Source organism: Eumetopias jubatus, unplaced genomic scaffold (genome assembly GCF_037043125.1).
Source record: "Eumetopias jubatus isolate StellerSeaLion01/CBP00866 unplaced genomic scaffold, mEumJub1_p1.0 scaffold_10, whole genome shotgun sequence".
Classification (NCBI taxonomy): Eukaryota; Metazoa; Chordata; class Mammalia; order Carnivora; family Otariidae; genus Eumetopias; species Eumetopias jubatus.
In genome coordinates this window covers 62,811,475-62,934,112 of record NW_028274816.1, presented here as the reverse complement: position 1 = coordinate 62,934,112, position 122,638 = coordinate 62,811,475, and the positions used below count along the sequence as shown (strand labels likewise).

At 42.7% G+C, this 122,638-nt stretch overlaps 4 protein-coding genes, 2 long non-coding RNA genes and 1 pseudogene across 13 annotated transcripts in view; 3 read left to right on the top strand and 4 right to left on the bottom strand.

The window, feature by feature from the left end:
- Positions 1-11,332: 11,332 nt before the first annotated feature.
- LOC114202161 (uncharacterized) lies at positions 11,333-23,424 on the bottom strand. Of its 2 annotated transcripts, none has more exons than XR_003607765.2 (3): positions 23,353-23,424; positions 20,953-21,047; positions 11,333-12,163 (listed from the first exon to the last, which is right to left on the bottom strand). It is a non-coding gene; the product is annotated as an uncharacterized LOC114202161 (long non-coding RNA). The 2 variants fall into 2 exon arrangements; XR_015769081.1 differs by lacking the exon at positions 11,333-12,163 and adding an exon at positions 12,825-12,969.
- A 933-nt stretch (positions 23,425-24,357) lies between these two features.
- Positions 24,358-40,006, bottom strand: ZNF582 (zinc finger protein 582). Its single transcript, XM_088026971.1, has 5 exons — positions 39,731-40,006; positions 38,272-38,360; positions 36,723-36,849; positions 36,390-36,485; positions 24,358-26,912 (listed from the first exon to the last, which is right to left on the bottom strand). Exons 2-5 carry the CDS (start codon positions 38,278-38,280, stop codon positions 25,591-25,593), a joined length of 1,554 nt encoding a protein of 517 aa, XP_087883097.1. The 5' UTR covers positions 38,281-38,360; positions 39,731-40,006; the 3' UTR covers positions 24,358-25,590.
- Positions 27,545-29,593, top strand: LOC114202147 (solute carrier family 25 member 36-like; annotated as a pseudogene).
- A 6,800-nt stretch (positions 40,007-46,806) lies between the features above and the next one.
- Positions 46,807-63,659, top strand: ZNF583 (zinc finger protein 583). 3 transcript variants are annotated; one of them, XM_028095212.2, is made up of 5 exons: positions 46,807-46,879; positions 48,183-48,279; positions 54,811-54,937; positions 55,227-55,325; positions 61,142-63,659. In XM_028095212.2, the coding sequence occupies exons 2-5, from the start codon at positions 48,271-48,273 to the stop codon at positions 62,617-62,619; spliced, it is 1,713 nt and encodes a 570-aa protein (XP_027951013.1). In that variant the 5' UTR covers positions 46,807-46,879; positions 48,183-48,270; the 3' UTR covers positions 62,620-63,659. The 3 variants fall into 3 exon arrangements, with proteins under 3 accessions (XP_027951013.1, XP_027951012.1, XP_027951011.2); XM_028095211.2 differs by lacking the exons at positions 46,807-46,879; positions 48,183-48,279 and having other exon boundaries at positions 54,799-54,937; positions 55,230-55,325; XM_028095210.2 differs by lacking the exons at positions 46,807-46,879; positions 48,183-48,279 and having other exon boundaries at positions 54,799-54,937.
- A 13,228-nt stretch (positions 63,660-76,887) lies between these two features.
- ZNF667 (zinc finger protein 667) lies at positions 76,888-97,378 on the bottom strand. Of its 5 annotated transcripts, XM_028095204.2 has the most exons (7): positions 96,947-97,378; positions 95,447-95,610; positions 88,177-88,425; positions 88,000-88,091; positions 86,330-86,456; positions 84,954-85,046; positions 76,888-79,237 (listed from the first exon to the last, which is right to left on the bottom strand). In XM_028095204.2, exons 3-7 carry the CDS (start codon positions 88,229-88,231, stop codon positions 77,658-77,660), a joined length of 1,947 nt encoding a protein of 648 aa, XP_027951005.1. In that variant the 5' UTR covers positions 88,232-88,425; positions 95,447-95,610; positions 96,947-97,378; the 3' UTR covers positions 76,888-77,657. The 5 variants fall into 5 exon arrangements, with proteins under 5 accessions (XP_027951005.1, XP_087883090.1, XP_027951008.1 ...); XM_088026964.1 differs by lacking the exon at positions 96,947-97,378 and having other exon boundaries at positions 95,447-95,991; XM_028095207.2 differs by lacking the exons at positions 88,177-88,425; positions 95,447-95,610.
- Positions 97,379-97,526: 148 nt separating this feature from the next.
- Positions 97,527-99,338, top strand: LOC148163297 (uncharacterized). Its single transcript, XR_015769082.1, has 3 exons — positions 97,527-97,590; positions 98,082-98,308; positions 99,265-99,338. It is a non-coding gene; the product is annotated as an uncharacterized LOC148163297 (long non-coding RNA).
- Positions 99,339-116,280: 16,942 nt separating this feature from the next.
- The window catches only part of EDDM13 (epididymal protein 13), a gene marked incomplete at its 5' end in the record, with an annotated part of 8,541 nt that continues 2,183 nt past the window's right edge, over positions 116,281-122,638 (bottom strand). The window contains 3 exon segments of the mRNA XM_088027031.1: positions 116,281-116,591; positions 118,082-118,119; positions 119,750-120,099. Of these exon segments, the coding sequence (XP_087883157.1) occupies positions 116,567-116,591; positions 118,082-118,119; positions 119,750-120,099 (413 nt within the window).

Genomic DNA, 122,638 nt, shown 5'->3' with positions numbered 1-122,638 from the left:
TTCTAAGTACCAGTCCCGAGGAATGAAGGAACGAAGGAATGAAGGAATGGAACAGAACGGAACAGAAGGGAAGGGAAGGGAGGGCAGGGACGGAAAGGAAGGAAGGAAGGAAGGGAGGAGGGATGGAGGGAGGGAGGGAGGGAAGGAGGGAAACAAAACAAACCCCAGGATGCCATGGAGCAATAGAGACTCCAGGGCTAGCTCAGGGAAAGTACAAAGTGTGCCTGTATCATCTCATGGTGCTTAGAAAGTAAGGAAGTACTCATAAAATAATGGGGTATGTCTAAAACACACAGAAACCAAATAGAGGGTGCTCCCAGTAGCAAAACCAGGGACAGTGTGAGCAAAACAAGCAATTAAGAGTAATCCCTCTCAAGATACTTGTTAATTACAGGGACTGAAATAATAACTTCACAATGAAGAAACCTGTCAGACATCCCCTCAGCCACGGTATCAAAGTAATCATTCCCAGTTGACATCACGTACTACCTGACAGATATGGTGTATTGGGAGGGCACAAGACTTCTGTGGTATTCATTTCCAAAATGAATACCCTCAATCTAATCATGAGAAAACATCAGACCTACCAATGTTGAAAGTCCTCCTATAAAATAACTGGCCTAGACTCCAAAAAGGGTCAAGGTCCTGAAAGACAAAGATCTAAGGCACTGTCATCAATTGGAATAGACTTGGGAGACATGCCAATTAAATGCAATGTGGATTGGATCCTGGAACAAAAATATAGGAGTGGGGAAACTGGCCAAATTAGAATAAGGTCAATAGATAAATTAATAGTATTTTATCAATGTTAATTTCATGGTTTTGTGATGATTATGTAAGACGTTAACTTCAGGTGCAGCTGAAAGAAGGGAATGTGGGAGTTTTGTACCATTTCTGCAACCTTTCTCTAAGTTCAAAATTATTTCATAATAACGTTTTATTTACTTATTTGAGAGAGAAAGAAAGAGAATATGAGCAAGCAGGACGAGGAGCAGAGGGAAAGGAAGAAGCAGACTCCACACTGAGTACAGAGTCCTATGCGGGGCTTGATTCCACAACCCCAAGATCATGACTTGAGCCAAAATTAAGAGTTGGATGCCCAACCGAATGAGCCACCCAGGTGCCCCGTCATAATAACATTTCTGAAAGAGGGGTACAAAACCTGAGGTAATGTCAGATTAAGGAGACTAAAGAGACATGACACTTCAATGCAATGTATGACACTCAATTTTTTCTTATTAAAGACATCACGAGGATAACCTACCCAGGATTAGATGACAGAATTACATCAGGGTGAATTTTTTTTAAAGATCTTATTTATTTGAGAGAGAGAGAGAGAGAGAGAGAGACCATGAGTGGGGGGGCAGGGGCGGGGAGAGGGAGAAGCAGACTCCCCGCGGAGCAGGGAGCCCGATGTGGGGCTCGATCCCAGGACCCTGGGATCATGACCTGAGCCGAAGGCAGACGCTTAACGACTGAGCCACCCAGGCGCCCCTACATCAATTTGAATTAACTGATTTTGATAACTTCACTGTAGTTATGTAAGAAATTCACACTGAAATACTTAGGTTAGGTAAAGGAGCATCAAGTCAGCAACTTACTTTCAAATGGTTAAGAAAATAACATATATAGGGAGATCCATATGGATAGAGTAAAGATAGTAAGAGGTTAGCGTTGGGGGAATTGGAATAAAAGGACAGGGGAATTCTTTCTACTTTTCCTTTTTACCATTTTTTAAAATTTGAAGATATGGCAAAACGCAAAGTAATCATCATAATAAACCATGTAATAACCTCATTGGGAAGCTTATTCAATTTTGTGATTGCCATCTGTAAAAGTACTTTAGTCAGCTATGAAAAGTACAGCACAGGCAATATAGTTAATAATAGTGTAAGACCTTTCCATGATGAACAGATGGTAACTATACTTACTGCAGTGAATGTCACAGATACAGAATTGTTTAATCACTGTGTTGTACACCTAAAACTAATATAACATTGTAAGTCAACGATACTTTGATTTAAAAATTTTAATTGCTTTTGCGGAGATAGAAAAGATGGCAGAGGAGTAGGGGACCCTATTCCAAACGGTCCCTGGGATTGAACTGGGTATCTACCAGACCACCCTAAACACCCATGAAATCAGCCTGAGATGTAGGAAGATAAATCCAGATCTCTACAAACAGAATATCGCAGGCGGTTGGCTTCAAGGTACGAAGCAGGAAGCCGTGATTCCACAGGCAGATATTGGAGGATAAACGGCAGTGGGAGGGAGCATGGCCGTGGGGATCCCACACCGGTGGTGAGTGACAGCCTCGCACACTGGGGACGGGACACAGACTCGCAGACCGGTAGCGGTGGGAAAGGACTTTAGGGCAGCCCCCTGGAAGAAAAGTGGAGCGGCGGGGCCACACGTGCAAACTGGGGGCAGCTGGTGGTTTTAGAAGCACAAAGGGCAGAAACATGCCCCAACCTGGAGGTGAGGACTGGGAGCACTGAGGAGGAGGCACAACCCAAGACGCTGCAGTTTATAGCAGCACAGACAGAAACAGAGACACTGTGGCCTGGAGAGCTCACTGAAGAACAGACTGCGATCTCTCTGCTCTGGGGGAGAGGGTTGGAAACAGTCTCTTCTGCTCTCTCGGAAGAGACAGAGAAAGCCATCAGGGAAAGCCGCCAGAGAACAAAAGCCCCCCAAAAAAACAGTTCCCACTGAGCCCATCCCCCACCACAGGGGGCAGGGCAACTCCGCCCAAACAGGGTTGCCTGAGTAACAGCGCTGCAGGCCCCTCCCTCAGAAGACAGGCTGAGAAAACAAGAGGCCAGCAACCCTAAGGTTCCTACAAAACAGGTGCATCTTGCTTGGGTTACGGTCAATAATTTGGACTCTATACATTCCCTCAACCACCCATCAACAGAATGACTAGGAGGAGGAACCCCCAAAATAGGAAAGACTCAGATTATGACTTACGCCGCAGATTTACAAATGGATGCAGATATAACCAAGATGTCAGAGATGGAATTCAGGCTAGGAATTGTAAAGACAATAGGTAGAATGGAGAAATCAATTAATGGCAACATAGAGTCTCTAAGGGCAGAAATGAAAGCTGAATTGGCAGAATTTAAAAATGCTATCAATGAGATCCTCTAATCTAGATAATCTAACAGCTAGGATAAGTGAGGCAGAAGAACGAATTAGTGACCTGGAAGACCATTTAATAGATAAAAAGGGAAAAGAGGAGGCCAGGGAAAAACTCAGAATCCATGAAAATAGAATCAGAGAAATAAGTGACAGCATGAAGCGTTCCAAGGTCAGAATTATTAGAATCCTGGAGGGGGTGGAGAGAGAGAGAGGACTAGAAGATATATATGAGCAAATCGTAGCTGAGAACTTCCCTAATCTGGGGAATGAAACAAACAATCGTGTCCTAGAGGCAGAGAGGACCCCTCCCGAGATCAAGGAAAACACTCCGGCATGTAATAGTAAACCTTGCAAATCGTAGAACCAAGGAAACAATCTTAAGGGCAGTTAGCGGGAAGAGATTCCTTACGTACAGAGGGAGAAACATCAGAATAATGTCAGACCTATCCACAGAGACCTGGCAAGCCAGAAAGGCCAGGCAAGACATATTCAGGGTACTAAACGAGAAGAACATGCAGCCAAGAATACTTTATCCGGCAAGGCTGTCATTTAGAATGGATGGAGAGATGCAGAGCTTCCAAGACTGGCAGAAACTGAAAGAATATGTGACCCCTAAGCCGGCCCTGCAAGAACTATCAAAGGGGGTTCTATAAAAGGAGAAAGACCCCAAGAGCGATATACAACAGAAATTTACAGGGACAATCTATAAAAACAACGTCTTCACAGGCAACATGATGACAATAAATTCATATCTTTCAATAATCACTCTCAACGTGAAGGGCATAAATGCTCCCATAAAATGGTGCGGGGTTGCAGATTGGATAAAAAGACAGGACCCATCCATATGCTGTCTAAAAGAGACTCATTTTGAAACTAAAGTTACATCCACACTGAAAGTGAAGGGATGGGGATCCAACTTCCATGCCAGCGGACCTCAAAGGAAAGCTGAGGTAGCAAATCTTATATCAAATTAGATTTTAAACTAAAGACCGTAGTTAGAGACACAATAGGACACTATATCATTCTTAAAGGGTCTATCCAACAAGAAGATCTAACAGTTGTAAATATCTATGCCCCCAACATGGGAGCAGCCATCTACATAAGCCAATTGTTAACCAAAATAAGGTGTCATATTGATAACAATATGTTAATTGCAGGAGACCTCAATACTCCACTCTCAGCAATAGACAGATCATCTAAGCAGAAAATCAACAAAGAAACAAGAGCTTCGAATGACACACTGGACCAGATGTACCTCATAGATATATACAGAACATTCCACCCTAAAACAACAGAATACTCATTCTTCTCGAACACACATGGAACTGTCTCCAGAATAGACCACATACTGGGTCACAAATCAGGTCTCAACCAATACCAAAAGATGGAGATTATTCCCTGCATATTCTCAGACCATAATGCTTTAAAACTGGAACTCAATCACAAGAAGAAATTTGGCAGAAATTCAAACACTTGAAAACTAAAGACCACTCTGCTCAAGAATGTTTGGGTCAACCAGGAAATCAAAGAACTTAAACAATTCATGGAAACCAATGAGAACGAAAACACATCAGTCCGAAACCTATGGGATACTTCAAAGGAGGTCCTAAGGGGGAAATACATAACCATCCAAGCCTCACTCAAAAAAACAGAAAAATCCTGAATTCACCAACTAACTCTACACCTTAAAGAACTAGAGGAAAAGCAACAAACGATGCTTAAGCCACACATTAGAAGAGAAATAATTAAGATTAGAGCAGAGATCAATGAATTAGAAACCAGAAACAGAGTAGATCAGATCAACGAAACTAGAGGCTGGTTCTTTGAAAGAATTAGTAAGATCGATAAACCACCGGCCAGACTTATCCAAAAGAAAAGAGAAAGGACCCAAATTAATAAAATTGTGAATGAAAGGGGAGCGATCACAACTAAAACCAAGGAAATAGAAACAATTATTAGAAATTATTATCACCGGGCACCTGGGTGGCTCAGTTGGTTAAGTGACTGCCTTCGGCTCAGGTCATGATCCTGGAGCCCTGGGATCGAGTCCCACATTGGGCTCCCGGCTGAGCGGGGAGCCTGCCTCTCCCTCTGACCCTCTCCTCTCTCATGCAGTTTCTCTCTCTCAAATAAATAAAATCTTAAAAAAAAAAGAAATTATTATCACCAACTATATGCTAATAAACTGAGCAATCTGGATGAAATGGATGCCTTCCTGGAAACTATTAAGCTGCCAAGACTGAAACAGGAAGAAATTGACAACCTGAACAGGCCAATAACCAGTAACGAGATTGAAGCAGTGATCAAAAGCCTTCCAAAAAACAAGAGCCCAGGGCCTGATGGATTCCCTGGGGAATTCTACCAAACATTCAAAGAAGAAATAAGACCTATTCTCCTGAAGCTGTTTCAAAAAATAGAAACAAAAAGGTTCCAGACTCATTCTATGAGGCCAGAATTACCTTAATCCCCAAACCAGGCAAAGACCCCATCAAAAAGGAGAATTTCAGACTGATATCCCTGATGAATATGGATTCCAAAATCCTCAACAAAATCCTAGTTAATAAGATCCAACAATACATTAAAAGGGTCATCCACCACAACCAAGTGGGATTTATCCCCGGGATGCAAGGGTGGTTCAACATTCGCAAATCAATCAATGTGATAGAACACATTAATAAGAGGAGAAAGAAGAACCATATGGTCCTCTCAATTGATGCAGAAAAAGCATTTGACAAAATACAACATCCTTTCCTGATTAAAACTCTTCAGAGTATAGGGATAGAGGGTACATTCCTCAAGTTCATAAAATCAATCTATGAAAATGCCACAGCGTATATCGTCCTCAACGGGGAAAAGCTGAGAGCCTTTCCCTTAAGATTAGGAACACGTCAAGGATGCTCACTCTCGCCACTATTGTTCAGCATAGTAACAGAAGTCCTAGCAACAGCAATCAGACAACAAAAAGAAATAAAAGGTATTCAAATTGGCAAAGAAGTCAAACTCTCTTTTTGCAGATGGCATGATACTTTATGTGGAAAACCCAAAAGACTCTACTCCCAAATTACTAGAACTCATACAGCAATTCAGTACTGTGGCAGGATACATAATCAATGCACAGAAATCCGTTGCTTTCTTATACACTAACAATGCAACTGTAGAAAGAGAAATTAGAAAAACAATTCCATTTACAATAGCACCAAAAACCATAAGACACCTCGGAATAAACCTAACCAAAGAGGTAAAGGACCTATACTCTAAGAACTACAGAACACTCATGAAAGAAATTGAAGAAGACACAAAAAGATGGAAAAACATTCCATGCTCAGGGATAAGAATAAACATTGTTAAAATGTCTATGCTACCCAGAGCAATCAATACCTTCAACGCCATCCAGATCAAAATTCCAATGACATTTTTCAAAGTGCTGGAACAATCCTAAAATTTGTATGGAATCAGAAAAGACCCTGAATCACCAAGGAAATGTTGAAAAAGAAAAACAAAGCTGGGGGCATCATGTTGCCCGATTTCAAGCTATATTACAAAGCAGTGATCACCAAGACAGCATGGTACTAGCACAAAAACAGACACATAGATCAATGGAACAGAACAGAGAGCCCAGATATGGACCCTCATCTCTATGGTCAAATAATCTTCGACAAAGCAGGAAAATATATGCAATGGAAAAAAGACAGTCTCTTCAATAAATGGTGCTGGGAAAATTGGAGAGCCACATGCAGAAGAATGAAACTCGACCATTCTCTAACACCACACACAAAGCTAAACTCAAAAAGACCTCAATGTGAGACAGGAATCCATCAAAATCCTAGAGGAGAACATAGGCAATAACCTCTTTGACATCGGCCACAACAACTTCTTTCAAGATACATCTCCAAAAGCTAGTGAAACAAAAGCAAAAATGAACTTTTAGGACTTCATCAAGATAAAAAGCTTCTGCACAGCAAAGGAAACAGTCAACAAAACAAGGAGGCAACCCACAGAATGGGAGAAGATATTTGCAAATGACCTACAGATAAAGGGCTGGTATCCAAGATCTATAAAGAACTTCTCAAACTCAACACCCAAAAAACAAATAATCAAGTCAAAAAATGGTCAGAAGACATAAACAGACACTTCTCTGAAGAAGACATACAAATGGCTAACAGACACATGAAAAAATGTTCATCATCATTAGACGTCCGGGAAATTCAAATGTAAACCACATTGAGATACCACCTTACACCAGTTAGAATGGCAAAAATTGGCCAGGCAAGAAATAACAAATGTTGGAGAGGTTGGGGAGAAAGGGGAACCCTCTTACACTATTGGTGGGAATGCAAGTTGGTAGTCACTTTGGAAAACAGTGTGGAGGTGCCTCAAAGAATTAAAAGTAGAGCTACCCTATGACCCAGCAATTGCACTCCTGGGTATTTACCCCAAAGACACAGATGTAGTGAAAAGAAGGGCCATATGCACCCCAATGTTCATAGCAGCAATGTCCGCAATAGCCAAACTGTGGAAAGAGCCGAGATGCCCCTCAACAGACGAATGGATAAAGAAGATGTGGTCCATATATACAATGGAATATTACTCAACCATCAGAAAGGATGAATACCCAACTTTTGCATCAACATGGATGGGACTGGAGGAGATGATGCTAAGTGAAATAAGTCAAGCAGAGAAAGTCAATTATCATATGGTTTCACTTATTTGTGGAACATAAGGAATAGCAAGGAGGACGTTAGGAGAAGGAAGGGAAAAATGAAGGGGGGGCGAATTGGAGGGAGAGATGAACCATGAGAGACTATGGACTCTAACAAACTGAGGGTTTTAGAGGGGAGGGGAGTGGGGGGATTGGTTAGCCCAGTGATGGGTATTAAGGAGGGCACGTACTGCATGGAGCACTGCATGGAGCACTGGCTGTTATACGAAAACAATGAATCATGGATCACCACATCAAAAACTAATGATGTATTGTATGGTGACTAACATAACATAATAATATATAATTAAAAAAAATAAAAATTTTAATTACTTTTAAAAAGTATTTTATTTTTTTAAGATTTTATTTATTTATTTGAGAGAGTAAGCACGCAAGAGCACAAGCATGAGCAGCGGGAGGGGCAGAGGGAGAAGCTAACTTCCCGCTGAGCAGGGAGCCTGACTTGGGCCTTGATCCCAGGACCGAGATCATGACCTGAGGTGAAGGCAGACGATTAACCGACTGAGCCACCCAGGTGCCCCTAAAAAAGGTATTTTAGTCAGAATTTGTTACTCTATCATTTCTACCTCGTTCTAGTTCTAGAGTCCATAGAAGAAAACAGCAATTTAAATTCCTTTTTACCAGAGACATACTTCCACATAGCTCTGCAACTATCTCCTCTCCAGACAAACATACACAGATTTTTCCAACCCTTCTCATGAGACCATAATTTCCAGGCTCTCCATCATCCGGGTCTCCCACCTTAGTATAGTTCCAGTTTATCAAAGTCCTTCATAAAATGCTGCTTCCAGTATCAAATTCATTCCTGTTGTGGTCTAGTCATTACAGGACACTGGAGGACTATGAACTTTCAACTAAACACCATGAGGTAATGGAAAAGGTAGAATCCCTAGAGTCTGCCAGATGTGGTGGGAACCCCAGCTGTGGTACCACTCCCACGTGGCCTCACTGAGCTTACACTGCAAGGAAATGACTTCAAGTTCACTGGGATAAAGTCATTTTCATCTTGTCTTTCTTTTGACCATTTCAATTCTTTCCTACTTCTTGTCTTCACATCTTTTGCCATTTGCTTCTATCCTCTATTTTTAAGAGAAATGGACCCATCAAAGTAAAAAAAAAGGTATGGATGAGAAAGTGATTCAGCCAGGTATAAAAAAATTTCTCACAGCAATTTTCCTTACAGAAATTAGGTACAAAGAGTATTTCCAATTAATAAGTAAGGTATCAACTTGATTTGCTGAACAAAGTTTTCTAAGAGTATAATGAATGCTCAAGAAGAAGGGCACTGGACACTTTAGGCATGAATGGAAACAGGCCTGCCTACCCAGAGTCTACCAGTAAAGCTACACATGACGTAAGAGTATGAACTGTTGGAGAGTTTCTGTGCTGGAAAAAAAATCCCCAGGTAGGACAAGTAATATATTGAGGAGCGATAGGACCTGCAGGGTAATGGCACTTTTCTCAAGGTCGTTGTCTGCAGGAGGTTTTTTTACGATTTTTATTTATTTGACAGAGAGAGATACAGCAAGAGACGGAACACAAGCAGGGGGAGTGAGAGAGGGAGAAGCAGGGGGAGTTTGAGAGGGAGAAGTAGGCTCCCCACTGAGCAGCGATCCCAATGCAGGGCTTGATCCCAGGACCCTGGGATCATGACCTGAGCTGAAGGCAGACGCTTAACTGACTAAGCCACCCAGGTGCCCCTTCTGCACGGTTTTTTGAACCAAGTGTAAGGAAGAGACAACTTAGCACGTGAACTTGTGATATTGCTAATGAAGAATTTGAGAACTAAGTAAAATAGTTTTCAGCTATTTTAGTGTGAAAATTAATAAAAGGAAACCTCACTAACATGGAGGGAAGCCAGCAGGAGGAGCTCTCATGTCCCACCACCCCTGGTCAATTGCAGACCAAACAGGTAAAAAGGGACCCTGCACTTGGAGACTACTTTACTGTCCCAGCATGTGGAGGGAAGGTTTTCCTCCTCCCCCAGCAATAGCCCAGCCAATGGGAAGCCACTATACTCCTAACTTCAAGTTTATTCCCATGGCCTTTCTGTTAGTCCTCCCAACTCTCCCCTTTCCTGTATACAAGAGTGTTCCTCTCTTTTCCCTTCCTCACCTTTATTCTCTGGACTTGCCTGTGGTTTTGCCCGAGCTTGCATATCCCTAATTGCGAGTATTTGGTACTCCTGAAAAAAACAAACAAAAAACAAACAAAAAACCCGTTTTTGCCCGTAAAATAACTGAGTTTTATTTCGTTTTTTTTTTTTAAGATTTTATTTATTTATTTGAGAGAGAGAGGCAATGAGATATAGAAAGCACGAGAGGGAAGAGGGTCAGAGGGAGAAGCAGACTCCCTGCTGAGCAGGGAGCCCGATGCGGGACTCGATCCCGGGACTCCAGGATCATGACCTGAGCCGAAGGCAGTCGCCTCACCAACTGAGCCACCCAGGCGCCCCTGAGTTTTATTTTGAAGGTTAACATCGGGCAAGTGATAAATCAAAATATTAAAATTAAATTTGCTTCATTAAAAAATGATATATTACAATATACACTTATGATTTGTACGTATTTTAATAAAGCATTTTTAAAAGATAAAAACATCTATCCTTGGGGACAGAACAGGCACAGCCACACATAATTACCCGCACACTAATGACTGAGGGGCTTTGGTACAGTCGGCCCATGAAAGAAAAAGAACCAGGATCAACCTAATTTGGGTCTAGGCCTGATATGAAATTCGGAAGAGCGCTCTGGGGCAGAATCTGAAGGAGCGGTGAACGCCAGCGGCTGCGAGTACAACTCCCTGCATGTTCCACAGCTGTTCAGGTGCACGCTTCATTCACTTCTCCACGCCTATGTCTATCCCACATTGAGCAACAGTAACAGCGGTACTATCATAACCGAAGTGAGCCCTCATCTTTCCTTAACCAGCACAACTGCTATAAAACAGAGATTGGGTTTTCCTCGTCTGACAGATTTAAGCGCCAGGGTTGATTCTGAACACCCGGATCTGGCTGGAAAAAAAAAAAAAAAAAAAAAGAAAGAAAAATCATTCCACTCCAACCAGACCCCTGCTTCTTTGGGGCCAGGCACCACTTCGGGCATTTCCTCCTCACGACACTATTAGCTGTTCAAAGAAGCAGCGTCCCATTTTACACAGGAGCAGCGAGAAGTCACAGAGCCTCTCCGGAGCTCCAAGAGTGGTCCACGCAACACCCACACTGGCGCCTCCAGGGCCACACGAGAGACACCCACACCCCAACGCACACCCCGGTCCCACACCCGCAGCAACCACCAGTACCCGCCACCACGGACGCTCCCCCAGAGTCTCCGCCACACCGCGCGGAAGCCCCTATACCTGCGACTTCAGAACGCCTCTAGCACTCCAGAGCGCGGCGGCGGGGTACTCTGCGCCCGCGCAACAACCCCTCCACACACACCCCCTCCAGCCCCCACGAACGCACGCATGCGTGTTCCAACCCTCGCGACCGCGTTCCACACCGGAGACACAGTGAGCTGAGGCCCCGCCTCCGCTGTCGCCACTACGCATGCGCGTTCTCATCCACGACAACGTTCCCCCCACAACCTATGCCAGTCCCGAGACACGGGGAGAAGAGACCACCCTTTTTTGGATGAGCGCTTCTGGCTCGTTTACCAATTCAGGCACTCCCGGTTCTACATCCGCCCTTCGCTACTGAAGGTCGGCCTCTGGCTGGCCAGGACCCCGGGGTGTTCAGGACTCCGGGAACCACGGCGGTGGAGGCACGCATGCGCACAACACAGCTTAGAGGACTCCCAGAAGCCACCGCGGCAAGCTCAAGGGGACGGGCTGTGAAGCAGCGCTTCCGGTCGGCCCGGAAGCTGGGAGACCTTGGTCGGGTGCTTGGTCTCCTCTCGTTCTTTTGGTGGTGTTTTCACCACTCCGCGTGTTGCCAGGTCAGGTATGAGGCTTGGGCGGGGCGGCCGGGGCTCAGATCCGCTCATTCCATGTTCAATACCGTAAAATTTCCTAAGTGTTGGCTTTCTGTGATACTGGTACAAGCAGATGGTGCAGTGGAGGTGTATCTGGAGAGGACCGTGCAGGGCAGTTAGAGGTGACTGCAACCGTTGTGAATCAGCATCGTGTGAGGATTTAATGAAGCCTTGGACTATTGGAAAGGAAGACTAGCTATAAGCTAGGCATCCTCCGTCCTTCCCTGACTCGTTCTCCGTAAGCAGCTGGAGATGTACCGAACTCCTTGCTCCTGTTGCAGGCTCGGATGGAGGCAGATGAGGGGACAAATCTGCTCCGGTTTCGGAGGCACTGTTAAAAAACAAAATCCAACTGAGTAAATTGAAGAGCTAATTGACTTTATTAAACGATTCATGAATCTGGCAGCGAACTAGCGAGTACAGGGAGTACTGAGGAGTGCTACAATATGGAAGGTTTATATTGGAAGGGGGGTGGGTTGAGAAAGTTATTAGCAAAAGAAAAGAAAGGGTTGTTCCAGACACGGTCATCTTCCCCTTGGGGGAATGGCAGGAGGTCTTAGGTGGATTATCTCTTCTTCCTTTGGGGGAGAGAGTACCCATGTGACAGATTACTGTTGTGGTGACCAGAAAGTTCCTGCCTGACAGGTTAAGACTACATTTCTGGGAGAGGATGAAAGTGCATTTAGGTTAGTTATTAAGCACCGATTTGGTGACACCATTTTGGGCCAGAGGTTTTCTTTTTAAATGTCTTTAACGTTTGTTGCTACATAACAAACTCTACCTAAAATGTAGTAGCAGCTAGAGCAAGGACCATTTTATTATTTCCTATGTTTCTGGGGGTGAGGAATTCAAACTGGGCAGGATAGGAATGATTTACCTGTTTTGGGTAACTGCTGGCTTGGAATACCCAAGATGGCCTCTTCATTCAAAGTGTGATACCTAACTGGAAGTTCTATAGGTAGGTCCTGTGTCTAGGCCTCTATTTTTGCTGCCAGTTGGGTTCCTCAGCTTTATTCTTGTAGTCTCAGAACCTGTCCCTCTTCATTTGGCTTCTTAATGGCCTTTCCAGTGGGATGGCTGTACTCCTTCCCTGGCTTCCGTGAGGGTAAAACAGCCTTCTTAGTTTCTGACCTGGAACTGACACAGAGTCACTTCTGTCACATTCTGTTGATTAAAGCAAGTTGTAGGCCCAACCCAGTTTCAAGGAAAGGGGGACTGCATTTCATTTTGGCAAAAAGAGTGAATTAGCCTGATAGTCTTCCTAGAGATCCACTATACGTAATCTACTTTAGGTTGACTAAAGTAGAATTGATTACAAGTGGCTTTCAGCAGAGTCTGGGTGTGTTCCTGTTATGCATATGTAGGATTCTAGAAACAACTGTGATAGGTATTCAGTTCTTTTTAATCACTCTGTTTATCTTGAACTTTTCCCTTATCACTAAATATTTTTCTGCACCCAAATTTTAGTGAACAAATAGAATGTCACAGTATTGCCCTTTAGTGATTTAGCTAAGCTGCTCTTAAGAGACACAGATTTCTGATCAGCTCCTTTCCAAGCCTCCCAACTTCCTATCATTTAATTAGGCTCTTTTAAGGCTCTGTTTTGTCATTTCAGGGATCAGTGACATTCAAAGATGTGGTCATTGGCTTCTCCAAGGAAGAATGGGGATTACTGAACCCTGCTCAAAGAGATTTGTACATTACAGTGATGTTGGAGAATTATCAGAATTTGGTTTGGGTGGGTAAGTGCATCCAACCCTTAATTTAGCATCTGATCTTGGATGTGTCTTCTTGTTCTACTGGGACTCTTTGGTAAGGCTCTGATTTTCCATGAAATGTGAGCAGCTTTCTTTATCCCATCTGCCAGATATTCACCAAGACTTTTCTTGTTTTTTAATGGCCTCTATCCTTATTACAATATGGCTGTGTCAGAACACTTAAGTAACAACAGCATGGTCAATTCTTTCTCCCTATTTTCACAGGTCTTTCATTTACAAGTCTGATGTAGTTTCACTATTAGAGCATGGGAAACTGCCCTGAATGATAGGGAAATAAGAGATGAGAGTCCCAGTGCCAAGTGGGTAAGAGGAACCAGGTAGGGGTAAGCCATGCATATCACAGACCAGCTGATTCTAGAGGGCAGCACCTTTAGGATATGAAAGATGCTCTCTTCAGATGTTTCAGGCATGTGCAGAAATTGAGGCTTCTTGAATTTGAGTTCCTACAGGAATACTAGTCATCTTCTGCAATCACCCAACATTTACATTGACCTTTATAAATGCCTACAGCCTCAGAAACTATAGGTGTGTCTTTCTTCATTATCTTTGGTAGGGTTCTTTTTAACTCCTGATCCTGTTCCTCACTAGCTCGTCCTTATTTCTTCGGTCTTGCGTAAGGCTCTATATTTTTATGAAACATATTCTTTGCTACTGCTGTTTCTTTATTTTAAAATGACCTGTATAGTTATCTGATTGTCCAGATGGATGTATTAATTGATCATTTACTCACTAACAAACACTTATTCTTTTTTAAAAACTGGCCCAAGTGTTACAGGTTCCCAAGATCACCTCCAGGTTTGATGACTCACTAGGAGTAGTCACAGGACTCAACCATAAAGTTGTACTCATGTCTACAAAGTTAGGGAGTAGTCCCCAAGAGCACCCTCATTTCTGATACAAATTGCACATTCAGGGGTCCCCAAGATCACCCTCAGGTTTGATAATTCACTAGAAGGAGTCGAAACTTAATAAAAACTTCTACTCATGGTTTATGAAAGGATACATATTAAAATCAGCCAAGCGAAGAGATTGATGGGGCAGAGTCCAGGAGGATTCTAGATGCAAAGCTTCCATTTGTCCTACAACAGTAGGTTACCTGACCTTAGGTGTCCACTCTTTATTGGGGCTCTGTCAAAAATATGGTGGGTTGCTTATGTGGCTCACCTCAGTCTCTAGGCCCTGCGGAGGTCACACTGATACCCCACCATAAATCACATTGTTTGACTGTCTGGTATGGTTCAAGTTTCTTACATAAACAGAAATACTTTACTTTTATTAGGCATGACATTTCAAGGAGTCAGATCACCTCCCAGGAGCCAAGAGCAAAGACTAGATCTCTTTGGGAAAGGTTAAACTCTTTACTGCACAACAGCTAAGATTCAGCAAAGAGAAAAGTCTCATGGGGCAAAGTCTGGAGGAAACTAGATACAAGAGTCACGTAGGATGTGCTTAATTCTAATAGCTGAAAGTTGTGACATATGTATGAGATGTTGGCTGGACAACAATAGAGATTCGCTACCTAAGGGTTTTACTGGAAGCTGGTCACAAAGGTTCCCTCTGCCTATTTTAGCATATGCTAAAATTCCAGAGTCTTAGAAGATAGGTATTTTGCATAAGCTACATTCACACAAATAATTTAGGCACAGGGAGCCACTTTTATTCTAGGAATGGCAGGAATTCTCCCCAAAACCAAGTTGCTAGAGAACATCGAGGGCCAACTTTGTAAGCAAGACTTTCTAAGGAGAGCATTCTCAGGCTTGCTATATTAATTCTTTCCTGAGTTTAAAAGTATAGAAACTTTTGGCCTGCCTGGGTGGCTGAATCATTAAGCATCTGCGTTTGGCTCAGGTCATGATCCCAGGGTCCTGGAATCTAGCCCCACGTCGGGGGCTGCTCATTATGGAGCCTGCGTCTCCCTCTCCCTCTGCCTCTCCCTGCTCATTATGGAGCCTGCGTCTCCCTCTGCCTCTGCCTCTCCCCCTGCTTGTGCTCTCTCGCATGCTCTATATCAAATAAATAAATCTTTTTGAAAAATAAAAGTGTAGAAACTTTTAGTTTTACTTTTGAGTGGAGGAACTAAGACTTGCTTCCATGGACCTGTGCAAACCAGAAACTTTTCATTAGAAGGACCTAAATTGGTTGTTTTGATGTATAGGAGTGAATATAGTTTTAGTTTTGAATCTTGGTGATACTTAAGTTGATAAAAAGTAAGGAAATGAAGCACATTTGTGATGCATTTATTAAGGAATCATTTAGAGTTGAGCTATAGCTTGAACCATAAGCTGAAAATGTGTAACAGGTTGTAGTAGATGAAACTCAGGACCCGAGATGAATGTGTATTTCATACACATATACACATATATACCACATACTTGGGTGATAGAGCCCTAGGAACAGAAGAAATGGATTGCCTATGGACAGCACAGAATCGAGAATTGACTAGTTGATAGCAGGAGAAACAAGAAAGTCCTATGTTACAGTTCCAAGGCCTACTCCAAGAAGAGATGGATTTAGACAGCAAAAGAGCTGTAGGACCTGGCTCGCCAGACACCACAACTGCCGGCACCTTGATCTTGGACTTACCGACTCCACAACTGTGAGAAATGTTTGTTGTTTAAGCCCCACTCAGGTGTTTTGTTATAGTCAGCTCAAGCTGACTAAGACAACCTATAACCAACATCATATTTATGAATGCTTATCTCCTAAGAATAAGAAAAAGACAAGGAAGTCTGTTCCCACTGCTTGTATTAAACATTGTCCCAGAGGTTTTAGCCAGTGATAAGGCAAGAAAAAAATAGAAGGAAGATTGGAAAGCAGTAAAACTATTTGCAGATGGCATGATTATGTAGAAAGTCCTATGTATTACACAGAAAGTTACTTTAGAGTTGAATGAGTTTAGCAAGGTTGCACATTATAAGATGAATATATAAAAACCAATCGCATTTCTATATACTAGCATCGAAAAATTAGGAATTGAAATTAAAACAATAATTTATAACTTTATTATTATATATCATATTATATATATAATGATTTATATGTCTTTATGGATATGTAACATATCCATAAATTATAATAATTTTCACTTATAGTAGCACCAAAAATATGAAATACTTAAATAATCTGTACACTAAGAGTTACAAAACACAGTTGAGAGAAATATTGAGGAAATACATATGTTACCTTCATGCATTGGAAATCTCAATATTATTAAGACATCACTTCTCACCAAAATTCATTTATATGTTCAGCACCATCTCAATCAAAATCCCTGTAGGCTTTTAAATAGAATTCAACATGCTGATTCCACAATTCACAGGGAAATGCAAAAGCTACAGTAATCAAGACAAGTATTGGCATAAAGACAGAAAAAGAGGTTAATGAGACAGATTAGAGCCCAGAAATAAACCAGTACATACATGGTCAGTTGATTTGGGGAAAAAAAGCAAAGGCAATTCAGTAGAGAATGAAAAATGTTTTTTCAATTGGTGCTGGAACAACTGGATATTTATATGAAAACAACAACTTTGATCCATCTCTTGCACCATATACAAAAATTAACTCCAAAATAGAGCTAAATGTAAAACCTAAAACTACAAAACTTTCAGGAGAAAGTATTTGTGACCTTAAGTTAAACAAAGATTTCTTTGCTATTTCACCATAAAATATAAAAATGATAAATATAACCTCATCAAAATTAAGAATTGCTGGGGTGCCTGAATGGTTCAGTTGGTTGAATGTCTGACTGTTGATCTCAGCTCTGGTCTTGATCTCAAGGTCATAGCTTCAGGCCCCATGTTGGGCTCCACACTGGATGTGGAGCGTACTTAAAAAAATTAAGAATTTCTACCCCTCAAAAAACACAACTAAGATAATGAAAAGACAACAGCCTAGAGAAAGTTATTTACATATCACATACGCAAATAGGGACTTGTATCTGGAATATATACAGAACACTCAAAATTCAAAAGGCAAACAAACCAATTTATAAATGGGTAACAGATTTGAGCAGATACTTCACTAAAGATTAAGTAATGGCAAATAGGTGCATAAAAATGCTCAATATCATTAGTCATTAAGGAAATGCAGATTAAAACCACAATGAGATACCATGATACCCATTAGCATCTATAAAATTATAAGGAAGGACTATATACCAACATTATAATATTGAGTAAATGCTGAAGAATACTAAATTAGTATACTGTTTGTAAGCATGTCAAAGTGTATATTAATATAAAAATATGACACTGGGAAGGAATAATGTTAATGTATTAGAAATTTCTTTCCCACATAATTATTCACAATTAGGGGCATCTGGGTGGCTCAGTTGGTAAAGCGTCTGCCTTTGGCCTGGGTCATGGTCCCAGGATCCTGGGATTGAGCCCTGCATTGGGCTCCCTGCTCAGCAGCAGGGGTCTGCTTCTCCCTTACCCCCTGGAACTTCCCCTGTTTGTGCTCTCTCTCTCTCTGTCAAATAAATAAAATCTCAGGGCACCTGGGTGGCTCAGTCGTTAAGCATCTGCCTTCAGCTCAGGTCATGATCCCAGGGTCCTGGGATCGAGCCCCGCATCGGGCTCCCTGCTCAGCAGGAAGCCTGCTTCTCCCTCTCCCGCTCCCCAGCTTGTGTTCCCTCTCTCGCTGTCTCTCTCTCTCTCTCTCTGTCAAATAGATAAATAAAATCTTTTAAATAAACAAATAAATAAATAAATAAAATCTCTAAAAATAAATTAAAGAGCCTTATGCCTAAAGAAATTCCCACATATATGGCATTTAAAGGGTTACTTTCTCATATGATCCTTTTATGTAGATTAGGGTTGGCTTAAGGTAATGGGTTTCCAAAATTTCTCCACTTACATGCTTGCTTGCCAGCATGAATTTTGCAATGAATAACAATTGATAGGTGGTATTGGGGGACTTTTACATTACCATTTTAGTATGGCCTTTAGCGGTGAATGTGATGATGTGAATCCGCTGATAAATGTAACATGAGTTGAACCAAAAAGCATTTCCACATTGGACAAGGTTATACATAATCATGAATTATTTGATGTTCCGTGAGGAAAAAAACGAGTGAAGTCTTCCCTTCACTTATTTATAGGAATTTTCTGTAGCATGAATTCCTTCAGGTTAAGGAAGATGACAGTATCTGAAAGCCTTCCCACATTACTACATACATAAAGAATGACGTTGAATAAGTTGTGAACACTGACTAAAGGCTTTCCCACATTCCTTACATACATAGGGCTTTTCACCAGTATGAATTTTCTGACATTGAATAAATAGTGTTAAGTGACTAAAAGCTTTTCCACATTCAGTACATTGATACAGGTTCTCATCAGTATAGTTGCTAATATATTCATTAAATTGTGAAATCCAACTAAAAGTTTTCATTACATTTATATGGTTTCCCACTAGTCTGAATTCTCTGGTGATGATAAAGTTGTGAGCCCTGCATACAGGCCTTCCTACAAACCTTATATTTATAAGCTGTCTCACTAGATGGATCCTCTGATTTGAGGTAGATATGAATGATAACTAAAGGTCTTTCCACATTCATTACATTTATATGACTTCTCACTGGTATGGATATTTTGATGTTCATTAAGTTGTGTGATACCACTAAAGGCCTTTCTGTATTCCTTACAGCCAGGGTTTTTCTCCAGTATGAATTCTCTCATGTTGAATAATTAGTGAGAAGTGACTAAAAGCTTATGCACATTCAGTATATTGATAGAATTTCCCCCAGTATGAGCTCTATGATGTACATTAAGTTTTGAGAGCCAAATACAGCTTTTTTTTTTTTTATTTAACAATCCTTACATGTGTAGGTTTTCTCACCAGTATGAATTCTCTGATGTTGGGTAAAGAGTGAAACTGGACTAAAGGCCCTTCCACATTCTTTACATTCACAGGGTCTTTCCCAGTGGGAATTCTATGATGTTGAGGAAGATCAGAACAGTAGTGGAAAGCCTTCCCATATTGCTTGCATTCATAAGGTTTGTCAGAATTATTTAACTCCTTAATAAGGAACCAGCATGATGGCAAAGCTGCTTCAAAGAAGTCAATAAATGAATACACAAACACAAGCAAATGCTGAAATGAGCTTGCTAATACATCAAAAACTGGTTAATTTCATACAGAGTGTGAAAATCATAGCATTTGGGGTTATTTTTTCTGCTGGCCAGCAATGTCCATGTTAACAAGCTAATTGCATGAGTCTAGGTCCTAATCAATAGTAAACAGTAAGTCAGACAAAGGTACAAATCCTCTAGAAAATGAAACAGCAATTGGGCATACTTGTTAGGCAATTTCCTAGTATGATATTTAAAAAGCATGAGTCTTGCCTACCAAAATCCCACATTTAGGAATCTACCCTGATGATATACTTCCAACAACGTGAAAAAATATATGCATAAGACTATTCATTACAGCATGATCATAATTTTAAAATACTGAAAACAGTCTAAACACCCACATATAGGAGAGTGGTTCAATAAACTATGGTACATCTACACAAAGTGTTTTGCAGCCTGCATATAAGAATGAAAAAAATCATGATCAAAATTGTGATAATAATCATAAAAAATTTGACTATATAGAATTTTTAAAAATGCTTAAGAAATGTTTGACAGCAGAAATTATAGGCTGGTGTAATCCTACATCTGAGGATGCATCAGAAGCAAATTTAGGGCCCAGGTTAATACAGAGTCTTACTCAAACTGGAAAATGAGAAAATGTTTATTAAAAAAGAAAAGAGTGGGGCAGCTGGGTGGCTCAGTTGGTTAAGCATCCAACTCTTGATTTTGGCTCACGTCATGATCTCAGGGTTGGGAGATCAAGCCCTGTGTCAGGCTCCACCCTGGGTGTGGAGCCTGCTTAAGATTCTCTCTCCCTCTGCCTCTTCCCTTCCCTCTCCAAAAAGGGAAAGGGTGAAAGAAAGAATGTAAAAATCTGAATCTGGAAAAACATGTCAAAGGAAAAAATCATCGGGCTGTAAGCAAAATAAACTTTTTGGAAACATACTTTTGGATGGAAGTAATGACCCAACTATTAAAAAAAGAATGGGGGAGAAACTGGGAAGAAATAATGTTCCCTGGAAAGGTAAAGTTGTACTTCAAAGAAAGTACCTTCCTCTTTGAATGGAGACAGGCACAGGGAGCGGTGTGTGTGAGTACAAGAGAGTCCCCTCCAGAGCTCACACTGATAGGAGTAATGCTCTGTTCTGAACACTAGGGACTCGGACGGGACCCTTCTAGTCATTGTCTCAAAGGTGCTCCATCCTGCTGACCTGGGCCATTACCTACAGTGCCACTGCGCTCTTTAATCATCCTTCACTCACCTGGCACAGGCTTCCTGTCACATCTCTTTCTGCCAACCAGGGTTCCTTCCCTTGTTCCAGTAAGGAGATGACATTTGGCTTGGATATAGAAAAACCTGTGTACCCAAGAAGAAATGCAGCAGAGTCACAAAGGGGGTGTCTCAGAATTCATATCCAGTTCCTGGTTATCAATGAAGAGAAGAAATTAGAAAAGGCCAGAGAAGAGGAGGAAGTCATTTTTGGGAATGGGGTAGAAGCTTTTTTAGGTGTTATCCTACAGAATTATCCATCCCCACTCTGTACAATCTCATGGAGAGCAGAGCAGAAACTCAACCAGGGTCTTGAAAGTCTCCTCAGAAATCCACATCAAAGGCAGATGTTCCAGTGGACAAATTTCAGCCTTCCAGGGGTATTAACATCTTACCTAGAGATGAAGTTGCTTAAGTTCTCCAGCATTCCATCTCTGCACAAATCTTAGCAAGTTCCGGCCTGCCCCACTCAACCTGATATGACTATCGCCACATCCCTAAACATCACTGACCCTTGAAACAACAAAATGATAATGTGTGCCATTGAAATAAGTATTTACGACTAGAAAAATAGAAGGATGAGAAGGACATTGCAGAGCTGAAGCCAGCGAGCACATTAAGGAAATTGTGGCAATTCAAGGGAAGGGTCTGTACTTCTCTTGAGAGCCGCACAACTTCCTTCATAAAAGGAGATAGGTCCATCAAAAGATACTTCAAAGAACGAAAAGAATTCAAGTTCAAAGGTTTTCCAATAAATTAAACTGTAAAGAAGTTCAATGCACAACTTCTTAATATGTCTGAATTGTCTTTATTCCTTCTGTTCAGAAATTAGGCAGTGATTATGGAAACATTGATACATTTTTTAAGTGTTTGAATGCTTTCATAACGTTCCAAGAAAATTCAAATGAGAGAAATGGTTCTCCAGGGCAATTCTGCACCCCCAGAAGACAGTTGGCAGCACCTGCAGACATTTTGGTTAGCACCACTGGGATAGGGAATGCTACTAGCACCTAGTGGGTAGAGACCAGAGATGCTGCTGACCATTCACCAATGTATAAGACAGCACAACTAAGGATTATAAGCTTTAAATATCATTAGTACTGAACTTGAGAAATCCTGAGCTAGAGAAACTTTTTTTTTCACGGAATCATTGCAAAATGGTTAACAGAGTCTCTGTTAGGAATTATGAGAGTTGTGTATTATTTTAAAATATATTGAAGAGTCAGGTTCATCATTGTCTTACTGTTACCGTTCCTTACTAGGTCAGCTTCTTCAATCAGATTTATTTTTATTAGCTGCACACTTTCCCATGACATTGCACTAAGTGACTCAGCCTTTCATTTTGGGGCACTTGAGGTTGAAAAAGGTATCTTTAGGGACATTCCTAGCTCTGCTGATTTATGATTTTCAATACCTCATGCACTCTGGCTAGTCCCACCTAGCCCATCCCTAAGTGTGCTCTTTCCTTGTTCCCGAGCAATAGAATGCTAATGCGGGATGAAGGGTAATCCAGGCTCACACAGATGTGGCCCACTACCCACACTTGTGGCTGAACATCAGATATGACCTTGGGTCAGGCATCCATCTGGAGGGACTGCTGGGCAATGTCTCTGATTCTATAACCAAATTCCCAATGCCACCCCCAATTCAAAAGGTGTGAAACAGCACTGTTATTACATTCTGAGGCTGAGACCTTCTGTCTTAGTCCATTCTGGCTGCTATAGCAAAGTACCACAGTCTGGGTGGCTTACTTACAATCGAAGTTTGTTTTTCACGGTTCTGGAGGCTGGAAGTCCAAGATCAGGGTCAGGATGACTGGGCTCCAGTGAGGGCCCGCTCACAGGTTGCAGATGGCCAGCTTGACATTACATCCTCACATAGTGGAAGAGTTAGGTAAGGGATCTCTCTAGAGACTCTTTTATGGGGACGCTAATCCCATTCATCCTGACCTAATCACTTAGTAAAGGTCCCACCTCCAAATACCATCACATATGAATTGGAAGAACATATTCAGACCACAGCAGAGACCAACCACCACCACTGCCTATCTTATTCAACTGGGAAACCCTGGTCTGTAGATTACCATTAAAGCATTATTATGTGTGGTTCCTTTAAACACTGATTAGTCCCTTAAATCATATTTCATATAGGAGTCTTTCATGTTTCACTGAAACAATGCATTTCTGGTCCATCGAGGCTCCTGCAAAACAGTCCATAGGAGATATGAACACCTGAACCCAGGTCAGAGTGAGGGGGATTCTTAGCGAGAGCTTAGGGCTATTTGATCCTTTTGTGCATGGGTGAAACTTAGGCAGGAAATCCCCCCAAAATTTTCCTACATTTTATATAAAATGAGCACGGTTTGAGGAAGGAGAAAGAAAGCATGACTTACCTAGGCCATGGCTTTCAGAATAGCAAGGACCAATGAGTCCTCCAGGTTCCTCTCCTGGGGAAGGGTGAGTCCTGAGAAGGCAGAGAACCAAGGAGGGAAGAGAAAACATGAGAGGTCAGGCTTGCCTCCCAGAAAGACAGGTTGCAATTCTCTTCCTCCCTTATCTCGTGCCAGCCTTCGGGTGTTCATGAAAATACTGAGCATCTTGGACAGATTTCTAAAATGTCCCTCACCCCCAAATTCTGCTCCTCCCATGTTACATGCCCTGCATGATTATAATTTTAATTCTTGGGATACCTGGGTGGCTCAGTCGATTAAGTATCTGCTTCAGCTCAGGTCATGATCTCAGGGTCGTGAGATTGAGCCCCGTGTCTTTCCCCTCCCTCTCCCTCTCCCTCTGCTCCTCCCCCTGCTCTTGCTCTGTGTGGGGGCTCGCTCTCTCAAATACATACATAAAATCTTTTTTTTTTAAGTTTTAAAATAGGAATAAAATAGAACAATTGATAAGTCCTAATTAATATTTGGAAGAAAATTTCCTTGGGCTAAAAAAAGGACATGAGACTATCTAAGCATATCCTACTTAACTTCCTGAATTCTAAGGATAGAAACTCTTAATGCCAGGACAGAAGCAGTTACTGTGGTAGGCAGAATTACAGGCCTCCAGAGATGTCTCTGTCCTAACCCCAGAAACCTGTTATGTTAGTAGCAAGGGGGAATTAAGTTGCGGGTAAATTTAAGATTGTTATCAGCTGAATTTAAGACAAGATTATCCTGGATTGTCCACAGGAGCCATCATAATCACAAGGATCCTTAAAGGTGGGAGAGGCCAAAGAATCAGTGTCAGAACGGTACAATGTGAGAAAGACTCAACAAGCTATTGCTGCCATTGAGGATGGAAAGGGGCCACACCAAGGAATGCAGGCAGCCTCTAGAAGCCAAAATTTGAAGTCACATAATTTAGGATGGTTTTGGCTACAAGTTTACAAAATATGCAACTAAAAGTAATTTCAGCAATAAAGGTTTATTTTTTTTTTACATAACAAGGCTTCACAGAGACGGTTCCAGAATTGGCCTGGTAATTCTGGGTCAGCTTCTCTGAGGTCCTCGGTTTTCTCCTTTTGGTTCCAACAAGGCTACAACAGCTCCAGGCATTATGTTCTCATAGGAGAATGTTTAAAAGCAGATGAGAGGAGATGGAGTCTTCCTGATAGATCTGTCTCTTCTGAATGAGAAAAATCTGTCCCAGAAGCCCCTACAGATCCCTGGAACATACTGGCCTTACCCTGGAACATAGGAGCCATCCTGAGCTGCAGAAGATGCTGAAAAGTTAGCATCTGATATCTTCAGAGTCTAAGGCAAGACACAGATGCTGCCAGTAGGAAGGGGAATTGGGTATGGCTGCCATGTAGGCAACCGGCCCCTTCTGTTTGTGACAAAAGTGATGAAAGATAATCTAAAACAACATAGAAATTGAGAAGTATTATCTTAAATTTTGTTTATTCTTGGGTCAGGAAAAAATAAAAACAGATTATTTTAAGATAATCACTTTCTAATTTCATTATTTTCTCTTTTTATTTTGTACCTTTGTTCTTTCATCACCTCAGTGTTTGGTATTGTCTTTTCTGGCTTCTTGAATAGTACATTTAATGTATTTGAGAATAATCTTTCAGGTTTTCATGCTTTGCATGCACTTAAAAGCCATAAAAATTCTTCTGAGTAACTTTAGCCACATCCTGCAACTCCTGGAATGTAAATCTCTCAATTGTCATTCTTTTCATTACCATGCATGATAATTTGCATAATTTATTATTAACCCAAGAGTAATGGGGTACTGGCTGGTTTAGTCAGTAGAGCATATGACTCTTGATCTTAGGGTCAAGAGTTTGAGGCCCACACTGGGTGTGGTGCCTATTTAAAAAAAAAAAAAAGTTGAACCGAAGAGTAATTTGGCTGGTTTTTTGTTTTTTGTTTTCAATTGCCAAGAAAATTAAAACTTCTGGCTGTTGTTAAAATTATTACAGTGTGGTTAGAAAATGTGATCCTGTAATATGTTAGAGACAATTTTTTTTCCCAAACTTTCCTTGCTTCTTCAGTAATTATGGTCTAAACAATTTATATCTGTAAAATTTTTCATTATTAATCTTATGACCCGGGATAAAGGATAGCTTGAATGAAGGCATTCCCATTTGCATTACATTCTTCAAGTTTTTCTGCAAAATATAAGAAGTTGGGACTAGCCTAAGCTAATGGGCTCTCCCCATTATTTCCATTGATATGGTTGCTTGCTAACATAAATTCTCTGATGATTAATAAAGGATAAGTGCTAATGGAAGGCTTTTCTACATTTATTATGTTCACTTGTGTTTCTTTATTATGCATTCTCTGGTGTTGAACAGTAGCTGAATCATGATGTAAAGTCCTCCCACATTCCTTATATTTACAAGACTTTTCCTCAGTATGAATTACCTGATGCTGAATCAGTTGTGAGCAATGACTGAAGGCCTTTCGACATTCCTTACATTCATATGGTTTCTCACCTGTATGAATTCTATAATGTACAGTAAGATGTGAGACCCGTTTGAAAGCCCTACCGCAAACCCTACATTGGTAGGGTTTCTCTCCAGTGTGAATTCTCTGATGTTGCTTAAGTTGTGAGCTCACCCTAAAGGCCTTCCCACATGCCTTGCATTCATAGGGTTTCTCACCAGTATGGATTCTCTGATGTCTAATAAGAGTTGAGCCTTGATTAAAGGCCTTCCCACATTCCTTACATTCATAGAGTTTCTTGCCCGTATGAATAGTCTGATGTTGAATCAACTGAGACCGATGACTAAAGGTCTTCCCACATTCCTTGCATGCATAGGGTTTTTCACCAGTATGAATTCTATAATGTACTTTAAGATGTGAGATCCTATTGAAGGCCTTGCCACATTCCTTACATTGATAGGGTTTCTCACCAGTATGAATTCGTTGATGTTCAATCAGCTGTGAACTTCGACTAAAGGCCTTTGCACAATCCTTACATTCATAAGGTTTCTCACCAGTATGAACTCTCTGATGTTGTATGAAATTTGAACCAGAATTGAAGGCCTTTCCACATTCATTACATTCATAGGGTTTCTTGCCAGAATGAATATTCTCATGTTGAATTAGTCGTGAGCCATACTTAAAGGCCTTGCCACATTCCTTACATTTATAGGGTTTCTCATTAGCATGAATTCCTTGATGATTAATAAGGAAGTCCTCCTGCCAGAAGTCTTTTCTACATTCGTTATATTCATAGGGTTTTTCTCCACGATGAGTTTTCTGATAAAAAGGAAATGATCCTTGTTGGTTTAAAGTGGCTTTTTCTTCATGACTGATTATCATTTGACTCAAATGTCCATCTGGATTTCCCTGTTGTTTGTCAAACTGGCTTCTATATTCCCAATCATCTTGGAACCTTGAGCACTCAAGACCGTAACTTGTGAGGCTTTCCATTATCTCCCACTGTGGCGACTGTATTTCATAAATATGCTGCTCTGGAGAGGATACCTTGGTATCATACCTGGACTCCAGCACTGGAAAAAAAAAAACAAACATGTTTTTTTCCTTTTCCAGAAAAAGGAACTTTTTTTTTTTAAGAGTTTTTTTTTTTTATTTATTTGTCTGACAGAGAAAGACACAGCGAGAGAGGGAACACAAGCAAGGGAAGTGGGAGAGGGAGAAGCAGGCCTCCCGCCAAGCAGGGAGCCTGATGCAGGGCTCAATCCCAGGACCCTGGGACCATGACCTGAGCCGAAGGCAGACGCTTAACAACTGAGCCACCCAGGCGCCCCCAGAAAAAGGAACTTCTATAGTGAAAACCAGGAAACTTAAACTCATGAGTATACCTATAAGCTCTTGAATGTGGCTAGGCAATTTGAAAATGGGTAAGTAGAAGAGAGGCAGAGGAAATACCATAAATTGAGATGAAGTAGTCAGAGGGAGGTTGTAAGAGTAGTTCTAAAATGTTAGTGTGGATCAGAATCACCTCTGAAGCAAGTTTTTAAACAAATGAATGTTTCTATGAACCCCGAGAAAACACATATAATCTAGAGTGACAGAAGAAATCACTGGTTGCCTGGGGCTGGGTAAATGAGCAATTGTGTAGAAGGTGCACAAGGGAACTTTTCAGGGCGATGAAAATGCTCTCTAGCCTGTAGTTACGGTTATGCCAGTATATATGTTTGTCCATACTCATCAAGATACTGTACTTAAAATGCATGCACTTTATTGAATACAAATTATACCTCAATGAAGCAGATTTTAAAAAATGATGGGGAAGGGTAGCTGGATCTTCATCCGGCCAGAGGCACGCCATGGTGTATCTGCCAGGTGAGGTGGTAGGACAGGAAGGCTGGTCTCGCCTGTCCACTGGAGGTTATAGTAACACAGCTGTGGCATTCTACTGTGATGCCTTCTACCTCTGAAGTTCAGCTGAGTACCATGGCTTAGACCTAGTGTCTACTAAACCAGTCTCTGCTGGACCTTTCCACTGCCTAAATGTGACGGTGGAAAAAGAAGGGCCCTGTTCCTTGTTTAGAGAATTAGGCCCCAACCTAATGGAGGTGGCTTCTTCAGAGCAACATTCTCTGCTGCCTATTCAAACTGCAGGGAAAAGTCAAATGGTGTATTTGATCCTGGTTTTACCTATTACATGATTTCAGTTGCAGTAGCCTGTTTTATGTAATCACAGCAACCAAATCCATTTGGCTAATAAAGAACTGGTTACAGCTTAATGCAAGGAACTATGGGGAAAGCAAGTAGGTGCTTTTGAATGTGCTTATGAAGTGTAGTAGACAGGGGCGCCTGGGTGGCTCAGTCGTTAAGCATCTGCCTTCTCCCATTGGGCTCCCTGCTCAGCGGGAGGCCTGCTTCTCCCTCTCCCACTCCCCGAGTTTGTGTTCCCTCTGTGTCAAAAAATAAATAAAAATTGGGCGCCTGGGTGGCTCAGTTGGTTAAGCGACTGCCTTTGGCTCAGGTCATGACCCTGGAGTCTCGGGATCGAGTCCCGCATCGGGCTCCCTGCTCAGCAGGGAGTCTGCTTCTCCCTCTGACCCTCTTCCCTCTCATGCTCTATCTCATTCTCTCTCTCAAATAAAAATCTTTAAAAAAATAAAAATAAATAAATAAATAAAAATCTTTTTTAAAAAATAAAGTGTAGTAGACAGGGATGCCTTGGTAGCTCAGATGGTTAAGTATCTGCCTTCGGCTCAGGTTATGATCTCGGGGTCCTGGGATTGAGCCCCATGTGGGGCTCCCTGCTCACCAGGGAGCCTACTTCTTCCTCTGCCTGCCGCCCTCCCTGCATGTGCATGCGCTCTCTCTCTCTGATAAATAATAAATAAACAAACAAGTAAAATCTTTAAAAAAAAAAAAAGTGTAGTAGACAGATGACCAAAGAGGATTTTATAGGAGCAGGTCTGCTTCATATGGTGGCATATCACAGAACATTATTCATTTGGTTACTTGTGAAAGTATTAAGCAAAAACTACTAGAATAAAAAGTTAGTTTGACAATGAAACATGATGACGGGTCTATGAAAGAAATATCAGATTTTGTGGGAATGATGCCACTGTCCTGTCAAAAACTTGTACTGTAACCACAGTGCGTCCACATGAAGTTGTAAGAACAAGAATACATGACGAGGACACAAAGTACAGATATTTTTTCAGACACCATGTCTGGTTGTTTTTTTTAATTTTTTTAAAAGGTTTTATTTATGGGCGCCTGGGTGGCTCAGATGGTTAAGCGTCTGCCTTTGGCTCAGGTCATGATCCCAGGGTCCTGGGATCGAGTCCCACATCAGGCTCCCTGGTCCTTGGGAGCCTACTTCTCCCTCTGCCTCTCTGTCTCTCTCTCTCTCTCTGTCTCTCATGAATAAATAAATAAAATCTTTAAAAAAAAAATAAAAGGTTTTATTTATTTGAGACAGAGAGCATACAAGCAGGGGGAGCAGCAGACAGAGGGACAGGGAGAGGCAGGCTTCCTGCCGAGCAGGGAGCCCGATGCAGGGCTCGATCCCAGGACCCTGGGATCATGACCTGAGCCAAAAGAAGATGCTTAACCGACTGAGCCACCCAGGTGCCCCTGTCTGGTTGTTCAGAAGGATGGTTTTGGGTCTCTTCACTGTGGTCTGACAATTCTAGTGAGACAGATTCCAAATATGGCTATTATGATGGCAACCTGTGAATTGGTGGTTGAGCTACTCAACTGTTAGCAACATCTGCCTGCCGTCCTACGAAGGACAACCAAAAGACTACATGGAAACTGGAACATGGAAAATGAAAGCCAACCTGGTAGAAAGAGAAGACAAGTTTGGGAATATTTAACTATGCCCAAATGGAAATCTGGTTTTAGGAATTAATGTAAGGTACATTACTTGCTTTTTGGGCAATGTGGAAAAAGGACGTGCCACTGAAAACAACCCTCTCCCCAGACTTCCACTTTTTCCATTTTTCTATCACAGATTGTATTGATTTATGGCAGCGTATGGTGTTGTTTACTATATGAGCCCTTTTACATTCATCTAAATTAAGCCATCCCTAATTATATACTATGTTGTAAGCATCCAAAGATAGTACTGACAGCCATAATTTTCTGACTTCTGGCTTCTGTTCAACTCCCTGTAAAGTTGCAAAATAGCAACAAGAATAGTGAGGTCTTTTGTATTAACTTAATGTTTCCCTGACAGGGACTGGCAGAGTATTTTAAATTTAATTATTTAGCATTAGTAGTCACTGTTTTGGATAACCAAAGAAATAGGTCTAAAAAATCTTACAGATAGTCTTAGCGTCAAGATATTTTAGTTCCCTCATATGAACCTCAAGGGATCCCAATAGCCAAAATAACCTTGAAAAAGACAAACAAAGTTGGAGGTCTCACACTTCCTGATTTCAAAACATACTGCAAAGCCACAGTAATCAAAACAGTGTGGTACCAGCAAAAAGGCAGACATAGACAAATGGAACAGAATTAGAGAGCCCAGAAATAAACCCCCATGCATATGGGCAAATGATCTTTGATAGGGTGCCAAGACAACACAATGAGGAAAGGACAGTCTCTTTAACAAATGGTTCTGAAGAAATTGGGTAGCCACATGCAAAAGAATGAAGCAGGACCCTTACCTTACACCATATACAAAAATTAACTCAAAATGGATTAAAGACCTAAATGTAAGACCTAAAAATGTTAAGTTCCTAGAAGAAAGCACAGGGGGAAAACTTCATGACATTGCATTTGGCAATGATTTCTCGGATATGGCACTAAAGGCCCAGGTAGCAAAAGCAAAAACAGACACGAGACTACATCAAGCTTAAAAAACTTTCGTGCATCAAAGGAAACAATCAAAAAAGTAAAAAGGCAACCTTCAGAATAGAAAATATTTCTAAATCGTGTATCTCATAAAAGGTTACTATCCAGGATATATAAAGGACTCCTACAATTCAACAACAACAAAAAAACTACCCTATTAAAAAATTGGCAAAGGACCTGAATAAACATTTCTCGCATGCATTCTTTCTCTCTCTCCCTAAAAATAAATAAATACATCTTTTAAAAAAAGAAAGAGGGCGCCTGGGTGGCTCAGTTGGTTAAGCGACTGCCTTTGGCTCAGGTCATAATCCTGGAGTCCCGGGATTGAGTCCCGCATCGGGCTCCCTGCTCAGCGGGGAGTCTGCTTCTCCCTCTGACCCTCTTCCCTCTCGTGCTCTCTTATCTCTCATTCTCTCTCTCAAATAAATAAATAAAATCTTTAAAAGAAAGAACAGTAAGGCGGGGCGCCTGGCTGGCTCAGTTGGAAGAGCATAAAACTCTTGATCTCAGGGTCATGAGTTCGAGCCCCATGTTGGGTACAGATTACTAAAACAACAACAACAACAGTAGGGAGAGTTCTAAAAAAATTAAAAATAGAATTACCATATAATACAGCAATTCTGTATTATAGTCTGAGTATATATCCCAAAGAACTGAAAGAATCTGAAAGAGACACCTGCACACCCATGTTTACTGCAACATTATTGACAATAGCCAAGAGGTGGAAGCCACCCAAATGTCCATTGACAGATGAATGGATAAAAAAGTTGTGCTACATACACATAGCCTTAAAATTGAAGGAAATCCTGTCACATGTTACAACATGGATTAACCTTAAGGACATCAAGCTAAGTGAAAGAAGCCAGACTCTAAAGGCCACACATTATATGACTCCATTTATGTGAAATATCCATAATGAGCAATTCCACAGAGACAGAAAGCAGGTTACTGGTTGCCGGGGCTGGGGGGAGAGGGCAGTGAGGAGACTACTTAAGTATGGGGTTTCCTCTGGAGTGTGTTTAGGAAAAACACACCTCTCAACACGACTCTACTATACATACTTCCCTTCTGACGCTTCTGGTGACAAAATGTGTGCCAAGCGCTTCTCCAACTCTGGTGGACACCAATTGTGTGTCCTACAGATTTAAGTCAATTTTTATACTGTCTTTCTGCAAAAAGCATCAGATCCCACAGATTAAGAGCTCAGGCCCACAGACTACCTCTGCTCCCTTCACCCCCCACCCCAATAAACTGGAGGTTCCCACAACCCCTCCTGGGGTTCAATCATTTGATAGACTGGCTTACAGAATTCAGGAAAATGGTTTACTTACTAGATTACCAGTTTACTACAAAGAATACAACTCATCAGTCAGATGAACAAAATGCACAGGACAAGGTACAGGGGGACAGATGCGGAGATTTTACACCCTCTCCAGGAACACTACCCTCCCAGTACCTCCACATGTTCGCCAACCTGGAAGCTCTCCAAACACTGTACTTTAGGGATTTTTTTATGGAAGCTTCATTACATAGGCAGGATTGATTAAATCATTGCCCTTTGGTGATTCAGTCAACCTCCAGTCCCTCCAGAGTTTGGGGGATAGGGTTGAGAGTTCCAAGCCTCTAATTACAAAATAGGTTTTTCTCTCAACCAGGCCCCATCCTAAAGCTATCCAGGTGACCCCAACCACAGTCATCTCATTAGCATACAAGAAGACTTATTACTTCAGAGACTCCAAGGGTTTCAAGAGCAGTGTGCCAGAAAACCAGGGTGAAAACCACAGGGTGATAAAAAAATTCTGAAACTAGATAATGGTGATATTGCACAACACTGTAAATGTACTAAATGCCAATGTACTATACACCTTAAAATGGTTAAAAAGATGAATTTTGTTATGTATATTTTACAGTGATTTTTTTAAAAAATTAAAAAGAGCAGAAAAAATATAAATTACCACACTGACTCAAGAAATGCAACATTTGAACGTTTAGATTCAGTATTCAGTATTAGGAGTTCAAGTATTAGGGAATCTATTCATATAATCCAGACTTCATAGATTAAAATAAGAAAACTCAACATGAAAAGGTGGATACTTCTTTAACCAAATAAAATATCTCTATTTCATTCCTAAATGTGATATTATGCTTACTGAAAAGACACAAAAAACATTTCTATTAAGGTCAAGAACAAACTTAGGATGTAAACTACCCCCATTAACACTGTTCTGGGGGTACTACATAATCTTCCTACTCAGGCAAAAGGGAAAAAAAACCCAAGAGCTATAAAAATGCAAAAAGATTATCATTTGCAGATGATATGACTGACTACTTGGAAAGCTCAAGAGTATTACATGAAAAACTGTTGTAAATAATGAGAAAATTCAGTAAGTTGGATTAACTACAAAATTAATCTGAAGCTATGAATGGCTTTTGCCAGGTATAAAAAACAACTGGTTGGCATATAATAGGGATGAAAAGGGCCCCATTTCCAATAACAGGAATAAATATATACTACCTAGCAATAAATATCATAAGAAATATACAAGAGCCATATAAATAAAATTTTAAAACCACCAGGGGGTGGACATAAATGAAGGGAAAGCCTATCATTTTCTTAAATAAAAATCAATTAAAAAAAATAAGCTTTCTCCTCAATCTGAAAATTTACTATGATCTCCAGTAAGAGTAATTACATGATTTTTTTTAAACCAGATATTCTAATTTTAAAGTTCAGATGGAAAAATAAATGAGTATAGCCAGGAAAATTCTGAAAAATAAGAATGAGGAGGAACTAGGCTACCAGATACTTAAAACCTTCAATAATTAAAACAGTATGGTATTGGACACATAGTTAGACAAAGAGATTAATGAAACAGACCCAAAAGTCGAAAAATATATTCAGAGGCAACAGAGTAGATGATAAAGGTGGCTATGTAGATTAGTGATGAAAAGGTAAAATGAGCTAATAAATGCTGTTTGAATAAACTGATAACAACCCGGAAAATAGTGTGAAATCACATCTTGCACTCAGGATAAACTCCACAGGGATCATAAATAGCACCATAAATATGCCAGGAAAAAAATCACAAGAGACTCGTTTATAATGTCAAAGGGGAAAGTCCTCTTTGACTATGATGTAAACCCACAGATCTAAGAAATAAATAAAACTCAGTACCCCAAACAATCAAACATAAACTGTCAAACTAAAATGACAAAAACAAAAGCAAAAATGGTATTACGGGTGTGGCTGGCAGAATACTGGCCTCCCAAAGATGCCAGTGAAGACACACACTGGGTTATGCAGCAGCACGTATCTTCTCTCCTTTTTCTTTTTTTTTTAAAGATTTTATTTATTTATTTGTCAGAGAGAGAGAGTGAGTGAGCACACAAACAGGGGGAGTGGCAGGCAGAGGGAGAAGCAGGCTCCCCACTGAGCAAGGAGCCCCCAATGCAGGACTCAGTCCCAGGACCCTGGGATCACAACCTGAGCAGAAGGCAGATGCCCAACCGACTGAGCCACCCAGGCGCCCCTGTATCTTCTCTCCTGATGTTCACTCACACTTGACCTCATTCATTCCCAGGGGCCAACTACCACTTCAATGTGGATGAATCTACACGTCTGTAATGTTTAATTCTTGGTTGCCCATCTGAAATTCTCTTATAGTACATTGTATGTGGTGGAGACTGTTTCTTGTGGAAACTGCTTATCAACCAACACATTCTTGGTCTTGCATTGTCACACTTGACTTTGAACTTTGGTTCTCAATCAGGGAAGATTTTGCCCCCTGGGGGACATATGGTAATATCTGGAACATTTTTGATTGTCACAACCAAAGGGAGGGGGGTTATACTCGCAACTAATGAGCAGAAGCCAGGGAGGCTGCTAAACATCCTACAGTCCACTGGACAGCCCCTCTGTGTCAACAATGCTGAGGCTGAGCAACCCTCCATCCAGAGCAAGAACACCCCAGGCAGAGGGAACAGAAAGGGAAGAAGCCCTGAGGCAGGAACGTGCTTTCTGTATCAAAGTTGGGGAGGGTAAATTTGTACTGTCTGCTCTTATGCTACCACAGCATAGCTGAGTAGTTGTGACAGAGACCATATATGGCCCACAAAGCCCACAAATATTTCCTCTGGCCCTTTAAAGAAAACACTTGCCAACCCCTACATTAAAGGTATAGCAAAGAGGCTTGTGTGGCTGCAGCCGAATGAGCAACAAGGAGAGGAGCAGGAGAGGAAATCAGAGAGGAAGTGGGACGCTGATCACAGAGCAACACAGTCCAACAGAACTTTCTATGATGCCGAAAATATTCGATTCCACCCTAATATAGGAGCTACTAGCTACCCAAAGCTACTGAGCATTTGAAATGTGGCTATCGGCTACCATGGAATGGAATGTTACATTTTATTTAATTTTAGTTAAAGTTAAAATTTAAACAGCACATTTGGCTGGTGGCTATTATATGAGACAGCACACAGAGGCTTCTAGGGCATGGTATCAATTTTGGATTTTCTCTTGAGTGAGATGGGAATTTACTAGTAGGTCTTGAGCAGCGATGCAATACACCCTCACTTTGGCTGCTGTGTAGACAATACACTGTAGTGGACAAGAATAGAAGCAGAGGGATGGGGGGGCTATTGCAATAGTCCAAGCCAAAGATGATGGTGGCGTGGATGGAATGGTAGCAGTGGTATTGGTGAGAAGTGGTTAAATTCAGGACATATTTCAAGGTAGAGAAAACAGGCCTTGCTGACAAACTGAGTAAGTACATGAGAGAGAAAAGTCAAGAATGCTTTAAGAGTTTTTGACTTGAGGGGCGCCTGGGTGGCTCCGTCGTTAAGCATCTGCCTTCGGCTCAGGTCATGATCCCAGGGTCCTGGGATCAAGCCCGTCAGGCTCCCTGCTCAGCGGAGAGCATGCTTCTTCCTCTCCCTCTCCCTGCTGTTCTGCCTACTTGTGCTCTCTCTGTGTCAAATAAATAAATAAAATAAAATCTTAAAAAAAAAAAAGAAAGAGGGAAGAGCAAATTGATCAAGAATCCCTTTCTGGACTTGTTAAGTTCAAAGTCCCCAATGAACACTGAAGTGGATATGATGAGAAGGCAGCTGGGCATAAGTATCTGGAGTTTAAAGGAAAAGCTAAGGATGATGGAAATGTTCTGTATCTGCACTGTCCAATACAGTAGGCACAAGCCACAGAGTGGCTACTGAACTTCTGAAATGTGGCAAGTGCAACTGAGGTACTGATCTTCTTAATGTATTTAATTGTAATTAATTTAAATTACAACAGCCACATGGGGCCAGTGGCTCCATACTATACAACCCAGGTACAAAAAGTATTTAAAGCACGGTAATGGAGAGGGTCTTAGGAAATGAAAATAAACAGGAAAGAAGAAACCCAAGTTTGAGCCCTGGGGGCCTCCAACATTTAAAGAAAGTGAGACAATCCCATCAGAGGAGGCTGAAGATGGTTTAATGAGGAGGTAGTGATGTCCCAAATACACAGAAATGTTTCAGGAAGAAAGGAACAGCCACTTTTGTGAAATGCTGCTGACACACTACTAGAGATGATAACCGGGGCCTGACCTCTGAGTTGGGCATCTTGGAGGGAAAATTTTCTACCTCAAAGGTCTTCTTTTCTCTTCCACCCACTGGATGGTTATCTGTGGTAGTTTCTCTCTTCCTACCCAGGCCTCACTCACCTGGACACAGGCCTCCTCTGGACATTTTCTCTACCACCCAGGGCTCTTTGCCTTGCTCCAGGAAGGAGATCACATCAGGTTTGGCGATGGCAAGACCTGGATGTGAGAAAAAACATGCCACCCGGTTATGGTGTGGGGCCCCAGAATTCAGATCCAGGATGTGGTCAGCGAGCAGAAGAGACCAGAGGAAGATGTGACAGTCACCTGAGGGTTGGAGAAGATGCAGTATCAACCCAGGGAGCTGCTCTTTGACCACTCAAAAGGTACCCGGAAATGGATAAGGAACAGATACACCGAGGGTAACATGCAAACTAACATGCCAGGTCATCTTACCCAGTGAGACCAGGTTGCTATAGGTCTCCAACATCACGTCTCTGTACAAATCCCTCTGAGCGGGTGCAAGCTGTTCCCATTCTTCTTGGGAGAAGACTATGGCCACATCCCTGAACAAGTCTGACTCCTGAAACAACAGGCAGGTATGTTATTGGCATATTTCAAGGAAATGTTTCTTGGTGGGATGAGAGGAGACGGAGGAAGGAGGTCTTTGCAGGAATGGGGTGTTCTGGTGAAAAAGAAGGCTGGGGCTGGAGGCCTCCGACGTGAGCAGTTACAAGAGAGGGTCGGCATGAGTAAAACAGTGTTGAGATGTTCTTGAGCATTACTTTTCACTACAAACCCAAACTCTGTACATAGATCTGGGAGGAAAATTAAAACTCAGCCAAGTGGAGTTTCCCCGGTTGTGACAAGCAGTATACTAAAGCCTACTCTGTCCTTGGCATATAATAAATTCTCAATGAGGAGCACCTGGGTGGCTCAGTCGTTAAGCATCTGCCTTTGGCTCAGGTCATGATCCCAGGGTCCTGGGATCGAGCCCCGCGTTGGGCTCCCTGCTCTGTGGGAAGCCTGCGTCTCCCTCTCCCACTCCCCCTGCTTGTGTTCCCTCTCTCGCTGTGTCTCTGTCAAATAAATAAATAAAATCTTAAAAAAAAATAAATGTGCTCTTCCTCAATGAGAGGCCTATAATTTCTACTTTTGTACAACAACAACAAAACAAACCAACAATTTTTGACAGACTTACCCTCAAATGTTTTATTAATGTTTTCTATCTTAGAAAATATGATTTTCATATACATTGAGAATTATTTGAAGACAGAGGTTCATCATTATGTCAGAACATATCAAAGCATTCTTCCTTATGAGAAAAATCTTAAATTAAGATTACTTTTATTAGCTGTACAATTTTCTATCAAGTGAAAAAATGACTCAACCATTCTCTTATTTTGGATGCAGAGGCTGGATCAGATCTCTGAAGGCTCTTCCAAGCTCTGCCTACCTGGATTCTGAAAAATTCATCCATCTGGTTGGTTGCCTCACAACCCACTCACCTCTGTACTTCTCTTGTTCTCAAGCTGAAGAAGCTGCTATAGAATGACCCAATTCAAATGCTCTGTTTGACCTCAAATTGGACCTTAATTCTGGCATCTAATCTCCCACAGATACCCAGCTAAGAGATCGTGCCTCACACTGACATTGAGACCAACCAAGACCTGTTCCCATGCTTTTTCATGTCATATATGTCATATACCTCATAAGTATTCATCTCCATTTCATCAAACCTTGGTTTTCAGTTTATACAAGGAAATGGATTTCTGCTCTATCTAGCCTCCTGGCAGAATACCACACCATCAGAAGATATGGAATGCTATACAGAATGAACCCATGGGCATTGGTCAGAGTGGAGGGGGCAGTGGGAGAGGGTACCAGCGGCCTGGCCTTTATAGTCCCTAAAATGGGAACCTCTGAGAACTGGATTCTTGGATGAAACCCAGATGGGAGGCTTCAAGATAAACAAAGCAAATATTTACATGATTTTAAAACTCACAAGGGACATGACTTTTAGAATTTCATGGGCTGATGGGTCCTCCTCCAGGTTCCTCTCTTGGGGAAGGGCAGAGTCCTGAGATGGCCGAGCTGGGGGAGGAAAGAGCAAATATGAGAGGCCAAGCTTGCCTTCTAGCTCCCAGAATGCCATGGTTACAAGCCCCCAGCTTTTTATCCCCTGCTTCCTATAAAAACTAGAGTTGGAACACTGTAGCCCTTACCCAACTCTAGGAAACATAGCTTTAGCTGTCACAATGAGACAGGGAACCAGTGGCCCTTTCTCTCCCACTTCCCCTAAATATCCAGAGAATTCCACCTTGTTACTGATGCAGATCTGTGATGGGGATGCTCAGTCCTGGTTCAGTGACTAAGACCACATGGTGTCCCAAGGACAAGAAAGGCTGTCCTCAGGCCAGGGAGCACAGCCTGCCTGATCAGCATCAGCCCAGCCCACAGCGAAGCCTTCCCAGAAATAGACCATTTAACTCTTTCGTACCCACAATGTAACACCTCCCTGGCTCTTACTCGACTTCCAAATTCACAAAGAACCTTACAGCCCTTCCTAAGGCCTGGTGGACACCACTTTGTGGACCCTGCCTTGAGTCAACAAATGGGGTGTGGCTGCAATGGGCAAATTAGATGGCTCCATTACCATCACATAAATGTACCCTTGCACAGAGACTAACGGTGAGCAAAGCTGTGTGCACAAAATTTACTGAAAAAGAGAACAAAAATTAGTACATAACAGTCCCCAAAAGTAGGCAAGTGGTTGAATCACTGTCGGCGCAGCCATACGATGGAACACCAAACAACTATCAAAAATTATGTGGGGCAACATTAACTGACAAAAAAAGATATTCACAAGTGGTCTCTTTATACAACATGAGAACATTCTGCAAAAGAGGTCAAACCACTCACCTACTGATTGGCACATGGGCTTAAAAAAAGAACTGGAAAAAAAATAATCCAACTATTAAGAATGATGTCATTTAACCACTTTGTGAGTTCATTAAACGAGTAGTATTCTATAAAGGAACTCAGAACAATGCCTGGCATGTTACAAATATTTAATTCTAAGAAATATGTAAATGAAGTAATTGATCATTCCTTAACATGTAATAGAAATTTTCTTATTATGACCACTGCCTTAACATTATCTGTAATAGCTTTATGATATTTTATTACATAAGTGGCCCATGATTTACTCAGCCATTTCCCCATTGTTGGACACAGATCTTTTACAAGATCATCTAAAATGTTCTCAAATTTATGTCTCTGCTTCTGAACTGGTAGCGCTAAATATTTTGAGGTCTTTGCAACTGTTTGAGAATCTTATGAAACAAGACTTTGTCCCAAATTAAAAAAAAAAAAAAAGGCACGCGTAGGAAAGACTGTAAAACATCGACCAGCACTTTTGGGAGTCGGGGACCCCTTTACACCCACCTAAGGGGTCCACATACCCGGGGCTACGAGCCTGGACGCGGAGGCCGACGGGAAATGTAGTCCAGAGCCCGGAAAGCCGCAGACCGACGCTGGGGGGAAACGTTTCGGTTCTTCCCAGGCCCGAGATACGCCCGGCCGTGGAGCCCGCTCCCGCAGGGACCCCGGCGCGCCTGGCAAGCTCCAGAGGCCCTCACCTGCCGCGTCCTCGGGTTCAGGTGCCCCCGTGGCCGCGCTCCCCGCAGCCCCGGGTGCGTTTCCTCCCCGGTATCGGCGGACCCGCCGCCAGGAGCCGGAAGATGGCGCAGGCGCACAAAGCACCGCCGATGCTGCCTGGCGAGCGGGTCATCGCCGCAGTCCCTTCTGGGAAACGTAGTCTCTAGGCGCAAAGGCCTAGCTAAACCGCAGGACCGGATCTCGCGATGTTCCGGGGCGGGTGGGCGGGGCCCGGTGTGCTCCCGTGGTGGCGGGCGGTGCTCGAGGGAGCGAGTTGGAGTCCGGGGGTCCCCCGAGAGGGTCTGCACCTCGGGTGCGCTGTGTGGGCGCCGTCGCGTCTCTGGTGGCGGGGACGATGTGCGTCGTGTGCAGTGTGGACCCCGTGGGCACAAGAGAGAGAGAGAAATAAAGGGTGACGGAAGGTAAAGAAGAACCTGTGATGTTGGATTGATATAAACTCATGATTAAAAATTTGGGTGTCTATCTCATGCAGGTGATCAAGGTTAACATCAATAGTGATGTCATTTTGATAGTTCATAGTCTTGATGAGATGTGATGAAAATGGCATTTAACCTCTGTGGTCTTGCTCTCCAAAACACATAACCCTAGTATAATAAGAAAACGTCGGACAAATGCCAATTCAGGAGACGTTCTACATAACGCCTGACCAGAACTCCTCAAAACTGTAAAGGTCATTAAAAACAGAGAAAGTCTGAGAAACCATGACAACCGAGAGGAGCCTAATGGGACATGACTGCTAAAGATAATGTATCCTGAATGAGATCCTGGAACAGAAAAAGGATATTAGATAAAAACTATGAAAACTACATATGAATAAAGTATGGACATTAGTTAATAATGTTTCAATGTTGGCTCATTAATTGTAACAAAAGCACCATAATAACATGCTAATAGTAGGGGAAATTAGGTATAGGGTATTTGGGGATTCTGTACTATCTTTGCAGTTATTCTGTAAATCAAAAAACTTCTAAAATAAAAAAGCTTGAACTTCCTCATTAAAGTCTTATCATTTCCTTTCAAAAATGTGTTTTTATATTTTCTGTTTCTATTTGGTGAATGGGCCTGGAAGCAATGATGCCCTGTAGTAATGAGCATAAACCTAGTGCCCAGAGCTTGGTTTCTAAATACCATTCACTAATAAGAGAAACCAAAGCTTCTTGGAGAAGTGTTTGATTCTAGGACTAGAACAGGGAGAGTCCACGATCAGTATGAGATATCTTTTTGTGCCAAAAAATTAGGGAAATGCTCCCCTGCTAAGCAGGGGGCCCGAGGTGGGGCTCAATCCCAGGACTCTTGAGCCGAAGGCAGACGCTTAACTGAACGAGCCACCCAGGCACCCTTGGATTTTATATATATTTTAAAGCTGGAGTAACAGGATTGGCTGATGTATTGGGTGAAATAACAAGAGAAAGAGGAGTAGTGAAAGATACCACCAGGGAATTCTGAGCTGAATAACTGGAAGAACAAATGTCATTAACTAAGATAGAAACACCTGAGAGGGGTACATCTTTGGAGGTAAGAATGCGTGGTTAGGAATGTGATAGATTGAAATGTCTGTGAGACAAACAAGTGGAAATACTGAGTATCAGTTTAGGGGCAGTGTCTGGGAAATACTTTTATCATGTAGCAAGTTTATATTGTTATGTACTGAGGCAAATCAATGTTTTTCATTTATTCTCTCTACCTTTTATTTTGCTCAGAAGTTGTCTTCCTACCCTAAATTATAAATACTCATCTTTATTTTTCTGTAGAACTTTATGTGGATATTTAAAAATGCAAGTACTTCAATCTGTTTGCAATTTGTTACGCTGTCAAGTGTGATGAATCAATGTTACCTGTAGTATTTGTACTTTGAAGATTTATTAAAGTTTTCCTCACAATCTATAAATTATTAATTGTAGATACTACATGGCTATTTTAAAAGAATGAGTGGGGACACCTGGGTGGCTCAGTTGGTTGAGCTGGGCATGGAGCCTGCTTAAAATTCTCTCTCTCCCTCTCCCCCTTTCACTCTATGATTGCATAACCTTATTTCAGAGAATTGTGTGTATTTTTTTAAAGTTTTATTTATTTATTAAAGAGAGAGAGAGGAGCAGGGGAAGGGGCAGAGGGAAAGAAGCTCATGCAGACTCCCTGCTGAACGCAGAGCCTAAGGCAAAGCTCAGTTTCAAGATCCTGGGATCATGACCTGAGCCGAAATCAAGAGTCAAGACACTCAACCAACAGAGCCACCCAGCTGCCCTGAACTGTGTGTATGTTTTAACCAGACTTACAGAGTTGTGCAACTAAACCATCTGCCACCACTGCCTACTCATACTAGAAACGTGAGTGGCGTCCTTAACTCCTCTCTGCCTCATATGCGAAAACCATCTGAGGCTACCTTCCATATAGAGTTTTTCTTTCCTGGTGAACAGAATGTATTTGCTCAGTGCTATAGACTGAATGTTTATGTCCCTTAAAATTCATGTGTTGAAAGCTAATCCCCAATGTGATTGTATTAGGAGGAGGGGCCTTTGGGAGATGATAAAGTCATGAAGGTGGAGCCCTCATGAATGGTATTAATGCCCTTGTAACAAGGGCCCCGGACCTTATACTTTCTACCACGTGAGAGCAGACTAAGATGGCTGTCTGTGTACAGGAAAAGGGCCTTTTCTGTATACTGTACCCTAGGCATCTCTTCATCTGGAAGTTTATCTGTATCCTTTACCATATCTTTTTATAATAAACTGATAAATAGTAAACTTCTGAGTTCTGTAAGCCATTCTAAAGAATTAATCAAACTCGAGGAGGGGGTCATGGGAACCTGCAATTTATAGCTGATTAGTCAGAAGCACAGGTAATTACTGGGACTTGAGCCCTTAATCTGTGCGATCTGCTGCCATCTTCAGGTAGATAGCGTCAGAACTGAGTTAAATTGTAGGGCATTCAGCTGGTGTTGCAGAATTGCAGAATTGGGGGGAAAAAAGCCCTCACATTTCTGGTATCAGTATACTGAGACGAGTAGTAAAGGAGAAACACAAGAGGAAGAGTGTAGGTTGTCTTTACAATAACTTCAAGTATGTTTGATGCATTTAAAGCAGTGCTAAGAGGGAATTTTATAGCACTAAATGCTTACATTAGAAATAAGGAAAGGTTCCTACATCAAGAAACTGGAAGAGCAAAAATGAACCCAAACCAAATAGAAGGAGATAAAAGCAAAGTCTTTTTGTAGACAGATAAGCCTTTTCTAAAATTTACATGGAAAAGCATGCTCTAAAATAGCTAAAATAATTTTGACAAAGAAGAACAAAGTGGGAGAAATTACCCAATATCAATACTTACTCCAACGGTACAAGACAAAGTATATAATCAAGACCATGTAGCATAGGGGCGCCTGGGTGGCTCAGTCGTTAAGTGTCTGCCTTCGGCTCAGGTCATGATCCCAGGGTCCTGGGATCGAGCCCCGCATTGGGGTCCCTGCTCAGCGGGAAGCCTGCTTCTCCCTCTCCCACTCCCCCTGCTTGTGTTCCCTCTCTCCCTGTGTCTCTCTCTGTCAAATAAATAAAATCTTAAAAAAAAAAAAAGACCATGTAGCATAGACAAAGGGATATAAACATAGGTCAATGGAACAAAAGAGAATCCAGAAGTAAGCCCACACAAATATGCTCAACTAATTTTTATTTTTAGTTATTATTTTTCGTTAGAGAGTGCGCACAAGTGCAAGCAGGGCAGGGGCAGAAGGAGAGGGAGAGAGAATCCTAAACAAGCTCCATGTCCAGTGCAGAGCCCCATGTGGGGCTTGCTCCCACAACTGAGATCATGACCTGAGCTGAAATCAAGAATGCGATGTTTAACTGACTGAGCCACCCAGGCGCCCCTCAACTAATTTTTAACAATTTCAACAATGTTTAACAATTTTTAACAATTGTATTGAGATATAATTCACACACCATGCAATTTGCCTATTCAAAGTGTACAATTTAGGGTTGTGTAACTCACCACAGTCTAACTATAAAGTATTTTTGTTACCACAAAAAGAAATCTTGTATCCATTAGTGGTCATTCTTTATCTCCTCCCATCAGCCCTAAGCAACCACTAAAATGCTTTCTGTCTCTATGAATTTGTGTATTCTGGTTATTTCATATAAATAGACTCATACAATATATGGTCCTTTGTGACTGGTTTCTCTCACATAATGTAATGTTTTCAAGGTTCATTCATGTAGCATGTATATTGGCACTTTATTACTTTTATCATTTTTTATGGCTGAATAATATGGGTACTTGGGTTGTTTCCACTCTTTGGCTACTATGAATAATGTTGCCATGAACATTTGTGTACTAACTTTTGCATGTATGTAAGTTTTCCTTTTTCTTAGGTATATACATAGGACTGAAATTGCTGGGATCATATGGTAACTCTATGCTTAGCTTTTTAGGGAACTTCTAGAATGTTTTCCAAAGTAGCTGCATCATTTTAAATTCTCACCAGCAACATTATGAGAGTTAAATTTCTCCACATCCTTACCAACACTTGTTATCTAACTTTGATTTTAGCCATCCTAGTGGGTGTTAAGTGGTATGCCACTGTGGCTTTGATTTGTATTTCTCAAGGGCTATGAATGTAGAGCACCTTTTCATGTGCTTATGGAGCATTTGTGTATCTTCTTTGGAGAAATGTCTATTCAAATCCTTTGTCCATTTTTAAATTGTTATTTGTATTTGTGTTAGTCAGTTGTAAGTGTTCTTTACGTATTCTGGATACAAGTCCTTGTCAGATATCTGAACTTATTTTTTTCTTTTTCCTTTTTTTTTTAGAGGGAGAGAAACCAGGGGAAGAGGAGCAAAGGGAGAGGGAGAGAAAATCTTAAGCAGGCTCCACAACTAGTGTGGAGCCCCACCCGGGGCTCCATCTCACAACTCTGAGATCATGACCTGAGCTGAAATCAAGAATGGGACATTTAACTGACTGAGCCATCCAGGCGCCCCTGAACTGATTTTTGACAAAGGTACAAAAGCAATTTAATGGAGGAAGGATAGCCTTTCAAACAAATAGTGCTGGAACCATCATTAGACATCCATAGCCAAAAAAAGAAAAACAAAATAAGAGAGAGAACTTTAACCTCCTGCTTCTTAAAAAATTAAAATAGACTACAGATTTAAATTTGCTCCAGTACTAACCAATGAAAAAATAAATGTATTGCATCTTCATTGTGACAATTGAAGGCAAAATAAATGGGTCCTTCTGTCTCTGAGGATTCTATATTTCTACTTCTGAAGATTATGTAATTAGATTATGACATTAAACTTAGATGCTGGGCAGACATCTGTTGATTACCGATTTGAAATTGAAAAATGTATTTCTTATACATATCAAAGTAAATTTGACTCACTTAGTGACTACTGCCAAGCTTCCTAGAGGGTTCTGCCAACAAAAGAAACTTAAGAGATAATGAAATGAAAAATGTTACCACAAATTTTCAGGCTAAAGATACCCAATCTCTATACCTTTGTGAAATGTGCAAAAGGCTGCAAAACACTGGAAGTTTACTGATATATCTTAACTTACATAAGGTTTGTCTGTATGGTCTGAAAAAGCAAGGGGGAAGATAATCAGAATTTCAATACTCAAACACAAAACCAACCACAATTTTCGTTGACTGTGTTGCTTTTACTTTTTGCACGGGACCGGTTTTCCAATATAGCCGTCTTAGTGCAATTGTAACAGCCTTGTTCCTCCTTTAAAATAAAACATAACCCAAAAGTATTTTGAGATATTGCTTCATCATCACACAATTTTTATTAAGTTGTATAGTTTTCAAGCCGATAGATGTACCGTTAATCATACTACTTGTAGCCATACTGTTTGTATTCAACGTTTTATTACTATTAACGTTTCAGTTAATCTTTTGAGAATGTATTTGTATTTTTAAAATTTCCTTAATATAAAAATTCCCATCTCATATGCTTTTTGTCATCGGTGACTCTGCTGAGACGAGCTGCAGCGGAAGCAGAGAAGGGCATAACCCGATGGCGGAATGGTTGAGACATGAATAGGAGTTAATGAAATACTTTCAAAGACATAGGTTTAAGTATAGGAACAAGAGGGTAGGTAGAACGGAAAGAATGATCTATGAACGGCTGTGGTTTTTTGGTTTTTTTTTTAATAACACATACCATTTCCCGGTATGTATCTTTTCTACCGAGTTTTTTTCCTTTTCTATTGAATTTCTCCCTCATTAGAATGTCAGCCACAGGAGGGTGGGGATTCTTCGCTGCAGGCTCAGGTGTGTCCCCAGCGCCTAAAACAGTGCCTGGCACACAGTCGGCGCTCAATAAGTGGCTAACGAGACAGAAGAAAGAACGAAAGAAGAAAAGGAACGAAAGGAACGAAGCCCGGGCAGGCGGGGCTCTGGGCCCCGCACACCCCCTCCGGAGCCCCTGCCGCGCGCCGGGCCCGCACGCCCCGCACCGCCTGCTCCCTTCCCGCAGCGCCCCCCGCGACGCCGGCGCGCGGCCCCGCCCACGACGCGTGCGCACCTCGGCCCCGCCCGACACAGTGCTTTCGAGTACCGGGCTCGCTGCGCCTGCGCACTCCGAACCGGCCCGTCCAGGCCTGGGCGGGAACGGTCGGCCTGACGGGGCTGATCCGGTCGTGGTTCTGGGTTGGGAGGTCCGGGGCTTGGAGAGCGCGTCACGCGACTGGGGGCAGGGGCGGGAATCACTGGGCCGGCGCCCGCGGAGGGCAGTCCCAGGATGCCCCGCGCCGCGCCCAGCCCGGACTCCATTTCCCAGCGGCCCGTGCGGCCGGCCCCGCTGCCCGCCCGAGCGCCGCGGCCCCTTTGTGAGCCCGCCGGTCCGGCCGAGAGCGAGGCCCCGCCCCGGCCCGCGGGGCGCTCGGCTCCCGGCGGCCGACGGCGCGGAGGGAGGTGCCGACCCGCGGGGAGGAGGCGGTGAGGACGCCGGGGGCGGGCGCGCGCCTCGGCAGGCTTGCGGGGCTGGAGCGGGCGTGCGAGGGGGCCTGTGGCAGTGGGAGACCGTGTCACCGCGTGACACCGTGTCACCGCGTGCGTGCCCCAGTGTGTGACTGTGCGAACGTCTGTGACCATGACAGTGACGGTGAGTGTGCGGCTGTGTGGCTGGTCATGTGAGACAGCGTGAGGTTGTGTGACCGTGCGACCCACTGCGAGCGCACGGGTGCCAGGCTGCCGGGAGAGCTGCCCGCGCGAGGGCTGTGTGGCTTCTGCGGTGGGCGGGTGGCGGGGTGGGTGCTTGGGGAGGCCAGTGTGCTCCGGGTCGTGGGAGACCGCGTCGGGCAGGGGAGCCTGAGAGGGGCCGAGGTGAAGGGGAACGCTTGAGGAAGGAGAGAGGGAAGGAGAGAGGAGCCCCCGCTCCAGGTCTGGAGGCCAGCAGAGGCGGCTCTCTGGCACGGAAGGACGTCTTTCCCTTCCTCTCCTAGGCTCTGCTAATAGCGCACAGTAGGGGAGACCTACTGTGTGCTATTTATGAACACACATGACTGACAGTTACTGAGCGCGAAGGCTGTGCCAAGCACTATGCTGAATGCTTCATGTGGGTCATCTCAGGATGCTCCCAACAATTGATGCGAAGTAGGTACCATTTCACTGATGAGGAAACTGAGGTTTGGAGTGGTTACCTAAGTCATGGAAGTTGCAGAGCTAGTGAGTGGTAGACTGGGTGTCTGAGGGCAGGTGTTCTGATCCCCAGACCTGGTGGTTCTTACTGTTAATGCTGCTTCGGAGATAATTCCTTTACTCTCCAAGGTAGAGAGGTTTAGTGGAAAATAACTCATGAATAGGGGTTTTGGTGACTGTTAATGCATCGTCCCCTCCTTCATCTCTTTTTGGGGAAATTGCACAGAAAAGTTAAGGGATTGGTTTCCAGGTGCAGTTTGCCGTAAGTCAGGACTACAAGCACAGTGTTCTGACCCTTTGGTCCAGTGTGCTCCAGACCACATGACCCCTCCGATGCCTACTCTGTGTAAAGATGCTTTCTCTGGGGCATTTGTAGCTTTATCTCATTTTGTAGTAAGGGCGGTAACATACTCTCTTTTACCATCGTTATCTATCTGGTGGGAAGACTAAAAAGTCAGACCTGGATTCCAGTTGGGCTCACTTATTACCATGAAGCCTTGGATAATTTCAATAATTTCACTGATGGACAGCTTTCATGTGTTAAGGGGGGAAACAGTCCTTACTTGATAGTGCCACTTCTGGTTTCTTTCTCCCTCTCCAGCTCTATTATTCCAGACACCGCCCTTCCAGTGAGGAGCGTGAAGTAGGAGGACAGAGGAGCTGCCATAAATTCTTAAATTCTTAAAGCCATGTCCAAGGTAAGGAAAGACTGCTTCTCCCTGAGGTGCTTTTTCAGGTTTCATAGGAACATCTTGCTTTCCTTCTGAAATTTCCCAGCTAACAAAGCCCCATTCGTTCAGTAACCTTGTTCTCATGTTCTCCCAATCCAGTAAAAGGTCCCAGTGAGCTTCCTTTTTTTTCTCAGCCAGCATTTTCATCTTCATTCAAGAAATAGTTTAGCACTCCTACAGGTTAGGTGTTCTGTTAGGAGCTCTCAGGAGGCAAAAACGCACTCCTTGGTGGCATATGAAAGCCTTAACGTAAGGAGTTTGATTCACTGAGGTCAAGGTGTATTCTGATGTGACCACTAGCTGAGAGCTGCTTCACAGACCTAGGTTTGAGGGGAAGGCAAGACGGGCCACTGGGCAATCTTAGTCATAGTACATGACACGGTATCTTGCTCAAGGTGATTTTGAAGAGTAGTATGTGTTGGGTTTTGAGTGTTATCAGCTAGGGCAGTCAGTGGGCTCTGAGGAATAAGGTTCCCTGGGAGTAATAAGGTCCTGTTACAGGGACATTCTGAGTTAATAGTGTGCTACAGCTAGGATATTCTAGGTCATCCAGTTAAGATTAGTGGAATTACTTATGGAAAAATAGGACATTTTTTGAAAAAATGAGAATAGTACTTGAATCTACATTTTAAAATGGCTGCATACATCTGTAATGAAACAGTAAATAGTATGGAATGAGAGCCAGAAGAAACAAATGAAAAGATCAATATATAATGTCCAAAAACAAATGCAAGTATAAATAAGAATGGAAGACATTTATTCATTCACTGAACATAGAGTTTTTAAAGACTTACTATATACTAAATGCTGGAAATACTGTAGTAAATGAAAATAGACACCGTCTTTGTTTTCATGGAATGGAATGTCTACTAGTTTGTTTATTAGGTGATAATGTAAGTGATGTTCTTTTAAATCGGTGGAGACAGAACGGATTATTCATTTAGAAAAAAGATTTCTCGGGGCGCCTGGGTGGCTCAGTCGTTAAGCGTCTGCCTTTGGCTCAGGTCATGATCCCAGGGTCCTGGGATCGAGTCCTGCATCGGGCTCCCTGCTCAGTGGGAAGCCTGCTTCTCCCTCTTCCACTCCCCCTGCTTGTGTTCCCTCTCTCACTGTCTCTCTCTGTCAAATAAATAAAATCTTAAAAAAAAAAAAAGATTTCTTCCTCACACTTTGAGGGTAAATATATTCTATAGGTTAAATGTAAAAAATAAAGCCATATGAATGGTTGAAATGCTGGATGAAAATATAGAGAATGGCTGTAAGAGCAAGATGAACCAGAAGCAGAAATCAACTAGAGCAGCACCGTCTAGTAGAACTTCCTGTGATGACTGATTATAGAAATGTTTTGTTTTTTTTTTAAAGATTTTATTTATTTATTTGACAGAGAGAGAGCAAGAGCAGGAGCAAAGCAGGGGAAGTGGCAGGCAGAGGGAGAAGCAGGCTTCCCGCGGAGCAGGGAGCCCGATGAGGGGCTCGATCCCAGGACCCTGGGACCATGACGCGAGCCGAAGGCAGACGCTTAACCAACTGAGCCACCCAGGCGCCCGATTATAGAAATGTTCTGTATCTGCACTGTCCAATATAGTAGCCATTAGCTGCCTGTGGCTCTGGAACACTTGGATATACTAGTGTGACAGAGGAACTGAATCTTTAATGTTAATTGATTTAAATTTAAATAGCCACATGTGACTAGTAGCTGTGTATTGGGCAGCACAGATCAGGCTAATAAAATAATAAAGCCAGGTAGAAAGTTGTGGGTGATCTTGTCCAAGTCACTCATTTTACAGATGAGGAAAAACAGGCCAAGTGAGGAAAATGACATACCTATGTCACTAGTTAGTGATTGTATCAGATATAGGAAGTTGTAATATATGTTGAGGGTCGGCATAAATAGATGATGGTGAGTGATGATTTGAAGAGGGTGGTAGAAAATAATGAAGGACTATGGACCAGTGAAGGAAACAGTTCCCTTTGCCTGGAACCCTCATTGGCTTCCCATTTTACTTGGAATGAAATCCAGTGTCCTCTCCACAGTCTATAAGGCCCTGCATGATCCAGCTCTTGGCTACTCCAGACCTCATTTTCTCCAAGTTTTTTACCTTTCCGTGCTCCAATCACACTGGTCAACTTGCTGTTCCTCAAACTTAACCAAGCTCTTTCCTGTCTCTGAACCTTTGCATTTGCTCCTCCCTCTTCTGTAATTCTCTTCCCTTAGATATCAGCATGGTTTACTCTCACTTTTAGATTGTTGTTTAAACATTACTGCTTCATTGAGGTTTACTTTGACCATCTTATCTAAAACAAACACTCTTGTCACTCTAAATCACCTTGTTTTTTTGTCATAGTGTTTAACACCACCCGACATTGTATGACCTGATGTTTACTGTCTTTCTCCTCTGTTAGAATATTAACTCCACAAGCAGAGGAACTATATTTTGTTTACCTTTGTTTTCCCTACGCTTGGAACATTGTAGGCAGTAGGCATTCAGCAAATATTTGTCAAACTAATATATAAATGAACAAGATTGTGAGTTGTTCATCTATGAGTAAGACCAGAGAGGTAAGAGCCAGCTACCTCTTTTCTCCTGCTGCTAAATTGGTAATGGAAAAAGCAGAAAGCGGAGGGTATGATGTGTAGAACAGACAGAGCCCATCAGCCCAAATGCTATTTCTGGGACCCCACCCCAGACCTTATGAATCAGACTCTGGTGGTGCGGCCCGGGAAACTGCATTTTTATTAAGTCCAAGGATGCGTCCGATACACATTTTTTGAAAGCCTCTTGTTTCTAAAGATTATATTTAAAGGGTGCCTCTTATAAACACCACTTTGTTGGTTGTCACCTGTGTGCCTCTCACAATCGCTATGCCTGCTGTCGATTCTCTGTACTCAACAGCGAGGCACCTGAGTGGCCCTGTGTGCCTTCCAGGATTCCTGGTGCCTCCCAAAATCCCGTGTCTCTCTTAAAACATTGATTTTTTAAGAAATCCAGTCCGAGAATCTGTCTTTTAGTTAGTGTTTAGTACATTTTCATTTAATGTAATTACTGATATATTTAAGCCTGTCATAATGCAGTTTGTTTTCTTATTCCATCTATTCTTTGTTCCTTTATTTCTCCTTGTTTGCCTTCTTTTGGATAAATCAAGTACTTTTTCCTTATTATCTTGTTAATTATACATTATTATTATTTTAGTGGCCACTATAGGATATTTACCCATTTCTCATTATGTAATTATCTTCTTCCTTCTGTAATTGTCCTTCTATAATTAGTATCCTTACCACTTTCTGAACCAGATAAGACACCTGTAGGGGTTAACTCCAACTCAGTAGTAGTAGATACTATAGTTACTCCTTTGAGGCTTTTGATTTCTTTTTGATTTTCATTTCCATTTCCTTCCATTTTCCTTCTACCTGAAGAACAATTAGCATTTCTTTGAGTACAGGTCAACACTTTATTCCCAGCCTGAATTATCTTTTCATTAGCTCATATTCTTTTTTTTTTTTAAAGATTTTATTTATTTGAGAGAGAGAGAATGAGAGACAGAGAGCATGAGAGGGAGGAGGGTCAGAGGGAGCAGCAGACTCCCCACTGAGCAGGGAGCCCGACGCGGGACTCGATCCCGCGACTCCAGGATCATGACCTGAGCCGAAGGCAGTCGCTTAACCGACTGAGCCACCCAGGTGCCCCAGCTCATATTCTTGCTAGATGAAAACAGTGTAATTTAAAATTTTTTCTGAGGTCAAGTAAGTTTGGGAAATCCTAGTCTCAGTAGAGAGAATATCTTCTAGGATTTATTCTAAGGAAATAATTGGAGATGTCTGTTGAATCCTTAATTCAACATACAGTAGTATTACATGAGAACTGTAACATTTAAAAATAGTGCGCATCACTATTCTTACATCATAATGAAAAATTCAGATTCATGTAAATGAAAGTAAACAAGGGGTTAGTAAAGATACAGCATATTTATACCACATAATGTTGTCCATTTAACAAAAGTGATGTTATAATGAATGTGGATAGATAATCATCAACATGTCTGTATAAGGAAACATTTGAACAGATATATACTAGCTGTAAATTTTGATTGTTTCTAGGAAGTAGGGTGACATGGTGGGTAGATGTGGGGATGGAGGACTTGCAGTTCTTTTCACTTTTATAAAAAGGAAAAAAAAATCACTGAGGGTAGAAATACTGGACATCATTTGCTAAGTTTCCTTCATGATTACAAACTGTATGAAAATTCCTGTTTTATCAAATCAAAATAAATACTAAACTATTTTAAAGATATTCAAGTCCCATTGAATGGCTAATGGGAAAAGTCAGTCAGTTGAAACCTGGAATCCATTAGTTTGTGTGTGAAGCTAAAAAAGATCTAAGAACTTTACCTAGCAAAAGCTGCCTCACCTCTGTTTACAGAGGAAATGTGTATAGAACACTTTTGTTTGCACAAAATATTATAGTTTGTATTGAATTGAGGTTTTTTCTTTTAAGATTTTATTTATTTGAGAGAGAGAGTGAGCGAGAGAGGGAACACAAGCAGGGGGAGTGGGAGAGGGAGAAGCAGGCTTCCCGCCGAGCAGGGAGCCCGACGCGGGGCTCCATCCCAGGACCCTGGGATAATGACCTGAGCCGAAGGCAAGATGCCCAACGACTGAGCCATCCAGGCGCCTCTGAAGTGTTTTTTTAATAGAATTGATGATTGACAGTACCCAGCCTTGTCTAGGACAAGTTTCATCTTTTAAGACTCAGTTCATGTTCCCTTCCTTCCTTGAAGCCTTTACTCACTTCCCATATTTCCCTGTGTTAAGTGTTTTAGAGATGGAGGCATGTAAGATCAAGCTGCTGCACATAACTGATGTTTCTTGGAGGCATACTTCTTCCCTTATAGCCTCCTTAAACCTAAACTTGGGCACCAGCAGTTCACATATTGATTCATTATTTCCATTAAAACTGTTTCTGCATAAAATCATTGATGTGCTTAAATACATCCTCAATAGGACCATTACTCTGCAGAGTCACATTAAATAGGAGTGATGTTCATATTTGATAACCACTAGGGCAAGGGCACACACCAGAACTTACCCCAGCTGGGATACTGGAGGCTGCTGCTGTGCTGGGCATTGCCCTTAAGTTGCTGGGTTGTGGGGAGATCTGGGATAGTCACTAGCAGGGCTCAGTGCAGTAGCTGTTTACAACCAGGTGGCATTATTTCAGTATTTAACAAGTCAGTTCAGCTCTTCAGATGTGTATCACCAAGTGCGTCTGTATATCAGCCCAGGTAAAGAGTAGGCTTTGCTCTGTGACATGACAAACCAAAGAAGCATATAGCAAACCACAGGTAAGCCCTGGTAAGTCTGGAGCAGATTTACCTCATTAGGAAGAACACCCGTTTTGAATTTTTAGGAAGCAGACTAGGTCTTATTCCATGTTATAAAGATCCTTAATTCAATGGAGTATTATTGAGAACTGTACTTTAACATTTTAAAAACTCTCACTCAGGGCGCCTGGGTGGCTCAGTTGTTAAGCGTCTGCCTTCTGCTCAGGTCATCCCAGGGTCCTAGGATCGAGGAGCCCCAATGCAGGGCTCCCTGCTTGCTCCACGGGAAGCCTGCTTCTCCCTCTCCCACTCCCGCTGCTTGTGTTCCCTCCCTCACTGTCTCTTTCTCTGTCAAAAAATAAATAAAATCTTAAAAAAAAAAAAAACTCTCACTCATTAGACATGCACAACTGGGTATGTTCCTCTAGTGAGAACTGTAAGGATTTTTTTGTTGCACTTCGTTATCACATCGGAAATGTTCACTATCTAATAGTGCTTAAAATTACTATTATTTTGTCTCTTCACATGAGAAGTTACCAACTGTCTTTGAAACTCAGTGGGGTTATCAAGAGCTGTTAGATAATCTTTTATTGCCCCAGTCATTCTGCTATGGCATACCTTCGTTTAGGTTATATTTTTGCAAAATCACTATAGAACTTGTTTAATATTTTTACTACCTACATGTTTAGTTTTAGGAAATCAATATTATAAGCATCAAATATATTTATATAGGTACCCTATTGATACAGCTGGAACATTAGCCATTCCACGAAAGAGTTTGGAAAATGTAGATTTAGGCCACGTTCAACTTGGTCTGTACAACATATTCCTGCCTCCTCCTTAAAGCCTTTCTTCACTGCTCTCGTCTCTCCTGATTTTCGATATTGAGAAATGCATTAGCATTTAGTATGAATAACAATTATTTTGCTCGTTTGCTCTTTTCCCCATCAGTAGAGACTATGTCAGAAATTGTATACTTTCCATGACAAAATATTAAACCAAGCACAGAGAAATTTTAGAAATTACTTGACATATGTTGCAGAGAACCAAAGATACTGCCAGAAAGTTTCGCTATATGCAGTATTTCTCTCCAAAAGTACAAATTAACTCTTCAAACTATGCCAATCTGAGGTGAAGAATACTAGTTGAGAATAAAGGAGTATGTTTATGTCATTTCAGGATTTGGTGACATTTGGGGATGTGGCTGTAGATTTCTCTCAAGAGGAGTGGGAATGGCTGAACCCTGCTCAGAGGAATTTGTACAGAAAGGTGATGTTGGAGAACTATAGGAGCCTGGTATCACTAGGTAAGGAGGTTCCCTAGAATTCAGAATCTGCACATAGGGCTGCTTTCCAATGTTTGGGAAGCCTCCAAAGTACTTCACTAAATTTCCCTTTCTTGTGCTCCCCAGAATAGGCTGAGTTTGTAGAACTGGTAGCTTCATTGGACTATTCCTACAACTTCATTTTCCCCATTCTTCAGAATACTTCACCTCTTCCTCTACTCCCTTCTGCCTAGTGCCCTTGACTTCCTGATGACCAAGCTCCTTGATCTGATTTATGGGCCCGGCTAATTCTCCCTTTATTCCTTGTAAGCAGGAGTTTCAGTTTCTAAGCCAGATGTGATCTCATTATTGGAACAAGGAAAAGAACCCTGGATGGTGAAGAAGGAGGGGACAAGAGGCACGTGCCCTGGTGAGTGAGAAAGAACTAGGAAGGTAGAAGAGGCCATTGCAAGGAAAAGCTCAGCTATTCTGAGAGGTTCCAGCTTATAATTGATGTTTCACGGGTAATTTTTCTTAAAGGCTCAAGGCCTGGGAAGAAGCATTGAGGTGCCATTGGCATGAGCTCCCTTATTCTTCTTGTATATAATCTCTCACAAGTTAACTGTCTTCTCTGATAACCTTTTCCTATTCTCTGGGTCCAAAATGTCAGTGTCTGCTTGTTCTTGCTTTTTAGTTTTGCAAAAGTTGCTCCATCATACTTTTAAAAATCTAGACATAGCAATGTCTATTTTTTTCATTTTCAGTCACTCATTCCTTTTAGAATGAAGGTTTGATTCATTTATTCATTCATTTATTCTTTTACCAAGATTCACTGAGTTTTTACTTTAAGAAAATCATTCTGCTAAATTAAGGTTCTTCAGAGGCTAATTAACCATCACAGAAAGAAGAATTTCCAGTTATATTTTCAAGTCTGGGTAACTGGAAAGTGAGACGGTTTAATAGAAACGAGTCAAAAGAATATCCTGGTAGAGGAAAAAGATGATAATGTGACTTGGGACATAAGAGATTTATTTTTACAAGATGGAGAGACTTCTGAGTGAAGAAATACAACATGCCACTAGATTGGGAGAGGCTCAGAAAAAAGTGATTTAGAGATGCTAGTACGAATGGATGAGATCACTTAGTTTTAAGTTTGAGAAAAACCCTGGTATCAGGGCTTTTGTGGGAAAGTGGATCTTTGACAACTTTCTCAATGTTCTCTCTGGTAAGTGGTCTCTTTACGGTTTCTGCCTTGGGTGAAATTTTACAAATTTTTACTTTCCCAAACAATTATCTTTTGATTTAGGTTATCAAATTTATTTCTATGAATCTGAAGAAAATAATCTTGTAATTCTTTTTTAATAGTTTCCAATTTTATTTTGTATAGCTATTCTTTTTTAAAAATTACTAGGTAAGCTAGTCATTAATTTTATTTTTAAAATCCATCTTATGGATTTATTAGTGTTACCATTATTCTCTTTACAATTCTTTATTTTCTGCTTTCCCTAATTCCATCATTCTAATTTTCTTAGGTTTATTTTTTTGTTCCCCGTTTTGCTGAAATAAATGCTTAAATCTATTAGTTTCATTCTCTTATTCACTAAATTATTAGGGGCTATGAATTTTCCTCTGAATATAGCTTCAGCTGTCCTCCAGAGAGTCTAATATTTACTGTTTTTGTTATTGCTATTTCCGAGATAACCTACTTTTAAAAAAATTTCTCTTTTACGGGAGAGTTGTTTAAAAGAAAGTTTTCTGGGGGCACCTGGATGGCTCAGTCAGTTAAGTATCCAACTTTTGATTTTGGCTCAGGTCATGATCTCAGAGTCGCGGGATTGAGCCCTGGGTCAGGCTCCCCGCCCAGCGGGAAGTCTGAGTATCTCCCTCTCTCCTTCCCCCCACTCATACTCACACGCTCTTTTTCTCTTTCTCTGGAATAAATAAATCTTTTAAAAAAAGAAACTTTTCTGGTTTTAATATATTTTGATCAAGTTACTTTATCATATTTGATCATAAAGGACTTAGTATTCTTTGAGACTTTAGGATTTTGTATGGCATAATATACAGTTGGTGTTTGTAAAATGTTCCGTAGGTTCCAAGGTTAAGTCTCTATTTTCAGTGTTAAGAGCTTATTACATGAGTTTTACTTTTTTATATTATTAAAGTCTGTCTTTACTTACCTTTCTTGTTTCCATCTGTTTTTTCTTAACTTTATTAAGGAATTTTACATACAGTAAATCGCACTCATATACATCATACAATGTGATGAATTCTGACTATTGTACACACCCATGAAACCATCACCACAATGAAGACATACAGCATTTCCATCACCCCAAAAGATTGCCTGTGCCTTTTTGCAGTCCATTTTTATCCTCCTGGCTCCAAACACCAATCTGATCTTTGTCATTTTATTATTATTATTTTTAAGATATTTATTTATTTATTTATTTGAGAGTGAGAAATAGCATAAGAGGGGAGAGGGTCAGAGGGAGAAGCAGTCTCCCCGATGAGCCGGGACCCCGATGTGGGGCTCAATTCCAGGACTCCAGGATCATGACCTGAGCCAAAGGCAGTCACTCAACCAACTGAGCCACCCAGGCGCCCTGATCTTTGTCATTTTAGACTAGTTTCCATCTAAACTAAATGGATTCATATATATTGTTGTGTCTGGCTTATTTAACTCATAATTTCAAAAATCATATTTTTGCATGTATGAATACTTTATGCATTTTATTGCTGAGTAGTAGTCTATTGTGCAGACATCCAACATTTTGTTTTTCCTTTCATCTGTTTATGGATATTTGGGTTGTTTCCAGGTTTTGGCTATTATAAATAAAGCTGCTGTGAAGCTGTCATTTACAGGACTTTGTGTGCATATATGTTTTCATTTCTCTTGGGTAAATGTCTAAAAGTGCAAAGAGTCATACAGTAGGAATAGGTTTAACTTTTTAAGAAACTGCCAGTCTTCCAAAGTGACTGTACCATTTTCATTCCCAACAGCAATATATGAGACTTCCATTTCCTCCCTATCTTCACGTCTTTGTATTGTCAGTTTTTTCTTTTATTCATTCTAATGGTTGTGTTGTGGTATCTCATTGTGGTTTTAATATGCAATTCTCTGATGACATAATGTTGAATGTCTTTTCATATGCTATTTGGCCATTCATATCTTTTGTTAAGTGTTCAAATCTTTTGCCCATGTTTTATTAGTTTTTCTTATCAAATTGTAAGAGTTCTTTATATAGTCTTAATACAAGTCTTTTGCCATTTATATGTATTAGGATACATGTGTGCCAACTGTGGCTTGTGGTTTTGTTTTTCTGCTGTCTTTTCAACGTCCAGTTTAATTTTCATAAAGTCCAATTTATTAATTTGTTTGGTGTTTTCTGTGTCATATCTAAGAAATTCTTGCTACCCCTTAAGTCACCAAAATTTTCTTCTGTGTTTTCTCCTAAGAATTTTGTAGTTTTAGCTTTTACATTTTGGTATATGACCCATTGAGCTAAATTTTGTGTCTTGTGTGAAGTAAAGATTGAGGTTTTGGGTTTTTTTTTCCTCACTGGATATATATGCAGTTGCTCCCGTATCTTTTAAAAAGACTTGACTTTACCCATTATACTGCCTTGTTGGTACCTCTGTACCAAAAGCAGTTGACCATATCTACATGGGTCCAGTTCTGAACTCTATTCTGTCCCATCGAGATCTCTATGCCTTTCCTTTCATCAGTACCAGTCTTGATTACTTTAATTTATACTTTTTTTTTTAAAGATTTTATTCATTTATTTGACAGAGAGAGACAGGGAGAGAGGGAACACAAGCAGGGAGAGTGTGAGAGGGGGAAGTAGGCTTCCCGCTGAACAGGGAGCCCAATGCGGGGCTTGATCCCAGGACCCTGGGATCACGACCCCAGTCAAAGGCAGACGCTTAACCAAATGAGCCACCCAGGTGCCCTATAGTAACTTTTGATATCTGATAGTTCAACTTGTAAAATCACTTTAACTATTTACATCATTTGCATTCCCAAATGTTAGAATGAAGTTGAGAATTTCTACCCAAAAGCCTGCTAGGATTTTGATTTGGATTATATGGAATCTATACATCAATTTGGGAAGAACTGATATCCAAATTAACATCATTTGAGTTTAGTTCATGAATATGGTTTATGTAGCCATTTATTAGTCTTTTTAAATTCTCTTAGCAGTATTCTGTAGTATCCAGTGCAGTGACTATATATATATATATATATATATTTTTTTTTTAATCTTATGGTATTTTTGGTGCTATTATAAATAGAATTCTTAAGAATTCCATTTTCCATTTGCTTGTTGCTAGTATGCAAAAATGTAAATTGATTTTTATATTAACTTTATATTTTATAATCTTGATATATTTATTTAATAGTTGTTCTAGTACTTTGTAGGTTCCTGAGGTTTTTCTGCATAGACCATCATGTTACCTGCAATTTATTTCTTCCTTTCTAATCTTACAGTTTTCCTTTCTTGACTTACTGCAGAAGCAAGGACATCTTCTACAATGTTGAATAAAATTATTAAGAGTAGATATACTTGTATTTTTCTCAATCTTAAGGGAAAATGTATTCAGTCTTTCACCATTAAGCTGATGTTTCAGATGCCCTGTATCAGTTTGATAAAGTTTTCTATACCTGGTTTGCTAAGTTTTATAATAAACAGATGCTGAATTTAGCCAACTACTCTTTCTACATCTATTGAAATGATCATTTGATTTTCCACCTTTAATCTGTTAATGTGGTGAATTACACTGGTTTTCACATATTAAACCAATCTTGTAGTCCTGGGACAAGCTCTACTTGGTAATGATTATGCTTTCATATTGTCCTGGATTTGATTTGCAGTAATTTTACTAAAGTTTTTACATTTTTTTAAAGATTTTATTTATTTGACAGAGAGAGAGACAGCGAGAGAGGGAACACAAGCAGGGGGAGTGGGAGAGGGAGGAGGAGGCTTCCCTCCGAGCAGGGAGCCCAATGCGGGGCTCAATCCCAGGACCCTGAGATCATGACCTGAGCCAAAGGCAGCCGCTTAACCAACTGAGCCACCCAGGCGCCCCTAAAGTTTTTACATTTATGTTCATGTATTAAATCGGTTTTGTAAACCATAATAGGATCTTTGGTTTTATTATAAATGTGGTGAGAAACCACTAGAAAGTCTTGAGCAGAAAAGATGATCTGACTGGGGAATGGAAAGAAGGCGACAAATTAAGGCATGTGGCAGGTTAATAAAATCAAGCAGTTTGATACAAAATTATTTTTTAAAAAAGTAGGTTCCACACCCTGGAGCCCAATGTATGGCTTGAACTCACAAACCTTAGATCAAGACCTGAGCTGAGATCAAGTTGGACATTTAACTGACTGAGCCACCCAGGCACCCCTATACAAAATTACTTTTATGTGAAGGCATTTTAGCTTTCGGATCAATTGAATATTTACATTTGGTGGGCGCCTGGGTGGTTCAGTCCTCTAAGCATAGGCCTTTGGCTCAGGTCACAATCGCAGGGTCCTGGGATTGAGTCCCACATTGAGGTCCCCACTCAGCGGGGAGTCTGCTTCTCCCTCTCCCTCTGCCCCTCCCCCCCACTCATGCTCACTTGCTCTCTTTCATATAAATAAAATCTTTTTTAAAAATTTACATGTGATTGGAATATATCACATAGAAAATGCCTGACAAGAAGACTTTTAAGTAGGCCACACACCCAATGTGGGGCTTGAATTCCTGAGAGAGTCACATGCTCTACTGACTGAGCCAGGCAAGTGCCCAAAAAAGACATTTTTTTAGGCCACAAAAATTTAGCCATAGTTGGCCTGGACAACCTAAGGCAACTAATAGTACCTGGTGTATCTTTGGGTATGAGGATCTTATGGAAGTTTTTTTAGCCACACGGACCTTATGAAATTGACTTTTTAAAGATAATGAACTTAGCTTGAATGCAGAATGACCTGAGGCAGGAGAAGAAGGGAAGGGTGCTTGGAGACTGTAATATTAAACCAGATATAAAATTATTGTGATTTTAGATAACTTCTTCGGTTTCTAATTTATATCCTAATTCTTAGTTTTTCATTCTTCATAATCTCATACTTTTTAGACTGCATCTTAACAGCTGTTAAATCCCCAAACTTCTTATGTATTTTATTCACCAATTTTTGTTTTAGAAGTTCTTTTCTGATGAACAAATACAAAAGACCTTTGTTTTCTTTATATCTTTTAGATTGGGAGTATACGTTTAAAAACAATGGATTTTCATCAAAGCAAGTTATTTATGAAGAAACATCCGAACTAGTGAAAATGGGAAGAAGCCATCTTAGTTATAGCCTTGACTGCCCCAGTTTGAGAGAAGACTGTAAAAGTGAGGACTGGCTCAAGAACCAGTTAGGAACTCAGGAGGTACATTCCAGACAACTGATCATCACTCATAAAGAAATGCTCACTGAGGATCAAAGTAATGAATATACTAAATCTTGGCAAACTTTCCATGAGGATGCAATATTTGATATAAAAAAGACTTTTCCCACCAAAGAAAGAGTACATAAGCGTGAGCCACAAAAGAGAAGTTACCGAAAAAAGTCTGTCGAAATGAAACATAAGAAAGTCTATATACAAAAGAAACTCTTGAAATGTAATGAATGTGAGAAAGTTTTCAACCAGAGCTCATCCCTTACTCTTCATCAGAGAATTCATACTGGAGAGAAACCCTATGCATGTGTTGAATGTGGGAAAACCTTCAGCCAGAGTGCAAACCTAGCTCAACATAAGAGAATACATACTGGAGAGAAACCCTATGAATGTAAAGAATGTAGGAAAGCCTTCAGCCAGAATGCACACCTTGCTCAACATCAGAGAGTTCATACTGGAGAGAGACCTTATCAATGTAAAGAATGTAAAAAAGCCTTCAGCCAGATTGCACACCTGGCTCAACATCAGAGAGTTCATACTGGAGAGAGACCTTTTGAATGTATTGAATGTGGAAAAGCCTTCAGTAATGGTTCATTTCTCGCTCAGCATCAGAGAATTCATACAGGAGAAAAACCTTATGTATGTAATGTGTGTGGGAAAGCCTTTAGCCATCGTGGATACCTAATTGTACATCAGAGAATTCATACTGGAGAGAGACCATATGAATGTAAGGAATGTAGAAAAGCTTTCAGCCAATATGCACACCTTGCTCAACATCAGAGAGTTCATACTGGAGAAAAACCTTATGAATGTAAAGTATGCAGGAAAGCCTTCAGCCAGATTGCATACCTTGATCAACATCAGAGGGTTCACACTGGAGAAAAACCCTATGAGTGTATTGAATGTGGGAAGGCCTTTAGCAATAGTTCATCACTTGCACAACATCAGAGAAGTCATACTGGAGAAAAACCTTATATGTGCAAGGAATGTAGGAAAACATTTAGCCAGAATGCAGGCCTTGCTCAACATAAGCGAATTCATACTGGAGAGAAACCTTATGAATGTAATATTTGTGGGAAGGCCTTTAGCTATAGTGGATCTCTTACTCTACATCAAAGAATTCATACAGGAGAGAGACCCTATGAGTGTAAGGATTGCAGGAAATCTTTCAGGCAGCGTGCCCATCTTGCCCAGCATGAGAGAATTCATACTATGGAGTCATTCTTGACTCTTTCCTCTCCCTCATCCTCCATGTCCAGTCAGTTGCCAAGACCTGTTGGTTTTATCTCCTAAATATGCCTTGAATCTGACTCCTTTAATCCATTTCCGTTCCATCATCTTTGTCCAGTACACAGTAATCTATTTCATATGGACTATGGAAATAGCTTTCTGATTGGTCTCCCTGTATTTACCATTTCCTTTGTCAGCTGCCTACATTGCAGTCAAACTTGTATTTTAGAAGTTTGATCATATCCCTTCCTCATTGATACCCTTCACTGGTACCCCATAGTTCTTAGGTTAAAGCACACATTCCTCAGAATAGCCTAAAAGACCCTCCTGCCCCAAATACCTTGTTCCAGTATACCTTCCAAAATACTATTTCATGTCAAAATCCATCTCATTCTTTGGCTATTTATCCAGAATTAAGAACTCATATTCCAGCATCAAACAGATCTGGGTTCTAATCCTTGCACTTCCATTTTCTAGCCCTCTAGTTTCAGAGAAACATTTTGTTCTTTGTAAGGTTCAGTCTTCTTATTTATATTATGGAAATAGTACTACCTCAAAAGTTGATGGGAGGATTAAATGAGAGAATGCATGTAAATTGCTCAGAGTGCCTAGCATAATCACTTAATAAATGTTACCATAAAATGAAAAGATACTGTGGTATACAAAGAGGACCTGATCTTAGCAAGGATCATCTGAGAAATAACAAAAGCAGCAGCAGTTTAAGACTTAAGAGATTATACAGATTTTTGATTAGAACAGTAGTCATTGTTCTAAAGGTGGGTGATAAGGGTATCTAAAAACAGTAGCATTGATACTAAAGTCCATAATGATATAGACCAAGATATGACTTTGTTGGTAAGAAAACTAACTTCATTAGATACTCAACAGTTCTAAGAAGCCAGATTTTAAAAATCACTAGTTTATAAGTAGGATTTACTGAGATGTATTCATTTACATTAAGACAAAGGCAAAATAGATATTTTTAAAAAGACAACTTAAAAAAATCAATAACCAAAGAATAGAAAATAAAATATAAGTTTGATGCCCTCTCCTAATTCCAGGTAGTTGAACTGTATTAAATCTAAGTCATTTAAAACCAAAAAGGTTAAGCTAGTTCTAAGGTGTAAATCCAAAACTAGAGGGGAAAAGAAAACCATAGATCAATACTCCTAAACTGGTGGCCTACAAACGTGTTTGATTTGGTACTCATTAAGTTTAAAATGAATACAAAAAAAAAAATACAAATACTTTTATTTGGGCATGTGTTTTCCAGTTCTCCACAGTTCAAACCATTCCTTCTTCCCTTACATCTGACTTATTTTACACTTCATATTACTTCCTGACTCTTGGAGGCTTTGAATATGCAATCACTTCAGTAACCAATTCACATATGAATATAGGTACAAAGAAAATGATGAAATGGAGGGTGAAAAGGAACATTTGAATAGACATTTTATCCTGCAGGGGAAGACTATTCTCAAGATGTTAGGAGGCCCAAAATTAATCTACAGATTCTTTGTACCTAAAAAATCCTAAGAATTTTTTAAGGCTTGAAACATTGTGTGCATGTGAACAAAGACACATGTACATTCATACAGATAAACACATAAAATATATAAATAAAGGAATTTGTCAGTGGCTTAACAGTACTGGTAAAATTGATTCTGCTCTGTACAAAACCAATTCCTTCATTCTTTTTTCCAAATGTGAAAGTTATTAGAGGACATAGTAACATAATTTATAATCCAAGAGTGAAAACAATCTTCCTAAACAAGACATGAGATCCAGAAGCCACACATACACAGATTCTACGTTTGACAGCATAAGAACTTTATTAAGCTTTTATATAGTCAAAGATAGTATAAACACAAAGTTTTTAAATATCACTATTAGAGATAATTATAACATACATGAAATCCATATCCTTAACATAAAAGTGGTCCTACAAATCACTTAGAAAATGACACTACTATTCCCAAAGACAAAGGATATAAAGAGGCAACAGGTGACTGATGAATGTATGATAAATACTGAATCTCACTAGAATGAAGAAATAAAAGTTAAGCGAATGAACTATCCGTCAATATCAGATTTATAAAAAATATGCATTGCAAAAGCAGGAAAGGAGTATGTGTGAGAGTATGAATTTGTACAAATTTTTGGAAAGGCAACTTATCAATATCAGAATTTTCATTGGAAAAACTAAGATTTTCTTTCGCAGTTAACAAACAGTATATAAATTTACCTTCCTTCCATATCCCATTAAATGCATAAAACAATGGAAAAGATACCAAAGATCAGAAAGCAGGGTCATCAGTGGATGAAAAGAATTGAGCAAATAAAAGACAAAATGGAGGAAAGAGTTCATTCATGAAATGTAGCAGAGGCTGCTGTAACCTGAAATGTTTGAATGATAGGGATTTCAGTAATAGGAGCCACTCTGCCCAAATGCTGTGTACAGAGCATCCCTAGAGTTTAGGCTCCAAGCTGGTTTGTGTGTACAGGCTGGGGGTGGGAGGGATGGTAATAAGAAACAGTGACAAGACTGTTAAATGCTTTTCTATGTGGAAGCCAACAGCTTCCTCACTCCACACTCTAAGTAAACTGAATAGGATCCTTACTTCACACCATCCACAAAAAGGGAGTTCCAGTTGACTAAGATCCTAAATGTAAAACAAGTAAAAGTATTATAAGCAAATACAGTAGGATATATTTATTAATTGGTGTTGGACATACATTTCTAAAAAAGAAAATGTTCTTAAAATTTAGAACAGAAAGGAAGAAAATATTTGTAATATAATACAAAGGGAAAGATGTAAGAACACCTATAAATAAGCAAAAGACAACTAAGGAAGTATAAAAATGGACAAAATATGAGAATAGGCAAATTGCAGAAATACAGAAAATGAGTCCCGGCTCAACCTCACTAGTATTGAGATGCAAATTTAAATAATGTACCCCCCGAAAAAAGTGGCCAGGGCATGGAGCAGTAAGAATGCCTCACTGCCACTTTGGAGGCAGTGAAGTTTTTAAAATGTTCACTATAGTCCCTTTGGAGGGCAGTATGGTTAGTACATGAAACACTGGAAACAATCTAAAGTTCCATGGTGCATGACTAGAAATATTAGCAGCAGTTTGAAAGAATGCACCAGTGATACAGACATGGATGTATCTGACTAAAGGACACTGAAACAGCAAATTTTGTGGACTTGCACAGTATTATGTTTTTAAAATATTTCTAACACATTTAAATAAGTATGCAAATGTTTCAAAAAGGTTTTGGAGAGACACATGCCAACTGGTAAGTGTTCCTTCTAGGGAGGAGACTGGGATTGGATATTCTGGTTAATAGGAGACCTAGTGTTATCTGCAGTATTTGAAGTTCTAAGCAATAATGTAGTAATATAAGAAATTTAAACTATGAAGAAATGAACTTATGGAAACTTGGGTAGCTAGCATGAGAGTTGGTGGCTAAGTCAAAACCTTTTCAGGAATTTGGAGAATCTCTCTTTGACTTGCTAGTCCTTCCCATGCATACAAAGATCCCAGTAACCCTTCCTAATCAGGGAAACTGATCTACAGCTACCTGGGGTTAACAAGCCATATCATTTTTTTTTTAAAGATTTTATTTATTTGACAGAGACAGAGTGAGAGAGGGTACACAAGCAGGGGGAGTGGGAGATGGAGAAGGAGCCTGATGCTGGGCTCCATCCCAGGACCCTGGGATCATGACCCGAGCCGAAGGCAGACGCTTATCGACTGAGCCACCCAGGTGCCCCCATTTTTTTTAAGTAATTTCTACACCCAATGTGGGGCTCAAACAACACCAGGATCAAGAGTCACACACTCTATTGACTGAGCTCTACTGACTGATCCAGCCAGACGACCCAATCCGTATCATTCTTAAATGTTGGAACAGTTAAGGATCGTAACATAGGAAGAAAACTATCAGCTATTATAATAAGGACCAAGAGACAGCACTAAACCTAAAGTGGAGAAAGTTACATAATGACAGAAGAAAACTAAAAATTTATGTCAGATTTGAACAGGTAAATATGGAAAGCTATCAAAAAAGAAATAGAGGGGCACCTGGATGGCTCAACCGGATAAAGGTCTGCCTTCGGCTCAGGTCATGATCCTTCTGGGATCAAGCCCTAGGTCAGGCTCCCTGCTCAGCAGGGAGTCTGCTTCTCTCTCTGCCCCTCCCCCACTCATGCTCTCCCAAAGAAATAAAATCTTAAAAAAAAAATTAGGTAGTATTGTACACCTGAAACTAATATTTAAACACTGTTAACTATACTGAAATAAAAATGTTTAAAAATCACTTTTTTAAAGAAAAATATGTACAGAAAATAATCTTCTGTTTTCTAGAAAAAAAAAGTCAGAACTCCTAAGAATGAAAAAATGTTATTGCTGTAATAGACTTAATAGAAGTTTTATTTTTTTAAAAGATTTTATTTATTTGACAGAGAGAGACAGCGAGAGAGGGAGGGAACACAAGCAGGGGGAGTGGGAGAGGGAGAAGCAGGCCTCCTGCTGAACAGGGAGCCCGATGTGGGGCTCAATTCCAGGACTCTGGGTTCATAACCTGAGCTGAAGGCAGATGCTTAATAACTGAGCCACCAGGTGCCCCTTAATAGAAGTTTTAAAGAAAATTAAGGAAACTTTACAAATTCATAAATTAAAAGAAGAAACAAAAAGGACATAGAAGTTTAATTAATAGGAGTTTCAGAGAAGTTTACAGAGAAAATATAAGGGATATATCAAATAAATGAGAATCTTTCTAAACTCAAGAAAGTTATGAATATTCAGCTTCGAATAGCTCACTGAGTGTTGGGCAGGCTGAACTGGCAAAAACCACAATTACAACAGAAAAAAAGACATCCAGAAATATGCTTGTGAAATTTCAGAATACTGAAAGTGAAACCATCCTGAAAAGGCTTCAAAAAATGTGAATGTCTCCTAAAAAGAACATTCAAGATAGTGTTGGCCTTCCCTCCCGTTAGTAATATTAGATAACAAAACATAGAACAGCACCTTCCAAGTTGTGAGGTAAAATTACGTTGAATCTAAAAGTCTATACACAACAATAAAGCATGAGGCCAAACACTGATATTCTGTATATGCAGTTTGCTTCAGTTTACTTTCATTTACCCTTTATTAGGATATTAAAGGATCAGCTTTAGTAAAATCTGGATGGAAAAGGAAGGCGGCAGCAGGAAAGGCTTCAATAAACAATGGATCTAACCTGGGAAAGTGGTGTCGAGGATGACTAGCATTGCAGGTTGCTCTACAACAATCAGACCAAATTACTGGTAGGCTAAGAATTCAGGGACTCAGTGAAGAAAATCTTCAGAAAGACTGGAACAGGTTACGTTAATAAGTATGAAATCAGAGGATTTTAGCACTATGGTAAAGACGAGTTTTCCTTAGGAAAATGGAAAGAAAGGCAATTATTGGCTTTGGGAAAAACAGAGGAAACCATACCAGTTATCAGGTCTGAATATAAAACAAGCCCTGATGAAATGTGGTATGATTCATAAAATATAAAAAAATAAACTCCATTTGACTGATATTAGGAAGAGACTCCTTTAAGCACAGACTGGGATCATAACATTGGACCTATAGAAAAGAAATGTAATCACATATTGCTTGGCTCCAACTCTTCAGAGAATATTTACCTAATGATAATGATCAAATGCTATTTTATTTCCAATTTTATAATATATAGACAAGTCACTTATATATGTCACATATATACAAGTCACTGTCTCTGCATATATAAAAAAATATATATATATATACACACACACACACACATAGGCCCATATATATAAAAGGCAAATGTAGCTGCTAGATTGGATGGTGGGAGATTGATAGCAATAATGAGAGACTGAATACAAGGATAAGGGCCAATATTCTGATAGAGGGGATTCAAGAGATCTGTATAAATTTGATAGAATAAGAAATAAAGTTTAGTTATATTTCAAAGTAAAATAAACAGTAGAGTGAATATATAATTTACTTAGCAGGATGAGTTAAATTCTTATCTTTCCTAAGAAAGATTACTAAAGAGTCTATAGTTGATAAATGGAGAAACAGCAAACTGCCATAAAGATTCTGACCAAGGGGGTGCCTGGGTGGCTCAGTGGGTTAAGTGTCTGACTTCAGCTCAGGTCATGATCTCAGAGTCCTGGAATCAAGCCCTGCATCAGGCTCCCCACTTAGTGGGGAGTCTGCTTGTCCTTCTGCCCTTCCCCCTGCTCAGCTCAGGCTCTTTCTCTCAAATAAATAAAAAATCTAAAAAAAAAAAAAAAAGATTCTGATGAAAACCTAATTCCAATTAGCTCAGGAAAAAGTATTTATTAGTAGTACCTGTAACTGAAAGGGGTAATGTGTATTTGGTACAGCTTCAAGCAGGTACCCAGACTCATCAGAGATTAATTGCTCTGCTTTCAGTTGTTTCATAGCCTGGCAGATTTTTTTCTTGGTGAAAAAAATGTCATCTGATACTAGACTTAAAAGGTCCTTAGAGGTTTTAATCTCAAAAGGAAGGTGATCTTCTTTCTCTTAGCCTCCATGTCAGAGAGGAAAAATAGGATTTGCTCCAGTTTAGGCTATGTGCATACTCTGGACCAATCACTGGGTCCATGGTATGGGATACTCTGGCCAGTCTGGGTTAAGTGCATATGCCTCCAGAAGCAGGATTGTATCACTGGATTGAACAGTTCACAAAATTCCCATGGAATGGGGGCAGGGTGGACGGAGGTTGAGATTCAGTTCCCACAAAAAAAAAACTTGAACTGACATGAGGGCATTTATCGATTCACTAAATGTGTGACTATTCCTATGTTTTGCTGCAAAAAGAGTGTCTTTGATTAGGAGGTGCTGCCTCAGCCCCTGTAGCAAGGGTAAGTCAAATTGCCACAGGTGAAGTGGACTCAATTTAGCTAGCTTGCCAGTAATCCTAAAATGGCTGCATGCTAGACAAGGCAACCTCAACAGCAAGAGACTATGGCTTGGGTGACAAGTGGTTGAACCTCATCACCTGGACTATTCATGCCGAAAGACTTCAGGGGAGTTCCTTTTAAAACCCTCCAAAGGCGGCTTCCTTCACAGAAGGTGTCAGAGACAACCAACAGAAAGTGAAGCTGTTTATATAAAGGATCTACAAAGAGGATTGCCTTCAAGTGAAGAAACTTCATTTTTACCCCACCTTTCCTCTGTAAGTGGTACATACTGATGAGGAGGCAAATTCAAATGTACTTATGAGGAGCCTCTAAATGTATTTACTAATTTCTGAATTTAAAGAGGTGGAGGGGTGCCGGGGTGGCTCAGACAGTTAAGTGTCCAACTCTCGGTTTCAGCTCATGTCATGATCTCAGGTTTGTGGGATCGAGTTCCCCATTGGGCGTGGAGTCTGCTTGGGATTCTCTCTCCCTCTGCCCCTCCCCCTCTCTAAAAAATTAAAAATAAAAATAAAGCGGTGGAACCAAGATATATCTATCCATTTCTCCTTTCTGAAACCAAATTAAAGCAACAAGAATAAGAAAAACATAGGTGAGCCATCTTTGATGAAGTGAAGCGATATCTACAATTCTGAACCTCAAAATCCATAAGGAAATGCTGCTAAATGTGGTAAGAATCCTGAGAGGAAACTGATGCTGTACTGAAGAGTATAAAATTCCTCCAAAGCAGTGTCATATCTGGAAAGGCAAAAGAAAAGGCACTTTGAGGGGTGCCCGGGTGGCTCAGTCAGTTGAGTGTTTGGCTCTGCACTCAGCATAAAGTCGGCTTGAGATTCTCCCTCTCCCTCTGCTCCTCCCTGCCCCCATGGTCTCTCTCAAATAAATCTTAAAAACAAAAACAAAAACAAAAAACACCACACCACGGCACCCTGATTAGAACCACAGTGTTACTTCAAAAAGTCTGACTTTAGAAGCCTCCCTAAATTATTTACAGTTGCAGAGTGGCAGGGTGAGTAGATGAAGGGTCCAAGGAGGAAACACTTAGGTTTTGAAAAGGTAATCTATCAGATGACAGGAGAAAAACTGCCAATGATATGCAAGACGGCAAGGTAAAGGCTAAATCCTTACTATTCCAAGTGTGTGGGCTATGGACTGGCAGTATCAGCATCACTTGATCATTTGTCAAAATTCCCGAATATTGGGCCCTAATCCAGACCTACTGATTCAGAATCTGCTTCTCTTAAGATTCCCAAGTGATCTGAATACACAGTAACGTTTGAGAATCACTGGGCTAAAACAAATTTTCTGCCAGTCTGGAGCACTGCCCTTGGATAAATAGCTAGATCAAGAAGAGCTCTATTCATTCAAAAATGTAAAAGTCTAGCCTTTCAGAGACCCTATGGAATAATGTTAGACTAAGACTTAACAGGACTTCCTTCTATCAAAACTGAACAACAACAAAAAAGTGCCAGCACCAATGAAAGAGTAAAGTGATACGACCTCACATCACACACTAAAAGTTTAATACAGAAACAACGCCACACTAAAAGAACATGCCAGGATCTTTGGTACACTTTCTGCCCTCGGTAAGACTAGCAATAATGGGAGAAGAAATAAGTAGGAGAAATTTTGAAAAACTATACTAATATATCCCAATTTGGTGAGCAAGATATAGGCAGCACTGAAAAAAGTGCATAAAATTCGTCTAAGAATCCCTCATTCTAGAGAGATGGGAGTTTGAATAGAAAAGGCAAGTTAAAGACCTATTAGAATTTGCCTTTTTTTCAAAAGATGATTTTATTTATTTGACAGAAAGAGCAAGAGAGCACAAGCAGGGGGAGCAGCAGAGGGAGAGGGAGAAGCAGGCTCCCCGCTGAGCAGGGAGCCCGATGCCGGGCTCGATCCCAGGACCCTGCGATCATGACCTGAGCCGAAGGCAGATGCTTAACGACTAAGCCACCCAGGTGCCGCTTGCCTATCTTTTTGATCCAGGAACTTCTCCAAAAATATTGGTAAAGATTTTTTAAAGCACGTGTACAAGAATGTAAACTGCAACACTGTTTTTTGTTTAAACTCTACATCCACAGTGATCCCTGTTCTCCTTAAATGTGTATTTGAGATATGCACTTCTGGTGAAGATGTAGTTATGGGGGAATAGTTTATCCTCCCATCTGAAACAGTAAAAACTGGACAAAATATATGAAACCTTGGTGTCAAGACACTGGACATAAGGCAACGAGACTGAGATCCTTGAAAAATGGGAAACAAACGAGGGGAGTACTACAATTTACCCAAATAACTACATAGAGAGTGTCCAGGCTATCGTCTGAGTTTAGGACACGAATCTGGGCGTCAGGGACACTGAGGTGACTGGAGTTCCCAGGATGAAGTGCCTGAGAGCTCTTAGAGAAAAAAAAACCCCTTAGAAATCAGAATTTTTTATCTGGGTAAATACTAATTTTTACCTAAACACAGATCAGTGCATGCATGTGAGGAAATCACCTGAATTACCTGGGGAAAGAATGGATAGAATTACAAGGAGAAATGGACAAATCCAAAATTATAGTAAATCTGTCATAAGAACAAGTAGACAGAAAATCATAAAGGATACTGAAGACTTGAACTGCACTATCAGCCAACTTGACCTGACATTTTAAAAACCCTCCACCCAAGAATAGTATACAAATTATTTTCATATGCACCCAGAATAGTTACTGAAATAGACCATACTCCAGGTTTTGAAACATCTCAATAAACTTAAAAGGATTCAAGTCATACAAAATGTTTCCTAACCAGAAGGGATTAAATTAGAAACCAGTAAATGAAAGATACTTGGAAAATCTCCAAATGTTTGGACCTAAATGGTAACCCATGGGTCAAGAGAGAAATCAAAGGGAAAATAGGAAGTATTTTAAATTGAATAAAACTGAGAATACAGCGTGTCAAAATGTGTGGGATGCAACTAACAGTTCTTAGAAGGAAATGTAATAGTACTAAGTTACAAAATTTTGAAAGCTCCTAGTGACTTTAATTTCCACCTTAATTAGAAAATGAAGAGCAATGAAACACAAAGTTAGCATAAGAATGGAAATAATTACTAATAGGAATAAATGAGATAGGAAACAGAAAAATAAAAGCAGGTCAATAAAACCAATGTATCTTCATTCAGACTGCTGAAAAAAAAATACACAAGTTACCAATATCTGGAACGGCAAAGGTGACGTCACCACAAATTCTAGTTATGAAATGGATAAGAAAATGTTGTGAACTTTATGGAAATAATTTGACAACTTAGGTGAAATGAGAAAATTTCTTGAAAGAAACTACCAAGCTTTCTCAAGAAGAAACAGATAATCTGAACAGTTATTTTAAAAATGGAATTTGTAATTTAAGTCTCCCAAATATTTTCAGATATCTTAGTGTTATTGCTAGTTCTGCTACAGACAGAGAATGTACTTTATGTAACTGTTTAAAACTTAAAATTTGTATATAGTCGTGTGTACTTCATGTATACTCGAAAAGAATACATTGAAAGACAATGGTGAAATCCCCCATAGTGAATTGGTCTATTTGCCCTTTCTGTTCTTTTTTCACTTGTGTAATTTGTACCTCTGTAACTTGATACATATACACACACTTAGAATTGTTTACCTGGAAATTGATACCTTTGTTATATAAGGTTTCTCTTTAACCCTGATTACATTTGTTGTTCCAAAGTCAGCTTTATCTGATACTAATATAGTGATTCCAACTTTCTTTTTGTTAGTGTTTGCATGATCTATCTTTTCCCCACTAGCTAACTTTTAATTACTTATGCCTATATAAAGTGTGTTTCTGCTAGCATATACTTGGGTCCTGTTTCTCCAGTCTTACAATCTCTTGTCTTAACTGGTATGCTTAGACCATCTGCATTTTCTTTTAAGATTTTATTTGAGAGACAGAGAGAGATCACGAGCAGGGGGAGAGGCAGAGGGAGAAGCACACTCCCCGCTGAGCAGGGAGCCTGATGCAGGGCTCAATCCCATGACTCTGGGCTCATGACCTGAGCCGAAGGTAGACACTTAACCAACTGAGCAACCCAGGCACCCCTAGACATCTGTATTTGATGTAATTTAAAAATATATATATTTGTTTTAAAATCAATCCATCCTCTTAACCATTTTCTAATTGTTCTATTCTTTGGCTTTTGTTCTTTTTCTGCCTTCTATTGGGTTAACTGAGTATTTTTAAATTATTCTATTTTATTCTATTAAACTTTACCTCCTTAAAAAGTTTTAGTGATTAACCTGAAGTTAACAACATATATCTTTAATTAACCAGAATATATCATCTTGTGCCACTTAACAAGATCCTACACAACATATTCCCAGTTTCTCTCTCCCATCCTTTGCACTTGTCATGCATTTTACTTTTACATGCGTAAACACACAAAGCACATTACTGTTTTAAAATTATCTTTTAGACATTTACATAAGTGAAGAAAAGAAAAAGTATTTTACCTTCATTTATTCCATTTCTCTTCTTTCCTTTGTGTGTATCCAAGACTCTGTTATGGTTTCACATTCCTTCTGCTTCAAGAACTTCATTTATTTCAAATAGAGAGGTTTTATGGCAATGTATTGTTTTTGAGAAGGTCTTCATTCCTCTATCAATTTTGAAAGGTATTTCCATGAAGTTTCAGTAAAGACAGCTTTTTCCTTCTAGCACTTTACAAATGTCATTATTGTCCTCTAGTTTGCATTACTTCTAAGTCTACTGTAATTTTTTTTCCCCTAAGTCTGCTATAACTCTAATCATTGTTCCTCTGTAATTAAAAAAATCTTGGTATTCTCTGAGCTTTATATATCTATGTTCTGGTGCCATTCAGCCATTATTATATCTTCAAATATTTCTTCTGCTCCATTTTGTCTATTTCTTCTGGGATTCCAGTTATGCATGTGTTGGACCAGTAGACCTTTCCCTCCAACTCTTGGATGTTCTTTTTTGTCACCTCCCTGTACCCCTTGCTCCCCCCCCCCAATCTGTTATGGTTTGGGTGATTTTTACTAACCTATCTTCAACGTCACTTATTCTTTCCTTGACTCTATCAAGTATTATTGATGAGCCTGTTGAAGGCACTGTTTGTGTTGATTTCTAGCATTTCCATCATTCATCTCTCTGCTCAAATGACCCATGTAATTTGCCTGTTGTGCAACTTTATTAGAACTTTAACATATTATACTATAAATTGTCCAAAAGCTATGTAACTTCTGAGTAGTTTTGGATTCTTCTGTCACTTGGTGGGGGTGGGAAGTGTAGATTTTTCTTGTTCTGTATGCCTTGTAATTTTGCCCCACCTAGGAATCTTGTGTAGGACAGTAAAAACAGAGGTAAACAGATTTCCTGGAAATGGCCATGTCATTCCTTCTGTTAAGCCTTGTGGGGGGGGGCGGGGGGGATGTCATTAATACAGACAGGAATTGGACTAGGTTTAAGTTTGGTTGTTGCTGTGGTTACCCAGAGTTCAACAGTCTTCAAACATTACTAGTGATTCCTTAAAATGTGAGCCTGTTTTCCCAAGGGTTTATCTCAATGTCTGGGTCACCTTCAGGTTTAAGTGTTCCCTGTCGATTATGCCTCAGAGAACATCCGATATACTAAAACATTTTCATTAATTCATTTATTCACCCAATATTTAATAAGTGCTGACCACTTCCTGTGTGCCTGTCACTGTACTAAATACCAAAATCTGCAATTCCCTTAATACTCCACAACCCTCTGCCACTATTCTGTGTATCTGTACTTTCTCTCTTTGCCCTCAGTAGCCTTCCAACTTTTGTGTGCCTAGCCAACTTTAATGTCCTGTTCTTCCTTTAACATGGTCACTGTCTCCAAGTGATCCCTGTCCCCAAGTCTTCCATTCACCTTGGAGTTCACCATCCTCCTCTATTACCTGTGTACCTTAGATGTTTCCACATTTTAATATCCTGTATTCCCTTGTAAACTCTAAGTGTCTGTGGGGCGCCTGAGTGCCTCAGTCGGTTAAGCGGCTGCCTTCGGCTCAGGTCATGAGCCCAGAGTCCTGGGATCAAGCCCCAAGTCAGGCTCCCTGCTCAGCAGGACAGCCTGTTTCTTCCTCTCCCTCTGCCTACTTGTGCTCTCTGTCAAAAAATAAATAAAATCTTTAAAAAGAAAACCTAAATTAAACTGGGGTGCCTGGGTGGCTCAGTCATTAAGCATCTGCTTTTGGCTCAGGTCATAGTCCCAGGGTCTTGAGATCGAGCCCCGCATCAGGCTCCCTGCTTGGCAGGAGGCCTACTTCTCCCTCTCCCACTCCCCCTGCTTGTGTTCCCTCTCTGTGTTTCTCCTGTCAAATAAATAAATAAAATCTTAAACAAAACAAAACAAAAACTCTGTAAGCAAGGCAGTGTCTTATTAGTGTGCGTGTGTGTGTGCGTGTGTGTGTATATGGTTTGTGACCAATGATTAAAAAACAATCTCTATGGTAGATTGGCAGAGGAATTAAACAAAGGGAAGGTTATGGAAGGGGAGGGAGAATAGACATGCCTCTCCATGAGCCTTTCCTGTGTTATTTGCTCACCTATTTGCTCCAAGTGTCAGAAATATTTTATGCTGATTTTACAGAACTACTATGACAAGTGTAAATGAAAACTAGCTGTTCTGTTAACCTGTATGCATGCTTACCCTTCACAAATCTGGATGTTATTTTCCCAGTTGTGGTCACAGTTAGAGTGACCTAAAGCCATGTGGTCATGCATTTCAGTTACTGTAACAGAATATGGGTATTTTTAAAAAATGGCTTTTGCAGAAGAGTGCAACTGTATATAGCCCAGTAACAAACAAGAGCTCTGATTTTATTTCTCACATACTTCGCATAAGCTGGAAACAGAGACTAAAACTTATTATATATGGTGATTAGTGGACAGGAAAATAGCCTGGTACATAAATTCAGGGTATTTCCCCCTGTATTAGCCAGCCTGGGCTGCCATAACAAAAATACCACAGACTAGGTGACTTAAACGAAAGAAACTTACTTTTCAGTTTTGGAGGCTAAAAGTCCGAGATCAGGGTGTCACATGGTTGGATGGTAGTGAAGGCTAGCTTCCTGGCTTATAGACAGCCATCTTCTTGCAGTATCTTCACCAAGTAGAAAGAGCAAGCTCTCTGGCATCCTTTCTTTTTTTCAGACACTAATCCTATCATGATGCACCCTTATAACCTCATCTATCCCTAAGTAGCTCCCGAAGGTCCCATTTCAAAATACCATCACGTTAGAGGTTAGGGGTCCGAAATATGAATTTTTAGAGGACATATTCAAGAAATGGCATCTCATTTTCCACCAATCACTTACTGCACGCCAGGGTTCTTACATGAAAATACCAATATTTATTTATATAAATAAAGACAAATTTATTTTCAATAAAACAGTAGCAAATAATTTCTCCCTGCTTTTAAGTTCTCATTTCTCTGGTTTCTTTTTTCCCATTAGCCTGTCTCAGGCTTGTTAGATTTTTCACACGATGAGTATCATATATCTTCATATGGAGACAATATGGTAATGACTCAACTGATTTACACAATTATGAGTGCTCTCTTTATCTACTTGAAGACTCACTCTTCTCTTTTCTCACCCACAATTTTCTGCCGGCTGGAAGTAGCACCCTGGTTTGCCCAGGAAATCTCTTATTTGTGATGGTTCCAGTCCTAAGAGACAAACTCAAACTCATTCTTCATGTGACTTTAAATCAGGCTCAAAAGCCCCATCCAGAAATACGGACTTTGCAGTTCTACTTTGTCGTATGTGACTGATGAAATAGCTTTAAATTACACTGGAAATAAAATATCAGTAATTCTTATCAAATGAGGAGTAGTATTCATTAAAAATGACTGATCCGATCATCCGAGCTTGCTATTTTGAAATTAAGACCTATGATAAGGTCATTGCCTCAGTTGATTACAAATCACCTGGTCAAAGTCACCGATGACTTTTGCTCTTTGGCTTTCAAAGTGGGACACATCATCAAATGGTCCCATTTTTACAAAATTTATGTTATAAACAAATGCATTTTCCTATGCCTTGGTCTCTGCTACTTTGAAAGCCTCACTCTATGCTTTCACATATTTAAAACAAACTTAGGCTTTTTCTTCAGAATGTGTATTCTGATGTCGAATCAGGGATGAACTCCGACTATATGCCTTCCCACATTTACTACATTCATACGGTTTCTCTGAAGAATGACTTCTCTGATGCCGAATAAGATCTGAGCCACTGCTAAATGCCTTCCCACATTCATTACATTCATAGGGTTTCTCTCCAGTATGACTTCTTTCATGTAGAATAAGGGATGTGCGTTGACTAAAGGCCTTCCCACATGTTTTGCACGTATATGGTTTTTCTCCAGTGTGAATTCTTTCATGTTGGGCAAGGTGTGCACTCTGACTGAAGGCCTTCCCACACTGATCACATTCATAGGGTCTATCTTCAGTATGAATTCTCTTATGTCGAGTAAGAGATATTCGGTGACTGAAGGCTTTTCCACATTCTTCACACTGATAGGGTTTTTCTCCAGTATGAATTCTCTGATGTTCAATAAGAAATGACTGACGGCCAAAAACTTTACTACATTTATTGCATCTGAAAGGTTTCTCTTCAGAATGAATGTTCTGATGTATTTTAAGGTTGGCAGTTCCAGAAAACATCTTTCCACATTCCTTACATTCAAACAGTTTCTTTTTCCTTGTATGAACTTTCTGATGTTGAATAAGGGATGAATGCCGATTACAGACCTTCTCACATTTACTGCATCTGTACAGTTTCTCTCCATTATGAATTCTTAGATGTAGAATAAGGGTTGAAAGCCGCCTGAAGACCTTCTCACATTTATCACATTTATAGGTTTTCTTTGACGTGTGAATTCTCTGATGAAGCATAATGGATGAAATCCTATTAAAGGATTTTCCACATGCTCTACATTTATAAGGATTCTCTAAATGGTGACTTTTCTGCTGTGGACTCCGACTTAATGCCTTCTCACTTTCATGGGTTTTCTCTCCAGTATGATTTCTTTTATGTATAACAAGGGCTGATTTCTTATTGAAGCCTCTCCCACATTTACTACATTTATGAATTTTCTTTCCACTGTGAAATTTCTTATGAAGTAATAGGGATGACATTCGAATGAAGTCTTTCCCACACTTTCCACACTGGTGGATGTTCTCAACAAAATTAATTTTCTGGCCCACATTGGGAGGTGGGCACTGACTCAAGGCCCTCCCATAGTCAAAAGTTTCCTTTCCATCATGAACTTTCCCATGTAGAATAAGAGATGTTCTTTGAATGAAGCTTTCTCCACATTTATCACATTTATAGCTTTTCCTTCCACTGTGAATTTTCTGATGAAGAATGAGGGATGAGATCTGTCTGAAAGCTTTTCTACAATTACTGCATTCATAAGGCTTCTCTCCAGTATGAGATTTCTGATGAAGTTTAAGAGATAAGCTTTGACCAAAGGTTTTCCCACAGTCATTACATTTTAAAGATTTCTTCCCTGAGTGCACCTTCCTGGGTTTTATTAGAACTGAACTCTTCTTGCAGCCTCTCTTTCCTGTGGGAACTTTCTGTGATGCAGAAATTGGTTTCTGATAGATGCTTTGCCCAGATTTGTTGCACAGATTTGGAGGTAACTTCCTGGTCTCAGATTTAGACCCTGAGTCTGAAAGATAGCAAGAAATTCAATATTTGTTTTCCTATGCTGGAAAAATGAAGCTTCTGTGCAGTCATTATCAATGATGATAATAATAATACTTATCAAACATAATAACAACGATGACAACTAAGACAGTAACTTTTTAGTCTCTTATTGTAATTTTAACATAAGGGCTTTATAGAAATATTTAATAATTAGAATTCAGGAAATCCTGCAATTTGAAATGAATAAAATGAAAGTTTTATTTGTAGGATAAATTCATACCATATGCTACATTAAACTCCATAGATTCTTCATTGGATAAATGTACTTTTATTATATGAAATGTCTAAAATGACAGAAGATAACTACAGACAGAAAATAAATTAGTAGTTGCCTGGGGCTGGAGGTGGAAATAGGAATTAACTGTAAATGGACATGAAGACTTTTATTAGGGTGACAAAAATATCCTAAAACTAGATTATGGTGATGGCTACACAACTTGTTAAATTTGTCAAAAACCACTGAATTATACACTTAAAATGGGTGAATTTTACAATTTTACAATGTGTAAATTAGGTCTCAATAAAGTAAATTTTTTTGTGAAGTTGTACATTTTTAAAATGTATTCTTAAAATCAAATCTTTAAAAAACAACAACTGGACTTCTGGTGTCCAGTTCCTCATGTAAGAGGCTTAGAAAGCACAACTTCACCCTAACAAGTAAGAAGCTAAGTACAAACCACTGCCTCCAACTCCGGTTGCTTCCTGTCCCTCCTAGGGGGCAGCGGGGATGGGGATGGACTGAGAAACTTGTGATGTTCACACTCCAGAGGCAAAGGCACCCTAAAAGACTGAGGCCTAATCCTAGGACCATAAAATGTGTCCCATCCCAACACACCTCACCCACCTCATCACTAACTGTTTACAACAGTTCTTTCTACCTGGTACATCCCCTCTGGCCATTAAGAAAAAATTACAAGGCATACCAAAACGCAAAACACACAATTTGAAGAGAGAGAGCAAGCATCAGAACTAGACTCAGATATGGCAGGGATGCTAGAATTATCAGACCAGAAATTTAAAACTGATTAATGTTAAGGGCTCTAAGAGATAAAGTATACAGCATATTAGAACAGATGGGCAATGTAAGCAAAGAGATGGAAACACTAAGAATCAAAACAAAATAATAGAGATCAAAAACACTGTAACAAAAATGAAGAATGCCTTGGATGGGCTTATTAGTAGATTTAGCATAGCTGAAGAAAGATTCTGTGAGCTAACTTATCAACAGAATCCTTAAAAACCAGAAAGCAAATAAAGACTGGGAAACAAAACAAAACAAAACAAAATAATAAACCCTAGACTATCCAAAGACTGTGGGACAACTACAGAAGAAGTAACAAATGTGTTATGAGAATGCGAGGATAAAAAAAAGAGAAATGAGAGAAGAAACATTTGAAGCAATAATGAGTATTTCCCAAATTAATGTCAGACAACAAATTGTGATTCAAGATGCTCAGAGAACACCAAGCAGGAAAAACGTTAAGAAACCAATACCTAGGCATGTCTTTTTCAAATTGCAGAAAATTAAAGATAAAGAAAAATTCTTGAAAGACAGCATAGGGGAAAAAAGACCTCACATACAGAGGAACAATGAATTGCATCCAAATTATTAGAGACCATGCAAGCAAGAGGAGTGGAGTGAAATATTTAAAATGGTGACAGAAAGAAACCACCAACCTAGAATTCTGTACTCTGTAAAAATATCCTTCAAAAGTGAGAGAAAAAAAGACTTTCAGACAAATAAATATTGAGGGAATCTGTGACCAGCAGTCCTGCAAGAATGTTAAAAGAGGTCTGTTAGAAGAAAAATAATAACAAGTCAGAAACTTGGATCTACACAGAGAAGGGAAAAGCAATGAAGAAAGAATAAGTGAAGACAAAAAATCCCTTAATTGACCTAAACAATAATAGTTTGTTTAAAATAACAGAAACAATGTATTCAATTGTGTATGCTTCTGTATTTATCCTATGTATACATGCAAATACACACATATTTGCTTATATACACATACTTGCTTACATATATATAAATGAAGTGAATGACAGCAATGATACAGGTGAGAGGAGGAAGGAATTACCATTATTTTATTATTATAAGGTACTCACACTATCCATAAAGTGGTACAGTGTTATCTGAAAGTGGACCTGGATTAGCTGTAAATGTATAAATTCTAGGGCAACCACTTAAAAAAAAAAAAAAAGATATATATATAGATACCTATACCTGTATCTATATATCTGATATGCTAAGGACGGACAGAAAATGGAATCATAGAAATGCTCATTTAAAACCACAATAGGTCTGCATGGAGCACTGGGTGTTGTACGCAAACAATGAATCATGGATCACTACATCAAAAACTAATGATGTAATGTATGGTGATTAACATAATAAAAAAAATAAATAAAAAATAAATAAAACCACAATAGGAAGGGGCGCCTGGGCGGCTCAGTCAGTTAGGCATCTGCCTTTCGCTCAGGTCATGATCCCAGGGTCCTGGGACCGAGCCCCTCATCGGGCTCCCTGCCAGTACGGAGTCTGCTTATCCCTCTCCCTCTCCCCCACTCTCTCTCAAATAAATAAATAAAACTTTTTAAAAATTAAATTAAATTAAAAAATAAAACCGCAATAGGCAGAAAAAGAGTGGAAGACAAAAACAGGAAGAATAAAGACAACAAATGTAAGTATTATATATACAGTAGATATCAATCCAACTATATCAATAATCACTTTGAATGTCAACAGTCTAAACCAATTAAGAGAGACTGAATTTAATCTAATTCAGAGTGAATTAAAAAACACAGCCCAACTGTGTGCTGCTTATTAAGAAACTCACTTTAGATATAAAGACACAGATTTAAAGTAAATGAATGGAGAAAAACATACCGTGCTAACACAAATCAAAAGAAAGCAGGAGTAGCTATATTAATTTTGGACAGAGCTGACTTAAAAGCACTGAAAGTTATCATGGATAAAGGGGGGCATTATATAATGATAAAGGAATCAATTCTTCAGAAGACATAACAATTCTTAGTGGGCATATGCCGAACAACAAAGCATCAAATTACAAGAGATGAAAACTGATAAAACCACAAGGAGAAATATATGAGTCCACTATCATAGTTAAGACACTTCAACATCCCTCATAAATGAAAAGATCCAGAAAGCAGAAAAATCAGTTAGTGGAACTCAACCATACCTTCAATTCAACTGGATATAACTGACATCTATAGACTACTTCATTCAACAGTAGCAGAAGTCACATTATTCTCAAACTCACATAGAACATTCATCAAGATGGACCACATTCTGGACCTTAAAACATAGCTTAACAAATAAAAGAAATGACACAATGCTCTCAGACCACAGTGAAATTAAACTAGAAATCAGTAACAGAAATATCACTGGAAAATCCCTAACTACTTGGAGATTAAATAATACATTTCTAAATAACACATGAAATCACAAAAGAAATTTTTAAATATTTTGAACTAAATGAAAATAAAACACAACTTTGGGGCACCTGGGTGGCTCAGTCAGTTGGTCACTACTGACTATTTCTTTTGATACGCAGATGTTGCTACAAAGCAACAGCAATTAAGACAGTGTGGTAGTGGAAAAAAGATAAAGACCAATAGAACAGAATAGAAAGCCAAGAAATAAACTCTCGCATATCTAGTCAAATGATTTTCAACAAGGGAGCCAAGATGACTCAATGAGGAAAGGACAGTCTCTTCCACAATCAGTGTTGGGAAAACTGGCTATCTACATGCAAAAGAATGATCCTGGACCCTTACCTTACACCTTACACAAAAATTAACTCAAACTGATTAAAGACCTAAATGTAAGATCTAAAATTATTGAACTCTTAGAAGAAAACATTGGGTGGAGAGGTTCAGGATATTAGATTTGGCACTAATTTCTCAGATATGACACCAAAAAGCACAGGCAACAACAACAAAAGACAAATGGGACTACATCTGCATGTCAAAAAAAAAAAATAGTGTGAAAAGGCAACCTATGGAGTAAGAGAAAATGATTACAAATCGTCTATCAGATAAGGGACTAATATACAGAATATATAAAGAACTATAGGGGGGCCTGGGTGGCTCAGTCGTTAAGCGTCTGCCTTCCACTCAGGTCATGATCCCAGGGTCCTGGGATCGAGCCCCGCATCGGGCTCCCTGCTCAGCCAGGAGCCTGCTTCTCCCTCCCCCACTCCCCCTGCTTGTGTTCCCTCTCTCGCTGTGTCTCTCTCTGTCAAATAAATAAAATCTTTAAAAAAAAAAAGAAAGAAAACAGTATGGAGATTCCCCAGATAATAAAAAATAGATCTATCATATGATCCAGCAATCCCACCTCTGGGTACATATCCCAAAATTTGAAATCAGGACCTTAAATACATATCTGTACTCCTATGTTCGTTGCAGCATTATTCACAGTAGCCAAGAAGCAGAACAACCCAAATATCCACTAATAAATGGATAAAGAAAATGTGATATATACAATGAAATATTATGCAGCCTTAAAAAAAAAAAAAAGAAGATCCTGTCACATGCTACAACATGGATAAAGCTCAAGGAAATTTTGCTCAGCAAAAAAACGGACAAATACTGTATGACTTGATTCATACAAAGTATCCATGGTAATCAAAATCAGACAAATACAAAGAAAGGTGGCTACCAAGGGCTAGGTGGAAGGGTGGAGGGAGAATTAGTATTTCGTAAATATAGTTTCAAAAGTTATTACAAGATGGAAAAGTTCTGGATATCTGTTGCACAACAACGTGAATATACTTAACGCTACACTTTAAAACGGTTAAGATGACAAAAACTAATGATGTAATGTATGATTAACATAATAAAAAATAATAATAAAAATAAAACAGTTAAGATGATAAATTCAATGTTATGATTTTTTTTTACAATTAAAAAAACTCAGGGGTGCCTGTCAGTTAAGAGTCTGACTCTTGAGCTCAGGGTCATTAAGTTCAAGCCCCATGCTAGGTTCCATGCTAGGTGTGGACCCTACTTAACAAACAAAACAACAACAACAACAACAACAAAAAACCACTCATAGAACTGTTAAGTAAAAATAACCTAACCAAAGAGAAATCTATCAGAAAAGGGAACAAGTTCTTAGAAAGTAGTCAAAATGAACAGTTGTGGAAAATATTTTTTTTTCAAAGAATGAAGAAAACCATGCACAGTTGAACATTACCATTAGCAATGCTATCATGAGAGAAGGTGGAATATGCTAAGGCAGGGAATGTGATAGGTGGGGATAAAGGCATTAAGAGCTGAGCTTCTGAGACCAGAATTTGGGGTTCAAACCCAGCTCTGCTGCCACTTCCTAGCTGGGTTACCTTAGGCAAGTCACTGAACTTCCTTGATCTTTGGTTTCCTCATAAATAAAACAGGAATAATAATAGTTCCTACCTTATAGGACTGGGAGGAACCTGTACTTAGAAGCATGTCTGGTACCTAGGAAGGGTTTATTAAATGTTGGTTATTCTTCTGGGGGCTCACACTAGAGACGAGATTTTCTTTACAGGCCTGGGGCCTTTAAGGTATGGAAACTGGCAGTCTGCAAACATCTTCAAGAGGTTGCCCTCTCAAGATGGAAGGTGCTCTTACAAACAACAGCAACAAGTAAGCCTTGATTTTCTGTCACTCACCCATGCCCCGGCGTTTCCTCACTGGCTCCACTATCCAAGGTGCTTTCCCTTTCTCCAATAAGGTGATCACATTTGGCCTCCGAAAGGAAAGTCCTGCATTCAGGAAAAACATCAGCACTGAGCATGACATGGGTGCCACAGATGTCAGAGCCAAGCCCCGTGTCAACGGGATGGGGATTTATGAGCGCAAAGGGAGCACAGAGGACATGAAGGGCAGCTGGAGGAGGACGGCCAAGTTCAGTTATAGCAAGCAGAACTGCTCGTTTCTAACTCTACAAAGCCAATTATTCTCTTGAAAAATCAAACCAGAAACTCCTGAGGCTGGCCATTAAGCTGCTGCCTTTCAGCTCCAATCCCACCCTTCTCTGATCTGTTTTGTGTGCAGGGGCTGGGGCTCTGCAAACTATACTTCTTCACCAGAAGCTCCCTGTCAGCATCCACCAACAGGGGCTCTGCTGGTTTTAATTCTGCTTCTTTTTTTCCCTACACTCTCAGAATTAGCCTCATCCTGACCCTTCATGAGTAGAAACAGACTAGTCAGCACACCTCTCTCTTCCTTCAGAAGTCTGAGTCCCTTCCTCTAAGTCCTAAAAACCCCCAAACTCTCCCCTTTGTATCCCTAACCCAAGGATGGTGCCTGCATCCTGTGGTTACCAACTCTGTATTATTTTGTCCACTATTTACCCATTAATCATACTTGTTAAATAGATTCCTCATATTAAATTCTCTCAAAACAACCAGGTATCCTCAAAAGGTTACATATATAGTTACTGTGTGATAGCAATTCCACTCCTAAGTATATACTTAGGAAAAATGAAAAAATAAAAATATACGTCCACAAACTCATACGTTAATATTCACAATTGCCACAGAGTGAAAAACTGCCCAAACGCCCATCAACTGATGAATGGATTAACAAAATGTGGAATACTATTGACCATGAAAAGGGGGTACTGATACATGCTACAATGTAGATGAACCTCAAAAACATTAAGTTAAGGAAGCCACAAAGGACCACATACTTATGATTCTATGAAAGGCCAAGAACAGGCAAATTCATAGAGACAGAAACCAGATTAGTGTTTACCTAATCTGGAGGAATTAGTGGGCAAGGGGAATGAAAACTGATTGTTAATGGATATGGGGTTTCTTTTGGGGTAATGAAAATGTTCTAAAACAGACGGGTGATGGATGTACAACTCTGTGCATACATTAAAAACCACTGAATTATATACTTTGTATGTAGAGCATGTGAATTATACAGCAATAAAGCTGTTAAAAAAACCCAAACGGGCAGTGGCTTCTGTTTTACTAACTAGACTAATTTATGTCCCACAATGGGTTGGTTGTGGATTATGGGGTGGAGAGAGCCTTACCAAGAGAGACCAGGTTCTGGTAGTTCTCCAACATGACATCTTCATACAGATCCTTTTGAATGGGGCTCAGCCATTCCCACTCCTCCTGGGAAAAGTAGATGGCCAAATCCCCAAATGTCACTGGCACCTGAAACAGAAAATCACATGTCCTTTCACCACAGGCTTATGCTTCCACATGGCTGGAAACAAGGAATTTGTCCCAAACATGGGAGATCCACGGTGCCAGGAATCTATTCAGGAAACACTTGAGGTTCTGAGGCCAAGAGTAGCAAGTGCATTAAATAAAATAAATACAACACAATACAATACGACATAGCTATTATTAAAAACTATGTGCCATAAAAAGCAGTATCAACTTGAATTTACTGGGCACTGACAAAGGCAGAGCATTTTTCTAAGCACCCTATAGGTACCGACCCATGTTAGCCAGTGACTGGGGCACTGCTGAGAGAATCACAGCAACGCTACATATCAGGAAATGGGAAGCCCAGAAACAGGAGGGTGACTTATGGAAGGAAGGGCCCAAACGAGTGAACGGGGGAGTTGGAGTTCAATCTGGGCAGTCTGGCTTCTGATTCATGCCCCTAACTACATACTCTCTAAAGAGCACAGGACTCAACTACACAGGGCCAAAAGTTCTTTGTAGATTTAACCAAGGTTACTGATCACTTGATCTTAAATAGGGAGATGATCCTCGATTATCTAGGCAGATGATGTAATCACAGGAGCCTGTAACAGTAGGGAAATTTTCTCCAGCTGGAAGAGGAGAGTGGAAAGGGAAGTTGGAGAGATCTGAAGCCTGATCTGACCTGCTATTGCTGGCTTGAAGATGGAAGGCGGCCACATGGAAAGCAGAAGAAACTGAATATGCTAATAAACAATGAGTTTTGAAGAGCCTCAGATGTGACCACACAGCCAGCCAACACCTTTTCTCAGCCTTGCGAGACCAAGAGCAGAGGATCCAGCCAAGCTGCATTGTGCCTGATCTCTGACCCACAAACTGTGCACCATAAACGTGGTGTTTTGAGCAGCTCAATTTGTGCAACTTTGTTAGAGCAGCAACAGGGAACACATAACTTAGAGGGCAAAAGTGTTAGAGAAATTGCATCCAAGATGTTTATTTTAGAAAATCACTTCATCATCTAAAGTGGTGAAGCATGGTTTTTAACAGAAGGTTGACTCACTGGCCTGGTTCCAACGAACCCAATCTGAATACAAGGTTATGTGGAATCTCTTAAAATTAGAGAGATTTCCTCCTTGTAAATATGGGCTATACAAGTAAAAACAAAGGGACATTAACAGATTAACTCTAGAGCACAACCTCGAATCCTCCTCTGCCTCAGGAGATCCTGCCTAGGCACTCATGTCTACCTTGAGAAATCATGGTGGCTCTCCTCTTCCGTCTCCGGAGCAGCCTAGGCAAACAACCTGGAGATGCTAAACAAATAGGTGAATGGCCATATGCACACTGAGAAAAAAGGAGAGGAGGGTGGTGAGTGGTTACATGGGTTGCTGGAGCTCTTCTCATGCTCCTACCCTCCGTGGTGATGGAGGAAACAGAGACCAGATTTTGGATGGGATTCTGTCAGGCAGGAAGTTTCCATGGAAGGAAAGCAAATGACCCATGTCTTACAAGATGGAACTTCCCTGCAAGAACAATCACTATTTACCTTGGACTTGGACTTCCCTCGTGCAGCAGGCATCCTTTCCTCCCCCTTGAGGCTCCACATCTGGAGAAGGGCAGAGTGCAGAGAAGGTGGGGCTGTGGGAGAAGAGAAGTCATGAGGATGACAGGGCCTTTTGGGTGGTCCCAGAGTCTCTAGGATAAGAACCCCCGGATCCCTCACCCTGGTCACACATGCATGTGCATGCACACATATACACAGGTGCATAGACACACATGGAGGGAGGTCAGAATATCTTCTGCAGCATTCCTGCCCCTTCTCAGGGTTGGGAAGGGGCACAGCCAATGCTATCTGTTCCCAAGATCACAGAAGGCTCCAGATGAGGAGGCAAATGAGACATGAAGACAGCTATCCATCCATTTGACAAGCATTTGTTAAGTGTCTAGTATGTGCCAGGCATCGTCCTAGGTGCTGGGGAAAGAGCAGAGTTAGAGAAGAAGTACCAGCTCCCCTGTACCTTACATTCCACCATGGATGGTAAGTTCATATAGAACACAGTGTCAGCTGAGATCATTGCTATAAAAACAAAACACAACCCAACAATACCAGAGCAGGGGGTGGAGTGATGGGGTGGTTGAGGGAGGCCTCCAGAGGATGCAACATTGAGTCAAGGTTTGAATGTAGTGCAGGTGTGAGGCACTTGAACGCCTGGAAAAGAGCATTGTGAGTAGAGGTACAGTAAGTGCAAAGGCCCTGGAGCAGGTGTGTACTTGGTATGTGGAGGGAAGTAAATGGTGTGAAACAGAATGAGTGAGGTGGGGAGTGGTGGTCTGTGAGATGGCTGAGTTCAGGAGGGGCCACATCATGAAAGGGGTTGTGAGCAGTTTGGAACTGATCCTAAATGTCATAAGACATCATTGAGGGAGCACGAGTTTGAGGAGTGGCATATCTGACTTAACATTTAACAAAATTTGTTGGGTGGCTATGTGGTGAATAAACTGTGTATGTTGGTGAGAGGTGGTGGGGATGCAAGAGCTGAAGAGGCAATTCATTAGGCAGGGTATGTGTCAATCCAGCAGGGAAATTCAGTGGCATGGATTAGGCCCATCACTGAGTCACTATGCACCTATGCTGTTCTACATGCATACCATTAGCAACTGGTGACAACTGAGTTCTGGAAATAAGGCTAGTGCAACTGAGTGTTTAACGTTATTTAGTTTCAATTAATTAATCACTAAAGTATTAATAATATTAAAATTAACGAATTAGAATTTAATCTGAAATTAAAAACTGATCCTTGATTTAGTTACTGTAAAACTTTGAAGAATGTTTGAAACAACTGGGTGTGAGAATCTACTTTTCCAAAGGTAAGTTTTATGAAATTTAAATACAGATCAAGAGGCGCCTGGCCAGTTAAGCATCTGCCTTTGGCTCAGGCCTTGATCCCAGGGTCCTGGGATCAAGTCCCGTATCAGACTCCCTGCTCAGCGGGGAGTCTGCTTCTCCCTCTCCTTCTGCCTCTCCCCCTGCTTGTGCTCTGTCAATAAATAAATAAAATCTTTAAAAATAAACAAACACATACACACATACAGATCAAACAATAAAAATTACTGCTCTGGAAAACTGTATGGAGGTTCCTCAAGAAGTTGAAAATAGAGCTACCCTATGACCCAGGAATTGCACTACTGGGTATTGACCCCAAAGATACAGATGTAGTGAAAAGAAGGGCCACTCTGTTTTATCAGAGTGGCCACAGGACTTGGGGAGATTTGCAGCACAGCACGTTAAGGTTGAGGAGTTGTGGCTCAGTAACTAAGTGGCCTGGACTTCCATTCTGTGTGCTGAGCAAGGCTTCCCTCATGCAGAAAGTGGAGACAAAGGGACCTACCCAGAGTCTTAAGATGCCTGAATTCTCTCTGCATTAGACTCCAGGACAGGGTTATGCTGGGTGATTTGTAGCACCTGCCAATTTCCATGGTGTAAACACTCCCATGAGGGCCCCACTGTAAGCTACCAAACTCATGTCACTGAGCACAGAGCACAGAACTGGGGAAAGGTGTACACAACAGGTTTGTGATCTAGTGTGAGCCAGCCCCAGCACTCCACTGCCAGAGAGTCTCTGAGAACAAAGCTGTATTCTTTGCCCCGGAGTTCTCCTACTTTTAACTACTATCTCCAAACTGTAGAGGTAATGCCTGGTTCTGTGGTCCAGGACAGAACCCAAAGCAGCTTTGTCATTATAGAAAACTTCTGCTGGTTGGTTCTGTTTCATTTTGAAGCATCCACATGACTTTGGTATCCTACATCATAATAAATCTGAGCTTGTATTAATATAAATCTAATTAATAAAAACCTAAATTTTAAACTATTTACCAGATAAATACATCCCTTGGTTTTTCCCTTCCAATTCCTCAAGTAGAACAGATTATTGCAGGAAGTGGTATCATGTCCATCCTGCGGTTTCCCATAGCTGTTTGTACTCAGCCATGTACCCCAAATTAGAAAAGTACAATTCTTGCCCACAAAACAATTTTCTCTGAGGAACTCAGCACTGCTGGGGAGGAAAGAACAGCAGTTTGATATTAAATAATTCTGGATTCAAAATTTGCCTCTTCCAATTATTGGGGTAAAGAAAACCTACCTCACCCTTAGCTGTTATGAAGTTGACATGAGCTACCTTTATAGGAGCTATCTTCAGCAACAGGCACACAGTAATTTCTCATCTGCCTTATCCCTTTTATTCACTATACACCAAGCATCCAAAAGACCAAGGAAGCCTGAGACCCATTCAGAAGGCTGTGGGTAGAATTCTCATACAGTGCAGACAGGAGAGAAATTAGCACCACCTCAGTGGAGGGTAATTCGGCAAATCTTTGAAAATTGAAGGTACATATCCCCTCTAACACAGTAAACCTCATTTCTGGTATTTGTCTTTAGAAGTCCTTGCATATGGATAAAATGACACACAAGGGTATTCACTGTGGCAAGGCTTGTAGGAAGAGGCAGTATGGTTCTACAGTGAAGGGCATGAGCGTGGAGGCTGTCTGGGTTCAACCTCTAACTCTGCTACCCTCCTCTGGGTGAACTCTCATGTCCTCTCTAGGCCTCAGCTTCCTCAATTGGCAAATGGGGCAAGTAACAATGATTCCACAGGGCTGTTTGGAAGATTAAATGAATGAAAACATGTAACACATTTGGAGCAGTGCCAGTACTTACCAAATGTAAGTCATCAAGAGATTAGAGATAACCAAAATGCCCATCAATAGGAAAATGGCTAAGTGAGTGTTATGTACACATAATGGGACACCATGTAGATCTTAAAAGGAACAAAATAGCACTACATCAGTGCTTCTTCAACGGGGGCAATTTTGCACCCAGGGGATACCTGCAATGTGTGGGGACATCTGTGATTGTCACAACAGGGTGTGTGTGTGTTCCTGGCATCTAGTGGGCAGAGGCCAGGATGCTGTTCAACACCCTACATTACACAAGATGGCACCCCCCAAAGGAAGGAACAATCTGGTCCAAACATCAACTGTGCCGAGGTTGAGAAACCTACTCTACAGGTATTGCATGAAATGATCTCCATGATGTGGTGTAACGATAGAGGAAAAGGTACAGAAAAACTTAGAAAAAAGAAAACATGGAAAACCAACATCTGAGTTTGAAAAGGCAGACAAGTTCTGGAAATATAATCAAGAAGTCATTAACAGTGACTGTCTCTGAAGAAGGGAACTAGATCACTTGGCATGGGAAAGGAAACTCGAAACTCACTTTTCCCTATCTATACTTTGCATTTGTGTTTCACGCATAACTACCTCTTCAAAACAACACAAATAAAATAGCATGAATCTCACACTATCTCAGGGGAGAGCTGTACACCTGGCCTGTCTTCTGAATCTCAAACATAGTGTGAGAAAAGGGCTCTGCCATTTAAATTTAACACAAAGCTAATTCTTCACCCTAAAGTGAGGATGGCAAAAACCTGGATGGAAACAAGTTTCAAAGAGTTCCTGGGCAGTGGCCATGCCTCCCTCAGGGGCAGACAACTAGGGTCCCTCCTCTCAGCCCCAACATCTCCAAGATCCTAGAGGACTGTGCTGAGCACTGAGTTGGGGCAGGTCCAACAGTACTGGACAACCAGCCATTTAATGCATAATCTCACTGCTTCCTTTCAAAGTCTGCTTTTGCTGTACCATCTGTCAAATATTTGAAGATCACCTCTACTCTGAACCTGCCAGTCCCAGAGGCCAGACATATTGAAGACACTTTCCTTAAAGACCCAAGTCCAACTGTAACAGAAAACAAGGGCTTTGCACATGAATGTGAGCCCTGACATTTCTCTGCTTTACATGGGAACAAATTTCCTCAGTTATAGGACGGGGCTAGGAATGTCCCTATTGCAGGAAAGCACAGCTGTGAGGACTGCATTAGAAAAAATACTGAAAGCACTGGTCACTCATAATCCTCCCCTCCCTCTACCAAATCAATTTACCTCATTCCTCAAGCAAGCTCAGAGCTACAGCTCTCAACCTTGTTTGTACATTAGAATGTCTTGGGAGCTTTTTAATAAATACCAGTGGCTGTGCCTGATGGCAGATCAATTGAATCATAATCTCTGGGGACTGGCTTTGCATTTTTTTTAATTTTTTATTGTTATGTTAATCACCATACATTACATCATTAGCTTTTGATGTAGTGTTCCATGATTCATTGTTTGTGCATAACACCCAGTGCTCCACGCAGAATGTGCCCTCTTTAATACCCATCACCAGGCTAGCCCATCCCCCCACCCCCCTCCCCTCTAGAACCCTCAGTTTGTTTTTCAGAGTCCATCGTCTCTCATGGTTCGTCCCCCCCTCCAACTTACTCCCCTTCATTCTTCCCCTCCTGCTATCTTCTTTTTTTCTTAACATATATTGCATTGTTTCAGAGGTACAGATCTGATTCAACAGTCTTGCACAATTCACAGCGTTCACCATAGCACATACCCTACCCAATGTCTATCACCCAGCCAACCCATCCCTCCCACCCCCCACCACTCCAGCAACACTGTTTGTTTCCTGAGATTAAGAATTCCTCATATCAGTGAGATCATATGATACATGTCTGTCTCTGATTGACTTATTTCACTCAGCATAACACCCTCCAGTTCCATCCACATCGTTGCAAATGGCAAAATCTCATTCCTTTTGATGGCTGCATAATATCCCATTGTGTATATACACCACATCTTCTTTATCCATTCATCTGTTGATGGACATCTTGGCTCTTTCCACAGTTTGGCTATTGTGGACATTGCTGCTATAAACATTGGGGTGCACGTACCCCTTCAGATCCCTACATTTGTATCTTTGTGGTAAATACCCAGTAGTGCAATTGCTGGATCGTATGGTAGCTCTATTTTCAACTGTTTGAGGAACCTCCATACTGTTTTCCAGAGTGGCTGCACCAGCTTGCATTCCCACCAACAGTGTAGGAGGGTTCCCCTTTCTCCACATCCCTGCCAACATCTGTCTTTTCCTGACTTGTTAATTTTAGCCATTCTGACTGGTGTGAGGTGGTATCTCATTGAGGTTTTGATTTGGATTTCCCTGATGCCGAGCGATGTTGAGCACTTTTTCATGTGTCTGTTGGCCATTTGGATGTCTTCTTTGCAAAAATGTCTGCTCATGTCTTCTGCCCATTTCTTGATTGGATTATTTGTTCTTTGGGTGTTGTTGAGTGGCTTGGCATTTTTTAAAGTAGGCTCCGCACCCAGTGTGGAACCCAACATGGGGCTTGAACTCACGACTCCACGATCAACACCTGAGTTGAAATCAAGAGATGGAGGCTGAACTGAGTCACCCAGGCGCCCCTGGGCATTTTTTAAAAAAGATTTCCAAGATGATCGAGTGCCTGGGTGGCTCAGTTGGTTAAGCGTCTGCCTTCAGCTCAGGTCATGATCCCAAGGTCCTGGGATAGAGCCCCACATCGGGCTCTCTGCTCAGCGGGGAGTCTGCTTCTCCCTCTGCCCTACCCTCCCCCACTCGTGCACAATGAGTACATACGCTCTCTCTTAAATAAAATCTTTAAAAAAAATAAATAAAAGCTTTCGAAGGTGATGCTAATAGGGAGCCATAGTTTATTCTTTATTGTTTTTTTAAGATTGTATTTATTTATTTGACAGAGACACAGTGAGAGAGAGAACACAAGCAGGGGGAGTGGGAGAGGGAGGAGGCTTCCCGCTGAGCAGGGAACCTGATGTGGGGCTCAATCCCAGGACCCTGGGACCATGACCTGAGGCGAAGGCAGACGCTTAACGACTGAGCCACCCAGGAGCCCCAGTTTATTTTATTTTTTAAAGATTTTATTTATTTATACGAGAGACAGCACAAGAGATCATGACATGAGCCAAAGGCAGACGTTTAACTGACTGAGCCACCCAGGCGCCCCAGGACGCCATAGTTTAGAACCATTATGCCAGTCTCTATGAGCCTCAGGGGGCAGGGTGGAAGATCTGACACCCCCACAACCGCCACCCCCCACCACCCCGCTGAAACCCAGACCTTAGTACTTAAGAAAAAAGTCTGTGATAAGCTCAAAGCCAAACTCGGATTCCCTTCCGAAAAGATAACCATCAAGTCACTGCTGGTGGCCATTATTACTGGCTTTGGAGTTGAATGAGATGGGAAGCCTGGGTGTTGATCCTGTGCTTAACCCATAATCTCCTCACCCTGCTTTATTTCTCCAAACACTTATGACCAGTCAATATAAACTGAACTGTCTTCTTACAAAATGCAAACTCCAGAGGAGTAGTAATCTCTGTCTTGTCAGTTAACTAGCACCTTGCCTGACCCAGGGCAGGCCACTACACGAATGAGTGAAGCCTCTCAGAGCCTACCCAGACCACAGACCCCAGAGAGTTTCTCATCTAAAGAACATCATCCCTTTATCACTTCTCTCCTCCGGCCCCCTCACTCTCCTCCCTATCCTCACACCTTGGTAAAGTCCATGGCGTGCCCTCATCATGGCTCTATACACCAGTGATTCTCAACTGGGGTGATTTTGCCCTTCAGGAGACACCTGGCAATGTGTGGAAACATTTCTGCTTTCACAGCTGGGGCAGGCGGGGGATGTGCTGCTGCCATCTGGGGTACAGAGACCACTTCCTACAATAGGTAGGGCAGCCCCTCCCCCCACCACCATATACACACCCCTAAACAAAAAATGATCTGGCCCAAAGTATCCACAATGCAAAGAATGAGAAACCCTGGTCTAGACACAGAAACACCTCCAGATCCCTGTGTTACGGGGAGATGCTCCCCCGCGGGCCCTGCTACTTCCCAACCCAGGTTATTCACCTCACAGGCTCCCTAGGGACATCTCCGTCCTGAAGACCCCGTACTCCTGGTCTCCCCTCCTACACCCCACTCCTGCCCTCCCAGGATCCCGACCAGAACATTCTGAACCTCAGCTCCAGCCTAGACTTAGGCTTATTTCATATGCTGACCTGAAACCTTTACTCCGGGCTCAACTTCTGCTTTTCTTCCTGTGAATTCTGCTCTCTAGGTGGCTGGCTGCGAGATCCTCGGGGTCGTTATTTAACAATCAAGCACTCACTCCCACGTCGCTTCCTGGTGTCACGTACCGTTCTACTTCATACTCGCCACAAGCCTAGGATCAGTGCTACTATCATCCCCACTGGGGGAGTGAAACGAGGGGCTGGGGACGTCAGAAACCTCTCTCAAGTCGCACGACTCGTGAGAACCTGGAGTCCCAAAGTCTGTGCTCTGCGACGCTGGTTAGAAAGGAGAGGAGCCGCCGTCCGCAGCCACAGGTCCCAAGGGCCACAGCGGGCCCTACTCTCCCTCCAAACACACACGAAGGAGCACCGCGCTCCACCGTCGGACCCTCATCTCAGTTCTGAGACGGAAGCCCCCGCAGCATTCACCACCACGCCCCCACGTCCGCCCCGGCACCGGACAGGCGACCCAGCACGACAACCCACGGCACCGGCCGCTCTGCGCTGGGTGTCTCGTGCGCGTCACCCGCTCACTTCTCCCGCCGCCCCCCGCCCGCCCTCCCCCTCCCCCCCCCCCCCACCGAGGCGGGCAGCCCGCGCAGCCGCTCAGAACCTTCCGCCCGGGGAGAGACGCCAGCGCAGCGGGAGCAGACACGCTCGCTCGGGCGCAGTCACCCAGGGCAAAGCCCACAGCCGTTCCACACGGTGAGCACCGGCCCCACCGGTCCGAGGCACACACACGAACGCGCTCCACCAACGAAGCCTCAGCGCCGCCTGCACACTTCCGCTGCCTGGGCCCACCAGCGCCCGCTCCCCTCTCCCAAACGCCCCGCGCCGCCCAGGGGCACTACACGGCCCTGGAACACGCGCCCGCCCCCCCACCTGCCGCCCGTCCCACAGCACGCGTCCCGAACAGTCCCAGGCCTCCGGGCGCGCAGCCCGAGCTCCGCCTCAGGACCCCCACCGTCCCGGGCCCAGACCCCACCCCACGTCACGACCTCGCACCGCCTCGACCCCGCGCAGCCCCACGGCCGCGCACCGCCGCGCGACCCCACCGTCTCACAGACAAGCACTCCCATTCACTTCAGTCCTCGGGGGTCGCGTCCAGGCGGCGCCCACTCTAACAGCTGCGCAGCAGCCCGCGCCCCCCGCGCCTGCGCACTCTCCTCCTTGACCCCAGGCGCACCCGCCGGCCCCGCCCCCTCACACGAGCAACACGTAGACCGGCCGCCGCCCCACCCCCGGGGCGTCCCCTAGAGCGCCCGGCCCCGCCCCTAAACAAAGCCACGCGGCGCGCACGCGCTCACTCATCTCTCCGGGGACCTCCCCGCAGGAAGGGCCGGAGCCCCACCCCCCGCCCGCCCACGCAAGACACATACGAAGGCGCTCTCACGCAGTCAGAGCCGTCCTGGGGGCGCCGCCGCACGCGCCCCGCCAGGCCCCGCCCCTGCACCACCCCACTCCTCACGCAGGGCCGCGCGCACGCACCGGCTCTACCGCGCGGTCCGCGGGCGCTCTCCTCCTGTTACGTCACGTAGATGCCCTGAGGCGCTGTCCTTCCGCGATCCACTGAACCAAACCCAGCCGCTGCAGTCGGCTGCCCTCACTGCGTGCACAGCCGCAGGTTCCCGCCCGGGAGCGCGCCAGGGCTCAGCGGGACTGGGAGCCGGGCTCACCCGCGGATGCTGCCGCGCGCACTCACGCGTGCGCACTGCGAGCTCAGTCTGCGACCCCTGGGAGCCTTCGGGGTGCCGTGCGGTGCGGCCCTGGAAGGCCAGGCCCCAAACTGAAGGGTGCGACTGAAGGACCCCGGCTTGCGCTGGCAAAGATCTGTCAGGCCCGTCGAAGTGACCCGCGAGAGGGACGGAGCAGGGATGCGCCTCAAGGCTCGCACTGGAGTCTCACTGGCGCCTACGTAGAACGAAGAACCCCAGTGTCCTTTGCGAGGCGCGTCCTTCCCAGGCCCGCAGCCTACATTTCCCAGGGGCCCCTGCGGCGCGTGGTGACGTGCGGCGCGGGCGCTGCGGCGGCGCCTGAGACCCCCCCCCCCCCCGCCCCGGCGGTAGTGAGTCTCTGAGGTGTGCGGCTGGCCCCGCTCGTGCCGCCTGGGCGTCTGCGTACGAGAGGCCCAGGTTGTGGCAGTGCGTGTGTGTTGTGGGGCCTGCGTTTGTGATCGCGTTGTTTTGTGTGTGAGGGGAAACACCGCTTTTGGATGTGTATGTGTAGGCTCTGCCTGCTTTTGCACGACAGCAGAGTTGAGTAGCTGTGACACAAATGTGTGTTGTCCACAGAAGCTAAACTACCCTCTGGCCCTGGATCCCAGCTTTTGTGATTGTGGGGAGGGTGTGTGTGTGTGTGTGTGTGTGTAGGGATCCCAGAAAATAAACGTGCGTGCGCACCCTGCGGACGTACGTGTGCGGCTGTTTTTGTGGTCGTGTGGCTCTGCGTGTGCAGACTCCGTGTTTGCGTTTTCGTTCCCGTTGCACCGTGAGCATTCTCTCCCCACCCTCGCACAGCTCTGGCGCCAGCGCGCGTCCTTACTCAGCCTGAGTCGGACGCTCGGGCGCCCGGGGCCGGGAGCCCCGCGCCCGCGCCGTGTCCGACGCCAGTTCTCGGTGCGCAGGCCGGCTTCCAGGGCCCCGCCGCCTCGGGCTGGACTGACGCGCTGAGAGCGGCTCCGGAGGGTTGTTTTACTTCCGCGATCACCAGTTGTCCTAAAGGGACGTGCTCGGGCAGGGACCGATGAAGACGGGGAAGGGGCTCCCAGCTCCCACCGCCCCAGGGCCCGCGCGGCGTTCGCCAGCCTGGAAGCGCCCTCGACCTCCTCCCGCTGCGAGGGGGGCTTCGCTGGTACGCGTGATTGACTAAACCCTTGGCCATTGGCGATGGAAATGTCCAGCCCCTCCACAGAGCTGGGGGCTGGGACGGAGAGGTCCAACCCTCTAATCACCTGGCTGTTTCCCCTGGCCGCCAGCCCCCACCGTGGGCGTCCCTCGGCCCCACCGCCTCCCTCACCCCTGCCGCCGCAGTGCAGCGCCTTAACATAACAAAAGACACCCCTCGCTCCCTCATCCCTTAGGAAGTTCCAGCGGTTCGGAGCTCAGTGCCGAGAAGGGGCAAACAGCAAATACGTATTTCTTATTATAAAGCACGATATTGCCGCCCGTGTGGGGGAAACCCAGGGTTTGTGCTTGTGCTGCTGTGACCCTATGAATGAACGAGTTCTTGGGGCTAGGTATTAAATGTGTAATTTTTGGACTAATTTTTGGATTCCCAATTGTGTGACAAGGTGGTAGTGATAATCAAAATAGCAGTTAACAGGTATTATTATTATCAGGGCTTTTACTACCACCACCGCTGCTAGCAGCTCGCACATTGCAGCCCCTGCTCAAAAGTGTCATTTCCACTTAAGGGTTTTTGTTTTGTGTCTTTAAATTTTTATTTGGGGGAGAGAGAGCGTACGTGAATGGGGGTGGAGGAGGGCAGGGGGAGAGAGAGAGGAAGAAGCTGACTCCCCTCTAGCAGGGAGTCCAAGATCCCAGGACCCTGAGATGGTGACCTAAGCTGAAGGCAGATACCTCAACCCACTGAACCACCCAGGCATCCCTACACTTAAGATTTTATTTAATCCTTTTAACCTGACTCAAGAGTTATTTCTCCTGAAATCTCCAGTTTCCAGGTGCATAAACGGAGGCACAGGGAGGTTAGGTAACTCACCCAAAGTCACAGCGCTAGTAAAGGTCAGAGCTGATTTTCGCATCCAAGTCTTGCTGACTCCCAAACCCCTGCCCTTCCCACCCCTTCAGGGATTGTTTTCTTGGAGCAAGTTGCTTCCTGAACTGGAAGATTCTTCTGAGTACCTGGTGGTGCTAGAACAAAGGGGATGGCCAAGAAAACCAAGAAACCTCAAGATAAACCTGCAATTTGGCAGTTCTTTGGGTGCTTTCCTTAGACCACCTCCCAAGAGTGAGTATCCTTCTTTCTGCTGTTTAGGGAGACTTTGGTGGGAAAGTTTGGGAAGCCCTGCACTGAGGAAAGTTTTATGCATCCGGAGACTGCATGGCTATAGAGAAACCAGAGAGCCAGGGGTTAGATGTAAATCCTGATGAGGCCCTGTTCTGCCCATTTCTCTGAATGAGGCTGCCTTCTCCCAGGAATCCTGTGAACTTGTCTAAGGCAACAAGCTTGTCCCAGAACCAGACCCACAATCCATTCCTTGTCTTTTGTTCTGTCAGTTTCCCTCTGGCCTCTGGAATTCTGCTGACACCTTGAAGCAAACACCTGCTGTTGGGGAAGGTGCTTTCCCTAAGGAATTCACCAAGGGGTGGGCATCCACAGACCCTGAGGCTGCTAAATGAATTCGGGGATGAATGCATGGATAAATAAATACTGCTAGTTTAAGCACACAAAACTGAGCTTCCGAGACATTGCACAATTTCTTAACAAATGAAATTTTGAGATCCCAGGTTCAAGGCAGAAATTCCTGACACAAAGTCACAATGATACTCTAGAGCTTGATCTTAAGCCACTTTCGTATACTTATTCTTTCATTTATTCAGTATTTTCTTTCGTTTCTATTATGTGCCAAGTATCTTGCCATGCTGGTATAAAATAGTAGAATCATAACAATAGAGAGGTGGTCTCCAAAATCATGGAGATAGATGTAGGAAAGATGTTAGGGTTCGAAGCCGATGGCCAAGAAAGAGTTCTTGAGACATCTTTGTTGCAAAAGGTGGTTTTATTAAAACACAGGGAGAGGACCCGGGGGCAGAAAGAGCTGCACGGGGAGGGGGGGGGCGGCGCCTGGGTGGCTCAGTCGGTTAAGCATCTGCCTTTGGCTCAGGTTATGATCCCAGGGTCTTGGGATTGAGTCCTGCATCGGGCTCCCTGCTTCTCCCTCTGCCCCTCCCCCTGCTTGTGTGTGTGCGTGCACACACACTCTCTCTCTCTCTCAAAAATAAATTAATAAAATCTTAAAAAAAAAAAAGGAAAGAGATGCACTGGGGTCCTGAGGAGTGGCCCATTATATACTTTCAAGTTGGGAGGGGGTTAGGGATTGTGTAAGTCTGTAAGGAATTTTGGAAGCAAGGTTTTCAGGACTTTCAGGGGGCTAGCTATTGTTAGGAAAAAGTAATTTATGACTGTCTAATAAAACCTGAGTCATGAGACCCTTCAGATGTATATCAGTGGGTCATATGCTTGGGGGATGATTGCCAACATGTATCTTGGGGGGGAGACGTAGAGATAAAAGAAGTTTCCAAAGGAATTTTGCATGTTAAAGTAGACTTAAGGGATGGGGGTGGGATGGGGGTCGGGGTCGGGCTAGGATTGCCTTTTACCCTTAGCAAAGTGTCAACATCTGGGCAGCTGAATTCCTAGAGGAATGTCACTCTGCCTGTTTCAAGGACTTGTCAGTGGGCTGAAAGTAGTAAGGAAATTTAATAATTTTTCTTCTGCCTTTGTTTCCCACATCAGAACTATAGAACAAAGTGTTCTGGAGGGTTCAGGAAAGGAAAGAAAGGATGTCTCTTTCTCTGATAGAAGAGAGTCCTGCAGAGGGATATGCCGGCCACATGTAGCCATCTGCCTCTTGTCTTTAATGAGCTGAGAGGACTTCCTGCTCTCAAGCCCACGAGGAGAAGGCCCATTCAGTCACACATACCAGCTCTTCGCAGACCCTGACTCATGGAGCCTTTGAGCCAAGGGTAACAACTGCCTATTTTGAGACATTTTGTTGTGTGGTAAAAACAAACTCATACTAGTCAGGTGTCCCACGACGTGTAGCCATCTACATCTGCAGTCCTACACTTGGATTATTTACACCTGTCCCAGGCAGATCAGCAGGAAAAATGATGGCTTGCCCAAAATGTTCTTAAGCAAACACATGGGCATACCTTTGGGCCACTGCGCAAACGCATTTCATAGCATTCACTCTTTTTGTTTCCACTTTCAATCCTCCCACATCCCCCCATCTCTCATATTCATGTATGTCAAAACTGTTGTTTCTCTTATTCTCTATGACAGTAGTTCCTTTAGCTGTGGTTTTCTTCGAATCTCTCCTCTGCATAGTGTCACCATGCAGGTGGGGCAAACGGAAGAGTCAGCCTTAACTCAAAGTACATCAGCAACTATACTGCATATATAAAGAGTAAGTGTTCCAGTCAAAAGGCAGAGACCGACAACCTGGGTACAAAAAAAAATCATAGGTTGTTTGAAGAAAACAACTCATATATAAGGACACAGACAAGTTAATCATAAAAAAAAATGGGAAAAATTTATACTACGTTACTTACTCTGCTAAGATTGGCCTGCTGTAACTAAACTAGATGGCTTATAAACAGCAGAAATTAATTTCCCACAGTCTGGAGGCCGGACAGGAGGCTGTTGGTGTTCCCAACCAACAGACGCAGGCACACTCTTGCAAATCATTTCATTTTGTTGAACCACCTATATAAAATGTACTCTTACCTACAACTCTGCCAGCCTATTATATTTTGTGTCATTGTACAACTAGGCAGACAGGCAGAACTTCATGTCCTCAGATGACCAAGGATAGGCTCCTCTGTTTCCCACAGACCTATATTTTACTTCTCCAATCACTACTGGAAATTTATGCTATCGATTGTGATGTGATATGCATGTGTGTATATGAGTATAATATAAAACTGTAAACATAAGCTATATAAACAAAAACTTAAAACAACATTTATATATAAAATATATAAAGAAAACATGTTTATATATAAAATTTATATGCAAAACCTATCATTTTGCAAAATATATTAAAAAACTATAAACATAAACTATATAAACATTATAACTATAAATATATAGGGGCTCCTGGTTGACTCAGTCCATGGAGCATGTGACTCTTGATCTTGAGGTTGTGAGTTTGAGCCCCACGTTGGGTATAGAGATTACTATAAAAAATAAAATCTTAAAAGAAAAAAAATAGCCACTGGGGTGGCTCAGTCAGTTGAGTGTCCAACTCTTGGTTTCAGCTAGAGTCATGATCTCCTGATCATGGGATCCAGCCCCACGTCAGGCTCCGCGCTCAGTGCAGAGTCTACTTGTCCCGCTCCCTCTGCTCTCCCCCCGCTCTCTCTCTCTCAAATAAATAAAATCTTTTTAATATTTTAAAAACTAAAAATAATTTAAAAACAAACTATAAACATATAAACATAAAAACTTAAAATTGTAAACCTATTTATACATAAAATGTATGTAGAAAACATGCTTTATATATAAAATTTATATAACTTACATAAAATTTATAAATATGAATATATAACATTTTCTATAAAATATAAAACTACAAAACTATAAATAAAACTATTTATTTATTTATTTATTTATTTTTTGAAGATTTTATTTATTTGACAGAGACACAGTGAGAGAGGGAACACAAACAGGGGGAGTGGGAGAGGGAGAAGCAGGCTTCCCGCGGAGCAGGGAGCCCGACGCGGGGCTCGATCCCAGGACCCTGGGATCATGACCTGAGCCGAAGGCAGAGCTTAACGACTGAGCCACCCAGGCGCCCCAAATAAAACTATTTAAACAAAAACTTGAAACTATAAACATAAAATATGAGTATATGTGCTCATATGTAATTTTTATGTTCATTTTTAATTTTTTGAAAGTGTGCCATTTTCATAATTTTCATTTATATTTTCTTTTTTATCCTAGAGTTGTTTAATGGAAATATTTTATAATTTCCAGTTGTAAACATCTTATTTATGTTTTCATTTTCTCCTTTAAATCTCTTCATTTCTTGCACTGTGAGCATAAATGTCACTTGTAATTTCAATTTTTGGATGTATTGATGCTTTCTTTGTAACCTGACCAAATATATGGTCATTTTTAAAAGATTCTATGTATGTTTGAAAAGAGGTTTATTTTCTATTATCTGTGGTCTGCTCGTCACACTTCCTGGCCCAGAGTAGGAAAATTTTGAAGAAATGAAGGCAGAGATAGGCCACCCCAAAGGTGTCCCTGGGTAGGCTATTAGTCCTTGGTTAGGCTCCAAGGGAATCAGGAGAAATCGTGGCTGCCTGAACACCCTTCAATATAAACTTGCTCAGAGAAACAGAACTGAGAAGAAACAGACCAAATTGTTAACAGTGGCCATCTATAGAGAATACCAATTATTTTCAATATTTATCTTGAGAGCTTACACTACCCTCCCCTCTTTTTTCCTAAAATAAGCAGTTATCACTTTTCCCAATGGTAAAGCCAGACCACATTATTAAGGCTAAATAATGGGAAGTCACACTTATCCATTGACCACAATTCTGATTATAAATAAATTACCTTTGAGATATTTCTTCCTCTAAGTATAATGACTAAGTATAATGACTAAGCAGAAGGGGACGTGATTGGAACCACTGAAGAACTTTGGGTCCCCTAATTGCCGATGGTTCAGTTCCTCCAGTTGGACTCCTTCCTGCGGAAATCAAAGAGCGATGCCCCAAGCACAGACCTGGGCTTCTCCCCCAAGGCTGGCCCCGCTGGAGCACTCAGGGCAACTTCCCAGCGGCTTCCACCCAGGCAGCACTGTCTTACCCCAGAGAAGGAGCCACAGTTACTGGAGGAGGTCGTGGTTAAAGTTGTAGCTACAGAGGCTGAGGAATGCAGGGCAAGTCAGTGGGTGGCAAAGGAGGCAGGACATGCTCCCATCGTGATGCCCCTCATTCTAATTGTCCAGTGTCCTTGGGGCAAAGTGCAGGGAGAGAGCATGTGCTCCTAGCCCAGGAGACCCATCTTTCAGTGTCATCCCCAGATGTTACTGGAATATACAAGCAGATAATTGGGTATTGGGGAAGCGTGAGTTCCTCTCTCTGGACCTTGAGAGAAATGGCCCATTTCCTCATGCTCCCACGGGAGAGATTCAACAGTAGCACCCTTTTTATTCATTCATTCAGATGAAAAGGATTCTGGAGGGAATGAACAAGCACAGCAGTGTTTGCAGTGTTGATGGTTTCTGATGGCAAAAATCGTATGCAGTTTGGATCTCGTTGCACCTAGTTCAATAACTCTGATTTCTTACTCACTGTGGTCATTTTCACGTGCATGATGTGTTACTGGCACCTAGACTGACTCCTGGCACGTGGGTGGCACTCAGCAGCCAGACTGTATACATGTATCATCATCTTTTACGCCACCAGTGGTTCTAACCTTCAGGGGCCACGAGGCAGCACATAGAGATATGTTTGCTTGACGCGATTTGGGGAGGCATCCTACTATTCTACAGCATCTAGTGGGTGGAGGCCAGGGGTACTGCTAAACATCTTACCATGGACATGACCACTCTCCCCTGAAGAGTTACCCTGCCCGAATTTCAACAGTGAGGAGGTTCACAGCCCTGCTTTATGCTGATGAGAAACTTGTTCCACATGACTGTTCAATGGATTCATAGTTTTACATTTTACAGTATACTCTAATTTAGTCAATCCTCTTAACCATTTGTACTTTTTCTCCTTTAAATATACTGTCATTACCGGGGCGCCTGGTGCTCAGTTGGTTAAGCGTCTGCCTTCGGCTCAGGTCATGGTCCTGGGGTCCTTGAATCGAGTTCCATGTTGGGCGCTCTGCTCGGCGGGGAGCCTGCTTCTCCCTCTCCCTCTCCCCCTGCTTGTGTTCCCTCTCTCGCTGTTTCTCTGTCAAATAAATAAATAAAATCTTAAAAAAAAAAAAAGCACTCTGATGTTCCTGGAATTTTTCTAAGAAATTCTCATCTTGGAGAATCTGTGGTAGAGAGGAATTGTGCCTTCACTCTTGCCTGGGGATTTCAGAAGCTGTGAGCCCCAACCCCTATAGCAACCAGGAGAGAAAAGAAATGGTGCATGGAGAGTTCTCAAAAGAAAGCCCGATTTGACTCTCCATTCTTTTATGTGTGCCTGCCTGACGTCAGAGAGAGGTCTGTACCCATGGTGTTTCCACACTTCAGACTTGGATTTAAACACAGCTTTTATTTTATTTTTTTATTTTTTTTTAAGATTTTATTTATTTATTTGACAGAGAGAGAGACAGCGAGAGCAGGAACACAAGCAGGGGGAGTGGGAGAGGGAGAAGCAGGCTTCCCGCTGAGCAGGGAGCTCGATGCGGGGCTCGATCCCAGGACCCTGGGACCATGACCTGAGCGGAAGGCAGACGCTTAATGACTGAGCCACCCAGGCGCCCCCAAACACAGCTTTTAAAAAGAAAGAGGTAGGGGTGCCTGGGTGGCTCAGTCGTTAAGTGTCTGCCTTCCGCTCAGGTCATGATCCCAGGGTCCTGGGATCGAGCCCCGCAATGGTCTCCTGCTCCGTGGGAACCCTGCTTCTCCCCCTCCCTCTCCCCCTGCTTCTGTTCCCTCTCACGCTGTCTAGCTCTCTGTCAAACAAATAAATAAAATCTTAAAAAATTTAAAAAAATTAAAAAGAGGTGCAAGTGAACACCAAAAACAATTGTCTGGCCCTCTGAATTACGTAGTCATGTAACGTATTTCAGTAAATGCTATGGAAGGGCATTCTCTCTTCCTATTTAATCTAGCTTGTATTCAGTGCCAGATAAATGGGGCTAGCCAACCCGAGAGAAAGAGAGACTGCTGATTTTGAATTATGTCCAGCATGCTAAAAGGTGGGACAGAGGCACAGTGGTGCAGTGCGGTGGTTGTCATAGAAACTGAAACACATTCCAATTAAGTAGCTTTCTCAAAAGGGGAAGTGGGATTTGAATTTTAGCTTCAGAGATGAGATATTTAACCACCATGGCAACCCTGCAAATGACACCCTTTCAACAAAAGAGTGTTCAGAAGGCTGGGGGACCTATTAACATTGGTGTCCGGGCACCCAAGTTTTATAATGCACTCTCCCTAGTATCCATGTTTGCTTTCACTCCCCCCAAATTGTTGTACCCTTCATCCCTTTTTTTTTTTTTAATTTATTTGAGAGAGAGAGAGAGCACATGAGCAGGGGTGGGTAGGGGCAGAGGGAAAGGGACAAGCAGACTCCCTGCTGAGCAGGGATCCTGACATGGGGCTGGATCCCAGGACCCCAGGATCACGACCTGAGCCAAAGGCAGACAGTTAACTGACTGAGCCAGCCAAGTGCCCACCCTTTATCCTTCTTGATGCAAAGAAATCTCAATTTTACTATACATTTTTTTTAAAAACCCATAAAAATAAAATCTTTTAAAAAAGGTGGGGGAGAGCATGGCTGGCTCAGTCTGTGGAGCATGCACCTCTTGATCTCAGGGTTGTGAGTTCGAGCCCCACATTGGGTGTAGAGATCCCTTAAAAAAAATAAAATAAAATCTTAAAAAAAAGAAGAATCCACATAAAATAAAAATCCATAAAAAATAAAATAGCACCCTTAATTTCAGATTGAATCAAGAGCTAAGAAAAACGGGAGAGGGCCAACTTAGACCCATACCTCATGAGTCCTCATACCCACAGCTCCTGCCTTACTTTTGGAGAGTCTGTTTCATAACGCCCCATGGAAAATAAATTTTCCTTGATGCCAATGGAGGTATCCCTGCTATGTTTGAAATTATGGAGAAAAGTTTCCAGAAGGTTCCTTTCACCTTGTGAATATTGGCAGTCTTTATGCCAGTGCCTCATCAAAGGCAAGGATATTCATGAACGAGAGTGCCATCAGGTAGGTGGCTGGGAGGGGTCACACAGGTAAGCCAGTGATGCTCTCCTACATTGACAAATCCTCCATTTTTTTGTTTCAAATATCTACCTTTCTCTGTGCAGTTCATTATCTTTGGGGTAAATCCACCTCACGCTTGCTTCTGTGAGAGTTGAAGATGCCTCATGCCCAATTCCATGAGTGTAATTCCATTTGCTCGCCATGGTGTTCGGTTTATGGAAGGGGTTGACAAACAGTGGCCCACAGACCAAACTGTATCTGTCGTCTATGGCTGCTTTTGCATGACAATGACAGAGTCCAATAATTGTGATCGAGGCTGTGTGGCTGGCAAGGCTGAAAATATATACCATCTAGCCCTTCATAGTAAAAGTTTGATGATCCCTGATTTGCACAGGTGAGCGAAGTCTATTTATAAATGAAAAGTTTGGAACACCCAGTGCTTTGTGGGTAACAACAGAATCCACCTCAAGGACTTGGTGTAGAAACTCAATGAAGTCATTTATATATTGCATTTAGCAAAACCTCTAGCATGTGCCTAGAGCTAAATAAATGTTTGCTATTATAAAACTATTGATTTTAAGGTTGAGCTAATAATCACTCCCTTCAAGTTGCAGGGAGAATGATATGACAATAATGCACATAAAGCATGGGACACATAATAGGCACTTAATAAAAAGCCACTGAAATGTTAAGGTTCTCCAGAGAACCAGACCAATAGAGTATATATCAAGAGATTTATTATGGCGAATAGGCTCATGTGTTTATGGGGTCTGAGAAGACCCACAGCCTGCCATCTGCATGCTGGAGACCCAGGAATGCCTGTGTTGTAAATTCAGTGCCAGGGATCAGTCTGAGAGAATTTGCCCTTCTTCCACTTTTTCGTGCTTTTGTGTTCTATTTGGGCCCTCAGTTGAATTAGGTGATGCCCATCACAAAGGGGAGAGCCTTCAGCTTTATTCAGTCTGCTGACGTGGATGCTAACGTCTTCTGAAAACACCCTCACAGACTCACCCAGAAATCACCTTTAACCAAGTATCTGAGCTGTCCATGATCCAGTCAACACATAAAATTAACCACCACAGTCACCAAAAAAGGGGATGAGGGTCTGATTTATTTTAAAAATCATACAAGACCATACGAATAGATGTCACGAAATGGTGGGCCATGGGCTATATAGCCAGCCTCCAGATGTGTTTGGCCAACATGGTGTTTGAAAAACAATTTCTTTTAGTATCCATCTCTAAAAATAGACACTTTCCACATGAACTGGGATTTCTTGGGGGCAAAAATCACAATTTAGGGGAATTCTAGGTCTGCATCCCCATGCGGTAACACTCTGCTGGAGATGTGGGATGGATTCCGTCTTCAAGGATCTCCATCGCTCCCTATGTCTCACAGCCCGCCAGCATCCCTCACTTGCACCGTCCGCCTGGTGGGAACCGAGTTTGAGAACTCCCGCATGCAAGCAACACCCCTCAGTGCTTGGTCGAGCAATTGCGAGATGTGGCCACCAGGTGGCACCATGGCTGTGCGCTGTTCAACCACTAGATGGCGCGTGAGTACTCCCCCTGGGCCAGGCAGCGTTTAGAAAAGCGACTCCCATCTGCTGAGGTCCTACTGCGTGCCGGAAGCATCAGCTGTGACTTCCTTAATCCTCACAAGTGAACATAGGGAGCTGTGCCTCCTACGTGTTAGTGGGGGGAACTGAGGCTCAGATAGAGGCCCCATTTATAAGACCAGGCAAGGCACCTCTCTGGGTGGCCAGAAAGGTTTAAGGACATACTACGTGTCACGTGTTCGGCAGAACTTGTGCTGCACACTGTGTGCTCACCAAATGGCACTTAGTGGTTCTCATTATCAGAGTTGCTTAGTTATGACAATTAGATGCATCTGACTGTCAGCTCTGCTGGTTGCTCCCAACAGTGATGGAACCCTGACATTGAGCTGGTCCACAGCACCCTGAGCCAAGGCTACACTTCTGAGCCTCCTTTGAAGCCGGTGTTGATAGAACATGGGCAGAGTGATGCACCACATTTACTCACTTTCACACAATCTGTCCCTTCCTTTAGATCGCATTGCACTTCTTCCCAGAAATCCTCCTGCGGTAACCCCGGCCCTGCCTTCCCCTCTCCCAGCTTGGGGCAAGGAAGGGCTTACTTGCTTCTGGTCCCTCGGGATCCCGTACTTTTCCTCATGGTTGTCCATTCATTTGTCTGCCCACCCCCTGCCCACACCACCCCATCCCAAAGGACTCTGAGGTGCAGTTGGCACCCCCACCCCAGCGCGGGCACTCTGAGTTGCAGGAATAAATGAGGAGGCTCTTCTTGGGGTAAGAGGTCCTGGCTCCCAACCTGGACTGAGCACCTGAGGAGCTCTTTCTCCTTCCCACTTTGACTGAGATATAATCGGCATATAATACCGTGTAAGTTTAAGGTGTACAGTGTGGTGACTTGATACACTTCTATTGCAAAATGATTATCACCACTGTTAGCTAACACCTCCATCCCATCACAAAACCACCATTTCTTTAAAAAACTGGAGCAATGGGCGCCTGGGTGGCTCAGATGGTTAAGCGACTGCCTTCGGCTCAGGTCATGATCCTGGAGTCCTGGGATCGAGTCCCGCATCGGGCTCCCTGCTCAGTGAGGAGCCTGCTTCTCCCTCTAACCCTCCCCCCTCTCATGTACTCTCTCTCTCTCTCTCATTCTCACTCTCTCAAAATAAATAAGTAAATCTTTAAAAAATAAAATAAAATAAAAAACTGGAGCAGCAACAGGCGCCTGGGTGGCTCAGTCGGTTAAACATCTGCCTTCAGCTTAGGTCATGATCCCAAAGTCCTGGGATCGAGTCCCGCCTCGGGCTCCCTGCTCAGTGGGGACTCTGCTTCTCCCTCTACCCCTCCCCCTTGCTTGTGATCTCTCTCTCAAATAAATGAAATCTTAAAAGAAAAAAAAATTGGAGCAGCACCCCCTGGGGCCAAATGCAGCCCAGTCTCTGGGATGGAGTCCCCCAGGTGATTCCAAAGTAAATGTGAGGGTGCTGCGCAGACCACTGGTTGTTCTGTCGTGGTCTTGCTCAAGTCAAGACAGATGGGGACTTTCTTGGGGAAATGGGGCCCCAGGAATCTAGAAAGGGGTTCCATGTTCTGATCCGAACTCCAACCGCAATGCCTGTTGTTTGGGGGTGTTTTGTGCTCGCCACCACTAGCAATTCTCTGACACCAGTGGGGGCGGTTCCTACAATTCAACTCAATTCTGACGCTATTTACAAGACGGTGCATCACATCCCACAGGTGAAGGGCTCGGTCCTATAAGATTGCCCCCCCCAACATTCAGACACCAATCCAGGTTGTCCCCTGTGCTTCTGACCAACCAGGTATCAATCAGAGGGTCCCAGGACCCCCTCCTCAGGCTCAATTAATTTGCTAGAGCAGCTCACAGAATTCAGAAAAACATGTGCCTCACTAGATTACTAGTTTATTATAAAAGCAGATAACTCGAGAACAGCCAGATGGAAGCGATGCTTAGGGCCAAGTATGGAGAAAGGGTGTGTGGAGCTCTCCCCACATCTGCCCTTGTCCACCAACCTGGAAGCTCTCAGACGCCCATCCTTTTGGGGTTTTGTGGCAGCACCATTATATAGGCATGACTGATGAAATCACTGGCCATTGGTGTTTGATTCAACCTCCAGCCCCTCTCCCAGCACCAGAGGTCAGGGGATGGGAATGGAAATTCCGACCATCCAAGACTTGGTTGCTTCCCTTGGCAACCAGCCCCATCCCTAGATGTTTTCCAAAAGTCACCTCATATATTAAAGGCACCTTCATCACTCATCAGTTCTTAGGAATTCCAAGGTTTTAGGAGCTCTGCCAGAAAGGGGGATGAGGACAAAATAAATATTTGTTACTATAAATCACTATAATATCATTGTAATATCAGAGGCAGGAAAATAACACAGCTAACGGGAGGTTCTGACGTTCAGCAGAGGTGCTGGGCTATACACTCGTTTTGTGACCCTGCCCAACTGAGAAAGCCTGCTCTGGGCTTGATTTTCTTACTGGTGAAATGGGGACTGTCGAGGCTAAACTACATTCGTGGGGTTACGACAAAGGTTTAGTAATATAAATGCTTCACATGCTTTGGCACATGATGAATATTCAGTACATAGCAACTATCATTAGTGATATGAATTCTATTAAACAGATAATATGTATCATTTTTTAAAGATGTTTATTTATTTGCGAGAGTGAGAGAAAGCACAAGCGAGGCCGGTGGGAGGCAGAGGGAGAGGGAGAAGCAGACCCGCTGATGAACGGGGAGCCCGATGCGGGGCTCGATCCAAGGGCCCTGGGATCATGACCTGAGCCGAAGGCAGACGCTTAACGACTGAGCCACCCAGGCACCCCTGGACACAACAGCTTCTAGAAGCTGGAAGAAGCAAAGAAATGAAGTCTTCCCTCCCTGTTCGTTTAGGACAAGGGGTGTCTTATCTGTTTGGGAGGAAAAATTCTCCTTTACCCTTCCAAGGTTTTTCTGGCTGGTCAAAGAATTGAAATGACACGAGACAGAGTCACAGGCGAAAATGAAATTGAATTTTGCACATTCAGGATCCCCACATACACGAGAGGTTCTAAGGCAGAGAGGCAGGATGAGGTAGGTATCCGTGCCCTGCTGAGCTAAGGAGTGGGCTGGGGGCTGGGGCCTCAAAGGGGAGCAGGGCAGTAGGAACACGTTTGGTAACTAAATGTTTGCCCTGCCGTGCAGATGGGCACTCAGATAAAACTTATCTTTGGTAACAGCTCTAGTTCTGGAAAGACCCCCAATTTAGAGTCTTCTAGGTAGTTAGTTAAGTGAGCGGCAAAAGTTTCTCTTGAGCCTGCAGGGTCCTGATTGCCTTCAACTCAAAAAAGTCCACATGCCAAAGCCAAAGTGGGCCAAAGACCTCTTTAGGATTTCGGAATGAAAACATTAATGAATGTTAGAGCACAACAGACCGTTATAGATGGTCTAGTCAGTGTTTCTCAATCCTACTACACATTAGAATCTTCTGAAAAGTTTTAGAACACAATGCACTGGGTTATGACCATGGTAAGTTGAACAAATCTCCAGAGGTGGAGCCTGGCACACTATTATTTTTTTTTACAGCTCCCAAGTGGCTCTGAGGTACAACCAAGATTGAGAACCAATGAATCTACAAAGTTTTGGTGTTTTTTTTTTTTTTTAAGATTTTTATTTCTAAGTAATTTCTACACCCAATGTGGGGCTCGAACTCACAACCCCAAGATCAACAGTGGCATGCTCCACCCACTGAGCCAGCCAGGCGCCCCTGGACAAAGTTTATTTTTAAAATGAAACTTCAGGGGCACCTGGGTGGCTCAGTCGTTGGGCGTCTGCCTTCGGCTCAGGTCGTGATCCCAGCGTCCTGGGATGGAGCCCCACATCGGGCTCCTTGCTCAGCGGGAAGCCTGCTTCTCCCTCTCCCCCTGCTTGTGTTCCCTCTCGCTGTCTGTCAAATAAATAAATAAAATCTTAAAAATAAAATAAAATGAAACTTCATTGTACTGCCCCAAACGGAAACCCCTCGTCACTTGCCATAAAGATGGTCCTCACAGTAAACACAATGAAAAAAAGATATAACCTGATATAAAGGGATTGGTAAGCATTAAAGCTGCTCTAGATAAACTTACTCCTTCACTGAGAAAGGCTGAAAAAGATGTGAAAAAAATAATAACTTCCTGACCACAGGATTCAGAGTTGAAAACACTTTATGCCTCCAGGGGTCATGCGGGGCACTGACCTAGTTAGACCCTGATTTCAGAGACAGGGCGAGGGAAACATGAGTTGGCCCAATTTTGCCAATTTTTTTTTTTTTGCTAGACAACTTAAAAAAAACAAATACTAATAAGCAATGAAGGCACATCTGAGACTAAGAAAAAGATGCTCGATACTACAAAGGGAGGGTAAGGTGGGATGAGGACAAGGGCACCAGATCTGACTGCAACTGAAAGTGACCTCCAAGTCAACTGAGCACCTCCGGGGTGCAATGATGGACAAGACGGCTTACCCAAGCAAAGTTCGGGGCAGTGCTTGGACCAGGAGCTAGAATCGGAAGTCCACCCCCATCATTTTCCACTTGAGGAAATTCAGAGCTCATCAAGGATGAGAACTGACCAGGGTCAACCGGCAGCGGACATGACAAGGGCAGATTTTTGCAATCCCAGTGTCTTACTACCAAACCCTACAGCATCCCGCAGGGAGAACAGTCATTGGCTGTGTGTTGAGAGGCAAGATTAGCGCGCACAAAGCCCACCAGGTCCATTTCTCAGATTAACACACTGAGACCCCAGAGTAAGGAAAGAACTTGTCCAAATCCCCAGACAAAAGATTATGATGATAATCAGACACTAACACTTGAGAGGTCACTGTGTGCGGGGCACTGTCCTAAGGTTCCATTAGAGACTCAAATTCTATCATCAGCCCCAATTTAGATGGGTAAACCGAGGCATCGAGTGTGTGCACCTCGCCCGGGGTCTCAGAGCTGGTAAGGGGCAGAGGAGCTTCAAAGATCACTTCACAAAAGGGGAAACCGAGGCCACAGAGGATGAAAGGGTTCCAGCCCAAACTTCCCGTGGCGGGGCGGTGGGAGGGGTTACAGGGTGGGGCGCGGCTCCGAATCCACGACCTCTCAAATTTGCCCTCTCCCCGCCGTGGGGAGCTATGACGTCACATGCGGGGAGCGGGGGCTGTGACCAGGAGCTTTGGGAATCCCATTCGGAGACCCGGGCGTGGGAACGGCACTCACCTCCCGAGGCACTCCTTCGAAGCCCACACTTCGGGCCTCGAGAACGAGGCCGGGAGCGCCTCGCCGGCGCAGACTCGGCGTCCCTCCACCAGCGCGACCTGCGACAGCGCCCAGGCGACCGAGGCTTGCGGACCCCCGGACATCACCGACCGAGAACGCCCGCAGGACTAATTCAATGCGCATGTGCGCCCGCGATCTGTCGTTCAAAGCCGGCGTGCGGCATCTCTACCAATCGGAATCTTCCTTCCAGCCTGGCCCCGCCTCATTGTCAGGCTTCCGGCGTCCCGCTGTCTCCAGGGTAACCGTCAGACCGACGGCCCAAGAGACGCCCAGAAACTTCTGGGCAGAGAAACGGGAAGTGCCTGGGAATGAGAAAGGTCTCCAACGCAGGCGTTCCTGCTTATTTTCCCCGGCTCCGCTTGCCAGGTCCTGCCACAGGGGCCGACCCGGGGTCGGTTGTGGGGGGCTCGGCCCTCACTGTGGGCGTCGCTGAGCGGGCCCGCGGTCACTATGGTAACACCTCCGGCTCGCGGTCGGCCTCTTGCGTGCTGACGTCACGCGCGGAGACCTGCGAGAAGGCGGTGGGCGCATGCGCCCGGGCGGGAGGCGTGGGGTTGGCCCCTGGGAGGAGCCAGGGGTGAGGGCGGAGCTAGGGCCTGCGCTTGGACCAGAAGCGAGCATTGGAAGTCCATCCCCATCATTTTGCGCTTTGAGGAAACTCAGAGCTCATCAAAGTAGGTGCAACTGAAGAATTGGATATTTTCTTTTTTTTCCTTCCTTTTATTAACATATAATGTATTATTTGTTTCAGGGATACAGGTCTGTGATTCATCAGTCAACAACAATTCACAGCGCTCACCATAGCACCTACCCTCCTCAACGTCCATCACCCATACACCCCATGGATATTTTCATTTTAAACTTCTTTATTTGGCGATAATTTTTCGTTTAGAGACAAGTTGCAGTTAGAGGGTGCCCACATGCCCCCCACCCCCAGGTTCCCCTGCTGTTAACCTCTCAGGACCGCAGCACATTTGTGGAAACACAAATCTTTCACATCAGAGCAATGCTATTCACTGAACTCCAGCCCATTCACATGGTCCTACTCTCTCCTCCGGGGCCCTTTTCTATTAGGAACCACATGCCATTGAGTTGCTAGGTAACCCCCAGCTTCCTCTGATCCACAACCTTTTCTCAGACTTTCCTTGTTTTCAATGACCTTGATGGTCTTGAAGGGTACTAGCCAAGTGTTCTGCAAAATGTCCTTCAATGCTTGCTCGTGACTACACTTGGCTTATGAATAGAAACTGACTTTTTAATTTAATTTTACCTAAACATTTAACATTGCTAGTTGAGTCAATTATTGGACAGCTTTTAAGCGTGTTTAGAACAATCTGGATATGTGAATCTACTTTTGCAACTAGATTTTATGAAATCTAATCACAGATCAGTGATGTCTGGTGAAAAATTAGCATTCAAGTTAAGTGCTGTAAGTGAAAAATGCATACCAGATTTCAGACTTAATACAAAAAAGAAGGATATAAAATAAAGCAGTAATAATGGTTTTATCTGTTACATGTTAAAATGATATTTTGGATATATTGAGTTAAATCATATATTATTTTTTTAAAGATTTTATTTATTTGTTTGACAGAGAGACACAGCGAGAGAGGGAACACAAGCAGGGGGAGTGGGAGAGGGAGAAGCAGCTCCCCGCCGAGCCGGGAGCCCAGTGTGGGGCTCCATCCCAGGACCCTGGGACCATGACCTGAGCCAAAGGCAGACGCCTAATGACTGAGCCACCCAGGCGCCCCCTCAACTGCCTATTTTAATGAACTTTTTGATGAACCAACAAATGACTGGTCCTGATCATGATGATGGGAGGGCTTCTACTCTGTCAATACCCCCATTTTACAGATGACAAAATGAGGCATTAATAGACAATAACTTCCCCGAAGTTGCAATCCGGTAAGGGGGTGGAGCCAGAATTTATGCTCAAGAAACCTGTCTCCTTGTTAGAGCCCAAGCTCTCAACCAGGACCATAGTTGTCCTCAAATATGATATGGGCAAAGCAGCACGCAGGCTGGAGAGCTGGGACACAGTTTAGTCTTGGGGTCACTACATCTTCAAATCCCTATTTCCTCAGCTGGGAGACCTAAATCTTTGTGCAAAAAAAAAATAGACTTTGTAATAAGTCAAACCTGGGTCAAACCTCAGCACTGTCATTTGTGTGACCTTGGACTAATCAGCAATCTCTCTGGGCTGTAATTTCTTCACCCATAAAGTGGGCAGCCTAGCAGAAGCTCCTTATAGGTTGTCACCAGAATTGGTGTCTATGATTCTTGGCATCCTTGCCCCCTCATGAATGGAAGAACTGAGCCTTCAGCTGCTTCAACTAGGGTAGGTTTAATTAGAGAAACAGTGGGGGAGGTTCGGAGAGGCCAGGGAGAGCAGTTGTGGGGAGACCCCTGGGGGTACTCACTCGCCCTGGGCCTGTTGGGACCCTCAGGGACACCTTTCTGCAGTGCCTCTGGGCAGAAAGGGGTCATCCTCAGAGGACCCCAGGTTGTTACGCTCCAGACTGGTCATCTGGGGCTGGCAGGCTTCTCAGGAGGCGAGACTTCAGGGCAGATGAAGGACTGGCGACGGCTGAGCTGAGACGGAGCAGGGTTGCTAGAAAGAACAGCAGGGGTCGGTCCTAAGGAAGGGAAGAAAGAGCAGAGAAATGTAGGTGTGCCTCGCTTTGTACCACGAGCAATGCGCAGCCTTGGATCAGAGCGGGGGCTCCTTCCCGTCCCTCCTAGCAGGTGCCTCCTCCTCCCAGAGGTTCTTGCCACCCAGTGGGAGGGGGCCACCCCTCCAGTTCCGTATGTCCCCTCCCAGTTGGTCCTTCCAGGACACTCCCCTGCTTCCCAGTTACCCTTCCCCTGGAGGGTGCGCTCGGTGACCGCAGGGACCTCCCCCGCGGCAGCCCCTGGGTCTCCCCAGCCTGTCTGCCCCTGGCCCCCCGGCGCCCTTCCATGCCTCAGGCCCCAACATCCCCATACACTCTGCCACCCCACCCTCCACGCCTCCATCTCCCGGTACCTCCGACCCCCAGCCCCCCGTGGCCCCCAGCTTCACTGTATCTCCAGCCTGGCACGCTGGAGCCCAGCAGGGTTGGGGCAGGCGGTGAATATGTAAGGTTGGCTCTGTGTACTGGAGTCCCCGGCATTGATCAGGTGGACTTCTTCCTCCCGGGGGGTCTCACAGTGAGGTGCAGGGGTCTGCAAGCTACAGCCTGAGGGTGACCCCGGCCTCCCCCACTTTTTACAGTTTTTAAAGATGAAGTAAGGGACGCCTGGGTGGCTTAGTCGTTGGGCATCTGCCTTCGGCTCAGGTCATGATCCCAGGGTCCTGGGATCGAGCCCCGCATCGGGCTCCCTGCTCCGCGGGAGGCCTGCTTCTCCCTCTCCCACTCCCCCTGCTTGTGTTCCCTCTCTCTCTCTGTCAAATAAATAAAATCTTTAAATAAATAAATAAAGTTGAGGTAAAACCCACATCACATAAAATTCACTATTTGACTGTTTTAACTAATCAAGGATCCATCCTGGAGTAGTTCCTCAGAAAGTTAGACAGAATTACCGTAGGACCTAGCAATTCCACCGCTCGCTATGTACGCAAAAGGACTGGAAACAAGTGTTCAGACAAAAACGTGTACACAGATGTTCGTAGCAGCACTAATCACAATAGCCGAAAGGTGACAACAACTCAAAGGTCCTTCAGCTGTTGGATGGATAAACAAAATGTGGTCTAGTCTTCCAACGAAACGCTCCACAGTCATTAGAACAAAGAGCTGACCCCTGCCACCACCTGGATGACCTTGAAAACACGATGCTGGGTGAATGAAGCCTGGCATAGAGGCCACGTGGTGTGTGATTCTGTTTCCGTGGCACATCCAGAACAGGCTCACCCACAGAGACGTGGAGAGGTGACTAGTGGTTGATGAAAATGTTTTGTAGCTAGAGGGTGGTGAGGCTTGCCCAACATTGTGAATGAGCTAAATGTTACTGTTGGTTAATACAACTCTGAGATTCTACCATTGGCGTTCCCTAACCCACCTGGGGTTCCCTTCTCAAACCCGAGGCAATTGGGACCAAGCCCTCCCACCCCAGCAGGGACAGAGTGCCCTTCGTAGCCATAACATACCCGATGTCCACTTCTGTGTTACAGTTGTGGCAATAACACTGGAGAGGTTGATGAAGAAGCGACCCGGAAACAGAGAAAGACATGGTAGGGGTGAGGCAGGTCAAGGGCCTTCCCTCCCTTTCTCCCCACTCCTTCCTTCCTTCCTTCCTGCCCCCCTCTCTCTCCTCCTTTGCTCTCATTGTGACCTCTTGCGGGCCCGCTAATCCATCAGCCTCAACTCCCACATTCTCCCCAAACCCCTAAGTGGCATCATCCTCTAATGCGGGGTTTCTCAACCTCGTCACTACTGACATGTGGACCCCGATCACTGTTTGTCGGGGCAGCTGTCCTATGCAATGTAGGATGTTCAGCATCCCCTGGCCTCCACCCACTAAATGCCAGTAGTTTCCCGTCCCCAGGCATGACCACCATCTGTATCTCCAGATGCTGCTGCGTCCTCTGGGTGGCAAGGTTGCCCCCACTGGAGAATCACTGGTCTAACCAAGGACCCAAGCCCAGCTGAGGCTCATCTCATCGGTCCCATTTCCCCCCATCTCACAACCAATCTGTCAGCGCTTCTCCTTGTAGACCTGCTACGAGGTCCTCCTTACGTCCACTCCCGTTACCATGCACCCTGCCTGGGCCACCTGGGCCTCCTCCCCGCGGTCTCTCTGCTTCCCCTCTTGCCCTGATGCCACGTCACCGGCCACACACAGCACCCACAGTGACCCTTTCCTACTTCAAATCAGAGTCTTGCGGATGGCCGTCCACCAGACTCAGAATAAAAGCTTCCTTCTTGCCATGGTCCGGGAGGCCCCTTTCGGATCTAGATTCCCTCTGCCCCTCTCAACTCCTGCAGATCTTCCTTTGGTCCCTCAAAGGCACACGGTGCATTTGGCCTCAGGGTCTTTGCCTTGCATGTTCCCTTGGCTCACAAGGGCTGTCCCTGCACTTCTCAAGGCAGGCCACTTCTCTGACCTCTCCCTGCCTTCTCAGGTGAAGCCGCCCACTGCCCTACATGCTGCGAGAGGTCCCCTGAGTTGCTTCCTTTTCTGGAGCTCATGGCTCATTTCACATCTGTCCTGTCCCTACTGTGTGAGCTCTGTGGGTCCAGGGACCTTGTGGGGTCTTGTAGTCCCCAACGTCGAGCAAGGAACCTGCTGCATATATATAAATATTTGAATGTCCATAAATCGATGAGCTGAATGACTCCTGGCCATTTCTTACAAGTCATAATCCACGCCTCTGCCCCCGTACCTCTGCTTACTGTTTGGTAGGTGACTTGGTCCTTAAGAACCTACCTTACATGGAGAGGGAGAGAGAGGCAGAGCCAGAGATGGAGAGAATGAATGCAGGGTAGTATTTCGTAAGAACATCTGGGGCTGTGTTAGTACAAAAGGGAGTGGCTCCTATCCAAGCTTGAGGATGGCGGCTCAGGGTGGAGGGGGCTGGGTGGAGAGAGACAGGGAGGGAGCGAGGGGCAGAGGGAGGAAGGAAGAGGTAAGGGAGGGCAGGGGGGAGGGAGGGCGGTCCTATCTACAGAGGGGGGTCTTCCCTCCTACCCCTGCACCTCCTTGGCAGCTCCCTCGCTCTCTTCCTCCTCTCCCTTCCTTCACTCCCTTCTTCCCCTCACTCTGCCCAACCCCCTCCTCCCTCCCCACCCCCCTTCAGTGACAGGCTCCTCCTTACCCAGTCTCCTTTGTTGTAGGACACGAACAGGAAGGTGACCATCATGTAGGCGCACTTCAGCATGTTCCATCTGGTCTGCTTGGCTGGCGACTTCTTGGGGGCAGTGGTGGCCAGGGAGAGCTTCTCTGGGAGAACTCGGGGGTGGGGGGAATGATGCACACTGAGGGCATGCCCTTCCCCCGCCTGGAAATCCCTGCCCGTCCTGAACTCCACACCTCGTCCCCACCTGCCCCTCCAATGGACATTTGGGCCTCCTGCTGCCGGTGGCCCGTCCCTCCACCCCACCCCAAGGCACCAGCCGCCCCAGCTGCCCTCCCGCTCCATGCTTTGGCCCTTGAAGCCGTCCGCCACTAGGGTGCCAGGACAATCTGCCTAACACCCAGACGAGACCGCGTCACCTCCCTGCTCCGGACCCAACATGGTGTGCAAAACAGCCTTTCACCTCCCCAGCGTGCTTTCCTGCTCTTTTCGTTCTAAACATCCTAGTAAAGTATAACATATGGAAGACCTCAGATTTCTACGGTAAGTGTTTTATGATAAGTGTGTGCACGCGGTAACTTCTATATACAAGTCATCTGACCCTGGGAGTGTGTTTGTCCGTTTTTGTGGGAAGTTTGCTTGATTATGGGTTAAATTTCTTTGACAAAGCATTATTCAGATATTCCACCTTCTTTTGTTTCACTTTTGGTCATTTGAGTTTTCTTAGGATTTTGTCCATTTTGTCTACACTTGCCATTTTATTGGCATATGGTTTTTCAAACTATCCTCTTTATTATTCTTTCAATACCTGCAGGATCGCTTCCCTCCTAGTTTTGGTGATTTGTTTCTCATCAGCAATGCTAGAGAACTACATTTTTATTAGTCTTTTCCAGAGGAACAGTTGTTAGCACTGTTGATTTCTATTGTACAGTTTTTTCATTGGCTTTTTATCACTTCCTTCATTCTACTTGGGTTTAATCTGTTTCTCTTTTTAAAAATCCTTTAGGTAGGTACTCAAATCATTGGCTTTCTGCGTTTTCACCTTCCTTCCGTCTTTTAAGGTACACATTTAAGATTATAAATTTCTCTCTAAGCAAAGCTTTGGCAGGTACCTGGGTGGCTCAGTCGGTTTAGTGTCTGACTTTGGCTCAGGTCATGATCTCAGGACCTGAGATCGAGCCCCATGTCCAGCCCCTCATTGCGTTGGGCTCTGTGCGCATCAGGGAGTCTACTTGGCCTTCTCTCTCCCCCCTCCCACTCGCGTGTGCACTCACACACATATGCGCACGCACTCTCTGTCTCTCAAATAATTAAATAAAACCTTTAAAAAGAGTTATGGGATGCCTTGGTGGCTCAGTTTGTTAAGTGTCCAACTCAATTTCGGTTCAGGTCATGGGATCGAGCCCTGTGTCGGGCTCCAAGCTCAACTGGGAGTCTGCTTGAGATTCTCTCCATCTCCCTCTGCCCCTTCCCTCTGCAACCCACTAAAATAAATTAAATCTTTATAAAAAATAAAAAGCTTTGGCTTTTTATTGATAGCGATATCCTTACTGTCATTCAATTCAATTCATTTTGTGATTTCTCCTTTGGTCCATGGGTTATTTAGAAGTGTATTTATTCAGTGATAAGTTTAGATTTCCTAATACTTTGTTGATTTTTTTTAAGATTTTATTTATTTATTTGAGAGAGAGAGAGCACATGAGAGCGGGGAGGGTCAGAGGGCGAAGCAGACTCCCCGCCAAGCAGGGAGCCCGACACGGGACTCAATCCATGAACTCCAGGATCATGACCTGAGCTGAAGGCAGTCACTTAACCAACTGAGCCACCCAGGCACGCTTTGAGTGTTGATTTACAGCCTTACTCCACTGTACTCAGAGAGCATCCTCTAAATGACTTAAATTTGGGGGCACCTGTGTTTAGTCGGTTAAGCATCTGCCTTCCTCTAGGGTCATGATCCCTGGGATCCAGCCCCCTGTCCAGCTTCCTGCTTGGTAGGTCTGCTTCTCCCTCTCCCTCTCCCCATGCTTGTGCTCTCTCTCTCTCTGTCAAATAAATAAAATCTTTAAAAAATAATAATAAAAAATAAATGACTTCAATCCGAAGTTGACTGAGGCTTGTTTTATGAACCAACATGCAGCCAATTTTGATAAGAAAAATAATCCCACATTCAGTTGAAAAGGCTGTGCATTCCATCGGGGTCAGGTTCAGAGTTCTTTCTGTGTCAGTTACATCATGTTGGCTCGTTGCTCTTTAGACCATCCGTATGAAGTTGTATCTACCTGTCCTATCATCTGTTGAGAGAGGTGTTAAAGTCCCCTGCTATGATCATGGATGCAACTATTTCTTCTTGTCATTTGGCCTGTTTTCCTTTTATGTAAAAACCAGCCACTTTTATGTGAAAACATATTGAGAACTCGCATATTTTCCTGGTGGATTCATCCCTTCTTTATCGATTTCAGTGCCCCTCTTTATCTCTAGGAACACTTCTTGACTCAGAACCAGCGATGTCTGGTGTCAGAATAGTTACATTGGCTTCCTTTCAGTTGGCAGCTCAGGGATATACTTCTTATGATAGAATTCCCCTTACTTTTCTTTCAAATTTTCTGTCTCTGTCTCTCTCTTACAGGTCTCTTATGGGAGCGGGGAGTTAAAAATGTTCTCTTTGTGGTTTTAAACTATTTTTTGACAGTGTTCCTAGAAGTGCTTTTCTTTATATTCATTCCCCTTGGGGTTCTCAGAACTTTTTTTTTAAAGATTTTATTTTATTTTATTTTATTTTTTTTTTTATTTTATTATTTTATATTTTTATTTAACAGAGAGAGACACAGCGAGAGAGGGAACACAAGCAGGGCAAGTGGAAGAGGGAGAAGCAGGCTTCCCACCAAGCAGGGAGCCCAATGCGGGACTCGA

Coding starts and splice junctions, on each gene's coding strand:
- ZNF582 (XM_088026971.1), bottom strand. Junction 36,486..36,722: donor TAGCAACCTGGTCTCACTGG/GTAAGATGACCT, acceptor TCTCACATCCAG/GTCTTGCCATCGCCAAACCT. Junction 26,913..36,389: donor CAGAGGAGGCCTGTGTCCAG/GTGAGTGAGGCC, acceptor TTTTTTTTCCAG/TGCTGGAGTCCAGGTATGAT.
- ZNF583 (XM_028095210.2), top strand. CDS start 54,799: ATGTCATTTCAGGATTTGGTGACATTTGGGGATGTGGCTGTAGATTTC. Junction 54,938..55,226: donor TAGGAGCCTGGTATCACTAG/GTAAGGAGGTTC, acceptor ATTCCTTGTAAG/CAGGAGTTTCAGTTTCTAAG. Junction 55,326..61,141: donor GACAAGAGGCACGTGCCCTG/GTGAGTGAGAAA, acceptor TATATCTTTTAG/ATTGGGAGTATACGTTTAAA.
- ZNF667 (XM_028095204.2), bottom strand. CDS start 88,231: ATGTGTGTCTATGCACCTGTGTATATGTGTGCATGCACATGCATGTGT. Junction 85,047..86,329: donor CCAGAACCTGGTCTCTCTTG/GTAAGGCTCTCT, acceptor TCCTGAATGCAG/GACTTTCCTTTCGGAGGCCA. Junction 79,238..84,953: donor GAGGAAACGCCGGGGCATGG/GTGAGTGACAGA, acceptor GCTATCTTTCAG/ACTCAGGGTCTAAATCTGAG.